Source organism: Mustelus asterias, chromosome 2 (assembly GCF_964213995.1).
Source record: "Mustelus asterias chromosome 2, sMusAst1.hap1.1, whole genome shotgun sequence".
Lineage (NCBI taxonomy): Eukaryota > Metazoa > Chordata > Chondrichthyes > Carcharhiniformes > Triakidae > Mustelus > Mustelus asterias.
Window position 1 is genome coordinate 104450466 of NC_135802.1, and position 144179 is coordinate 104594644.

At 44.2% G+C, this 144179-nt stretch overlaps 1 protein-coding gene across 1 annotated transcript; it reads left to right on the top strand.

The window, feature by feature from the left end:
- Positions 1-7916: 7916 nt before the first annotated feature.
- colq (collagen-like tail subunit (single strand of homotrimer) of asymmetric acetylcholinesterase) lies at positions 7917-115979 on the top strand. Its single transcript, XM_078228356.1, has 18 exons — positions 7917-8005; positions 27279-27420; positions 32967-33076; positions 49702-49806; positions 61758-61802; positions 61935-61961; positions 62896-62967; positions 65503-65565; positions 73157-73183; positions 77225-77269; positions 77450-77485; positions 81307-81387; positions 94787-94883; positions 97703-97842; positions 103277-103396; positions 110206-110332; positions 112564-112666; positions 113895-115979. The coding sequence occupies exons 2-18, from the start codon at positions 27324-27326 to the stop codon at positions 113962-113964; spliced, it is 1365 nt and encodes a 454-aa protein (XP_078084482.1). The 5' UTR covers positions 7917-8005; positions 27279-27323; the 3' UTR covers positions 113965-115979.
- Positions 115980-144179: the final 28200 nt, after the last annotated feature.

The window sequence follows — 144179 nt, forward strand, 5'->3', positions numbered from 1 at the left end:
ACAATATTGCTTCCTTTTGTTTCTGTGATGATGCTGGTGCAATATATTTGTGTTTAAGGGGAATGTTTAAAAATTCAGCTTTATGCAGCAGGCAGTCGGTGTGTCTGGGGAGATTGCAACTCTGATGCTGGGAGAGCAGAATAATTGTTCATTTCAACCTTGCAAGTGGTTCTGTCAGGTAGAGTTAAAGGACTTTTGTTTATTTACGTTCCCCTGGGACTTTTGATTCGTGATTGACAAGGTCATGTGATGATGTGGTTTATGTGCAGTTCTGGGTCTGTAGCAGAGAGAAACACAGGTTCAAAGTCCACCATGGCAACTGGTAGAATTTAAATTCAATCAAGTAATCTGGAATATAAAGTTAGTCTCATTAAACAGTACCGAGAGAGAGCTGGGAGTCCATTAAATAGCACAGAGAGTGAGGACATTGAAGAGCAGAGAGAAAGACAAAACTCCCTGAAAGAGCGTGGAGAGAGAAAGATGAGAGTCCATTAAAGAGCAGAGCCAGCACGGGGGCTCAGTCTGTGGACCAACAACATTTAAAGAATTGTCACAGAGTCACAGGGAAACAGTGAAGTAATTGATTGGTGAATATTTTGCTCCTTTATCTTTCAAAAGTGCATAAATTATCAATAATTACAAGGTTTTATTGGTATAATTAACATTTGTTAGCAGTAGTGGGTTATTAGGAGTAATAGGATTTATTAATTATGAATGAATTAAGGAAAACATAATTAATTAATTAACATATAAAAAGATGACAGGGCAGGTGATGTGGAATGTGGGAGCCTCTGGACAGCAGTGTCACCTGTCGTGAATATCTAGCTTGAGGAGTTTCAGCTCAGTGTTATTGAGCTGGTAGCCAACCTTCAGACGCTGTGATGCATCAGGAATGGGGAACAATACTTGGACACTTTATTCCAGGAGGCAGTTGCACCCCAAGGCTGGGCAGAACTTTAAAGTTGGTCAATGGTCAGGGATAGGGGAGTGTGACTGCACATCCTGCAGATGTGGGAACCCAACATGTTGTGATGGAGGAGCCTCAGCCTCTGGCCATGTCCAACAGGTATGAGGTGCTTGCCTTTGTGTGGATGAGGAGCAGAACTGCAAAGTGGATGAGTAGACTGACCATGGCACCATGGTGAAGGATGTCATTCAGGTGTGCGGAGTGAAGAGATTATGGTTGTGATAGGGGACAGTATAATCATGGGGATGGATACTGTTCTCTACAGCTCAATGGCTGTATTGCCCGTCTGGTGCCAGGATTAAGGACATCTCCCTGTGCCTGTAGAATAACTTCGAGTGGGAGGCGGCGGATACAGTTGTGGTAATAGGTGACACAGGTAGAACCAGGAATAATGTTCTGCTAAGAGAATTTGAGGAGTTGGAGTTCAAATTAAAATGCAGGACATCAAAATGAATTATATCTGGTTTGTTAACTGAACTACACGCCAATTGGCACAGGGTTAAACTGATTAGAGAATTAAATGCACGGCTCAAAGACTAGTGTGGAAAGAAAAGGTTTTGATTCATGAGGCACTAGTGTGAGTACTCAGGGAAGAGTGAGCTATTCCATTGGGATGAGCTTCACTTGAACCAGGCTGGGACTCATGCCCTGACTAATTGTACAGCGAGGGCTGTGGACAGGGTTTTAAGCTAACAGAGAGGGAGGATGGGTGAAGGAGAGAAAGGTCAAGGTATCAGAACAGTATAGTGATGTGGGTAAAGACAAGCAGAGTGGGACAGGAAGGGACAGAGAGTTTAGCAAATTGTGGATGTTGGTGAATAAGGTCATTGCAGGAAATAGAAGTAAATGGCTCTTTCTCTGAATGCACCAAGTATCTGCAATATAATAGAATTAGTGACACAAAAAGAGGCAAATGATTTAGATCTAATCACCATTACAGAACCATGGTTACAAGGTGATCAATGTTGGGAAATAAATAATCCAGTGTACACAATATTTTGGAAAGGCAGACAGAATATGAAAGGAGGTGGGGTATCCCTTATAGGAAAGGATGGCATAAGAACATTAGTGAGAAGGAACATTGATCAGGAATTAGAGTCATTATTAGTAGAAATTAGGAATATCAAGAGTCAGAAAACACTGGTGCGTGTAGTTTACAGGCCCTCTTCGAGTAGTTATACCATTGGGCAGATCGTTAAACAAGGAATTATTGTTACAAAGGATATTTATTAATCATTGTGGGTGACTTTAGTTTTCATGTAGACTGGGTCAAACAAATTGGTATAAATGCACTCGAGGGTCCTGGGGAATGAGTGGCTCGAGCTGGAAGCAAGGGGCTAACCTCATCATTCTCCACTAGAATGGGGGTGTCTTGGCTGGACTGCCACTTCTAGCCCAGGCCTACCTGAAGATCATCCTGGCAAGGTGATTTCAGTAAGAGTTTTAACAACACCAGGTTAAAGTCCAACAGGTTTATTTGGTAGCAAATGCCATTAGCTTTTGGAGCGCTGCTCCTTTGTCAGATGGAGTGGAAATCTGCTCTCAAACAGGGCACAGAGACACAGAGAGCAGATTTCCACTCCATCTGACGAAGGAGCAGCGCTCCAAAAGCTAATGGCATTTGCTACCAAATAAACCTGTTGGACTTTAACTTGGTGTTGTTAAAACTCTTACTGTGTTTACCCCAGTCCAACACCGGCATCTCCACAAGGTGATTTCAGTCAGCCCTGTGATCCTCATCCACACAACCTTTGTGTGGATGAGGAGCAGAACTGCAAAGTGGATGAGCAGACTGACCATGGCACAATTTCTGCATTCCTGCCTGTCAGCTGTGCAAGTTCTGAAGTGGCCAGGTCACGTTAACCTCCATGCCCCCCCACCCCTACCCTGGTCACCTGGTAGGAGTTTAAATCATTGAAGGGCTACATTCTGCAGCAGAGATTTTATTTTCTTCCTGTCAGACACTACATGTGAGAGCAGACCCTTTTGAAGTCCTCTGGCAGAGAAAATATGTCAATTTCACCTGGGTGGGGAGGGAGGCCGTGGTTTGCAGTCTACCCAACCGGACAGTCAGCCTCAATGTATCCACACAGCTTTGATTTGAAGTTGCTTCCCAATAAGCAGAAATCGTCAAAACCCTCTCAATTGCACTTGAAGCCTATGATCTGTAACAAGTTCAACAGGCAGTGCCTCCTAAAAGATTCAGCTATCAAATCAATAGATAGCTATTATCCTCCAGCGACCTGTGTTTATTTCAATTTCCCTTCATGGTTGACTGCACTGTAAGTACCCCATTGACCCTGACCACAATGTGGATAGAGTCTAATCTCGATTGACAGCCTATGATTTCACTTCCTGTTGTGCAAACCACTTCAAAGAATCCAATTAGGGCCGGCAGTGTGGTCGGGGAGGGTCACAGCAACTTTGGTGCCCAGTGCAAAACCATTTCTCTGCTTACTCCCGATTCTTCAGGTAATCACAATTCATGATCTGAGAATCCCCCCCGTACATCTTTGGCCTTAAAGTCAGCCTGCAGTCTAACATCCAACTGGTGAACCATCAAGAAGCAGGTCCTTGGCAGAACAACAGCTTGCCCATCGAAATCTGTCTCTGCTGGAAGATATCCAGCCATTGCCTGCAGAACTGACCCAATCTCTGTGTGCCTTCTTCATCCTGTGGATTCAGCACCAGTTGTAAAATGAATACCACAACTCCAGTCTTTGGCCAGCTGAACTCAATCTCTTATGTGAAAGAATTCTTTATTGGACTTTGGGCTTTGAGAATTATGTGAACTAATACTCATTTCTGTGGCCTGTGTACTATTATTATCATAGTTGTAAAACCTTTTAAAATCACATACCCACCCCCACTTCCTTTAGTATGTGCGTGTGTGGTAGAGAGGGAAGTTGCAAACACTTCTTCCCCAGGTTTTGAATGTGAAATAAACTAACCTTCTGAGTTAAGCACAATGTGAGTTTACTGTGGGTTGTTAGCAAATTGGATCACACAAACCATAGGTTTGAGACAAAAGTCACCGCATACTTTAAAGATAATTCAAAACACCTTCTGCTTATGGACAGATGGTGGGAGGAAATAAGCACAGTTTGTCTGTAGTATTATGTTCTTAAATAGTGATCATAATACCAGTAAATTCCATGTTAAGTTTAAAGGTGCTGTATTCCAATCACAAACAAAAATGTTAAACGTAAACAAAGCCAATTAATAGATATGAGTGGAGAACTGGCTACAGTTAATTGGGTAAATAGAAAACAGAGACTATGCATAAATAGGTCTTTATCAAGTTGATAGTGAATAGTGGAGTGCGGCAAGGATTAGTGCTGGGACGTCAGTTAATTACAATCTATGTTAATAACTTAGATGACGAGAAAGTGGATAACGTATGTAGGTTTGCAACTGATTCAAGCTAGGTGGAAAGATAAGCTGCAGGAAGGACACAGAGAGGCTGCACAGGTTAGGTGAGTGGGCGACATGATGACTGATGGAGTATAATATAGGGAAGTGTGAAGTTATTCATTTTGATCATAAGAATAGAAAAGCAGAATATTTTTTAAAAGGTGAGAAACTTGGATGTTCAAAGTGGTTTGGCTGTGCTCATACAAGCAGAATGTAAGCATGCAACTACAGCAAGCAATTAGGAAAGCAAACAACATGTTGGCATCAATTGCAAGAGGGTTGGAGGACAGGAATAAAGAAGTCCCACTTTAATTGCACAAAGCTTTGATGAGACCACATGTGTGCAGAAAGGATATACTTGCATTGGAGGTGGTACAGCAAATATTCACTAAATTGGTCCCTGGGATAAGGGAGTTGTCCTATGATGAGAGGCTGAGTAAATTAGACTCATATTCTCTGGAGTTTAGAAGAATGAGAGGTGATTTCTTGAAACCTGAAAAATTCTGAAGGGGCTTGACAGGGTAGATGCTAAGAGATCCTTTCCACTCGTCAGGGAATCTGAAAAACGGGTGCACAGTTTCAGGATAAGAGGCTGGATATTTAGGATTATGATGTGGAGAAATTAACTTCACTCAAAGTGTACCTTTCGAATCCACTATTCTAGTGCGCTCCGTGGTTGAATATATTTAAGACTGGGAAAGTCGGATTTTTGGTCTCAGGGAATTGAGGGATATGGGGAAAGGGTAGGAAAGTGGAGTTGAATCGCAAGATCAGCTATAATTGTACTGAATTGCAGAGCAGGCTCAATGGGCCATGTCATTTACTCCTGCTCCTATTTCTTATGTCCTTATGTTATTATGTTCTCAGTAATGATGACACTAAAAGCTATCATCAATTGTTGTAAAATCCTATCTTGTTCACTAATGCCCTTTAGGGAAAGAAATCTGCCATCTACACCCAATATAAACAACAGGTGACTCCAGACCTACAGCAATGCGGTTGACTCTTAGCTGCCCTCTGAAATAGCCTAACAAACCACTCAGTTCAAGGATGGGTAACAAGGCTCACATCCTTGAAAGAATAAAAAAAATGCTTGCACTCACATGGATCACGCAGACTTTGATAAAATGCAGACGCATGGCCTACAATTTTCCTTTTCACTTCCATAAGGAAGGATTCAGTCAATCCAACACTATTGTTTCTATTAGATGCCAGGTAGTTTTATATGTGGCGTGGTATCACCCGAACCAGAACATAAGTGTTTGCTGCCCTGGCACACAAGATTTCCTTTAACTGGAAAGAATCATTTTTTTCCTCCAACTTCCACTGAATTGACAGGCCTCATAAGAAAAATGTCAATATTGGTAGGTGCTTTATCAAGTATTCCCTAACATCAGCTTTATCCGGTCATGAAGTGACAAGCCTGAGTACCTCGTCAAAGAGTAAGAAGGTAATTAAATCAATGGCCCCATACTTTACCAGTCAATTAGCTAATGGGTATTTTCCAAAAGTGTGGGCAATCTAATGCTGATGTTGAAAAACTGTAAGCTATACCTTGAACAGATAAAGTTTGATCTCTGTATCAGAACAGCATGAAGTTTGAAATAAACAATTATATCAATAACTCCAATTGATTGCAATAAACTAGCAAAATGCTTTTTACAAATTTAGCTCTTTTTTCTGGCAAGTTTCAGTTTCGTGCGTTCAATTTGTAACTTCTTTTGTAAAATACAATTGCTACTTAGTTTGTTTTAGAACAGTTGAAGCAGCCCCCAAAAGTTGCTGATCAAGTGGGAAACTGAATCCTCATTCGCTCTCTTAAAGCTAGGATTTATTAGTCACAAGTAGGCTTACATTAACACTGCAATGAAATTACTGTGAAAATCCCCTGGTTGCCGCACTCCGACGCCTGTTTGGGTACACTGAGGGAGAATTTAGCATGGCCAATTTATCTAACCAGTACATCTCTCGGACTCTGCAAATCAGTATCTGTATAAAGCATTTGTAATCTTTAGCGGCTGATTATTTGGTTGATGGACATTTGCGTTGGAAGACTATGCTGTGGCAGTATTGTGCAACTCTTGTGCTTGCTTGGTCTCCACAAGAGCTGTGTGTTTTTCTGCGTTATCAGAATTCATCAACAGTTTTGCCCAGAGCTTTTCATTAATTAACTTCAGCCTTTAATGAAAGAGAAAAAAATTGATTTAACCTTAATTTGTGCAAAAAACAGTCTTAGTGAAAGCAATACCACGCTGTGTATAGCTCTCTCCTTAATTGCATTGCCATTAACTCTAGAATAAAATAGAAAGGTTTAATAAATCAGATTTATGTGGTGCAGTAGATCAATAACCTTATACTGTGGTAGACTGCGGACCTATCCCTGGGAGACTGATCAAGGTCCATGGAGTGGTAAGAACTCTGTACATTTTTTCATCTTTACTCATTGTTTCCCTTCAAACCCCAGTCTGGGGATTTGAAGGCAACAGCGACTATTTCATAATAGCTTTTTAATGTATGAGAAATTTACCTGGTGCAGGCAGAGGCAACAGGGCGGATACAAGAATATCCTGGGGTTTGTTTTCATTACTTCATTAATTTCCAGTGTTCAACTTCCCTCAACTGGATCAGGCTGAAATACAATTCAAGTCCATTTGGTACAATTCAGGTACATTTCTTACAGGTTGGTCTGCAGCAGCAGCTCGGTGCACAGGTGATATCATTAGATCTGTAATTACATGTTGGAAAATAAAGACCCAAAGCAATAAATTCAAGCACTTTTATTGAAAGAGGTAAGTTCTGTTGTTGAATGTACAGCTCCAGTATAAACTGTTGAAAACTGGGTGTATGGAAGCAAATTAAATAAGGATGTGGCAGAAACTATAGAATGTTGAATTAAAGTTAGACCAAGATAGCAAGCAGCTATCTGGAACCGAGCAGGCATCAGGAAGTTATGTATTGGGAGAGTAGCGTGCGGTAATGGTTGTAATTCAGTTTGAGTATTTATTTTCGTTTAATATTTCAAGTCAGTTTCTAAAATCTGTTTACAGATTTGTTCTGGGGGCAAGCGAGCGGGGGCGGGTGGGGGTGGTTTAGAGGAGGAGGGGGTAGCCTCGAGTAGCTCACATTAACCAGCCCCTACTTTATGAGGCCAGGGGGCAAGTGTCTGAGTTGAGTTGCTTGTTGTTATTGTCTCTAGATTGGCTCCATGTGATTTGAACTCTGTGAAGAAGCGCCTCGGGATGGTGTGTGTGGACTGGCAGCCAGTGGGGGGATTCAATGTGCTCTGCAGAAGGTGAGCGCCTCCTCGCTGCCACTTAGCCGCTCTCAGCTTCCTGAGGGGGGCTCCAGCAGCCCACTTGGGTATTTTAAACATCGCATCCCATTCTCTGGCTACAAGAAGAATATCTTTTTTTCAAATCAGGCGTTACACGCTGAGATCAAAGATATGAAAAACGCACCGGGTATTCTGCCGATTACCTGGAGAGGGGAATCTTGGCATTTTTATTGAAAGCAGCCTCGCTCGGCTGCAGCATCACGTTGAGGTTTGAATGTGTGGTCAGAGCAATGGGATCACCAGAAGAGGGGCTTTAGGATTGACTTTGCAGAATTGAAAGGTCTAAAAAGGTAAGCGAGAGAGTTATATTCCACCCTCAGTGATATAAGATCCTAATTTTAATGAGACTTTGTTTTATTTACGTTTGTGACCAGCCCCAACTCGATCGCTGTAACTTGGTTGAAGCTTATGTTTTACAATGAGGATTACAATCCCCCAAATTGCCCCAAGTCATTAAAAATTCCTCATTCTACAAGAGAGCGGATGGCTCCAGCAGCGAACAGTTCAGATGTTTCTGCGTACGATCATTTTATGTGAATCTCTTTAAGACTGAGCAAAAAACGAAGCTAATGGGTGTCTTATTCGATCAGTAATTCGCAGCATTTCGGAAAATCAAAAGCAGCAGGGCTTGTAGTTCCCGTCCCTCTAACGTCAAAATGAATAGACTCTCTTTATTGGATTATGATGAATGGGGCGGTATTTAAATTGGGTTTGCGATTATTAAGGGTGGCGTCTAGTGGATTTGGGATTAATAGAAGTGGCACTTTTAATGGAGTTAGGATTCATAGAGATCTTTGGTTTGGAATTGATGGGGATGTTCCTTCATTGGGTTATAGGATTTACAGAAGTGTCTTTATTGTAAATGCTGGAAAATCTCTGCAGATCTGACAACATCTGTGGGGAGAGAATAGAGCCAGAGCTCTGATGAAGAGTCATCCAGATTCGAAACGTTGGCTCTATTCTCTCTCTACAGATGCTGTCAGACCTGCTGAGATTTTCCAGCATTTTCTGTTTTTGTTTCAAATTCCACATCCGCAGTATTTTGCTTTTATTTTAGTGTTTTTATTGTGGTTGGAATGAATTGGGAAGTACCTTTGAGATTAGGAATAACAGACGAGGTATAGTTATTGCTATGAAATTAATCCAGGGCTATTTATTGGCATTAGATTAAGATAGGTGGGGTTATTTTGGCTTCATCAATGATCTTCCCTCCAGAATAAGGTTGGAAATGGGGATGATTGTTCAGGAACATTTACAACTCCTCACATGCTGAGACAGTCCATGCCCACATGCAGCAAATAGTGGGGACCCACGTCTAGAGTCCCCATCTCATTCTCACACTGGGGGTCTTTCCTAGTTGTGGCTTTAGAAGTGGATCAATTGTCCACTCCATGAAGGAAGCACCTCATTATGATAGTTAAAATCCCAGCTGGGGTGATTTCACAATGTTCATGGTAATAGCTGTCAGTGGAGCCTCTCAGCACCCTGATGCAGGTCAGAAACACCACGGGCAGAACAAAGTTGCCTTTATGGCAGTACAGTGGCACAGTGGTTAGCACTGCTGCCTCAAAGCGCCAGGGACTCAGGTTTGATTCCCAGCTTGGATCACTGTCTATGTGGAGTTTGCACGTTCTCCCCGTTCTCCTCGTGTCTGTGTGGGTTTCCTCCGGGTGCTCCAGTTTCCTGCCACATTCTGAAAGACGTGCAGGTTAGGTGCATTTGCCATGCTAAATTCTCTCTCAGTACCCGAACAGATGCCGGAGTGTGGCGACTAGGGGATTTTCACAGTAACTTCATTGCAGTGTTAATGTAAGCCTACTTGTGACACTAATAAATAAACTTAAACTTCTTTAAGGGCAATTAGAGAATGGATAATTAGAGGATGGGCAATAAATGCCAGCCTAGCCAGTGACACCCAAATCCCATGAATGAATTAAACAAAAACATAGAGGTGCTCTCACTGGCTTGCACATCAGTCATCAAATAACCAGGATCTAGACTGATAGGTTAATCGGGACAGATCAGAAACCCCTTAGCCCACTGGGTCTGTTTTTGCTCCGAGAGTGACCTTGCCTGAAAGCAGCCCCTTGTTTGCAACATGAAGCCTTGGGTTCTGATGGTCATTTGGCCTGCCAGAGGGAGATGGTGCCCTCCAAGGAGATGGTGCCCTCCATGCACGGGAGGTGGGAGCAAATACCATGGACATTGTGAAATCATCCTAATTGGGATTTTAACTATCATATTGAGATGCTTCCTTCATGGAATGGGCAATTGATCCACTTCCAAAGCCACACCTAGGAAAGACTCCCAGTGTGGAAATGAGGTGGGAACCAATCCAGACATGGGTCTCCACTATTTGCTCCATGCGGGTATTGACTACTTCAGTATGTGAGGAGTTGTGAATGTTCCTGAACATTGTGCAATCATCAGCAACCATCCCCATTTCTAACATTATTTTGGAGGGAAGGTCATTGATGAAGCAGCTGAAGATGGTTGGGTCTAGGACACTACCCTCAATGATGTCCTGAGGCTGAGATGATTGAACAAACATTCTTAATTTTTGCCAGGTATGACTCTAAACAATGAAGAGTTTCACCTTGATTCCCATTGACATCAATCTTGCTCGGGATTCTTGATGCCACACTCAGTCAAATGCTGCTTTATGTCAAGGGCAGTCACTCTAACATTCAATTCTTTATGTCCATGTTTGGACTCAGGCTTGAGGTCAAGTGCTGAGTGACCCTGGCAGAATCCAAACTGTGTATTGGTGAGCAGGCTATTGATAAGCAATTGTTGATGACCCTTTTCATCACTTTACTGATGATTGATGGGGCAGTAATTGGCCGTACTGGATTTGTGGGCAGGACTTAACCTTGGAAATTTTCCATTTTGACTGGTAGATGTGAGTGTATCTGTCCTGAAGCTGCTTGGAAATGGGTGTGGCTAGTTCTAGAGCAAAAACCTTCAGTAGTACAGCCTGGATTCAGGCAGGGCCCAAAGTTTTTTTGCTGTATCTGGTGCTTTAAGGCAGTCCTTAATATGATGTGGAGTGAATCGAATTGGCTAAAGACTAGCATCTGTGATGTTTGAGACTTCAAGAGAAGGCCAAGATGGATCATCCACTCAGCACTTGTGGATGAAGATGGTAGTAAATGCGTCAGTCTTGTCTGTTGCACCAACATGCTGGGCCCCCACATCATTGAGAGCAGGGATGTTTTTGGAGCTTCCTCCTCCAGTTAATTGTTTAATTGTCTGCCACAATTCACCATTTAATTTGACCAATGGTTGTGGGATCACTTAGCTCATGCTGCTTTCATTGTTTGGGATGCAAGTCGTCCTGTGTTGCAGCTTCACCAGCTGGCACCTCATTATTAGGTATCCCTGGTACTGCTCCTGGCATGCTTACCTACATTCCTCATTGAAGCAGGGCTGAACCACTAGCTTGATGGGAATGGTGGAGTCAGGGCTATACTGGACCATGAGATTACAGATTGTGGTTGAATACAGTTCTGCTGTTGCTGATGGCCCCACAGCACCTCATGAATGCCCAGTTTTGAGTTGCTAGATCTGTTCTGAATCTTTGCCACATAGCATAGTGGTCATGCCACACAACATGACAGAGGATAAGAAGAATCTGCACATTTGCAATTGAACGATGTTCCAAAGCATTCTCAACGCAGTCATTTAATTCACTTTTAAAGCAATCTGTCCTCACTTTGTGTTACTTTTATTGATAGTACAGTTCGAGTGCATAGAATGCCTTTGACTTATTGAAGTATAGCAGTTTCCAGGAGCACTTTGAGCTTATTACCCAATCATCCCCATTCTGTCTTGGAATGTTGTGGCCCAAAGTTTATTTATAAAACAAACAAGAGTCTGCAACAAACAGAACTCATGACCAAAGCTACACTGCCTTCTTCTGATAAAAGCATGATTTCGCCAGCAAAATGCAGTGAGTGGAGGGTAGTTATTCAAAAGGATTGTGAGGTGTTCTCTCCTACCAATGCTGGCATGTTCAGATGCATCTATGATAGGTAGATTGGGGGTAAGTTTAAATAAGTTTTAAGGCTTTTCTCTCTAGTTTGCTCTCCCACCAGCTGTCGAAGGTGCAGTCTGATAGATGTATTCTTCAGAACTCAGTCAGTAGTGGTACCACAGAGCCAATCATAGTATTAGACATTGAAATCGTCACCTAGAGAATATTCTGTGTCTTGCTTCTTCCAAGTGGTATTCAACATGAAAGACTACTGATTCACCCGCTGAGGGAGGTCGGTAGGTGACAGCTAGCAGGAGGTCTCCTTGCCCATATTGGACTTAATGCCATGAGGTCAATGGGATCCGGAGTCAACATTGAGAACTCCCAGAAGCACTCTCTCTGAATATAGAACATAGAACAGTATAGAACAGTACAGCACAGAACAGGCCCTTCGACCCACGATGTTGTGCCGAGCTTTATCTGAAACCAAGATCAAGTTATCCCACTCCCTATCATCCTGGTGTGCTCCATGTGCCTATCCAATAACCGCTTAAATGTTCCTAAAGTGTCTGACTCCACTATCACTGCAGGCAGTCCATTCCACACCCCAACCACTCTCTGCGTAAAGAACCTACCTCTGATATCCTTCCTATATCTCCCACCATGAACCCTATAGTTATGCCCCCTTGTAATAGCTCCATCCACCCGAGGAAATAGTCTTTGAACGTTCACTCTATCTATCCCCTTCATCATTTTATAAACCTCTATTAAGTCTCCCCTCAGCCTCCTCCGCTCCAGAGAGAACAGCCCTAGCTCCCTCAACCTTTCCTCATAAGACCTACCCTCCAAACCAGGCAGCATCCTGGTAAATCTCCTCTGCACTCTTTCCAGCACTTCCACATCCTTCTTATAGTGAGGTGACCAGAACTGCACACAATATGCCAAATGTGGTCTCACCAAGGTCCTGTACAGTTGCAGCATAACCCAACGGCTCTTAAACTCCAACCCCCTGTTAATAAAAGCTAACACACTATAGGCCTTCTTCACAGCTCTATCCACTTGAGTGGCAACCTTTAGAGATCTGTGGATATGGACCCCAAGGTCTCTCTGTTCCTCCACAGTCTTCAGAACCCTACCTTTGACCCTGTAATCCACATTTAAATTAGTCCTACCAAAATGAATCACCTCACATTTATCAGGGTTAAACTCCATTTGCCATTTTTCAGCCCAGCTTTGCATCCTATCTATGTCTCTTTGCAGCCTACAACAGCCCTCCACCTCATCCACTACTCCACCAATCTTGGTGTCATCAGCAAATTTACTGATCCACCCTTCAGCCCCCTCCTCAGGGCGGCACGGTAGCACAGTGGTTAGCACTGCTGCTTCGCAGCTCCAGGGACCTGGGTTCGATTCCCGGCTTGGGTCACTGTCTGTGTGGAGTTTGCACATTCTCCTCGTGTCTGCGTGGGTTTCCTCCGGGTGCTCCGGTTTCCTCCCACAGTCCAAAGATGTGCGGGTTAAGTTGATTGGCCATGCTAAAATTGCCCCTTAGTGTCCTGAGATGCGTAGGTTAGAGGGATTAGTGGGTAAAATATGTAGGGATATGGGGGTAGGGCCTGGGTGGGATTGTGGTCGGTGCAGACTCGATGGGCCGAATGGCCTCTTTCTGTACTGTAGGGTTTCTATGATTTCTATGATTTCCTCTAAGTCATTAATAAAAATCACAAAGAGCAGAGGACCAAGCACTGATCCCTGCGGCACTCCGCTAGCAACCTGCCTCCAATCCGAAAATTTTCCATCCACCACCACCCTCTGTCTTCGATCAGACAGCCAGTTACCTATCCAATCGGCCAACTTTCCCTCTATCCCACACCTCCTCACTTTCATCATAAGCCGACCATGGGGGACCTTATCAAATGCCTTACTAAAATCCATGTATATGACATCAACTGCCCTACCTTCATCAACACACTTAGTTACCTCCTCAAAAAATTCAATCAAATTTGTGAGGCACAACTTGCCCTTCACGAATCCGTGCTGACTATCCCGGATTAATCCGCATCTTTCTAAATGGTCGTAAATCCCATCCCTAAGGACCTTTTCCATCAATTTACCAACCACCGAAGTAAGACTAACCGGTCTATAATTACCAGGGTAATTTCTATTCCCTTTCTTAAACAGAGGAACAACATTCGCCACTCTCCAGTCCTCTGGCACCATCCCCGTGGACAGCGAGGACCCAAAGATCAAAGCCAAAGGCTCTGCAATCTCATCCCTTGCCTCCCAAAGAATCCTAGGATATATTTCATCAGGCCCAGGGGACTTATCGACCTTCAGTTTATTCAAAACTGCCAGGACATCCTCCCTCCGAACATCTATTTCCTCCAGCCTATTAGCCTGTAACACCGTCTCTTCCTCAAAAACATGGCCCCTCTCCTTGGTGAACACTGAAGAAAAGTATTCATTCATCACCTCGCCTATCTCTACTGACTCCATACACAAGTTCCCACTACTGTCCTTGACCGGCCCTAACCTCACCCTGGTCATTCTTTTATTCCTCACATAAGAATAAAAAGCCTTGGGGTTTTCCTTGATCCGACCCGCCAAGGACTTCTCATGTCCCCTCCTAGCTCTCCTAAGCCCCCTTTTCAGCTCATTCCTTGCTAACTTGTAACCCTCAATCGAGCCATCTGAACCTTGTTTCCTCATCCCTACATAAGCTTCCCTCTTCCTTTTCACAAGACATTCCACCGCTTTCGTGAACCATGATTCCCTCACTCGGCCATTTCCTCCTTGCCTGACAGGGACATACCTATCAAGGACACCCAGTATTTGTTCCTTGAAAAAGTTCCACTTTCCATTAGTGCCTTTCCCTGACAGTTTCTGTTCCCAATTTATGCCCCCTTTATATACATACCACCTTTGGTGGTCTGATCTGCTGGTAGGACAGGGCATGCCCAAGGACGGTGATGGAGGGTATGATTTGGTGTGTATGACTATGTAGGACAACTCTGCCAATTTTGGCACAAGCCCCCATATGATACTAAGGACTTTGTAGGTTTGATTGGGCTGGTGTTCATTTGTTGTTTATGGTGCCTAAATTGATGCCAGGACTTCTCTGTAATAATCTGGGCCATTTTGGAGGGCAATTAAGAGGTTATGGAGTCACTTGTAGACCAGATTAGATAATGGCAGCAAATTCCCTTCCCTAAAGGACTCTGGTGAACCAAATTAGTTTTTAGTGATGACTCATAACTTTTAAAAAAAATTAATTTGAGTATTATCTCTATCACAGTTAGGAATTAATAGGAGCACAATTTTTAGGGTTTAGGATTAAGAGGCATCATTACTTATTTTAGGATTAGGAAAACAATATATTTATTTGGGTTGGGATTAATAGGGATGATATCTTTTTTGGGGCCAAAATTATTAGGGGCAACATCTCTATTGTGGTTAGGCTTAATGGGAAGGATTATTTATTGGTGCGAGGGTTAATGGGGCATTTTTTAGAAAGGATTAATAGCTGCAGTATCTTTAATGGAGCTGTGATTAATAGCAGAGTGAGTTTCATTGGATTTAGGATTAAAAGGGGCAGTATCATTATTGAGATTAAGGCAAAGGGTGCACAGTACGATGGTGCAGGAAGCCTGGGAGTGAAAGGGAGTGAGGTGGTGAAAGGGGATAGTGTAGTCTGGTGAAGAGATATTGTTCTCTGCTGATGTGACTGAGAGTTCCAAAGGTTTTGCTGTCTGCCCATGCCAGAGTTAAATACATTTCCTGAAGGCTGAAGGTGAATTTGGAGTGGGAGGAGGTGGATTCAGTTGATGTGGTCCATGTAGGAACCAGCTACATAGGCAGAACTAGGAATGATATTCTGCTGAGAGAGTTTGAGCAGTTAGGATACAAATGAAAAGGCAGAAGCACATAGGCAGTCACCTTTAGATCATTACCTGAGCCACATGCCAAGTGATATGGGATCAAACAGCTTAGAGAATTAAACATGTGGCTCAAAGTGTGGTGTGGGAAGAAGGGGTTCCATTATTTGGAACACCGGTATTGGGGAAAGAAGGAACCATTCCCTTAGGATGAATTCCACTTAAACTGGACTGGCACCAACATCTTGGCAAATCATATAGCTAGAGGTATGGATAGGGCTCCAAATAAAAGAAGTGGGAATTCACTGTCAAGTGAATTTGATATAGAAATTCAAACAGAAAGGTCAAGGCAATTGTGCAGTGCAGCAATTTGGGTAAAGACAGGCTGAATGGGACAGGAAGGGGAAAAGAGTTCAACAATAACAATGCATGGATAAGGTCTATGCAGATAATGCTGGCAAAATAATAAAATTAAAGGCTCTTCATCTGAATGCATGTAAGAAGATAAATGATTTAGTGACGTAAGTAGAGATACATAGTTGACAGTAATTACCATGACAAATACAAGGCTTCAAGGTGGGAAATGGATATTCCAGGATACACAATTAGAACATATGTAGGTATCAGGATCATTCAGATGTGCTGATGAGGGAATCTTTTTAGGGAGGTGGCAAATAAAAGGCTGTGTTTGCTGACCTGTGAAGGACAGTGGGTGGATACCTGTGGCAGAGGCAGGTTAAATTGTACCCATTCCCCTCCCCCCCACCCCCACCGCTGTGAAACCAGTGGGAGCACTGAATTATGGTGTGGTAGGGGAGGAACTGCAGTCACCATTACTGTCATGGATACAAGGTTCATGGCATATGACCATCGGTGGGTGACATCTGCCTCCACAATTTCTTCACTGAATGGCATTGCTGTGATATGGACAGACACAGTAAGGAGTCTAACCACACCAGGTTAAAGTCCAAAAGGTTTATTTGGTAGCAAACGCCACTAGCTTTCGGAGCGCTGCTCCTTCGTCAGGTGAGTGGGAGATCTGCTCATAAACAGCAAACAGGGCATATAAAGACACAAACTCAATTTACAGAATAATGAATAATGATTGGAATGCGAGTCTTTACAGCTAATCAAGTCTTAAAGGTACAGACAATGTGAGTGGAAAGAGCATTAAGCACAGGTTAAAGAGATGTGTATTGACTCCAGACAGGACAGCCAGTGAGATTTTGCAAGTCCAGGCAAGTTGTGGGGGTTACAGATAGTGTGACATAAACCCAAGATCCCGGTTGAGGCTGTCCTCATGTGTGCGGAACCTGGCAATCAGTCTCTGCTCAGCGACTCTGCGCTGTCGTGTGTCGTGAAGGCCGCCTTGGAGAACGCTTACCCGAATATCAGACACCGAATGCCCATGACCGCTGTAGTGCTCCCCAACAGGAAGAGAACAGTCTTGCCTGGTGATTGTTGAGCAGTGTTCATTCATCTGTTGTCGTTGCGTCTGCATGGTTTCCCCAATGTACCATGCCTCGGGACATCCTTTCCTGCGGCATATCAGGTAGACAACGTTGGCCGAGTTGCAAGAGTATGTACCGTGTACCTGGTGGATAGTGTTCTCATGTGAGATGATGGCATCTGTGTCAATGATCCGGCACGTCTTGCAGCGGTTGCTGTGGCAGGGTTGTGTGGTGTCGTGGTCACTGTTCTCCTGAAGGCTGGGTAGTACGACAACGGGTGAATGAACACCGCTCGACAATCACCAGGCAAGACTGTTCTCTTCCTATTGGGGAGCACTTCAGCGGTCACGGGCATTCAGCCTCTGATATTTGGGTAAGCGTTCTCCGAGGCGGCCTTCACGACACACGACAGCGCAGAGTCGCTGAGCAGAGACTGATAGCCAGGTTCCGCACACATGAGGACGGCCTCAACCGGGATCTTGGGTTTATGTCACACTATCTGTAACCCCCACAACTTGCTTGGACTTGCAAAATCTCACTGGCTGTCCTGTCTGGAGACAATACACATCTCTTTAACCTGTGCTTAATATTCTCTCCACTCACATTGTCTGTACCTTTAAGACTTGATTAGCTGTAAAGACTCACATTCCAATCATTCTTCATTATTCTGTAAATTGAGCTTGTGTCTTTATATGCACTGTTTGCTGTTTATGAGCAGATCGAGGCAGATTTTTTACACAAGGAGTAGTGGGTGCCTGGAACTCATTGCCGGGGGAGGTAGTGGAAGCAGATATGGTAGTGACTTTTAAGGGGCGTCTTGACAAGTACATGAATAGGATGGGAATAGAGGGATATGGTCCTTGGAAGGGTCGGGGGTTTTAGTTAAGTCAGGCAGCATGGTCGGTGCAGGCTTGGAGGGCCGAAGGGCCTGTTCCTGTGCTGTAATTTTCTTTGTTCTTTTGTTTATCTCCCACTCACCTGACGAAGGAGCAGCGCTCCGAAAGCTAGTGGCGTTTCCTACCAAATAAACCTGTTGGACTTTAACCTGGTGTTGTTAGACTCCTTACTGTGTTTACCCCAGTCCAACGCCGGCAACTCCACATATGGACAGACGGCAGCCTTGCCATTTTCTACCTGTGAGGCCTTCAGCCTTAAATTTAACAAGGCTCTGCTCACTTGCCAGGGGGCTGACACCACAAGGGAGAGGTGGCCTGTGGGGGGGGGGGGGGGGGGGGGGCTTTGGGCTGCTTACAAGTTCTCCATATGCTGTTGAATTGACAATTAACTGATCCCAATTGCCTACCCATCATTGCTGAGTGGCTTGGATCCTGCTATCTTGTCCCCAATTCTGACCAGGTCATTTGGGGGAATGTGTTGAGGAGCAGGTTCAACAAGTAACTTTCAAATTTTGTTCCCTGTCCCACTTCCAAACTTACTCCTAAAGGGCCAGTAAGATTCCTCCCAACAAAGGCAGGCAGGAGGGAAAAGAGTTGGAGTAGTCCTAATAATTAAGGATAACATAAGGACTGTAGGAAGAAAGAATCTTGAAAGAAAGTACCAAGAAGCAGAATCAGTAAGGATGATTAGGAATAACAAAGGCTGGAGGAAATGTTTTATGGATCTCCTAATAGTCACTATACCATTAGACAGAACATTAAGCAAGAAACACTTGGAGATTATAACAAAGACAATGTAATAATCATTAGGACTTTAATCTTCATATAAACTGGACAAATTAAGTTAGCAAAGGTAGTCTGGAAGATTAATTTGTAGACTGTTTATGGAACAGCTTACTAGAACAATATTTTGTGGTACCAACTTGAGACGAAATTATTTTAGATCTAGCATTGTGCAATGATTCTGGATTAATTAGTAAACTCAAAATAAAAGATCCCCTCAGAAAAAGCAATTGAGTTCTATGTTAAATTTGAGACTGACAAATCTGAGTCCAAAATAAGAATTGTAAGCAAAAGTAAAACCAATTCCATTGGTATGACAGGAGAGCAGGCTATGGTTAATTTGGTTAATAGACTAAAAAATATCTTTGGAAGGGTCACCCTGACTCGAAATGTTGGCTCTATTCTCTCTCCACAGATGCTGTGAGTCCTGCTGAGTTTTTCCAGCATTTTCTGTTTTTGTTTCAGATTCCAGCATCTGCAGTATTTTGCCTTTCGCTAAAGTTCCTGATTCCTTGCAGGCACAGACAGAAAATGATCATGTGATGAAAATATTGCAGATAAAATAATTTTTTTGTATCCGACTTCACAATGGATGACTCAAATTACATCTTGAAATAGGACGTAACCAAGAGATTAATAAGACTGAGGAGCATAAAATAATTGATATCAGCATTGAAAAAGTATCAGAAAGACTCATGGAGCTAAAAGCCAGCAAATCTTGAAGAGCTGATGTTCTACATCCTAGAGTTTTAAAAGCAGTAGCTGCAGAGATAGGTAGGTTCACTGCTTATAATTTACCTACATTTCCTAGATTTTAGAATAGTCCCATTAGATTGGAAGTCAGCAAATATAACGCCACAATTCAAAACAAAAGAGAAAAAGCAGGGAAGTACAGGCCATACTGTTAGCTTAACGTGAATAGTTGGGAAAATGTTGGTATCTGTTATTAATGAAGTCTTAAGAATACACTTAGATAATCATTCTTTTAGGTGCCACGTAAAAGGTTAATATGCAAAATAAGGGCTTGTGTTTGGGGTAATATATTAGCTCAGATGGAGAATTGGGTAATGAACAGAATTTAGTGAGTTGGAATAAATGCGGCATTTTCACCTTGTCAGGCTATAACTGGTGGAGTGCCACAAGCATCAATGCTGGGGTCTTAGCTATTTACAATCTATTTCAATAACTAAGTTGAAGAGAGCAAGAGTAATGCATCCAAATTCACTGATAGTACATGGTGGGAATGCAATCTGTAAGGAGATGTTGACAGGTTAAGTGAATGAGCAACAAGGTGGCAGACAGTGTATAATCTGGGAAGTGTCAGGTAATTTGCTTTTGTGGTAACGATAGAAAATAGAATACTTCAAAAAAGTATTCTGTTAATATTTTAATCTTTTAGCCTTGATGGTCATAGAGACTTAAATGTGCATGCACAAGAAATATAGAAAGTTAGCATGCAGATACAGCAACAATTAGGAAGACAAATGGCAAGTTTGCCTTCATTGCAAAGGGGTTGAAGTAAAATAATAAGTCTTTTCCTAATTGTATAGAGAATTGCTGAGGCCACACTTGGTGTACTGTGCGCAGTTATGGTCCCCATTTCTAAGGAAGCATATACTTGCCTTGGAGCCAGCACAGCAAAGGTTCATTAGATTGGTTCCTTGGATAAGACAGTTGCCCTATAATGTGAGGCTGAGTGAATTGGGCCGATACTCTCTGGACTTTAGAAGAATGGGAAGCAATTTCATTGAAAATTAGAAGGTTCTGAAGAGGAGTTGACAGGGTGGATGCCAAAAGGTTGTTTCCCCTTCTTGGGGAATCTAGAACGGATGTAGAGGACACTGTCTCAGGGTAAGTTGCTAGTTATTGAGGACAGAGATGAGAATTTTCATTACTCAGAATGTTGTATTTCTTTGGAACTCTAACCCAGAGGCTCCATCACTGAATATATTCAAGGCTGAGACGGACAGATTGTGGATCCCTCTGGGAGTCTGGGCAGGAAAGTGGAGTTGAGATAGAAAATGCACCACAACCATATTGAATAGTGGAGGAGGCTCAAAGCCCTTTATAGTCTACCCCAGCTCATTTATTTTATGTTCTCTATTTGGATGGATAAATAACTGTGATATCTTTATTAAGGTTGGGATTAATATGGGCAGTATCTTTATTGAATTTAAGATTAATGGGGCAGTATTTTTATCGGTGTTAGAATTAATAGAAGTGATATCTTTATTGGAGAAAAGATTAGCACAAGACAATTATCCTTTATGCGAAACTAGATCAATGGGAAGTTTTCAGGAGAGGATGGCACCTGTACAAGAAGGACGAGTCACAACTAAGTTGGAAGGGCACGAATATCCTGGCTGGGAGTTTTGCTAGTGCAGTTCGGGGGGGTTTAAACCAGTATGGCAGGGGGGTGGGGATCAAAATATTAGGTCGACAAGTGTAGAGGCTGGGGACGAGCTTGGGGCTGGGACAAGGCTGGCAAAGAAGAAGAGCACTCTGGGGGAGGATGACCTCACTGGGCCTGGAGGTCTGGAGTGCTTATACTTCAATGCAAGGAGCGTAGCAGGTAAGACAGACGAACGTAGGGTCTTAATGCTCACGAGGAATTTGGATGTGGTTGCGGTGACAGAGACTTGGTTGAAAGAGGGACAGGACTGGCAGCTGAATATTCCGGGGTACAAGTGTTTTAGGCGAGACAGAGGAGGGGCCAAAAGAGGTGGGGGAGTAGCAGTATTAGTTGGAGAGCATATTACAGCGGTGCAGAGGGAGGACAATTCAGAGGGGTCGTGTAACGAGTCACTCTGGGTGGAGCTTAGAAACAGGAAGGGCGCAGTCACTATGTTGGGGGTATACTACAGGCCCCCCAACAGCCCAAGGGAAGTGGAAGAACGGATATGTCAGGAGCTACTGGATAGGTGCAGGAAAAATAGGGTTGTTGTCCTGGGAGACTTCAATTTCCCTGGAATAGACTGGAAATCGCTGAGAGCTGGGACTCTGAATGGGGAGGAATTTGTAAAATGCGTACAGGAGGGTTCTTTGGAACAATATGTAGATAGCCCGACTAGAGAGGGGGCTATACTGGACCTAGTACTGGGGAATGAGCCCGGTCAGGTCTTCAAAGTTTCGGTAGGGGTACATGTAGCAAATAGTGACCACAATTCTGTTAGCTTTAGGATAGTGATGGAAAAGGATGAGTGGTGTCCCAAGGGTAAGGTGTTGAATTGGGGGAAGGCTAACTTTAGTGGGATTAGGCAGAAATTAACAGCTCTTGATTGGGAGAGGCTGTTTGAGGGTAAATCCACATCTGGCATGTGGGAGTCTTTTAAGGAACAGTTGTTAGGGCTGCAGGACAGGCATGTGCCTGTAAAAAAGAAGGAAAGGAAGGGTAGGATTCGAGAACCGTGGATAACCAGGGAAATTGAGGGACTGGTCAAAAAAAAAAGAGAGGCATATGTTAGGTCCAGGCAGCTAAAAACGGAGGGAGCTCTGGAGGAGTACAAAGAAAGTAGGAAAGAACTCAAACGGGGAATTAGAAGGGCAAAAAGGGGTCACGAAATGTCCTTGGCAGACAGGATTAAGGAGAATCCCAAGGCATTTTATTCGTACGTTAGGAACAAAAGGGTTGTCAGGGAAAGAATCGGACCTCTCAGGGACAAAAGTGGGGAATTATGCTTGGAGCCCAAAGAAGTAGGGGAGATCCTAAATGAATACTTTGCGTCGGTATTCACAAAGGAGAGGGATGTGTTGACTGGGAGTGTCTCGGAGGGGAGTGTTGAACCGTTGGAGAAAATCTCCATTACAAGGGAGGAAGTGTTAGGTTTGTTAGAGAATATAAAGACTGACAAATCCCCAGGGCCTGATGGAATCTATCCAAGGCTGCTCAGGGAGACGAGAGATGAAATCGCTGGGCCTCTGACGCAAATCTTTATCTCGTCACTGGACGCAGGTGAGGTCCCAGAGGATTGGAGGATAGCTAATGTGGTCCCGTTATTTAAGAAGGGTAGGAAGGATAACCCGGGTAATTATAGGTCGGTGAGCTTGACGTCCGTGGTGGGGAAGTGGGTTGGAGAAGATTCTTAGAGATAGGATGTATGCGCATTTAGAAAGGAATAAACTCATTAACGATAGTCAGCATGGTTTTATGAGAGTGAGGTCATGCCTCACTAACCTGGTGGAGTTTTTTGAAGAAGTGACCAGAATGGTTGACGAGGGAAGGGCCGTGGATGTTGTCTGTATGGACTTTAGTAAAGCGTTTGACAAAGTCCCTCATGGTAGGCTGGTTAAAAAGGTTGGATCTCATGGGATAAAGGGGGAGGTGGCTAGATGGGTGGAGAACTGGCTTGGTCACAGAAGACAGAGGGTGGTAGTGGAAGGGTCTTTTTCCGGCTGGAGGCCTGTGACTAGTGGTGTTCCGCAGGGCTCTGTATTGGGACCTCTGCTGTTTGTGATTTATATAAACGATCTGGGGTGATCAGTAAGTTTGCGGACGACACAAAATTGGCAGGACTTGCAGATAGTGAGGAGCATTGTCAGAAGCTACAGAAGGATATAGATAGGCTGGAAATTTGGGCAAAGAAATGGCAGATGGAGTTCAATCCTAATAAATGCGAAGTGACGCATTTTGGTAGAAATAATGTAGGGAGGAGCTATACGATAAATGGCAGAACCATAAAGGGTGTAGACACGCAGAGGGACCTGGGTGTGCAAGTCCACAGATCCTTGAAGGTGACATCACAGGTGGAGAAGGTGGTGAAGAAGGCATATGGCATGCTTGCCTTTATAGGACGGGACATAGAGTATAAAAGTTGGGGTCTGATGTTGCAGATGTATAGAACGTTGGTTCGGCCGCATTTGGAATACTGTTCTGGTCGCCACACTACCAGAAGGACGTGGAGGCTTTGGAGAGAGTACAGAGGAGGTTTACCAGGATGTTGCCTGGTATGGAGGGGCTTAGTTATGAGGAGAGATTGGGTAAACTGGGGTTGTTCTCCCTGGAAAGACGGAGGATGAGGGGAGACTTAATAGAGGTGTATAAAATTATGAAAGGCATAGATAGGGTGAACAGTGGGAAGCTTTTCCCCAGGTCAGTGGTGACGTTCACGAGGGGTCACAGGTTCAAGATGAAGGGGGGGAGGTTTAACACAGATATCAGAAGGACATATTTTACACAGAGGGTGGTGGGGGCCTGGAATGCGCTGCCAGGCAAGGTGGTGGAGGCGGACACACTGGGAACGTTTAAGACTTATCTAGACAGCCATATGAACGGAGTGGGAATGGAGGGATACAAAAGAATGGTCTAGTTTGGACCAGGGAGCGGCACGGGCTTGGAGGGCCGAAGGGCCTGTTCCTGTGCTGTATTGTTCTTTGTTCTTTGTTCTTTGAAACTCTTGGGGCCAATTGCATTTTGGATTTCAATGACTTTCCTTCCATCATAAGGTCAGTAGTGGGGATGCTTGCTGATGATTGCACAATGTTCAACACCATTTGTGACTCCTCAGATACTGAAGCAGTCCATGTCCAAATGCAGCAAGACCTGGACAATATGCAGGCTTGGGATGACAGGTAACAAGCAAAATTCACACCATACAAGTATCAGGTCATGACTATAGCCAACAAGAGAGATTCTAATCACTGGCCCTTGACATTCAATGGCATGACCATCGCTGAATGTCCCACTAGCAACACCCTGCGGGTTACCATTGACCAGAAACTGAACTGGACTCGCCATATAAATACTGTGGCTACAAGAGCAGGTCAAAGACTAAGCGGGCCATCTTAGCAAATAACTTCTAAGTATCAAATGAGCGTGAAAACAGGAGAGAATCACACCTGTATTTTGGGCGAGCGTTCAGATGCAATTGTATGGCACTTAGAAAAATAAATTAGGCAAACTGTGATTGTCGCCAGTAGGGGGAGTGGACAGAACCTATTCATGCCAGGAAGCTGGCTGCTGCGTTGTAGGGGTGCTATTGCTGTGCAATAGCACCCCTACTATTGCTATTGCTATTGCAAGTGTACACAGTGCACTGAGAGATCCGACACACCCCAACCCCCTTGGATATCCCAACACCCCCCTGCCACTGATTGCTCCCCCTGATCATGACCCCACCCCCGCAATGGATTGCCACCACCATTTCTGCACTCCAGCAAATCGGCGTCCCCGATTCCCCTCGCCTGGCCAATCGACGCTCCCATTTACCCTGGCTGATCACCACCACAGTGATTCCTGGTGCAAAGTACCCTAACCTATTGAGCTCCCCATGCGCTGCCCCCCGTCATTGGACCATCCCTCTTTATGCCCCACCCCTCCCCATAAGCCCACTTGTCCCTTTAGGTTCCGCCCCGCAGCATCATGAATATTTAAATCAGCCTCACGCAGATCTGAGCCGGTAGCATCACGAGAGGTGAGAAACCGGGCATGAACCCTGTTTTATCCCTCACGCCTGATCTTGCCGGTTTGCCGCTTGCTGAGCTGGTAAAGATTGCCCCCTGGGGCTGTCCACCATCCACAAGGCACATTAAGAGTATGATGGAATGCTCTGTACTTGCCTGGATGCATGCAGCTCCAACAACACTCAAGAAGCTTGACACCATCCAGGACAAAGTAGCCTACTTGATTGGCACCCCATCCTTAAACATCCACTTGCTCTAATACTGATGCTCAGTAGCAGCAGTGTGTATTATCTACAAGAAGCACTGCAGGAACTCACCAAGGCTCCTGAGACAGCACCATCCAAACCCATGACCACCAGAATCTAGAAAGACAAGGGCAGCAGGTGCATGGCAACACCACTATTTGCAAGTTTCCCTCCAGGTCACACATCATCCTAACTTGGAAATATTTCCCTGTTCCTTCACTGTGGCTGGGTCAAAATCCTGGAGCTCCCTTTCTAACAACATTGCAGATATGCCTACACTATATGGACCGCAGCAGTTCATGAAGGCAGCTCACAACTTTCTCAAGGACGGTTAGGGATGGACAATAAATGCTGGCCTAGCTAGCGAATCCCACATCCTATGAATGAATAAAGAAAATACTTTTTCAGTCTCCCTGTGTGTTTCTGTCTGAAGATGCAGAGTAAGTTGAGTAATTGAAAACGTGCTGCATTTGTTTGGCATATAACCTGAGTTAGCTGACTGTCAGTTACAGAAAGTCTGCCTTTCAAAAACTTGTTTTTGTAGGTCATTAAAAGAGCATGCATATGTTTGTGACATTTTGGCAGTAATTAAACACATCTCTTCCAGTGTGTGGCGAAATGATACAATGTTGGTTTGGTACATGGACTATAGTGAGTGATGTGACACTGTGGATATATACATACGTATGCTTTTGCATGGTAAATATTTCTTAAATCATTTTGGAATCATATAACAATATAAAACTACACATGTTTTTGTTTCCGGAACAGTATAGCCATTTGGCAAAATCAGCTGTTATATGAGGAGGCTGAAAATATGGGACAGTTTGTTCTTAAGAAAAGGTCAGGACATTTACGATATGCTTAAATATGGGATTGTCCCTTCAAAAACAGGATATATGGTCACCCCAGAGGATAAATGTGGCTTTGTGTTTTGGGGGTTGGATTGAATGGAGCGGTGTTGTTGGTGTGATAGGGATATTTTTATTAAGGGAAGGATTAGTAGGGTCTGTACCTTTATTGGCGTTGGGAGGGACTAAATCTTGATCTCGGTTGGTATTGATAGGAGAGGTGGCTTTAGTGAGCTGCCTTCAGGGATGGTGGTATCTTTTTGAGGATTAGGTTTAAGAGGGTGGTGTTTACTTGCGTTTGAAGAATTTATTTTTGTGAGTAACATCGCTTCTGGTTTCAAATTTGCTTATTTCCTTCTAAAGGTGAGGGCACTCACACGTGAATTTGTTCCGTATTTGCTCAGATGACCAGGATTTTATTTAATGCGAACATATTAAAATAATTCATGGCCACCTGAAGAAGATGGAAAGTGAGGGGAGATAATATAATTGGAATGGTCATCATGGTGGCACAGTGGTTAGCACTGCTGCCTCATAGTGCCAGGGACCCAGGTTTGATTCCCGGCTTGGGTCACTGTCTGTCCGGAGTTTGCACATTCTCTCCATGTCTGCATGGGTTTCCTCCAGGTGCTCCGGTTTCCTCCTACAGTCTGAAAGCCGTGCAGGTTAGGTGCATCGACCATGCTAAATTCTCCCTCAGTGTACTCAAACAGGCGCTGGAGTGTGGCGACTCGGGGATTTTCACAGTAACTTAATTGCAGTGTTAATGTAAGCCTACTTGTCACACTGATTTAAAAGGCTTTAAGTATTCAAACTATTGCTGTTGGTAATTTCAAAAGCGCCTATGGAGTTTAGAGAAAGGTCCTGAGTGAGAACCGTGGTCACACTGTGTGTGTGTTTACATCTCCACACTGTCTGATGGTTCACTACATTCATCACCTTCTGGCGGTAATGGACGATGCCAGTGTCTAATATCCGCGGTGGGGCTTGTGTTGTAAAAGCAGCTGATGTGCTTTGAGTTTAAATATAGCCGGCGGGCGGTAAGGAGAAGATTTAATGGGAAATGTTTGTCATTCTTCCCCTAAAGGCAACAGCGACGCCAGCGTGAAGTTTGAATTGCAGCCGAGCCGGGATGTTCCCCATCACCTTCGGGCTGTTCCTCCAGCTCTCTGTCTACCATGTGTTGGCTGAATCCACCTTCTTGGAGAACGCTTTTCCATTACAAGCAGGTATTAACAGATGGAGTGCTCTCTCCCTCTCTCTCTCTCCCATTCCTCCTCTGCTTGGTGCTCAGTATAAAATGTTTGTCAGTCGGCAATGTGTGTAAAGGAGGGAAGCTGACAGATCTGGGGGGACTCCGCTGTAAGATCTCTCTTAAATCTTATCCCAGTAGATTAACGACTTGACCCGGATCAGGATGTGAAAAGATTGCCGATATTTACTAATGTTGTAAGCTGCCCGCGTTCATTCTATTTCGGTCGGTCCACCAGGACAGGGAACAGGGTCCAAATGTAAATGTTCCTTCTAAAAATACCCTCAGGTCTCTTCCTTATTGCCATCGGACTCCAATCGGATGTGAAGTTGGGGGGGGGGGGGGAGGTGCAGGGTAAACATCAGCTGGCTCCCTCCATATCACATATTCAGTCAGCTCTCCTGAAATAACTGTGTTCAGCCAGCGGGAATTTATGGGGAACTATTTCTAATTGTTTGCGGATGTTGCTATGGGAACGCCGAACTCAGATGGTCCTCAGCATGTTTTGGTTGGTTGGAGTTACTGAGCAGAGCGACTCAGAAGTGATTTGTCAAAGAATGCAATTAGTTAGAACACCATGGGGAGCATTATGCAACAGATGTTCTACACGGTCCTTGTAATCATATATCCAAGGTTCAGAGTGTGAAGTCCACTTTATTTTAAAGTTAAAAACCTTTCAACACTCATTCGTGGTGTAGGACTTTCTGGCAGTTTGGTTAACATCAGGTATCACACTCTGTATTGCTTAATCCATAAAATTCCAAGGTGATGTTATTGGCAACCTACTTCTGAAAAACATGCATCTAACACAGATGGGGATGTAAGGAGAATAGGTTTATAGCAAAGAATGCAAACAAAATAACATTTATACAGCAGTACAATATGTGCATTGTTTAGCAGAGTAATATTGAAGTATTATTGCCAGTAATAAATGTGTATTGTTTAACAGTGTAATAATGAAGTGTTATCGCCGTAATATATATGCATTGTTTAACAGAGAAATAATGAAGTATTATTGGCAGTAGTATTTGTGCATTGTTTAGCAAAGTAATAATGACTTGTTATCGCCAGTAATATATATGCATTGTTTAACAGAGTAATAATGAAGTATTATCACCAGTAATATAAAGGCAATGTTTACCAGACTACAAATGAAGTATTATTGCCAATAATATCTGTGCATTGTTTAGCAGAGTAATAATGAAGTTATTATCACCAGTAATATAAAAGCATTAACAGTAATAATGAAGTATAACTGTCAATACTATTTGTGCATTGTTTAACAGAGTAATATTGAAGTATTATCACCAGTAATATTTGTGCATTGTTAACAGAGTAATATTGAAGTATTATTGGCAGTAAAGTAACATTTGCTTTCAATGCAGTAGATTTACTATTTAGTCAGAAGAATCAAGAGAGACAAGTTAAATGGAACAATTTTAAAAGGTGCGGGAGAATAGAGATAGATACCTGGGATGTTTCTGCACTAACCTTTGAGGGTAGCAGAACAGGTCAGCAAAACATTAATAAAACATATGGACTTTATAAACACAGGCAGAAAGTACCAAAGCCAGTAAGTCATGCAAAGTCTGCACAAAATATTACTTTCACCCCGGCTGGGATAATGTGTCCAATTCCGAACCCCATACTTTACGAAGGAGTAAAGTCTTTGGAAAAGGCTTTGAAAGAGATTTAGTAGAACGGCTGCAGTCGAGAGTGGATTAGAATTATGTGGACAGAATTGGGAAATTAGGGTTCTTCCTCTTGCAGGAGAGAGGGCTAATGGGAGATTTGTTTAAAGTTTACTTATTTATTAATGTCACAAGTAGGCTTACATTAACACTGCTATGAAGTTACTGTGAAAATTCCCTAGCTGCCAAACTCTGATGTCTGTTCATGTACACTGAGGGAGAATTTAGCATGGCCAATGCACCTAACCAGATGATAGAGATGTTTAATGTCATGAAGATCTTAGGGAGAGTAAAAGTATTGCAAGTGTTTCCAATGGCTGAAGAGTTGATAACCTGACAGACTTAAGGTGATTTGTTTTTATTCATTCATGGGACATGGGCATCACTGTTTAGGCCAACATTTATTGCCCATTCTTTGTTGCCCTTGGGAAGGTGTTGGTGAGCTGCCTTCTTGAACCTCTGTGGTCCTTGAAGTGTAAGTGCACCCATAGTGCTTCTAAGGAGGGAGTTCCAGGATTTTGACCCAGCGTCAATGAAGGAATGGCAACATATTTCCAAGTCAGGATGGGCAGTGACTTGAAGGGGAACTTCCAGTGGTGACATTCCCAAGTATCTGCTGCCCTTGGCCTTCTAGATGGTAGTGGTTGTGGGTTTGGAAGGTACTGCATAAGGAGATTTGGTGAGGTTGTGCAGTGCATTTTTCAGATGGTATGCATGGCTGCCAGTGGCGGAGGGGTGAATGTTTGTGGAAAGGGAGCAATCAAATGGGCTGCTCTGTCCTGGATGGTGTCAAGCTTGAGTGCTGTTGGAGCTGCACTCATCCAAGCAAGTGGAGAATATTTATTCCATCACACTCCTGACTTGTGCCTTGTAGATGGTGGACAGACTTTGGGGAGTCTGGCGGTGAGTTACTCCACTGGATTCCCAGCTTCTGACCTGCTCTTTTATCCACAGTATTTATATGGCTAGTCCAGTTCAGTTTCTGAATTGATAAAATGACAAAAGTGACATGAGAAAAAGTACTTTTTATGCAGTGATTGATTTAGATTTGCAATGCACTGCCTAATGGGGTGAATAGCAGCTGTCAAAATGGAACTGGTTGAAGACTTGAAGGAAAAAAAACACTGTAGGGAAAGGAACCAGGGTGTGGGACTACCTGGATTGCTCTTCAGAAGACCCAGCACAGAGTCAATAGGCTGAATGGTCTCTTTCTGTGCTACGCTATTCTATGATTTTGTGATGCTGATCTATTCAAGACATATATACGTCCATAATAGCTGTTGGGCTCTGACAATAATTATTTATATGGTACCTAAGAAGAAAAATACTGCAGTGAAAATAAATGCTTTAGAATTACATTTCCAGAGGAAAGCCATACAAATATATCAGTGTAACTGATCTGGCCAAGAAAAAATAATAATTTTATGTTTGCGTTGTGTCACTATTAAGATTAATTATTAGATTTTTATAAACTAATGTTTTAAATAATATTTTGAAAGATTTTTCATGATATTTCTACCTCTACCTTCACCCCATGTTTATGTTCAATCTTTATTTTGCCCTTTGTAAAAAATTTGAAAAGTGATTTGATTCTAGAGATTATAATTTCCTGGTGGGCTGTCTGTGTGAATTCTTTAATGTGATTGAGGTACATATTTAATTGAGTTACAGATAGAGAGATATCTGTCTGTCAACATCTATTAATTATATATCTACATATATACACACACAGATTTAGTCAAGTGATTTGGTGGGGAGGGCAGGGGGGTGGGGCAGGTGTTGAGAGGCGGAGGGGAGTGCAGGGCAGAAAAGTGGAGTTAAAGCCACTATTAGATCAGTCATTATCTTATTGAATGGTGGAGCAAGCTTGATGGGCTGAATGGCTTATTCATGCTCCAATTTTTATATTTTTATGTTCACGTAGTTCCTTGCTTATACTACTGTGAAGATAGAAGCCTTTAATGCTGCTTCACAGCTCCAGGGACCTGGGTTCGATTCCCGGCTCGGGTCACTGTCTGTGTGGAGTTTGCGCATTCTCCTCGTGTCTGCGTGGGTTTCCTCCGGGTGCTCCGGTTTCCTCCCACAGTCCAAAGATGTGCGGGTTAGGTTGATTGGCCATTGTAAAATTGCCCCTTAGTGTCCTGAGGTGTGTAGGTTAGAGGGATTAGCGGGTAAAAATATGTAGGGATATGGGGGTAGGGCCTGGGTGGGATTGTGGTCGGTGCAGACTCGATGGGCCGAATGGCCTCTTCCTGCACTGTAGGATTTCTATGATTTCTTCTATGATAATGCTGTCTAACAGTGGCAAAGAGTTAGATTTCTACCAGTTATGTTCCCTGCAGTTATGTTAAGTGGACAACACCCCATGACAACTTACCTGCTGCAGCTTATCCCCACTTCATATTTCTTCAAAGGGTGCTGCAAGCATAATTAAAACACTTTGGCAAAAAGAATGTCTCTCTATATTCAAAATGAAAATTAATTGTGAGTCAATTTAAAATGTCAATTTTACTGCAAAATGAAATTGAGCATTTGGATTAACTGATAAATCCACGATTTACCATGAATCAGTATTATCCTGTAGAATTTTAGTTCTGCCTAGTTTGCGATTTTAACTCTTAAGGGGCGATTTTACCATTTTTAAGTGCTGAATCTGGCCGCAATTCAGATCCGACTTGGAAACCTGTTCTCAGGCTGCCCCAAACACACTCAGCCTGAAAAAAAAGTCACGAGTCTGAATTGCGCTGTGGGCGGGGCTTATCGCGCCCGAAACGCTGCTGCTCCAATCGGAGCCTTCAACTGCGCATGCGCAGTGAAAAAAAATTTGAAGAACGCTCCCATCACATCGCTCCCGGGCCACAAGAAGTGAATAAAGTGGCCCAGGAGCAATGGCCCCCACAGACATCGCCCCACCCCCACAACATAACTGTCCCCCTTGTCCACCCATCCCCCGCTACCCAGACCGATCGCTAACCCCCTGCCCCCCTTCCTCCCCTACCGATAGCCCACAGAGTGGCAGCGGACCCCCCCTTCCCCCCACCGATCGCCTGCAGAGTGGCTGCGGTTCTCCTGCCGCCCCTGCCTCTCTACCCCGCCTCCCAACCAGAGATCCATCTGGCCTCCCCCCCCCCCCCCCCTCACTCCCCATTAGAGAATGATCGGGCCAGAGAGCTATCTGGCCCTCCTCCTCTCCCCCCCCCCCCCCCCCCCCCCCCCCCCGCCACCATAGAATGACTTGGCTTCCCTACCAACCGCCCCCCCACCAGGGAATGATCGGGTCTCCCTTCTCTCTCCCACCTCCCCCCCCCCCCCCCCCCCAAACCAGAGCATATGCTGAGCATGTCTGTTTCGCGCTGAATCTGGATGGGTGAATGCGATGATAAAGGGGGAAATGCAGGTAAGATTGGGCATCCAGCTCATTAAGTCAATTTAAATGCATGCAAATGCATTTAAATTGATGTCACAGGCGGTCCTGACCGTGGCCATTTTCGTGCCTTGGGAAAGTGGGAATCTGAGTGGACGTGGGCGCGGATTGCGCTGTTCGCCTCATGCCCGACTTTACCAAGTTCTCACGCCCAAAAATGGGCGCAACGCAATGGTAAAATCGGGCCTTAGTGTCACCATCTGCCAGTCAATGCAAGATCAGCTTTAAGATTTATGCTGCAATATTAAGAAACTTTGCCTAAAAGAAAAATATTGAGTAGGAACTCTTTAGGATCAATACATTGCTTTGCTCCAATTCTTGAGTAGTTAATTCTTAAAATGGAAATGTTGAGCTGCACTGATAACAACAGAAAGATGATGCCTTGATTGTGTTTCCTTTGTCATGCAGCACTGGCGCCCGTGGAGCACAAAAAGAGAAGCATTAATAAGTGTTGCCTTCTGACCCCTCCTCCACCCCCGATGTTTCCACCACCCATCTTCAGGGAAAGCAAAAGTCTTGTGAGTACCATTATGTTTCTTGGTGTCGTACCTACTCTGCATTAACTGCTTGATGGATGACTGTGTGGTTCTCTTTGCTGTTTCTTTAAGCTTTGAAATGCCCTTTGCAATTTTCATCAGTTACACGAGGTCCATCAAATAACAACTGTAGAAATTACCTGCAGCAAATTTCAATGATCTGTATTAAAATGAACTAGCTCTGGAGGAACAGGATAGACGCAATTAGTTGTGCAACTCCTGATTTGAATTGAACACCCAGTTCAACCTCCAATGTTCCTTTCTTTGCAGCTTTTCAACTGATTTCAATTGTTTTATGTCTTGTAAGTATAGAAATAGATATCTACTTTTTAAGTTTATTTCTTAATGTCAAAAGTAGGCTTACAGTAACACTGCAATGAAGTTACTGTGAAAATCCCCTAGTCGCCACACTCTGGCGCCTGTTCGGGTACACTAAGAGAGAATTTAGCATGGCCAATTCACCAAACCAGCACATCATTTAGACTGTGAGAGGAAACTGGAGCACCCGGTGGAAACCCACGCAGACACGGGGAGAACGTGCAGACTCCACACAGACCGTCACCCAAGCCTGGAATCAAACCTGGGTCCCTGGCGCTGCAAGGCAGCAGTGCTGACCACTGTGCCATCGTACCGCCCTAATTTAGAAGTATAAAATTATGAATGTGAAGTGAATGACCTGAGCGGATGTATTTCTGTTTGTATGAGTGAGTTATACAGGCTGTGAATGTCCTCAGTTTGCTCTGTGGTTTGAGCTGAAGTTGCTGATCTCAGCCAGCAACAGACACTTGGTGTTCCTGGTGAGAAAAACAACATAACTCAGCTATGATACCCCTGTTGTCAAACACCCTCCCAACAGTTACGTTCTACATTTCAGTTTAAAGAAAAGGATCACGAGTAAACCACTCAAATTTACTGCTGTCTTTCAGAAGTAACATCCAGTGTATGTTCATCATTTGACAGCAATTTTTTCAGTGCCTCAGTTCAAGATCCATCCTTAATCAATAAAATCTCATTCATGGTACAGTTACTCTTTTATTTATTGCTGACAGGGGAAATATGTGGAATCTCAGACTTTTTCATATTATGTTAGCAGATTGCGTCATCGGTGCTCTGACTGCCTGACTGTAAGTGAGTAACCCCTAGTGCCACATTTTAAGAACAATAATTCAATTTGAGTCTATTTATCTACTTGTTACTTTTTAGGCTCTTTAAAGCCGAGTTGATTAAAGCACTCCATTCCGACTTGGATTCTACTGGGGTCTGTGGTACAATCATAATGGGTATTTGCTTTGAGCTCCCTAGCATTGGATTGGGAGGGGGGTGGGGGGGGAGGGGTAGTAACCCAAAGATGTACTCGCAAATCCCCTTCAGAAATTCACATGTAGGGTTTGCATGGCACTTGCCCAGAAGTACCACCTTCTCTTGAGCAATTGGCCTGCACTGGGAACTATCCATAAAATGCAATTTACATTGCAAACTGATAGTTCTGACTGGGTTACACTAATAGTTACATAAGAGTAGTTAGAAAGGTTATAACCACTTCTAACTTCTGGGTAACTATTGTACAGACCCAGTCCGCACCCTCCAAGGGACTCCTACCCATCCCACGGGACTCCCCCATCTCTACCTGACTCCTCCTACCTGTACAGGATATCTCGCTTCCTCTTCCGACAGGCCTAACTCTAATCTACGACTGACCCTCACCAAAGGTCCAGCCCGCATCCAACTCTCCTGAGGTCCAACCACCACCCCCAAGGCCTGACATGTGACCCCCCGCCCTCCCTAGACCCAACCCACAAACTTTAGTGCAAGACTGAAACATTGTTTTCTAAGACAAATTATAGTATCCTAACACTCTATCAGGTATAGAAAATACCTTAATTTCTATAGTTATTTTCTCTTTCTCTGGTGTAGATTCCTTGGTTCAGCCTGTTTCCCAGTTTTGTTTAGATGATAAAGATTTAACGACATTACCTTTGCCTCCTTATTACTATTTGTATTATATTTGTATGAATGATTCTGTCCAGTTTCTGATGCACTATAGGTCCTGTTTACAGTGTTAAGAATTTAACTGTAATCATTTAGCTTATAAGGTGGAGACCAATAGGTATTTATTAGAAGAGTAATGTTGGAATGAAGGGTGTACTGAATGGGATACTTCAGAACTTGGTGCTGGGAACATGACTGTTTCTAATTTATGTCAATGAATTGGATTCAGAAACTCAATACAAGTGATGGAAATCCCTTTGAGTAGCTCAGTGATAGTGAACAGTGGCTATTGCCCAATTCACAGAAATGGAGCAGTTGCAGTTTGAGTGCTAGCTTACTCAGAGAGCTTTCTCTTTATGCAACAGTCGCATTTTGCTTTGCACCAGCATTAGTTACCTTGTAACTGAAACTGTAATCTAGGGCGGGATTTTACTGCCTCGCTCGGGCGAGACTGGAAATTTCTGCCCAAAGTCAAAGGAGATTTCCATTATCGGACCCTCGCCCGCTCCGATTCTGTGGCAGGTGAAGTGGGGAGTTCAGGCCCGAGAGTCAGGATCTAGTCCATCATTGGAATAGAACTCTGATTGGAGTTTCTCGCTGTGTTGGTCTGGAATCAGCTTGATCCTAGCTCTAGATTTATACTATATAAGCTCACTGATTTTATAAGTTAACTTTACACCAATACAACCCCACTTCCTGATTGATGCATGTTTCCCTACTTTTGGAGGGGGGGAGCATCCCATGTGGGTGATTTCTGGCAGCCAATTATAGAGGGCATTATAGAAATCTGAGAGTAAACCATGCATCCGCTCTGTTAATTCCAAGCACCAAGCCAGACAATTGAAAACACAATGGCAAATTGACTTGAATACTCTGGCAAAAATAAAATAATAGTGGGGAATGTGTGCCTGGATAACATGCAAATGGAAATATTTAAATGGTACAGATAAAGATTGAGGTACACAGTGTAAAATACCGAAGGATACATTTGATGGATTTGTTCACTTGGAGCACATGCCATCAATGTAGACAGTGGACTCAGTTGATTCTGCAGTATTGGCCCCCTGTGGATAGGTCAGCTGTAGCTCAGTTGGTGGCACTCTTACCTCTGAATCAGAAGGTTACAGGTTCATGTCGCACTCCAGGGCTTGAACATAGAAATGGGCTGACACTCCAGCACAGTACTGAGGGATGCTGCACTGTTGGGAGTGCTGCCTTTTTGATGAGATGTTGTGCCGAGATTCCGTCTGTCTTCTTAGGTCAAGATCCCCCATGACTCGGCTTTGAAGAAGAAGAGGGGAGTTATCCCCAGTGTTCTGGCTAATATTTATCCAGTCATTATCACATTGCTGTTCTCAGGAGTTTGCTCTGTCCAAATTGGCTGCTGCGTTTCCTGGATTGCAGCAGTGACTGTACTTCAACATATTCTTCATCAGCTGTAAAGGACTTTGTGTGCAGTGGCTGTGAGAAGGGAATGTATCAATGACATATCAAAGAACAAAGAAAATTACAGCATAGGAACAGGCCCTTCAGCCCTCCAAACCTGCACCGACCGTGCTGCCTGTCTGAACTAAAACCCCCTGCCCTTCCGGGAACCATATCTCTTTACCCCCATCCTATTCACGTTTGTCCAGGTGCCCCTTAAAAATCACTATCGTATCTGCTTCCACTACCTCCCCCAGCAGCAAATTCCAGACACCCCCCACCCTCTGTGTAAAATAAAAAGTGTCTTGTACATCTCCTTTAAACCTTGCCCCTATTTCGATACAAGGCTTTCTTTTTTTGTACGGGAAATCCTACAGGGCCTGTCCATCTTTGCACCTGGATTTCCAATATTCAGAGCTGGCAAAGAGCCTGTCTGGGGAATGAAGTCTTAAAAACACCCTTGAGTTTACACGTGAATAGAAACATTTACTTGTAGATGCTGTTAACTTACTGTTTACCGGGATAAAACTAACACAGTACCCTCTTTAGGAGAGGCTCTATGTTGTAAAGCAGGAATTAAGTTGTTCAAGGGTACAGAATTTTTAAAGAAATAATTGTTGGATCTGCCGCAAGACTTCCAGTAATACTCGGCAATGTTAGATGCACACATTAGGCTGACTATGCTTGGATTTATATGACTTGGATAGACTATCAGAATTCCAGGCTATAATTAACAAGTCTGTAACTAAAATAAATCTGATAGCAGTTTGAGCAACATATTGTTGAAGTGCTTTTAAGCAGCAATACAAGATATTGTGCAAGATGTTTGATTGCTCTTCCTACATGCACTCTTGCACACCCCACTTCCCGACAACTCCCACCACCCTGACTGACTTAAAAACCTCTACTGGCATCACTGTAAGAAGATATTAATCAGAGGAAAATTTAGGAAAGAAAGAAAAATAAACCTAGGAAAGAGTCACCTATAGGTTTCAGAGCAGGGCTGGCCAAGAAATGGGAGAAAGCTGTCCTCTCCATTACTGGAGACACATGCATGGGGAGACTAGTAAGGGTAAGAATTAGGGAGAGATAATGCATGAATAACAAGGTAGTGGTTTATCTGTGTAGCTATTAGCTGTATTCCCTTCCTCAAGTGAACTTTCCTCACAGTTCTGACAATACATGAACATATTTGAATAATATAAAATAGATTATTACAGCAATAACTAATCCACCATTACCCAGAATTACTTAGCTTCTATTTTCTTTTTTGTTGTTAACTGTATTACAATATCTAGCAGGAAAGAAGAATTGTCAAGCTATTAAATATTAACATACTACAGTGTTATTAAAAACTACCTGTGATAACCCTTTTAAGTTTAACCATTAATTTGCAAGAGCATGGAATGCTTGCTAATAACACTTAGAAATATTTAAGTAAGTCAAACTTAGCTCAGTTATAAAGGAAGCAAAATGTTGCAGAGGCTGGAAATGTAAGGGGGGGATGATTCTCCCACCCCGTTGCACTGTCTTTTAGCACAGCGGGCCGGAAGATTTTAGCGGCGTCGGATTAGCACGATCCGCGCTGAGTGTCCAGCCCCAAGCGCGTTTCCCAGTGCCAAATTCCACCCCCCCCACAACCCCCCCAGCAAGAGTGTTTCACTCCAGCGGGAATTAATATAGCTCCCCACTTACGGGGAGCTGGTGGCCTGACCCCGCTGGAGTGAAGGGGGGGGCACTTGAGGCCCTCCAGAGGGTCGGGCAGCGGGGGAGGTTACCCCCTGGGTATTGGCACCTTGGCATGCCAGCCTGGCCCCCCTGGCACTGCCCAAGGGGCAAAGTGCCAATGCCTAGGGGGCACCTTGGCACTGCCCATCAGGCATAGGGAAGTGCCAAGTGGGCAGGGCCTAATGGGGGCGGGGTCTGATGAAGCGGGAGATTGGTGGGGTGGAGGTTCCCGCTGCCACTCTGCAGTCGGGATCGGTTGGGGAGGGAGGCCAGTGATCGGGGCTGCCCATCGGGGTGGAGGAGTCAGCACTGCAGGGATGGAGGGGGTTGGGACTGTCGGTTGGGGGAGTGAATTGGGGGGAGGGGGTGGTTGGGGCTGGGCCCCGGCATGCTTGCGGGACCAGTGATCGGGCTGTGGGGAGACTCGGAGGAGAGGCGATGCAGGGTTGCGGGGCTGGCCAGCGATCGAGCTGGCCAGCAATCGGGAGGCCGATAGACAGGGCCCTCGGGAGGCCGGCAGACAGGGCACTGACAGATAGGCACATGCGCAGTGGCCCGCTCAGCGCTATGCTGCCAGCTTCTCCAGCAGGAACAGGACCCGCCCCCAGATCTTTTACGTAATTCACACTGAGGCTCTCAGCAGTGCACAGAGTGTGAGAAATTGTTCTCTAAACTCCTACTGAAAGAAACAGCATGAATTACTCCAGTTTTCATGCGATTCGACACTTAGAATTTTTTTGGGAGAATCGCCCCTTTAGGATTATGAGGTAAGACACTTCTAATTAAAATTCCTTTACCTTCAAATTATTCATTTCGAACACTCAGGTCCTCAGATGTGCTTGAGTTAACAAGGTATGAATAACTAGTATGCATGCATCAAGTGCAATTTATTAAACTAGCTTTTACATGTACTTAACACAAGGCAGCGAACACAATAGTATTCCTCATCCCACAAGTTCCTAGGAGTCCTTGAGCTTTGCCAGCACTTTGAAGTGATGTTGAACTGTATCCAGAGAGTCATACTCCAGAAACCATTGTAATAATGAGCCAACAAAGATTACAATTTTCCAACTGTTATCCCCACTTCTCATTATTCTTTCTGCCTCAATTGGAAAAGTCCTAATTCACCTCTTCTGTTGGCTGAGGCTGCGAATCATCTCATGTCATCCCACCTTTGTAACTAGAGCCAAATAGACAAAAGATAATTGTTCTTCACTTGGGGGGTCTCAGAGTTTACATTCCATTGCAAACATATGATACATTTCCCTTAAGTACAGAGCTTACAAACAAAGTCGCGTTCTCTTGTCAACATAGAATCCTACAATTTCTACAGTGCAGAAAGAGGCCATCTGACCCATAGGGCCCTATTTTACCATTTTGATTCTAAGTGCTGAGTGGACTTGAAACTGGGAGTGTTTCAGATCTGACTTTTACCCGTTCTCAGGCGCCCCCATATGCACCCTGCCTGAAAAAATATCAGCGATTCCGAATCGCACCGTAGAAGCCTGTGCGTGGAGCTTGATACACCCGAAATCCTGCAGCTCCAACTGCGCATGCGCAAAAAACATGATGGAATGCACTCCCCTGCCACACCACTCCCAGGCCGGATAATGTCTCTCCCTGGCCCCCACAGACATTGCTTCACCCCCTTAACATTACTGACCCCTTTATCCCCCCCCCACCCCTCCGCCATCCAGACTGTTCGGAGGCTCTTCCCCCCCCTTCCCCCCCCACTGATCTCAGGCGGAGTGGCAGCGGACCCCCCTTCCCCCCTCACTGATCTCAGGCAGAATGGCAGTGGATCCCCCCTCACTATTCTCAGGCAGAGCGGCACCGGACCCCCCCCCTTGCCCCTCACTGATCTCAGGCAGAGTGGCAGCGGACCCCCTCCTTCCCCCTCACTGATCTCAGGCAGAGTGTCAGCGGACCCCTCCCCTTCCCCCTCACTGATCTCAGGCAGAGTGTCAGCGGACCCCTCCCCTTCCCCCTCACTGATCTCAGGCAGAGTGGCAGCGGACCCCTCCCCTTCCCCCTCACTGATCTCAGGCAGAGTGGCAGCGGACCCCCTCCTTCCCCCTCACTGATCCTCAGGCAGAGTGGCAGTGGACCCCCACCTTCCCCCTCACTGATCTCAGGCAGAGTGGCAGCGGACCCCCACCTTCCCCCTCACTGATCTTAGGCAGAGTGGCAGCGGACCCCCCCCTTCCCCCTCACTGATCTCAGGCAGAGTGGCAGTGGACCCCCCCCCTTGCCCCTCACTAATCTCAGGCAGAGTGGCAGCGGACCCCCTTCCCCCCACAGTAATCTCAGGCAGAGTGGCAGCGGACCCCCTTCCCCCCACAGTAATCTCAGGCAGAGTGGCAGCGGACCCCCCCTTCCCCTCACTGATCTCAGGCAGAGTGGCAGTGGATCCCCCCTTGCCCCTCACTGATCTCAGGCAGAGTGGCAGCGGACCCTCCCCTTCCCCCTCACTAATCTCAGGCAGAGTGGCAGCGGACCCCCTTCCCCCCACACTAATCTCAGGCAGAGTGGCAGCGGACCCCCCCCTCACTGATCTCAGGCAGAGTGGCAGCAGACCCCCCCTTGCCCCTCACTGATCTCAGGCAGAGTGGCAGCGGACTCCCCCTTTCCCCTCACTGATCTCAGGCAGAGTGGCAGTGGACCCCCCCCTTCCCCCTCACTGATCTCAGGCAGAGTGGCAGCGGATGCACAGTGGTTAGCACTGCTGCTTCACAGCTCCAGGGTCCCGGGTTCGATTCCCGGCTCGGGTCACTGTCTGTGTGGAGTTTGCACATTCTCCTCGTGTCTGCGTGGGTTTCCTCCGGGTGCTCCGGTTTCCTCCCACAGTCCAAAGATGTGCGGGTTAGGTTGATTGGCCAGGTTAAAAAAAAAATTGTCCCTGAGATGTGTAGTTAGAGGGATTAGCGGGTAAATATGTGGGGGTAGGGCCTGGGTGGGATTGTGGTCGGTGCAGACTCGATGGGCCGAATGGCCTCCTTCTGCACTGTAGGGTTTCTATGATTCTATGATTCTATGCACCTCCTCTCCCACCCCACACCAATCTCAAACAGAGAGCCGCTGCATGCTCGGCACTTAGCTCCTCACTAACTGGAGCGCCCGAATTGGACTTTTGTGGAGCATGTCTGTTTCGGGCCGATTCTGGATGGGCGAACGCGGTGGTAAAGGTGCCGGTAAGATTGGGTGTGCAGCCCATTAAGTCAATTTAAATGCATGCAAATGCATTCAAATCGCGCTACTCACCTCACGCCTGACTTTACCAAGTTTTCACATCCAAACGTGGGCACAACTTGATGGTAAAATCGGGCCCATCGTGTCTGCACCAACTCTCTGAAAGAGCTTCCAGCCAGGCCCTCTCTTCTGTCTTATCCATGTCACCTCATGCATTTACCACCTAACCTACACATCTTTGGACTGTGGGAGGAAACCGGAGCACCTGGAGGAAACCCACGCAGACACGGGGAGAATGTGCAAACTCCACACAGACAGTGACCCGAGGCTGGAATTGAACCTGGGTCCCTGGCGCTGTGAGGCAGCAGTGCGAACCACTGTACTAGCATGCTGCTCTATTTTAACTCATACTCACAAATATTAAAATCATTGAGAACAAATGTTAAAATGGTGGTTTAAGCTGAAACACTCAACTCAATTAAAAGGAACCTGGATCTGCATCTGAAACGTTGTAACCTACAAGGCTACGGGCCAGGTGCTGGAAAGTGGGATTAAAATGAGCGGCTAGTTTCATTTTTCTCTTTTTTTGGTGCAGATACGATAGGCTGAATAGCCTCTTGCTGCACCATAATTTTTCCATAGTTTGATATTGTCCAGGTCCTGCTGCATTTAGACATGGATTGCTTCAATACCTGAGGAGTTGTGAATGATGCTGAACATTGGGCAATCATCAGCAAATATCCCCACCTCTGACCTTATGATGAAGCAGCTGAAGCAGTTTGGGTCTAGGGCACTACCCTGAGAAACTCCTTCAGTGATAACCTGAAGCTGAGGTGTTGACCTCCATCCACCACAACCATCTTCCTTTTGAGTTCGGTATGATTCCAACCAGTTGGGAATTTTAACCCATGGTTTCCATTGACTTCAATTTTTAATCGGGCTCCTTGCTGCCACACTCAGTCAAATGCTGCCTTGATGTCAAGGACAGTCACTCTCACCTCAGCTCAGGAGTCCAGCTCTTTTGTCCATGTTTGAACCTAGGCTGTAATAAGTTTGGTAGCTGACTGGCCCTGGCAGAATCCAAACTAAGTGTCAGTGAGCAGATTATTGTTGTGTAAGAGCTGCTCGATAGCACTGTCGATGGCACCTTCCACCGCTTTAGAGAGTGGACTGATAAGACAGTAATGGCCAGTTTGATGCTGTTCTAGTTTTTGTCCTGTAGAGATGCTGGCTTTGGACTGGGGTAAGCACAGTAAGAAGTCTCACAACACCAGGTTCAAATCCAACAGGTTTATTTGGGAGCACAAGCTTTTGGAGTGTTGCTCCTTCTTCAGGTGAGTGAGGAACTGTGTTCACAAACAGGGCATATATAGACACAAACTCAATTAACAAGATAATGGTTGGAATGCGAATCTTTACAGGTAATCAAGTCTTAAAGGTACACACTGTCACACTATCTGTAACCCCCACGACTTGCCTGGGCTTGCAAAATCTCACTAACTGTCCTGGCTGGAGACAATACACATCTCTTTAACCTGTGCTTAACCCTCTCTCCACTCACATTGTCTGTATCTTTAAGACTTAATTACCTTTAAAGACTCGCATTCCAACCATTACCTTGTAAATTGAGTTTGTGTCTATATATGCCCTGTTTGTGAAAAACAACGCCTCACTCACCTGAAGGAGTGACACTCCGAAAGCTTGTGCTACCAAACCTGTTGGACTTTAATCTAGTGTTGTGAGACTTCTTACCTAGTTTTTGTGGACAGGACATACCTAGGCAATTTTCACATTGCTGGGTAGATGCCAGTGGTGTAGCTGTACTGGGACACTTTAGCTAGGATCATGGCTAGCGCTACAGCAGTGTTTTTCAAAGTGGAGGTCAAGGGATGTTGAAAAATGGGTTGCCAAAAATGAACCCCAAAGATTGCCTGACTTTCTTTTCCATTTTTGCTCTGAGTAAATTCTCGCTGCAGTACAGTGTATGACCACACGAGGCAAGAATAAACAGGTAGGCATGCTCTGTATGTGCACCAGGTGCCAAGCGTCCTGTGCATATGTGCCCTTGGCTCCTATTTTCTTTCCCTTTCTAGTAAACCAATTGTAGACATGGATCATTTGGTTACGCGAAAGAGAGGGCCAAAGACAAGTAGTAAGTGAACGTGGCGTAGGTCACGAGGGACAACCATTTGGTAAAAGTTGGTCATCTGAAAAAAAGTTTGAAAAATACTGCTCTAGACACAAGACTTCAGTACTTTTGCTGAAATGTTGTCAAGACCCATAGCTTTTTCAGTCTCCAGTGCCTTCAGCTGTATCATGTGGAGTGAATCGCATTGACTAGCATCAGCGATGCTGTGGACCTCAGGAGGAGGCTGTGATGGATTATCCACTTGGCACTTCTGGCTGAAGATAGTTGCAAATGCTTCAGCCTTGTCTTTTGCACTGATGTGCTGGGCTCCACCATCATTGACGATTGGGATATTTGTGGAGCCTCGTCCTCCTGTTAGTTGTCCACCACCATTCACACTTAATGTGGCAGCATTGTGGAGCTTTGGTCTGATCCATTGGCTGTGGGATCACTTAACTCTGTCTATCGTATGCTACTTCCACTGTTTAGCATACAAGTAGTTCTGTGTTGTAGCTTCACCAGGTTGACACTTCATCTTTAGGTGTGCCAGGTGCTGCTCCTGGCATGCCCTCCTGCATTCTTGAACCAGGGTTGATCCCCCAACTTGGTAGAGTGGGGGATATGCCGGGCCATGAGGTTTCAGATTGTGGTTGAGTACAATTCTGCTCCTGCTGATAGCCCACAGCATCCCATGGATGCCTGGTTTATGAATTGTAAGATCTGTTTGAAATCTATCCCACTTAGCACAGTGGTAGTGCCACACAACACAAGGATTGTGCAGTAGTCACTTCTCCCATGCTGTCATGGACAGATGCATCTGCAACAGGACGAGATCAACTTGCTCTTTCCCTCTTTTTGGTTCCCTGACCACCTGCTGAAGACCTAGTCAGCAGATACGTCCTTTAGGGCTTGACCAGCTCGGTCAGTAGTGGTGCTATGAATTCACCTTTGGCGATGGACATTGAAGTCCCCCACCCAGTGTATGTTCTGTGCCCTTGCCACCCTCAATGTTTCCTCCAATTGGTGTTCAACGTGGAGGAGCACTGATTCATCAACTGAGGGGTTGGGTAGACAGTAAACAGTAGGAGGTTTCCTTGCCCATGTTTGACCCGATGCCAAGAGACTGCATGGGGTTCAGAGTTGATTTTGAGAACTCCCAGGGCAACTCCCTCCCGATTGTAATCACTGTGCCATCACCTCTGTCCTTAGATGGGACAGGACATACCCAGGAATGGTGATGGTGGTGACTGGGGTATTATCTGTAAGATATGATTTTGTGAATATGATTGTTGGACTATTGCTTGATTAGTCTGAGAGACAGCTCTTCCAGCTTTTAACAAACCCCCAGATGTTAGCAATGAGGACTTTAGAGGCTTGACAGGCTGGGTTTGTCCTTGTTGTTTCAGATGCCTGGGTCGATTTCTTGGTGGTCAGTCTCATTTCATTCCTTTCAGATGTCATAGTGATTTGATATAACTGGGTGTCTTGCTAGGCCATTTCAGGGAGCATTCATGACTCGACCGCATTTCTGTAGGTCTGGAGTCACATGTCGGTCAGACTTGGTAAAGACGGCAGATTTCCTTCCCTAAAGGGCATTGGTGAGTGAACCAGATCAGTTTTTACAATAATCAACAATGGTTTCATGGTCACCGTTACTGAGGCCCAGATTGTCAAGCCCAGGTTGGGGACATACAGCCGAGTATTTTCTTGGCTCGGTGCACACGACCTTTAAAAATGGTCTCCCCCAGGTCAGGGGGTGGAGTAGGGGAGCTGAAGCAGGAATCAGGACGGATGACCCTGGAATGAATTTGCAGGCTGCCAGACACAGAGGGAGGTTGTGCGCAATGTCTGCCTCTATGCCCTCGCACTGAGTATATGAATAGAACATAAAACAAAAACATCCCCTCAGCCCTCACAACCCCGCCACACACATCCCCTATGCCAACCCTTGTCATCCCCATTCAACCTCCCCACCATTGCCCCCACACCTCCATGTCAACTCATGCCAACCCATGCCCCCACCAATGTTTGCTTTCACCCCTCGATGCCATCTCATCTAGTATCCTTTGGCAATTCTTTGACAGGTTTGACACTTCCTGGATAGCTTTGACAGCTGGACAACTCTTGAATAGTTGGACATCTTTTTTAGAGCTTGACAGTGATAATGAGTTGTGTGCAAAACATGCTTAATCATGTTCACCTTTAGCAATCTCAAAAGTGTTAAAACCTCTGCAAAGGTGTGCTTTACCTCTCCCAAAGGTGTCCCGGAGCCCTATCTTGGCCCTATTCATAAGAACCCATCAAATTCCTGCCTCCTCTTACCTGTTCTAATCTGCACACTTTGGATTCCTCATTCCTGTTCTTCCAAAATCCCACTTCAGTGGAGGCATGTCACCATTGAAATCACCAGCTGCCTCCGCAAATCATCACAGTACCTCCCCGCTGATGAACGGCGAATGCCATGTCCGGAAATTCCAGCCATTTCCAGGATTTCCATCATGGCAGAAAGGCCCACTTTCCATTCCAGATTGTTCATTGGATTTAAATTCCACTAGGTGCCATGGGGGATTTGAACTCATGTCCCTAGAGTATGAGACGGGGCCTCTGGATTACTGGCCCAGCAACATTATCATTACACCATTACCTCCCCCAAACACACCCCCGCTTGCTAACCTGTTTGTGATTCATGTACCAAGACAGTCACATCCCTCTGTACTGCTGATATCTCTGTATTTATATAGTGTGTTACCTTTCTATCCTTCCTGCCAAAGTGGCCAAATTCACATTTTCCCACATTATATCCCATCAGCTATTTCCTGGATGGTCAACGTTTAAAATGTGAATAACAATGAGACTTACAGCATGCCCGCTTGGAGCAGGTTGGTCACCAGTCTGATGGTAACCAGATTGGTTGGCCCATCTTCCAGCCTCTGTTAAAGCCATGAGGGGAGCAGCCTGGAGCCAGGCTTGGGTCAGAAAACAGATGTTTAAGATTTTAACCCCCAAATGATCAAAGCCTACCCATTACTTTAGGTTAAAATATCCCCGATATTTCAGGCCAATGATCTTTCATCAGAGCTGGAAGGAGCAAGAGATTTCATAGAATCAATCATTGAATCCCTACAGTGCAGAAGGAGGCCATTCAGCCCACCGTGTCTGGCACTGACAACAATCCACCCAGACCCTATCCCACAGCCCCACATATTTACCTCGCTAATCCTTCTAACTTTCACATCCTGGGACACGAGTATATAAGTGAGCACAAGGACCAGGGAAAATGCTGATAGTGTGCAGGGAGCTTGAGGAAAGAAGAAAAGGAAGATCTCTGATAGGGTGGAGGGATTGAACGACAGTTAATTGAAAGTTAATGTTTCAGAGGAATAACTTTGAAATCTGCACTAGCCAAACAATTTTTTGAGATCTTTATTATTCCTGATTGGAACTATCGTTCTCTCTGCACCCACCCAACCTCTTTTCAAATTGCTTGCAATCTAGTATGTTCAATGGGCATCTCATATAAATATTCCATCTTAATATTTTAAACTGAGGTCGCTTTGCTGTTAAGGTATTAACAGTAAGAAGTTTAACAACACCAGGTTAAAGTCCAACAGGTTTATTTGGTAGCAAAAGCCACACAAGCTACCAAATAAACCTGTTGGACTTTAACCTGGTGTTGTTAAACTTCTTACTGTGTTTACCCCAGTCCAACGCCGGCATCTCCACATTAAGGTATTAACCCAGGGGGAGAGATAACTCAGCACTGATTAGCATTTGACCTTTCAATCCTTTCTGACCCACATCCACAATAGCCAGTGTGTTTACACGCTCGGTCATTTTGAAAAGTGCGGACTGTCATTTGAAATCCCATGGGTTTCCTAATTAGGCAGGGTGACTGCATCGCTGAACACTTTCGCTCTGCCTGCAAACATGACCCCAACCTTCCTGTCACTTGCCATTTCAACTCAGCAACTTGCTCTCATTCCCACAAGTCCATTCTAGTCCTGTTGCAACTTGGATTCAACATTGAGCTCAGTAATTTTAGTCTGTGAACTTTCCCCTCCACATTGTCTGTTGTTTTTCAGCTCCCTGACCCCCCCAACACAATCTCAACCCCTCCCCTACTTGGCCATCTCCCAAAAAAATATAAGTGTCGAGTTTGCATAAAAACTGGAGTAAATCCTGCTGCTTTTTTCAGCAGGATATTCGAAATGAATCTCCCACACTCTGTGCACTGCAGAGTGCTCTAGCGAGATTCATGATAAAACTTTGTGGGCAGGGCCTATTCCCGCTTGAGAGGCCGGCGGCATAGCACTGAGCGGGCAGTAGCCCGCATTGCCAACCTCCCAATTGCTGGCCAACATGACAACCCCCCAATCGCTGCTCGTGCGACCCCCCCCACCCTCCCCATCCCCACACCACCCACCAACTGCTGGCCTCCTAGACATGCCCGGGCCAGCCCCGACACCCCCCGTCTCAATCTACCCCCAACCCCGGCAGTCCCGATCTCCCTGACCCCCCCCCTCCCATTCAAACCCCCTCCCCCACACTCTTTCCCCCCCCCCCTCCCCCCACAGCCCCAAACCTCCCAGCAGGCCGACCCCAACCCAATGGCCAATTCTGATCACTGTCCACCCTCCATCTGTCACCAATCCTGACTGCAGAGTGGCAGCGGGACACCCCCACCCCCACGATCTCCCTCCATAGGCCCTGCCCCAATAGGCTCTGCCCTGGCCATGCCCCCTTTGTATTTCCCAATGCCCTGTGGGCAATGCCAATGTGCCCCCTGGGCATTGCCATGTTGCCCCTTGGGCAGTGCCAAGGTGCCAGGCTGGCACTGCCAGGCCCCCTGGCACTGCCCAAGGGGTAAAGTGGCAATGGAGTGAAACACTCCTGATGCAGGGGGGAGAGGCTAGCGGGTCCAGAGACGTCAGTCCTAATGATATGTAAATGCTCATTTTAATATTTTAACCAGCTCCGTGCTGATTTCCAGCGCAGAGCTGACGATGCCGGTAATCCAGCGGCTGGAGACACCATGGCCATGGTACCTATCAGAAAGCCCGCTACACGGCCTACGCTTATGTTTCACCTCTTATCAAACTATATAATTCTATACAGTTTTACCTAGCTTCAATTCGGTCGAAGGATCATTTAGATCTGAAACGTTAACTCTGGGCATGATCTTCCCATCTGTTCATGCCACGATCCCGCTGCAACAAGGTCAGACAATTTGGCGGCCAGCCAAATCTCCGTTCACTGCGGCGGGATGGAAAAATCTCACCGGAGTGAACACTGATAAAATTCCGACCTCTGATTCTCTCTCCACAGATGCTGCCAGACCTGCTGAGTTTCTCCAGCATTCTCTGTTTTTCGTTCGGATTCTACTCTACTTGTTACTCAGTAACAGATTACTTTGTAACAATCTGTACACTCTGACATGTAGAATAGATAGTACTGCATGCTGGACCACATTTAACTTAGCTGTTCAAATTGTTTTGAGAATGATTATTGAACAGAGACTTGTAAGTGTCCACCCTCACTGTCCACCCTCCATCTGTCACCAATCCTGACTGCAGAATGGCCACGGGACCCCCCCCCCCCCCCCCCACCCCCCCACCCCGACGATCTCCCTCCACAGGCCCTGCCCCAATAGGCTCAGCCCTGGCCAGGTGCAATTGGTCCTCCTGGGCCTTCAGATTATTTAGTCACAGCTCAAGGAGCAGTACAGCTGCAAATCAATGACTGCCAATCCGACCACTTGCTCTTTAATTTGTCTTGGCTTTTCAAATTTGGTAGTGTCCAATAACACATACTTTGACCCTTTACCTTGGTCACTCAATTTAATTAGCAATGGGTCAAATGTTCCTATTTTCGTACTTGGCTGACGGGAAGAATCACATGTTAATGGAGACTATTCAAATTTCTGTTCATTAATTAAAACAGCTGGAATGTTGTGAGTTCCTGAATCTCACCCTCCTCATTTAATTTTACTCTTGTGCATGCAGTTAATGTTTAGAACCAGTTATTACGTAGCTTGGCCAAAGACTGGTTACAAATAAGAAGAGCGGGCCATTTTTACAGCCTGATCGATCACCTTTTGAATGAGCTCATTTATACATTACATTTTTTTCTGGTTATTTTTGTTTCTTAGCAAGAAGAACTAAATTTGAAGAATTTACCATTGGAAGTAAAGACAACTGAATCTTCATGTAAAGTATCAGGTACAATCGGTCCTCCTGGGCCTTCAGGCCCCCAGGTAAGATTAGTCAACATTTTGGGATGAACAAAATGATCTGAATCTTCACTCTCTTTTAATGTAGAATTTCCACCATTTAGAAATAATGCAATTTACAAGTGATTGAGTCTAGTTCCATTCAGCACTCTATATTTTGCCCAGTCTTAGTCACTGTCCCATTAAAGGAATGAAAGCGCTAACCTTTTTGTTTGTCTTAAATTTATCCTGTTGAATAAAGATAAAGTTGCCATAGTCCCAGATGACCCCCTTTGAGGGGGAGCACTGATTGGTGGTGATTTAACCTGAGAATCACCACACCTCTGGTGAAGGGCCAGGTTGAGAAGGGGGGCGGGCCTTCATGAGTAACTAAACTACAATAGGTGCTCTTGTGCCACATAAGGTGTGAAGGGATCATTATATTTGGAGTTGTTACTGTAAAGAGAGGAAGGTTTAGTCCATATTTTGGCTACTGCATTAAAGTGGCCTATCAAAGTCAAGTGTTGGGTGCTTGAGTGCCCTGGGTTTAAAATTGATCATTTGTGGAAGTTCAAGTATTGGAGAAACTGACTGGATGTTGGTGAGTGAACCTCACTGCACTATCTCCATATTATACATTTAGGAGCTGATATCTCTTTGACTTGTGCACCACGATTTATAACCTAAAAATGGAGTTACCCAAATGTCAAAGGCATCAAAACTAATTTCTGATCACCAGTCAATGGACTTTATGCCAACATTAACATTAAGGATGGCATGGTGGCACAGTAGTTAGCACTGCTGCCTCACAGCGCCAGGGACCTGGGTTCAATTCCGGCCTTGGGTGACTGTCTGTGTGGAGTTTGCACATTCTCCCCATATCTGCGTGGGTTTCCTCTGGGTGCTCCGGTTTTCTCCCACAGTCTAAAGATGTGCGGGTTAGGTGGATTGGCCATGCTAAATTGCCCCATTGTTTCAGGGGATTAGAAAGGTAAATTCATTGTGGGTTGTGGTTGTGGGAAAAGGGCCTGGGTGGGATTGTGGTCGGTGCAGACTTGATGGGCTGAATGGCCTCCATTTGCACTGTGGGGATTCTATGATTATGATGTTCTCCTTCAGGAAGCACTTAAGATGATTAATCATGTGCTGGCAAAAAGTTTGTCACTTCTTGCAGCAGTTGCAATTATTACTAGCAGAAAACCTTGCCCTGTGAGAATATTTGCACCAGTTTGGTATTGACAGTAAAATAAAAATAGTGTATAAAGGAGCATTGTGAAAATGATTTAGTTTGTGTTGAGGCCAGTGAGTGAGAGATTCATTTAGTATTCGTGGGTTAATGAACATTATTTTTCTACTGATTTTTAAAATCAGACTGCCATTGTGGTGTTAACTTATGGAGTGCAACGTAAATCTATAATGTATTAAAAATATCTGTGCACACTCCCTCTTGTACTTCGATTCCCTATACCCGCATGTATAATAGAAACTACCTCTGTAAATGTGTCGCATTGTAATTACACTCCTGACAGTGCTGGTGCTTGAGCAGCTTGGGTTTATTACTCCAGGCTCTTCAGCCTTAATTGTTGTGAAGCTTCTTTGTGCCGCCTATCTCTATTTAACTGCTTCCCAAATTACTGTAGAGTTTACTATTTAATTAGAATTAAATAAAATCAGTATATCTCATCTGTACTAAAATCGCCGAGGGGCTCACAATGTTGCATTTTAAAATGATTGAAACCAGCTATGCCAGGCATTCTTTATGGGAAAGTTAATTATGAAAGTGTCCACATGTATGTACAGTACCAGTCACACCTGTAGATAGTGCTGTAATAGACCATTGTGGTGTTAAATATGCCACATGATGTTGGTTGCAATGCAAGAGCTGGTTATAATCTTAGTTGGGTGAATTCATGCAGATCCACACCCTGCCCTCCACGTGGCTTCTTTCATATATTTGGGGTGATTTTAATTTGGCCCACAAGGTGGAAATGGGGTGCAATTGAGCTAAAATCGCTGCACAATGTTTGGCTCTGTCACCATATCCACAGGGTCTTTCCATAGAGTGATGGAGGCGCCCACTTGAATAAAATGGGAATCTTCATTACTGTATGCAAACTGTATGGCCTATGACATATATAATTTAGAGTCGTTACCAAACATGCAATTCCCCGCGTGTACCTGGTGATGAAGAGTAAGTGGTCCCAAAAAGTCATGGGGCCAATTATTTTTGTGAGGTCAGGAGGGGCAAGAATATTGGCAAGAATAATTTGGGCTGCTGCCACTCTGGCTTCCCCCTTGCCCAGGCCTGCCTTGCTATCAGCTGTATCCACCCCCAGTAAATTCAATATTAGTCTGGCCTGGTGATGGTGAGCTGCATTAGGAAACCCACAATGGTGCACAGCTTGCCGGCAGCATGTAATGAGATCTGATCCTCGAAATAGTCCAGGCTTCTTGCCAGCAGGAATAGGCAGCTGGCTCACATTGCTGGCCAACTGCCCGGGAGTGATAATCCGATCTATTGTTTCAAAGTGAAATATTGGGGTCAAGACATTAAATGTGGTGAGAGGGAATGACACAAAGAGAGTAACAGCCGATAAAAGGATGACTGAAACTCAGAGTTCTTACTGTGGGTAGTAGTGTTGACATTGTTGGGCGAATGGGGAATGAGGAAACAAGAGATCAATCTTCTCGTTGGAAGGAAGAGAAGAGAGGGGGAGAGGTAAGTTCACCAACTGAGTGCTAATTGACCATGAGATCCTTCACCATGTGTGTTGATTTGAGATGCAGGCTAAAGCAATATTTCAGAGGGAATAGAGTGTGTATCTGAACAGGAGGAATAGTAAAAAGATCGTTTGTAGGGGAATGGGGTTATCGGAGAGAACATCAGCGACAGGGGTCAAATCGGCTCTCCCCATGCTGTAATTTCTATAATTCTGGAAAAACTCTATCTTACTGAAACTGAGACCAGAGAGTAGTTTAGAAGTTTGGATACTGAGCTGAGTTTAGGGCAATGTGCCCCAGGAGAAGTGTCTGAACTCACTGCCCCTTGTGCGATCTCTTGGTTCAGATCGGTCTGTGCTGCTTGGTTTTGACATGTGACGTCCAGCTACAGGTCAGCCCTGACTGAGGTTCCAGGTCAGAATTATCATCTTCACACACAACCTGAGTCCAAATCATAGTCTAAGGAGAGATATCCAGTCTGTTAAAAGTGGCCAACTCGGGAGCCTAATCATTCCTTGTGTAGAGAGAGTTAGGTTACTATTTCAGGATGAATTTCAGCAAGTTACAGGATTACGATTACAATTAGGGTGTCAGGGTATTACTAACAGCTGCATAGGATGTGATTTTGCACCAGTTTTCATCCAGAGTGCAGATGGCAAGGTGAGCGCAAAATATCACCAGAGTCAACACAAGAATCTCGATGTTTTTGTGATGTAACTGGGAACCTTATTTCAATAAATTAACACCTCATTAGTGAACCTCCCCACTGTATCATCCCCCACGTTAGGAATTTCCCCCTCGCTGGTGTGATGTCACACTGGTGAAGGTTTACAAAAGGTTTTGCAAAACATGAAGTAGACGAAGGGAATCCACCAAGGCCCCGGAGTAGAGGGACATGGCTAGGAAATACCCTGATGCTCCCCCTGGCACTGCTGCTGACACCGGGGCTGCCAGGGTGCCGGGGACAGTGCTAGGGTTCCAGGAGCAGTGCAAAATGAGGATGCCTCTACGGAGTTCCATTGGGGGGGTTCCCCTTGTGCGTGTGGGGGTACCTGTGTCCATGGAGGTGGGGGAAGGGGCTTCCCTGTGACTGTGGGGGTGTTTCCCATTGTGGGTGTTGGGAGGGGCGGTACTTAGTGGACATTGTGGATGTGGGAGTTCCTTGGTTCTTATCGGAGACCAGGGCTCCCCCTCAAAACAGAGCCCTGATCTTGGGTTCCCTGGCATTGCCGGCTTTTTCTGGCCAGCTAGTATGATGGTTTGGGCCATGCCTGCAGACCCTTTCTACACAGAGTGCTATCCTATGTAAGATGGCACTGCTGCCACCAAGAGGCAGCCTACTACAGGAAATAAGGAGAAGGTCAGTGGTTCTGCTGTGAGACATGTGCCACCACACTAAAAGAAGAGCAAACATTGCTAACGGGCAAAAGAACACTATATATTTTTTCAAAGATTTTTTTATTCAGTCCTGGGACATGGGCGTCGCTGGCCAGTATTTATTGCCCATCCCTAATTGCTCTTGAGAAGGTGGTGGTGAGCTGCCTTCTTGAATCTTTGCAATCCATGTTCTATGGGTTGACCCACAATGTCGTTAGGGAGGGAATTCCAGGATTTTGACCCAGCGATGACAAAGGAACGGCGATATATTTCCAAGTCAGGATGGTGAGTGGCTTGGAGGGGAATTTGCAGGTGGTGGTGTTCCCATGTATCTGCTGCCCTTGTCCCTCTAGATGGAAGTGGTCATGGGTTTGGAAGGTGCTGTCTAAGGATCTTTGGTGAATTGCAGTAGTGCATCTTATAGATAGTACACACTGCTGCGACTGAGCGTCGGTGGTGGAGGGAGTGGATGTTTGTTGATGTGGTGCCAATCAAGAGGGCTGCTTTGTCCTGGATGGTGTCAAGCTTCTTGAGTGTTGCTGGAGCTGCACCCATCCAGGCAAGTGAGGAGTATTTCATCACACTCCTGACTTTTGCCTTGTAGATGGTGGATAGGCTTTGGGGAGTCAGGAGGTAAGTTTCTCGCTGCAGTATTTCTAGCTTTTGACCTGCTCTTGTAGCCACTGTGTTTATATGGGGAGTCCAGTTGAGTTTCTGGTCGATGGTAACCCCAAGGATGTTGACAGTGGGGGATTCAGTGATGGTAACATCATTGAATGTCAAGGGGTGGGTGATTAGAGTGTCTCTTATTGGTGATGGTCATTGCCTGGCATTTGTGTGGCACAAATGTTACTTGCCACTTGTCAGCCCAAGCCTGGATATTGTCCAGATCTTGTTGCATTTGAACATGGACTGCTTCAGTATCTGAGGAGTCACAAATGGTGCTGAACATTGTGCGCACATCCCCACTTCTGACAAAAGGTTACATGAGCTAAGAGACTTTTAGGATGGAAGATTTTACAGCTCAAGCTTCTCATCTCAATGGCATAAATCCAGGCCAACATGTTTGTCTGCCTGTATTTTAAAGGAGATACTATCAATGGGTTAACATTAAAAAGTGGACAGAGGGTGATCATTAGAAAGCATTAAGCATTAATCTGCTGGATCTCTGGGATATAATCAATATGTTAATGTAGATTATTTGTGCTAGTCAGTGTATAATTGAACTCATTCAGTTAATTGCTTCATTCGTCCAGACTCAGAGATTAAAATGGAAGGCTAATAATAAATTCTGTAGGGTGGATTTGTCTTGTTGTCATAAACAATGACGGTCTCTAATGTGTAAATTAACAGGATTGATGATGATAAGTACGAACAAGCGAATAGCTGATGCCAAGTAAAAAACTTGCCCAAGAACAAATGTCCAACTGTAATTCTTAAAATTCACAGGAGCCAACAATGTATATAAATGATATGGATGAGGAAACTAAATGTAACATTTCCAAATTTGCTGATGACACAAAACTGGGTAGAACTGTGATTTGTGAGGAGGATGCAAGGAGGCTTCAAGGTGATTTAGACAAGTTAAATGAGTAGGTAAACACATGGCAGATGTAGTACAATGTGACTAAATGTGAAGTTATGCACTTCGGTGTGAAAAACAGAAAGGAAGAATATTATTTAAATGGTGATATAGTGGGAAGTGTGGATGTACAAAGGGATCTGGGTGTCTTTGTACATCCATCAATGAAAGTGGAGAGGTGCAGCAAGCAACTAGGAAGTCAAACAGTATGTTGGTCTTCATTGCAAGAGGATTTGAGTTCACAAGTAGAGATGTCTGACTGCAGTTTTACAGGGCCTTGGTGAGAGTATTGTGTGCAACTCCCTACCTAAGAAAGGAGACACTTGCCATAGAGGGAGTACAGCGGAGGTTCACAAGGCTGATACCGGGGATGGCGGACTGTCCTGTGAGGAGAGATTGGTCCCTGTGGGCCTACTAGAGTTTAGAAGGAAGAGAGGGGATCTGATTGAAATGTATAAAATTCTAACAGGGCTGGGCAGACTAGATACAGGGATGGTGTTTTCCCTGGTTGGGGAATCTAGAATCAGGGGACACAGTCTCAGTATACGGGGTAGACCATTTAGCACTGAGATAAGGAAAGATTTCTTCACTCAGAGAGTAGTGAACCTGTGGAATCCTCTACCACAGAAGGCTGTGGAGGCCAAGTCACTAAAGTATTCAAGAAAGAGATAGATAATTTCTTAGACTCTCATGGCATCAAGGGGTATGGGTAGAAAGTGAGAATATGGCTTTGAAAGCGAGAATCGGTTGTGGTCATATTGAATGGTGGAGCAGGTTCGAAGGGCCAAATAGCCCACTCCTGCTCTTAGTTTCTATCTCTCTCTGTTTTTAAGCAATAGTCAATACCATCAAATGTTCAGCTCCTCTACTGAACATATTGGAACCTTTGCCGGGACTGGGCCCTGAATCTTCTGAGCAGCAACAATGCTCCATGTGTTGCTGCAGCTCGCGAATATCCTCCTGACCAGACGCTGCTGTTCATTTCCTCAGTCTTGGCTGTCAAAGAAATGCACAGGGCAACGAATCCCAGGGAACTCTATCAGAGTGGAGTAGAACTGCACATGATCCCTCTTTATGGCATTAGCTGTTGTATGGTAAGTTTAAATATCCAGTCCTCTAATGAACATTAAAAAGTTGTCGGTGGTTAGTGTGGGTGAGGCGGTACATGGTTGAGTGGGGAGTTGGTTCGGGGATGGGCGGGGAGGGGGGATGGTCGGGTTGGGTTGGGGAATGGTTGTATCAGTGGGATAGTCTGGTTGGGTCAGGGCGAGGGTAGCCTGTTTGGAGGGTGTGGGGGGTCAGGTCCAATAAGCAATGTAGTCATCTAGCAGTTAGAAGGTTTGGTGAGCCAGGACGGGGTGTGATGGGATGGGGAGTGGTTGTCGGACATGGAGTTACCCAGGTTTTAGACCGGGTTTTAATCTGTCTAACATTTCCTGGGTAACTATACAAGTAAGTCCCGCGTGTCTTTCCCAAGTCTGACTCTCCACAAATGTCTGAGATGGGAATTGCTCTTTGTAAGTTTAAACTTCCTGGACAATTCCCGTGTGGGCCTGAGCATCAGGACCTCTGTATGGTGGCTGATACACATCTTCAGTTGCACGTTCTGTTTCTGATGATCAAAGACATGAAGATTTGACCTAAATTTATTGTTACAGCAATCCACAAAACAATAGTTGCTGCAGTCCAAAAGTAATTCATTGGCCGGGATTCTCCCCAAAAAATTCTAAGTCCCCAATGTGTGGGAAAATGAGGGTAATTCCCACTGTTTTTTCTAGCATAATTTCTAGAATGAATCTCTGACACTCTGTGCATCACAGAGTGCCGTGGTGTGATTCACTCTGGAAATCTGGGGCAGGGCCAGTTGCAGCCCGAGAGGCCAACAGCAAAGCACTGAGGAGGCCACTGTGAATGCGCTGATCTGTCAGAGTGGAGATCAGTGCATGCGCAGTGGTCCAGCATTGCCGGCCTCCAGATCGCTAGCTAGCCCTGCAAACCCCATCGCTGGCCTACCGAACCACCCCACCCCCCTGATTGTTGGCCTCCTGGACCTCCCCGGGCCAGCCCCGATGTCAGTGGGTCACCCCCACTATAGGCCCCACCCCCTTGGCACTGTCTGATGCCCAATGGGACTGGTAATGCTTTAAAGAGAAATTCAATTTTCAGTCAGCATGACCACTCCAACCTTATTAGCTGACACAAGATTTTGTTTTAAAACTTTTACTGTATCAAATGACTAAACAAAAACACTATTAATGAAACACTTCTTTGTGAAGGTAAAACCACCGAACAGAATTTGCACCTTTCTACCTTTTTTGACAACTGAAAGCCGTAATTTTGTTACTTTACTCAGTCTCTCAAGTAGACATTACATTCTCCTGGAACCAATCCAAAGTGTTTTGCAACTCCCGAGGATTTTATTTCTATTTTCTTTTTACTTACCCCAATACTGTCTTCCACAGTGAGGGATTTCCTGTGGGATTCTCCCTCTCGCTCCAGCTAGACGAATCCTCCCAGCCTTATTTTAACTTGTCATGAGCTTGCTCTTCAAACTGAATGCAAGATCCAACCTGCATTTTGTCTGTTGAACTATAAGAGGGGCTTTCATCTTCTTTGCTGAAGGTGTAAGGTTTTACTTTCCTCTCCTCACTCTCGATTGACTGAAAATCCCACAAGACCAAACTGCAACCCCAAAAACCTCAGTCTATCTGTGATCTGCCTGGGTTTATAGGAACGCCTGTAACCTGACCTAAGAATATGGCTTCCTCTACCTGCTTCTCCATGGCAACAGCATCCAAATAGGAATGTTAATCAGCTATCTCTAACCAAAATGTACTTTAATTTCTGAAACAAAGGGACAGGCTCCAGCACAAGGACCAACTTTTGAATTGTACCCCTAGTGCCACACATGTCACTACTCCATTTGCAGATCAAATAGTCACCCAGTGATCCCCAGCAGCGGTTACTGTCAATTGTGATTCCAGTGTTGTCATACACATAGACACCAATATAAATATATAAGACACCATGATTTCACACATGTTGGAGGATAGTCCTATTCTGCCACAGTTGCAGAAGTTTGTTGCCATAATTCCCTACTATACTTCATTCCTTTACTGACCCAGGCTGCTGTAAGGAAGACTGCCCATTGGAAAGGAATAAAAATTAGTGCAGAGTGGGTCCTCTGGCCCTCTTTTTCAGACATACTAGCAACTGGTAGTGTTTACAATTCTCTCTCCTCAGCGTTGTCCCTCTCTCCTTCAAATTTGCTGTCATCACACCTCTCAAATGAAAACAGAGCTTGAAACCCCTTCGTGCTCAGAAACCACGGCCACATTTCCAACCTCCCTTTTCTCTTTGAAGTCTTTGAACTTTTCTGTTGCCTTCCAACACCATGACCATCCCTCCAAGATCTTCACGTTTGAATCTCTCTAGTCATGTTTCCACCCCTGCCACAGCACTGAAATAGCTCTTATCAAATTCAAGGATGACAAGGGGGGGGGAATTTTCCATCCCCGTTTTCAGTGGGAGGGAGGGGGTGGGAATGGCGATGTGGCTGAAGAATCGAGTGGGGGAGCCAAAGAGGCTTTAAGCCGGCAGGATTTCCCCGCTTGATTGTCCCCCCTCCTGCCAATGACATAACGGGGAGCCGAACTTTAAAAGTTAGCACCCCTATTTACATCTAATTGTTGATAACACTTTGGTTATGCAATTGAGGCATATGGGAAGCAGGCAAGAAAGTGGAGTTGAAACAGAAAATCAGCCATGATCTTATTGAATGGGATGGAAGGATTGTATGGTCTGCTCCTGTTCCTATTCCTTTTGTTACTTTATTTTCTGATGGTTGCAACATCTCAGTTCTGGTACCATCCTTGGAAATCTTTTTGGTAGTTACAATTTCATATGCATATTAGGCATTTATGCCTCATTGTCTCCCCTATGTTAAACAGCCCGTTCACTGCTCTTTAAAAATGGTGCCCCAATCTTTCAGAAACTGAAGTTGCTGGCAGCAATTCTCTGATAGCATGACGTGGTAGAATCCACCCCTTCTGTTTTTTTTAAAAATACATCAGGAAAAGCTAGCAAGGCAGCCAGAGGACTGCCCTCTGCCTTTCCCGCTTTAATGTGGAGATGCTGGCATTGGACTGAGGTAAACTCAGTAAGAAGTCTCACAACACCAGGTTAAAGTCCAACAGGTTTATTTGGTGGCAAAAGCCACAAGCTTTCGGAGCGCTGCCCCTGCGCCAGGTAAGTGAGAGTTCTGTTCACAAACAGGGCATACTATGTCTTTATGTGCCCTGTTTGTGAACAGAACTCCCACTTACCTGATGAAGGGGCAGCGCTCCGAAAGCTAGCGGCTTTTGCCACCAAATAAACCTGTTGGACTTTAACCTGTTGTTGTGAGACTTCTTACTGTGTTTCCTGCCTTAGACAGCGCTGACAAAAAAATGAGAAAATTCAGCCTGACATCCTCCGTGACTGTGATGAAGGTAAATTATTTTCTTTCTCATCTTTCCCAAGCTGGCTGTAACTTTTGTCACGACTGGCTAAACTACCATCCTCCAACACCTCTCCACTGTTACTCAGCTCGCTAGACCTTGACTCATTGTTTTTGGATAAGAATGGAACCATGCATCATTTTCCACATGTACGCTGATAACATCAGCTCTACCTTTTCACCCTTGACCCCTCCACTGTCTCTAAATTGTCTAACTACTTGTCTGACATCTCATACTAGATGAGCGGAAATATTTTCCAATTACGTATTGCAAGAACTTGCCTTTGACCCCTGCCACAAACTCTGTCCCTAGCCACTGACTCTATCCCTCCCCTTGGCAACTGTCTGAGGTTGAATCAATCTGTTTACAATCTTGGTGTCATATTTAATCCTGAGATGAGCTTCCAGTCACATATCCACACCATCACTAAAACTACCTGTTTCAACGTGTGTGACATCATCTGATTTAACCCCTGCCTCAGCTCATCTGTTGTTGAGAGGGACTCTGATTTAGGAACATAAGAATTAGGAGCAGGAGAAGGAAATTCAGCCCCTCGAGCCTGCTCCATCATTAAATACGATCATGGCTGATCCCATCTCAGCCTTACCTCCACCTTCCTGCCCGCTCCCCATAAACCCACCATCCCTCTACTAATTAAAAACCTATCAATTTCCTCCTCTCCTTTATCATAGATCAATGGTTACTGAAATTCTACCGCCCCACCCACCATGGAATCGGAGTGGGCGAGGGGTGAACAACAGAAATGTCTGTTGACCTCAGGCAGGAATTTCTGGTCTAACTCGAGTGAGGCCGGAGAATTCCTCCCAGTGCTAAGGGACATCAGCCATCCTCCAATTCCAGCCATTTGTGTAGCCCCAATTTTAATTGTTCAACCATTGGCAGCTCAGACCCTAAGCTCTGAAATTTCCTCCTTACACTTCACTACCTCTCGAGCTCCTTTGAGCCGCTCCTTAAAAAAATTTTGACCAAGCCTTTGACACCTGACCTAACATTGGGGGCAATCTTATGAAAAACATTCCAAGTTCCAGAACGAGCATGAAAATGGGAGTGTTACTAATCCATGTTTTTTGGCGAGTACGAATCTCAAATCTTATGCATTTAGAGCAGAAAAAACCACTCAGAATCCATTTCTCGCCTGCAAGGGGAGGGGCTTAAATCGCTAGAAAGCTGGCTGAGAGCAGCAGAGGGCACCATTGTGCATGTGCAGGACTCTCTGAGCAGCAGAGAGACCTGTCACATAGTCTCTGCTGCTCTCAGCTGGCCCCCATGGCCTAAATACGGCATCCCCCCCAGCTACCACGGGGGCCCACGACCTATCACGAGCCCCACCCCGCCCAGACAGATCGACCCCCACGGCCCCCCTGCCCGGACTGATCAACCCTGCAGGTCCTTGTTTGGACCTCAGGAATAAAGCGCCACTCTGATTTTCATTTCTTCCATAACTTAGATGTGTACGTAAACCTTGCAAATCTTTCATTCCTGGAGTTGGAGTTGAGGGAGTTTACATGGGCAGGGTGCTTGTGGCACTCCTCTGCACTTGAGAATTCCCAGAAATTTGATGCTCTTATTAACACAATAAATCTCACTTTATTAGTAACCATTGCTATACTCAGCTGTCAAAAAGGGCAAGTCTTCACCCCCCTATGAGTTTGCGTTTGTTTCTGCTTAAAAGTCACCCCAATATAGTTATGGAGCAATTTAATTAAATTAAACCATTAATCCGGAAAGGTTGAACGTACTGTAGTTGTATTTGACATTTCCTTCCAAACTGACAAAGTGTGCTCTTTTACCAACAGGGTCTGCCAGGAATTCCAGGGATTAGGGGACCAAAAGGTGAGAATGTAAGTATCTTTGGATTGGCTTTCCTGTCTAACTTTACCCAGCAATCATAGAGTTTATATTGTTAAAGTCATCACTTTGCAAACTCGGTGCATGACCCAGGTATCAATTGAATGTGTTTCTGCCTCTCTTAGGGAGAAATTGGAAGGCCAGGAAGAAAAGTAAGTAAAGCTAAAGCCAACATCAATACGTTTCATCAGCTCCATGGTCGCCCCTACTACTGGAGTTTGAAATGATCTGAGTTAAAATATGCCTGATTTGTCCTGCTGGTATCACCTAACCCTACTAAAGTTACTATCCCATCTTCCTCCTAAATTGTGAAGTGTGGTACATGGGACTCTCAATTATTAACTTTGCTCGACATTTCATTTTCACCGTCACCTTCATTTTGAGGATCAGTTGCACCTCAGGCATTAGTTTGATTTTAACCTTTTGAATAAAAATACATTCAGCTTGTGAGTTTCTAGGGACCTGCAGTCTTTTTAAAATTTATTAGTCACAAGTAGGCTTACATTAACATTGCAATGAAGCTACTGTGAAAATCTCCTAGTTGTCACACTCCGACGCCTGTTTGGGTACACTAAGGGAGAATTTAGCATGGCCAATGCACCTAACCATTGGCCATGCTAAATTCTCCCTCAGTGTGCCCAAGCAGGTGCTGGAGTGTGGCAACTAGGGGATTTTCACAGTAACTTCATTGCAGTGTTAATATAAGCCTACTTGTGACACTAATAAATAAACTTTAAAAAAACTTTAAAACCTTGTTTGACTTCCCTGCATTTCAGTGTGGAAATTGCAATCCAGCAGAGCATTATATGGCTTCACCACCTTCTACTTGTGTTTTACTGTATTGGCAATGTAATTCAGTATTCAGATTTCCTTGCTTGTAAATGAGCATGAAGAATTGACTACAGCAAATTGCATTTAGTTTGATGCATTGTCTGTTACGTAAAACGCACACAATTGATAGAATCAATTCTTAACTATTGACAGTTATTGATCCAAAACAGGAGTGTTCTAAAGCTTTTCATGTGACTGTTCTGCCTTTGTTTCAAATAAAGAAATCTGACTAATTCTTTAATCTTTATTTTGAAGGGTAGCACAGGTTTACCAGGCCCTCCTGGAATGCCAGGGGCAACTGGCTCACCGGGACCAATTGGGCCCAAGGTAAGGGCTGTTGGTTTGCAGATTCACACAGATGTGTTGTACACAAACATACACTGCCTTCCCCGAAAACAAACCCAGGCATTCCAGATTTATGAATCACAGACAAAATGCTGAGAGGAAGTTATCGACCTAGTTAATCCCATAAATAAATTGGTGTGCTGGCCAATAACAATAAATATTATTCAGTCAGCATGACCAACTCAAACCACTTATACCTTTTTTAGCAGATAAGTGACTGGCTCATTGGCCCTTTGCCAATAGGGAAACATTTCAAAGCAAAATTTAGAGTGTGTGTCCACATGCGCGCATGTGCATGGTTACCGTGGCTGGTTGGTAGAGGACGTGGGCTGAAGTGGCCGGTAAAGTTCACAGGGGAAGGGAAGGGGGTGATGGGGGTGGCAGGAGGTGTGGCTGGATACCAGCGATAACTATTTGGCAGTGGGAGAGATGTCGACGTTGATCACAGGGATGAGGAGAGACCGTGGTGGGGTGGAGGGAAAGTTCTTTTTTTCTCTGACTGGGGCCCTGTTTTTAAAGATCTTAGTGCAGCCAGCTTTCCCAGTATGTCTAGGTCCTGTCCCTCAACTTGACGGCGTGAAAAACGCACACCTGTTTTTTTTGACAAAGGATGGGTTTTCCAACCACGCTCGCCCCAAAGCCAGAAAGTCCCGCCCAAGGCCAACAAACCTTTGCATGGTCCGTGTCTCGCCCGCTCCGATTCCCGTGGCGGATGGGAAAATTCCGCCCAAAGTGTCAGAAGATCTGGAGAGGAACCGGCCTGTTTCTCTGGAGAGAAACGCACCCGTTTTCAGTCAGACCCTGCCATTTTCTGACAAGATTCTGTCCATTGTTGCTAGTTTTCTCAATGTCATGTGGCGAATATTGAGGTTGATTCTACTCCAGGGACTTCATAATCATCCCTGATATAGCAGCAATGCTAATCATCAAATCATTGGCACAATCATTTGTATTTGGGGATGGAAGGAAGTACATTGTCAAAAGGTCAAAACATTTGTTAACTATTTTAAAACAGAATCCAGTTAAAATGCAGTTAAAATTGTTTCCGTTTTCAATAGATTTCTTTAAAGGGGCACTATCTTTGCGGGGAAAATATTTTCGCACATTGGGCAGAATTTTCCCAGCCAGATAGAGACTGGTTCGAGTGTGTGCGGGTTGGGAAAATCTCTTGATAATAGGTAGCTAGAGTGTCCACCCATTTCAGCCAAGCCCCTCAATAGCATGTACAATTCAGTGTCCTGTGACACACAGTGTGCCCCCATGCAGCTGTCAGGTACCATTTGTACTTACTTAGTAACAGTTTAACCAGCAGCCACTACCAGCACTTCCAAACCCACCAATAATACACTGTAACTCTGATTCTTATGGGGAAGGAGGGACATGACTGGTCACTTCCAGTTCTCTTTCCGGGATTGCCTCCACCCTGTAAAGGCTTCACCCCCATCTCAGCTGCGTGGATACCCTCCTTTTACCCTCCTGCGGTGGGGGAGCTGCCAGTCGGTGCCCATTCAGAACTACCAGCTCTCCAGAATTATTCGAATGGCAATCAATCACACGCCGTTCATCGATTCCAAGGAGCAAGTGGTGAACAGATAATGTCCGCCTCCTGCCCAGTGCAATTGAACATTAGGAAACTTATTCCAGTATCTGAATGTTGCTCATGTAATTACATTGTATACTTGCAAACAGCAAGTCTTTAAGAACATAAGAACATGAGAAATAGGAGCAGGAGTAGGCCATCTAGCCCCTCGAGCCTGCCCCGCCATTCAATAAGATCATGGCTGATCTGAAGTGGATCAGTTCCACTTACCCGCCTGATCCCTATAACCCCTAATTCCCTTACCGATCAGGAATCCATCTATCCGTGATTTAAACATATTCAACGAGGTAGCCTCCACCACTTCAGTGGGCAGAGAATTCCAGAGATTCACCACCCTCTGAGAGAAGAAGTTCCTCCTCAACTCTGTCCTAAACTAACCCTCCTTTAATTTGAGGCTGTGCACTCTAGTTCTAGCTTCCTTTCTAAGTGGAAAGAATCTCTCCACCTCGACCCTATCCAGCCCCTTCGTTATCTTATAGGTCTCTATAAGATCCCCCCTCAGCCTTCTAAATTCCAACGAGTACAAACCCAATCTGCTCAGTCTCTCCTCATAATCAACACCCCTCATCTCTGGTATCAACGTGGTGAACCTTCTCTGCACTCCCTCCAAGGCCAATATATCCTTCCGCAAATAAGGGGACCAGTACTGCACACAGTATTCCAGCTGCGGCCTCACCAATGCCCTGTACAGATGCAGCAAGACATCTCTGCTTTTATATTCTATCCCCCTTGCGATATAGGCCAGGGGACTTTTCTCTGAAGACACTTTCTTTATTATTACAAAGAAAGCACAATCAATATGGATTGCAGGGAATTGTATTGTTGAATAGGAATTACCCAGGCTGTTTTCATCATTACAATACAGTCAGTTAGTGCTAAGTACAGTACAATGACTCATTTCTGTCTCTTACTTTAAGGGTGAAATGGGTGATCAAGGATTAATGGGATTGCCAGGTGCAAGAGGACCAATGGGCTCTAAGGTTTGTAGCTTCCTCCTCCTGTGTGTTGTTCTCTTAATGCTAGAAATGCATAGCACAGTATCCAGTAGCTGAAAGAAAGCAAGTGCCTCCAATGACCGCCACATTTTGGAACTTGACCTGACTGCGCAAGATCAGACATAAGCTTCATTTTGATGTCAGGTAAGATGCTGCCAATGTAATTCTGACTCTGATATTTCCCTCATGTTTATTGCCTAAGACTGCTCCTGTAATCAAGCCCTTATTCCCCATGTGTGCCTTTACGTACATAAGGAAGCTTTGCCCAGAAGTCAGGAAGAAATTTTCCTTCTCGTGATTAGTTTGGCTTTTCCCTAATTTTTGCCTTATGGAAGAATAAACGCCTTATCAGTAGGTACGATTTAGGCTATAAACTATTAATCATCTTTCTTAAACTTTGCAGCTAAACCATTGCATAAAGTCAGTACAACAGATTCAATTTGGTTGTAGAATTTCTCATTTATACTCCCTCAAATACAAACATAAAAGTTTTGCTAACTATCATTATAACACTAAATCTGGACTGGCATCTAAAGCATGAAATAATGTTAGATCTGACAAACACAAAGGGCTGAATTGTGCCAGCCCTCTGGAGACTGGCTGGGAAGCTGTGGGGCCTGTAAAATGACAAGGGAAGGCAGTGGGATGTGGAGTGCCCATTATCAATGGTGGGGAATTAAGAGTCTCTTCCAGGTGCTGCTGGCATTTTATCAGTGGTGGGTGAGTTCTCCACTATGTGGGGAAACCACTAGTTAAATCCAGATAGCTTCCCAGCTGGCTCACAGCGGGGTGGACCTATTGAGGAACTCAATGATGAGCCTCCTGTAGCAATGGCTGTACCCATGGCAAAAGCGCTGCCAGCCTAAATTAGTGACTGGCCCCGGTGCACCCAGACTTCACTCAGCTAATTGGGATGGTGGCCTGCTTCTGTGGTATTCTCTTCTTCCAGGTGCAGTCTCTGAAGTGCTCACTTGGTACCACTGGCATTACTGAGCTCGCCGAGCTACTGGACCTCTGGTTGGCAGCCCCTGGGGTTAGGCAGCCATTAGGGACAGCTACTCTTGCCACTGAAAGATGGGCCCTGGGTCCCACAGACTGCCAAAGTGGGGTTGCCTCCATCCATCCTGCTTTCTTATGAGCATACAAAATAAGAGCAAAAGAAAGCCACTTGGCCCCACGAGCTTGCTCTGTTATTTGATGAGATCATGACTGATCTGTTTGTGTTTTGAATTCCACATTCCCATCTACCCTGATAACCTCTAATTCCCTTGCCTGACAAGAATCTATCTACCTCTGCCTTAAAAAAAATCAATGACCCCGCCTCCACCGCCTTCTGAGGTCACGCAGCCCCCTGAAAAAAAGGGCAACCCCTAATTTTAAAACAATGCCCCCAATTCCAGACTCACTCGCAGGAGGAAACATCCTTTCTGCATCTACAGTGTTAAGACTGTTCAGGATCTAATATACTTCAATCAAGCCCTCACCCTTGTAAACTCAATCATGTCTTTCAAATGATCTTAAAAAGATCAGGGTCAACATCCCAATCCCATCTCAGGACATATTGGCCAGGATCCTCCCCACCCCCCACACCCCCCATCCCGGCCCGGCTGTAGTGGGCTTTCTGGTGGCAGAGTCAGCTCACTATTGGCTGTTGGCAGGATCTTCTGGCCCTGCATAATTCAATGGCCATTTGTGTTGCTTGCTTTCTGGCCATGCCACTGGGGACCCACCATGGCAGACTGGGGGTGAGGGGGTTGGGGGTGTCGCCTTTGGTGGGACTGGAAGATCTTGCCGGCAAGAAGAGCCAGACAATCATTTGTCTCCAGCAATCAAGGTTATGAGTTGACAATAGTTGGATTCAATATCACGACAATGCAGATGTTTATCTGTATGAAGAATTGCTTCTGGTGAGAGCAACATAATATATTAGCTGATCTGACCAGCTGGTATCGATGCAGTCACATCATCTGTGGATCTGGATTTCCGCACTATCTAATTTCTAGCCACACCAGCAGGATATGAATTCTTCCTCGCCCATAGACACAACATTTCTTCTTTCATTTGAAGCCAACTAATAGGACCATTACGTTCTAAAGATAGCAAAAAAAACTTCCTTACAAAATAGCAATATCAAAAAAAGAGACTGGTAATTAATTATATTTTCAACTGGAAAGGAAGTTTGCATTTTGCACTAATTTACAAAAGAAAGACCTGCCTGCTGGCCATACCACTGGGGACCCACCATGGCAGAGTGGGGGTGAGGGGGGTGAGTGGGGGGGGGCAGGGGGGGTCGATTGGAAGATCCATTTATGTATACCAAAATCCAACTAATAGGACAATCGGTTAATTTGTTGTTCAGTGTTGTCTGAGGGAGCAAAGTTGGAACCTCCATGTTCTTCAAAGAGTGCCATGGGATCTTTAACATCTTTATCCTCAAACTATGGATCAAATTCAAAGGAGAGCATTTTTAAAAATACAGCTCTTCTCAGTGCTGCATTCAAGATTGCATACGCTTGATACCCAAATCAAAGAATAATCTGACTTTCATCTGGGAACTAGAACTAACCTATTATTCAGTTCTTTAGTCTTGCTTGTCAATGTTTAAGAAACAGGATCAACGAAGACAGAAAGTCTGCTTTCTGTGTTAAAAGCTGAGACGAGAGATGTAACATAACAATATCTCTTAGAATTGGGCTTGGACATGTATGAATGATCAAAACACCCCAATGCATTTCCCGAGTCATCTATTATCTTGTCTCTTTGCCAGACCCTCAACTGATTTACTCAAAGTCTTATGTGATTCCTATGTAACTCATTGAGGAATGTTGAATACTTTATATATTGCAATTAATGTTCCATTTAACCAGAGCCAGGGAAGCTAACATACCTCAACAATCAGCTGCTCTTTTGAGGCAGGTATAGCAGCTCTCGCTAAATTTACTTGTCACTCATCTGAATGGCATCTCAATGGTGCGGAAATCTATCTATAGAGCACTCAATGGAAAAAGGCAAATTGTTCCTCGAGTCAGAAATGAGATGAAGTTGTTTTCGTAATGTATATGCACAAACAGATGTATGCTGATCTAAAACATGTAGTCACAACAGGCCTAACAGGAATTGGCGATGTGCCTGGTCCAAGCATAGCTATTGTATTTAACAGGATCGATGTCTAAAAGCCATATTCTTGATGAGACCAAAGAATGACTTTGTAATTTGTTGAAAACATGATTTTATTATTGTCAGAATTAAAGTCATAAGAGCAACATCATTTTATCTCAAAATGTTACAATGCTAAGTGAGCAGCATAAATGCATAAAATAAGTATATTTTTAAAGTACTTAGGATGGAGCCACAAGGCTGTAATTCAACCATGGAGTTCAGATGACGTCATGAATTGTGAGAGTGAAATTCAAGATATTTATGACGGACACCTGAACCCTGAGATTGGTTTACAGTTTTCAAATGGCTCCCTGACATCTTACTATTTATAACACAATGTTTCAATTTAACATGTGGGGGAAGGGCATTGGGTATTTTAGTTTTGGGACATTTTTGTGCGACCGGTGGCCAGCAGTGCAGATGCCAATTGCCAGAAAGTGTCCTTGAACCATAATGAGGCTCATACAAGAGGGTTTACAAACAAGGCTGGAATTTCCACCTTGTAGAGTTAAAATTCCGTCCAATTACAACATAATTACTAACTTACAAACTGCATTATTCCATTAGGAAGTTATATTAGTGTTTGAAAAAATCTGATGAGGAACTATTCTCGTTCCATTCTGAAATGAATATGATTTAAAAAAGGATTTTACAACCGAGGAATGTGAAAGTATTTCAGCATCAGTAACAAATTACTCTTGGTTATTTAATCACTTCGCTGTACAAGATTCTTGATAAGGTTCTGCACAAGCCATTATTGTATTCAATAGGATTGACATCTTAAAGTCATATTATTGACAAGACCATATAATGACTTTGTAAATTATCAAAAATATATTTTTATTACTATCATAATTAAATTTATAAGAGAAACATCATTTTATCTCAAAATATTACAATGCTAATTCAGCAGCATAAATAAATAAAATACATCTTTTTTTAAATGGACATGCATAGGATAGGAGCTAATCTTATTGCACAGGTTCAAAATTGGTTGGGAGATAAAAAGAGAGTTCAATGGGAAGAACGTCTGATTGTTGTGTTCCCTAGGGATCTGAACTGGGGCCTGAGCTTCCTGAGCTTTTCACAATTTATGTTAATAATTAAATGAAGGATTCCAGAATTGGACATCAATGTTTGCACAAAATTATGGGCCAGGTTAAGTTGTGTCGGGTATGGGGAACAAAAAAGTAAGTGGACAAAACTATGGCAGAGGGAGCTGAATGGGGGAAAGTGTGCTATCATCCACATTGCAATCTGAGAAAGACAAATTGGAATATTTTCTTAATTGTGAGAACCTAGGAGCTATAGAGCAGTAGGGAGACCCATGCAACTAAACTACCAAAAGCTAGTAACAGATAGAAAAAGTAAAGAAAAGTGTTATTGGAATGTTGACCTCCAGCTCTAGGGGTAGGAATAAGATGCAAAGCTTTAGTCAAACCTCATCCGGAGCTGCAACCAGTTTCAGTCACCAAACCTCAGGAAACATTTGTTGGCCTTGGAGTGGAAACAGCACAGTTTAATCTGCATGTTGCCAAGTACAGCACAAGTTACTCTGTATGATGCCAAGGACAGCACAGATTAATCTGTATGATACCAGGGACAGCACAGATTAATCTGTATGATTCCAGGGACAGCACAGATTGATCTGTATGATACCAGGGACAGTACAGATTAATCTGCATGATGCCAGGTACAGCACAGATTAATCTGTATGATGCCAGGTACAGTACAGATTAATCTGCATGATACCAGGGACAGCACAGATTAATCTGCATGATGCCAGGGACAGTACAGATTAATCTGCATGATACCAGGTACAGACAGATTAATCTGTATGATGCCAGGTACAGTACAGATTAATCTGCATGATACCAGGTACAGACAGATTAATCTGTATGATGCCAGGGACAGTACAGATTAATCTGCATGATACCAGGTACAGACAGATTAATCTGTATGATGCCAGGTACAGTACAGATTAATCTGCATGATACCAGGTACAGACAGATTAATCTGTATGATGCCAGGGACAGTACAGATTAATCTGCATGATGCCAGGTACAGTACAGATTAATCTGTATGATGCCAGGGACAGCACAGATTAATCTGCATGATGCCAGGTACAGCACAGATTAATCTGCATGATACCAGGGACAGCACAGATTAATCTGTATGATGCCAGGGACAGTACAGATTAATCTGCATGATGCCAGGTACAGCACAGATTAATCTGCATGATACCAGGGACAGCACAGATTAATCTGTATGATTCCAGGGACAGCACAGATTAATCTGTATGATTCCAGGGACAGTACAGATTAATCTGTATGATGCCAGGTACAGCACAGATTAATCTGTATGATGCCAGGTACAGACAGATTAATCTATATGATACCAGGGACAGCACAGATTAATCTGTATGATGCCAGGTACAGACAGATTAATCTATATGATGCCTGGGACAGCACAGATTAATCTGTATGATTCCAGGGACAGCACAGATTGATCTGTATGATACCAGGGACAGTACAGATTAATCTGCATGATGCCAGGTACAGTACAGATTAATCTGCATGATACCAGGTACAGACAGATTAATCTGTATGATGCCAGGTACAGTACAGATTAATCTGCATGATACCAGGTACAGACAGATTAATCTGTATGATGCCAGGGACAGTACAGATTAATCTGCATGATGCCAGGTACAGTACAGATTAATCTGTATGATGCCAGGGACAGCACAGATTAATCTGCATGATGCCAGGGACAGTACAGATTAATCTGTATGATGCCAGGTACAGCACAGATTAATCTGCATGATACCAGGGACTGCACAGATTAATCTGTATGATTCCAGGGACAGCACAGATTAATCTGCATGTTTCCAGGGACAGTACAGATTAATCTGTATGATGCCAGGTACAGCACAGATTAATCTGTATGATGCCAGGTACAGACAGATTAATCTATATGATGCCTGGGATAGCACAGATTAATCTGCATGATACCAGGGACAGCACAGATTAATCTGTATGATGCGAGGGACAGCACAGATTAACCTGCATGATGCCAGGGACAGCACAGATACATCTGCATGTTTCCAGGGACAGTACAGATTAATCTGTATGATGCCAGGTACAGCACAGATTAATCTGCATGATACCAGGTTCAGCACAGATTAATATGCATGATGCCAGGTACAGCACAGATTAATCTGTATGATGCCAGGTTCAGCACAGATTAACCTGCATGATGCCAGGTACAGCACAGATTAATCTGCATGATGCCAGGTTCAGCACAGATTAATCTGCATGATGCCAGGGACAGCACAGATACATCTGCATGTTTCCAGGGACAGTACCGATTAATCTGTATGATGCCAGGTACAGCACAGATTAATCTGTATGATGCCAGGTACAGCACAGATTAATCTGTATGATGCCAGGTACAGCACAGATTAATCTGCATGATACCAGGTTCAGCACAGATTAATCTGTATGATGCCAGGTACAGTACAGATTAATCTGCATGATGCCAGGTACAGTACAGATTAATCTGCATGATGCCAGGTTCAGCACAGATTAATCTGCATGATTACCAGGGACAGAACAGATTAATCTGCATGATACCAAGGACAGCACAGATTAATCTGTATGATGCCAGGGATTAAGGTCAAATTATGAGGACAGATTGCATCAATGTAGTTTGTAATTTCTTAAATTTAGAAAGTTAAAGGGCCTACTATTTGGACCCCACCACATGGGGGAAGGAACACCCCGTGGATAGTTCCAAATAGAGGATTTTCTATATTCAAGTGATCTCAATATTTGAAGAGAACAAGAGGGAGGTGCCTACTGGGCAAGTGAGCATGCGGTAAAGCCAATGCCTCAATCCAGCCTTCTAACAGTACCGGCATATGTAATATCTACAATTGGATCAGCAAATCAATATTTGTTTTGACATTCCACACTGGATGACACCACTCTAGATGGTGAACAGTTGGTCTCCTTACTGAACACTCACTCCCCATTGCTTCAATGGGAGAGAAATATCGGAAGGTTAAGAGATGACCTTAGAGGTGTTTAAAATGATAAAGGCATGTGTTGGGGTAGATATGGAGGAAATATGTTCTCTGGGTGAGAACTCAGAATGAGCGAGCATAATACTACAGTTGGAGCTAGACTATTTCAAAATGAAATCAAGAAGCACTATTTCACATAAGGAAATCTAGACCGCAAAATGTTGTGCCAATTTAATTTTTTAATACTGAGATTGATAGACTCTTGTTAAGTAATTGAATCAATCAAATCTGACTCAGTATATATTGGGTGAAATGTCCATGTTAGAGAGGAATGTTAACTCCTTAACTAAAAATGTGAAAGAGTTAATTGCATTTTCATTGTTTTTCCAGGGTTTGATGGGTCAAAAAGGTGAAAAGGTCAGTAGATCATTAACGATATATAAAATAATTTCAGAAACCCACCTTCAGGTGTTTGATAGCTCAATGGCTAAAACTTCATAACTCAGATATATTTAGGGCTGGATTTTCATACTCAAGATGGATAATGGGAGTTGGGAAAATTCCCAGTTTGCCCCATCCGCCTTGGGAGAAAGTACCTGCAAGGTTGGGTTTTCATTATGCGGGGGTTCAGGTACAGACTGCAGACAGGCCAGCCGAAGCAGGAAAAGTTTGAAGGCAGCACAGGGGTTGCCAGATACAGAGACGGGCTGCTGAGAAAGCCTACCTTGATGCTGTGGGATTTCATCCCCCTTAAAGTAAGAACAGAAAGGCTCTCCAGCACTCAACCCTCATACCTTTTCATCCCAACATGCTCCCCATGCCCCATGTGGCTTTTGCTACCAAATAAACCTGTTGGACTTTAACCTGGTGTTGTTAAACTTCTTACTGTGTTTACCCCAGTCCAACGCCGGCATCTCCACATCATGGCCGTCCATGTTACCACATTGCCCACCCAACCCCCATGTCAAGCTACGCCCCCCAAACCATTCCTATTGCCCCTCATGTCCCCACGCCAGGCTTTGGTACTTGCATGCCCATTGGTACTTGTTTGAAGAGCCAGTGCTGACACAATGGGTAAAAAGGCCTCCTTCTGTACTGCTACAATTCTGTGAATCTACGATTCACCCACTATATATTGTGGGTGTGATTCTTCAGTATCGTCCATGGCTTCCCTGCCGCAAGTAAGAACAAAGAATTTGGCATTAAAGCCAAAATTCCATTCACTTTCAGCAGCACCAGAGAATCTCAGCCGTGAATGAAGGTGGAGATTTTCAGTGTAAATTTAACCAATTGCCCCTAGAGTGACTGGAGGATGTGACAGAAAGCTTTTAATAAGTCATTTCTTAATAAAGACTCCCTTTTGCTACAGCCCATTAAAAGTGTCAATCATTTAGAGCAGTGGTTCCCAAAGGGTGCGGCGCGCCACACTGGTGCGGCGAGGAAGGATGGCAAGAGTGGCGGGAAGATTCAAGGACAATCAAAGAAACATTTAAACATGGTTTAAAAAGCATTGTTTTATACTTTCTGGATGTCCCATGATCACATTATAAAGTAGTTGTGTTCTATGTTATGAATCAAGCACTGCTAGGAGTTGTTTTTTTTTTGTTTTTGAATATATTTCTTATCAATAAAAAGTTTGGTGTGGCGCGAGCAAATTTTTATTCCGAAAGTGTGGCCCAGTGAAAAAAGTTTGGGAACCACTGATTTAGACTCTTTAAAGTTTATAGCAAAACCTTGTTATCTTGTGTGAAGAAACGTTGTGAAATTGACAGCAAAGTTCAGAGAGCCAGAGCTGTCAATCAAGCAATGTTTTCTCTGGGGCTCAATTGATTCAACAAGCTAATGAATTTATGGGTCCTCAGCCAGGCTTCATTATGTATTCTTGGCTGAGAGCCCAGCAATCCATTATCCTGAGGAAAAACCTGAGACGCAGAGAAAACATTGCTTGATTGACAGCTCTGGCCAATACTATCCACTTTGCAATATTTATTTATGTAAGATGAACAGGTTTCAAATGCTTGCAGTGTCTATTATTGATACTTTAAAGGACCTGGATGACTGACCCTTTTAGAGTTTATTTATTAGTGTCACAAGCAGGCTTACATTAACACTGCAATGAAGTTACTGTGAAAATCCCCTAGGATTTACATCGAAACATAGAAAGACTACAGCACAAAACAGGCCCTTCGGCCCCACAAGTTGTGCCGAACATATCCCTACCTTTTAGGCCTACCTATAACCCTCCATCCCATTAAGTCCCATGTACTCATCCAGGAGTCTCTTAAAAGACCCTATTGAGTTTGCCTCCACCACCACTGACGGCAGCCGATTCCAATCGCCCACCACCCTCTGTGTGAAAAACTTCCCCCTAACTTCCCCCTGTACCTACCCCGCAGCACCTTAAACCTGTGTCCTCTCGTAGCAGCCATTTCCACCCTGGGAAAAAGCCTCTGAGAGTCCACCCGATCTATGCCTCTCAACATCTTATATACCTCTATTAGGTCTCCTCTCATCCTATGTCTCTCCAAGGAGAAAAGACCGAGCTCCCTCAGCCTATCCTCATAAGGCATGCCACTCAATCCAGGCAACATCCTTGTAAATCTCCTCTGCACCCTTTCAATCTTTTCCACATCATTCCTGTAATGAGGCGACCAGAACTGAGCACAGTACTCCAAGTGGGGTCTGACGAGAGTCTTATATAGCTGCATCATTATCCCCGGACTCCTAAACTCAATCCCTTGATTGATAAAGGCCAGCACACCATATGCCTTCTTAACCACCTCCTCCACCTGTGGGGCCGACTTTAGAGTCCTATGGACCCGGACCCCAAGGTCCTTCTGATCCTCTACAGTACTAAGAGTCTTTCCCTTTATATTGTACTCCTTCATCCCATTTGACCTGCCAAAATGGACCACGATGCATTTATCTGGGTTGAAGTCCATCTGCCACTTGTCCGCCCAGTTTTGCATCCTATCTATGTCCCTCTGTAACTTCTGACATCCCTCCAGACTATCCACAACCCCACCAACCTTCGTGTCATCGGCAAACTTACCAACCCATCCCTCCGCTTCCTCATCCAGGTCATTTATGAAAATTACAAACAGCAAGGGTCCCAGAACAGATCCCTGGGGCACACCACTGGTGACCGACCTCCATTTAGAAAAAGACCCATCTATACACACTCTCTGCCTCCTTTGGGCAAGCCAGTTCTGGATCCACAGGGCAGCAGCCCCTTGGATCCCATGCCCTCTCACTTTTTCTAGTAGCCTTGCATGGGGGACTTTATCGAACACCTTGCTAAAATCCACATAAACCACATCTACCACTTTCCCTTCATCAATGTGCTTAGTCACATTTTCAAAGAACTCCACCATGCTCGTAAGGCACGATCTGCCTTTGACAAAGCCATGCTGAGTATTCTTGAGCATACTAAACCTCTCTAAATGCTCATAAATCTTGTCCCTCAGGATCTTCTCCATCAGCTTACCAACCACTGAGGTTAGACTCACCGGTCGGTAATTTCCTGGGCTATCCCTATTCCCTTTCTTGAAAATAGGAACCACATCCGCAATCCTTCAATCCTCCAGCACCTCTCCCGTCTCCATCGACGACGCAAAGATCATCGCCAGAGGCTCTGCAATCTCTTCCCTCACCTCCCACAGTGACCTGGGGTATATCCCATCCGGACCCGGCGACTTATCTAACTTGATGCCATTCAAAGATTCCAGCACAACCTCTGGTCATGATAAATACCTTTTGAATTTTCAGATGTTCCCTTCATGCAAACTATGATTCACTGCACCTCTGAAGTGCTGTGAATCATGATTATTTGCAAAGTTGGCCCAACTCCATGAAAATTGCAGAGGACTAGGATGTTCCTCACCTTACAATGGAGCCGACCAAGTTAGGAGTTCAGGGGGCAGCCTTGCGAGCCAGACTAACCTCCGCCCTTAGAAGATGCTCCTGAAAATTGGAAAATCCGGGAATAGGGTCGGGGCATCCAGGTTCAGGTATCAGCCCCCATTTTTAAAGGGACTCAGTCAAAATCTCATTCCCATACCAGGAGGCCCTGAGGATTAATCCCTAGATTATGCTGGTTTAGCTAATTGCTGCTATAGTGTGAGTATGCTGCTACTGTATTAGAGACGAGATGATTGATCCTGCTTGTTGTCCAGCTATCTCTGCTGGAAGCGGATGTCAGGTGAAGGCAGAATTTGTTAACCAAGTAGACGCGTGCAATAATGAGGACTGCTTTGGAAGATGCCCAGTACATCCCCATGGAGTAACTGTACCCAAGTAACACGTTAGAACTTTCCGGACATATGGAGAGAAAGTCATGAAGGTCAAGTGAAAAAAACTGTTGCATTTAAAGTATTATTTCCAGTCACCTGTTCTCTGCAACGGACAGGTTAAAACATGTAAAAAAAAATGCATCCTAATAAAGTGTGCTTTTCACAGGGGATGAGAGGTGAAAGGGGTCAACAAGGAATCAAAGGAGAAATGGTAAGAACAATTGTTATATAATCTGTAGTGTAGATTGTGCCATACATGTAGTATTTGCTCTCATTTGCTTCACTGACGAAATACAATATGTACTGTGCTCTGACTTGAGAAGTGGAATATTAAGTGTGTAAAAGTTTCTCTGACAAGGTCATTAATGTTCAGAATCTTGTTAAATTTCAGGGTGTTATGGGCCTTCCTGGAATGCTGGGACAGAAGGTAAGTACTTTCCATCGAATAATACACAGAATGGCAAAGCCAATCATAGTTGACATACTACCTGAAAAATAGAAAAGATAAAACTAAGTTATAATTATGGGAATACATTACATTCAGCAAATAAAGTGACCACAACAAATCAAAAGCTAAAATCAGAAGGTAAGGGGGTAAAATCCAAAATAGGGACAAAGCAAAGCCGACTGCACTGAGATTGGGCCGGCATGTTTAAAGGGTGCCCCAATCACAGGGAAGAGTAACCTCCCCCCCCGCCCGCCCTGGCTGCTGCGATCAGAGCCCCCCACCCCTTCTCCATACAGTTAATGTCAGCAGCCCCCCCACCCCAAACAGTCAATGCCAGCAGCCCCCCCTCCCCTCCCCTTGTCACTGAACATCGCCACATCAAACTCCTTGTCCCCAACTCCACTAAGCAGCCGTCACCAGCTCCCACAAACACTCCTCCCCACCACCACAAATGAATAAATCCTCCCCCATGAGGTTCCCACTGGGACCCACCACAGCACTGTCCTCTGGCACAGGTTGGCATTGCCAGGTTAGCATGGTGCCAACATATGCCAGGAGGCATTGCCAGGGCACTGCCTGGATATGTCCCTCTCCTCTGGGGGCTTTATTCACCTTTACATCCCCAGGGGTGAACCTGATGTAAACTGCGCCAACGTGACGTTAGTGAGGTTTGAAAATATGCTTTTGGCTCTCAAAAGGGGGTGTCTTTAATTCTACGTTATGTATGGAAATGTATTAAATGCAGGTTCACGCCCATTGAGGTCGTGAACTTGATTACGTTGCTGGCGAGGGGAGACAAAATTGGAAATCGCGATCTCGCCGGCAAGATTTACGACTTCTGGGTTTCACTGGATCTTAACCCCCCGCTGCCATTCACACAGATGGAGAGTGCGGGCTCAAGATTACCCCATCGTGTTTGATGGTTCACCTCGTGCCTCCTGATGCACTATCTGCTTCTCACTGTCAGCAGGGTGTCCTTTATTCCCCACTGGCTTCTTCTCCCCACCTCCTTCCTCTCGAGCTTTCACCATTCTATTGGCAAATGTGGCTTCCCTCTGGCTGCACAATGTCATCCTTCATGGACATTGTTGAGTCCTAACTGCCGTGGCTGCCAGCATGTTTCCCGCTGTTTAAATAACTCATTACTGAGGTTCATACTGCTGGTTCAGATGATTGACTCTGCAGCTTTATTGGGTGACCTGCTGTGTGGGTAATTCACTGCAGTTCCAGCACAACAGTAAAACGGGGAATTAACTATCATGCTTAGTAACTGAGAGAATTGAACAATGTGTGGTTAACTCCGCAATAGTGCTGAAATAATCATTTCTAAGCTTGTATCTTAATAAACTGTTGTGCATGTCTTCTCTATCCTCAGCTTTGAAACATATTAGTTGATACAAGATGATGATTCCGTACAGTTAAAATCTTACCAACCTGCCCTCTGAATACACACACACACACACACACACACAGACAAATACACGCAGACACACACACACACAGCTAGTGCCTCTCCACCAACATCCCCTCCCTGCCATCACAGTCAAAAGATAGCACCTCTAGACCTCTTCCTCCCACCCCTCACCCCATCATACCAACAGCTAGTGCCACCCTCCTCCCAACTATACACACAGTTAGTGGGGGGAATTTTCCCATCCCGCCCGGGGTTTTAGGGCAAGCATGGCCAGAAAATCCCACCCAGTGTCTGTAGAGCATGCAAGAAACAATATTTTTCACTGTATGTTAAGACATGTGATAATAATAAATCAAATCAAAATCAAATCCAGCCATGGCAGACGGCGGAATTTGAATTCAGTAAAAATTATCTAGGATTAAGAGTCTACTGATGACCATGAAACCATTGTCGATTGTCAGAAAAACCCAACTGGTTCACTAATGTCCTTTAGGGAAGGAAAGCTGCCATCCTTACCTGGTCTGGCACACATGTGACTCCAGAGCTACTTAATTTGATGGAATCATGAAAGATGTTCATAGATTTTAGCTCCTAATACAAGAGAATAGAATATTAAAGAGACATAGATGAGTTTTTATACACTTTATAAGCGCTAAGTTAGATTTTTTTCAGTATTACATTTCAAAGTATAAGAAGCGTATTAGAACAGAGATTTAGATTCACTAAGGTGCTGTCTGAAAAATACAAACAGGAAGAAAGGCTTGAAAAATAGTGTGCACTTCAGTTAGAATTACACAGATTACAGGCAATGTGATAAAGTGTTTACATTTATGGAACAATTGGACATGTAAACAGGTTTTACCCATCAAACAGCAACTCGGTATAGAACAAGCCGCCCCAGCTACAGAATTAAACGTAAGAGAGTGAGGGGAAGGCAAAATACTGCTTACAACTGGCCCCATGCCCTTGAGTGAAAGGCAGAGCTGATGCCAAAACAGAAAAATAAAACACAACAAAGTATCTGGCAATTGTCCACTCTCTAACTCGCACTGAAGCTAATTGTAGCAGATCCATTATGTCAATTAACTAATATGACCTCCAATAATGTTTATGTTTATGATTTCTGATCACATATATAATCACCATAATAGGCAATATCAATTCCAGTAAAGTTGCATAAATCACAATGCAACCATGAGATGTATCCTGGTTACTATAACACATGCGTCAATTAAACACATGGAGCAATAATAAAATAAAACTGCCGACATCATTTCTCAAGTATGTAGTGTATGGAACAACTTTCAAGCATTGCACACAAACAGGCTGGAACGCCAGGCTCGCCCTGGAGGCGAGCACTGGGGAGGGAGAGGCCACTTAAACAGCTGATAGGGTGCAGGCTTGACTCTGATTGGCTGACAGTACCAGGGGCAGGATTCCCGCAATGCTTGGGGAAGTGCAACGATTAAATGCCCCCCGTGGAATTAGGAGCCTGACAGCAGCATTCCCGCTGCCAATTAGGAATCTAATTCCCTCGGGGCTCCTGAAAATCTGGTTGGCAAGGCTTTCACTAGTTCACCTTATTCTTGATTAATAAGGGGATCAGGGGTTATGGGGAAAAGGCAGGAGAATGGGGATGAGAAAAATATCAGCCATGATTGAATGGCGGAGCAGACTCGATGGGTCATTTGGCCTAATTCTGCTCCTATGTCTTATGGTCTTATGGTCTTATGGTGACGGACATTGGGCCCCCTGCTACCCTCATTAAATGCTGGCCATAGCATCCATTGGCCTTGCATTTCAGTATCTTCTTTTTAACCCTCCTAATATAGACAGATAGAAAAAGCTTCTCTCATCTTTAACCAGTAAACAGATGAGCTCCCAACCTAGAACCAGCAGCACATTGAAATCAACCAGTCAGTTATGTTTGTTGTGGCTCCAGTGAGGTTCTAGTAGCTTCTATAAAACAAATCAATCAAATTCGAGAAACAATTTGTCCAATTCCTTTAATTGTCACTTTTTTCCCATCCAGCAGACAATTAAAACCTACATTTTGTAAAACATACCGAACATTCAATATATAAATAATTTGCTGAAACTATTTAAACCTGCCCATTACATTGCCCATTATGGTTCTAAAATGCCAGCCAGTGATGGACAGTGTAACATAAGTACTCATGATTTTGAAATCACCGGTAAGAATACAAATGGATATAAATTCAAAAGCATAGTTTTAAGGTGATGCTCAAAATATGAATCTGTGGAATATTTTTCTTCAGTGTTATGGTACAAATGACAAATAAGAATTGGAGTTTTATAAATGTCAATAAAACTGTAAAGAATGATAATGTAGCAAGAACCTAACTTTATATATTTTTTGTGAAAGGGTGAAATGGGTCCAAAGGGAGAATCTGGAGCCCCTGGACACCGAGGACCTGTTGGTAGACCTGGAAAAAGAGGAAAATCTGTAAGATTATTTTGCCCTTTTATCTATTACATTGTTTCCGATTTTTCTTTATAGTTTGCATGATAGTTCCACGTTCAGAATTCAGTCCAGAAGCAGGGGTCACAGTCTGAGGATACAGGGTAGACCATTTAGGATGGAGATGAGGAGACATTTCTTCACCCAAACAGTGGTGAGCTTGTGGAATTCATTACCACAGGAAGTAGTTGATGCCAAAACATTGAATATATTCAAGAGGCGACAAGATATCGCACTTGGGGCGAACAGGATCAAAGGTTATGGGAAGAAAGTAGGATTAGGCTATTGAGTTGGATGATCAGCCATGATTGTGATGAATGGCGGAACAAGCTTGAAGGGCTGAATTGCCTCCTCCTGCTCCTATCTTCTATGTTTCTATGTTCAGTGTTGTGTGAGTAGTTAACAAAAGCTAGATATCTTCAAACATGGAAAACAGATTCTCACAAACAACCTTTATGGAGTTTTTGAAAACTTTCTGGATGGAAAGCATCCACCCACTCTTTCTGTGGCACCATTTAATGTGACGCGAAGTCATGTGGAACAGTTGGCTTAAGGTTCCATTGCCTGTTTGCTCTGGGCTATGTGATTCTGGCTGGGATATTAGAGTTGGTCTCGGGTCCCAAGTTCTGCTCTATCCATTAAACACTCCCAATGTACAAACATAACGGCTGCTTTAATTTCAGACTGTCAAGAATATTTTAATTGGATGCAACAAAACAATCTAAGACGGTAATTGCTGCGATGTGATCGCTTCTGCCAGAAAGCCTACTAACGGTCAATTGACAAGATGCAAATACAAAAGGTTTCAGGCTACGCAAGAGAAAATTAGCATAAGATGTCACTGCTGATTATTGTCAATTAAAACATGTTGGATATATCAGGAGGCAGGTGGAGGGATTGTCCTCTGTGATTCTACCTCAAATGAGGTAAATTGCTGTGGACAATGCAATGAGGCTCACCATAGCCTCACTGTGTGACCAACAATTGTCCATCCCACCCCTGCTCGAACAGCTGCTCAATATTCCATCCCACCCCAAGAGGCAGGGAATTGGGACCCATGTGGTCAACAGATTTCCTTTCCAACCAACTGTGAACCAGCATGTGAAAGATGACAGTAGGATCTGGTTGCAACACCAATGTTTCAGTGATGTCCTCCATGGAGGGAGAGGGTGCTGTAGTTGCTTCCATACGGTGACACAGTGGTTAGCAATGCTGCCTCACAGTGCCCTGGACCCGGGTTCAATTCCGGCCTTGGGTGACTGCGTGGAGTTTGCACATTCTTCCCGTGTGTGCGTGGGTTTCCTCTGGATGCTCTGGTTTTCTCCCACAGTCCAAAGATGTGCGTGGTGTATTGGCCATGTGAAATGGCCCCTTAGTGTCCCAAGATGTGTAAACTAGGGGGATTAGCGGGGTAAATACGTGGGATTATGAGGATAGGACCTGGGTAAGATTAAAGAAAAGGTGGATTGGTGCAGACTCGATGGGCTGAATAGCTTTCTTCTGAACTGTAGGGATTCTATGATTCTGCCAATAAAATGTACCTGCTGAAGACCCTGGGCTAGGCTGAGACATTTAGTGGGACTTTTGTTATGATTTTGCCCCTTTAATACGCTCTGTGTTCTAGATATGTTGCAGCAACATCCTAACTGTAATACCGCTGGGATAGACCTCCTTCCTCTAGTTGGGAAACCTGCCGGGAGCTCCATGTGCATTTCTAATAAGCCCAAACCTAGGAACATAGATCTAGGATAAGGAAGACCAGATGAATGCCCCGTCCCACCAGAGGTCAATCCTGCAGAGGAAAATTGTCCACTCCGTGTCTTGATGTTGGACACACTCTACACGGAAAATCCCTGCTGATGCTCACTGTATTTGCTCACACATAAGTAACTGGCACTTACATGAGATACTGGAAGCAGTTAGTGCCTGTGGAACTATCTCCTGCCAAATATCAGTAACTGCAGATGAGTAAAGAAAACCAGGAAGGAAACAAAAAAAAAACATGCATAGCTTTTTTATTCAAAAATATGAAAAGCGATGGGCCACGGAATGGAATATCGCCAAATGGAAAAGTGTAAGAAGAAAAACTATAGTGAACATATGATGCTGAATGTGAGTTTTCAAATCTTGTAGCTTGTAGGAAGAAGAGAAGATTCAGCACAATACAGACTTCCAGAATTATGATATTACAATTAGAATAGAAGATAATGGGATAGGTTTTGATTTCAACTTGGAGAGGAATCAAGGAGGAGAAAGAGAACAAAAGAAGGGATAAGCGTTGATGACAGCATTTAAGACAGGAAGCTCCATCCTGTACAATAATGAAGGATTGACGAGGATCTACAAAAGTCTTATTTCTAGTTATCTTATATCAATCATTTATTTATTTGGCCATTGGCAAGGCACAGATGGTCAAGGTAATCCCTGCTATTTCTATTGGATGTCCACAAAGACATCTTGTTCTTCATTGTTCCCTGATGCGTTTAACCTTCAGAGAGATGGTTCACATATGGCTCATGATGTCACCTCCCACTCCCCCAATCAGGATTAGCAATGTCTCAGTGACTATGTTCGAGATATGTCCTCGACAGAGATAACGGCCCAGAAAATTGCTACGGGAGCTTTCTATATAAGAAAGGGAAAGGGAGAGCTATTCCAAGAATATTCAACACGTTTATCAGCATTTAATGTAGCAATTATGCAGTGATTTCTTACCTTGACCACGTCCAACAGAGCTTTTAAAAAGGCAAATGAGAGCTATTAGAATGAGTGGTGACTAGAGACTAAAATATATAAAATAGAGCTGAGAATCTTTGCAAAGGAGAAGAAACACAGAGAGAACAGGATTTAGGCTTCAAACTCATAAAGCTCAGGAATATAGAGGATTTGAGATAACACAACAAGGAAAAACATAAAAGCAGGAGTAGATCATTCAGCCCTTTGTGTCTGCTCCACCATTCGATATGACCAAGGCTGATCCCCTGGGGAGATTTCTCCAACCTCCCGGGCGTGGGTCTCTCAGTGGTGGGAGGTGGCACGCTGTTCCCTGTTGCGAGATTCCCATTGGAAGTCCCATTCATGTTATCCCACGCTTCCACGAAAACCACACGAGTGGGTGTGTTGCCAGCAGGACCGGAAAATCCGCTGGTGTGAACAGCCGGCGAATTCCCCCACCCCCCCCATTTCAACATCATATTCTATTCACATCTATTTGCACTGTTAATTCATCTACCCTATTCTGAATGTTTCATGTATTCAGATTCAAAACCTTTAGACTGGTCTTTTTAACATTTTTTTACACATTTTTTGTACAATGACCCTCTTTGTTACCAACCCTCATTATCTCTGTCTTGCAGTTTTGCTTTCTACTTTTCTGTCTTTCATTTCTATCTTCCTGTCCCTCTCTTGTGTCTCCCCGCTCAGATTTCCATCTCACTGTCAACCTAGTTTAAAACCTCCCCAATAACACTAGCAAATATCCCTGTGAGGATATTGGTCCCTGTCTAGCTGGGATACAACCTGTCCAGCTTGTACAGGTCCCATCTTGCCCAGAATTGGTCTCAAAGCTTCAGGAATCTAAATTCCTCCTTCCACACATTCATCTGGTCTACTCTCCTATTCCTGATCTCACCAGCATGTGGCACTGGAAGTAATCCTATAATTACTACCTTTGAGGGCCTGCTTTTTATTTTATTTCCTAGCTCCCTATATTCTGCTTTCTCTTTTTATCTATGTCATTGGTACTGATACAGACCATGACCCTCTTCAGAATGTCCTGCAACCTCTCAGTGACATCCTTGTCCTGGCACCAGCAAGGCAGCATAGCATCCTGAGATTACAATAAACACTTGCAGATTTGGCTTTCTGTTCCAGTTATGAAACAGCCCCCTATCTGTTTGTTCTCCCAGTCTTTTTTCCTCCTACCTCCCCGTACCCCACCTCAGTGCAACTGAGCCACTCGTGGTGCCACACACTTGGCGCTTGCTATATTCCCTGAGAAATCATCTCCCTCAGCAGTATCCAAACTGGAAAACCTAGTTAGAGAGGGAGATGGACTCGGGGACTCCTGCACTATCTGCCTAATGCTTTTGTTCTGTCTGGCAGTCATCCATTCTCTTTCTGCCTGTGCACTCTTTACCTGTGGTGTGACCACCTCACTGTACATGCTGTCCATGAAGATCTCATCCTTGCAGATGCTCCACAGTGATTCCAGCCACAGCTCCAGCTCTGAAATGTGGATTTGGAGTACTCTGATTGGCACCCCATTCACAAACATCTACTTCTTCCACTACTGATGAACACTGGAGCAATGTGTACCATGTACAAAATGCACTGCAGGATTTCACCAAGGCTTCTTAGAAAGCACCTTATAAGCCCATAACCGCCACCATCTAGAAGGACATGGGCAGCAGACTCATGGGAACACCACCACCTGGGAGTTCCCACCCAAACCACTCACCATCCTAACTTGAAAATATATCGCCATTCCTTCACTGTCACTGGGCCAAAATCCTGGAACTCCCTTCCTAATAGCCCTGTGGGTGTACCTACACCATATGGACTGTACTGGTTCAAGGAGGCAGCTCTCCATTACCACCTCCTCAAGAGCAATAAATGCTGGCCTAGCCAGCAAAGCCCACATCCCATGAATGAATAAAAAAAGAACTATAGAGTTAATTGGTTTTGCACATAGTGTATACTGGGTGAATGGGCATGGAAGTGCTGTAGGCTGGCATGGTCAGTATGAGGGGTCAATGGGGGTAAGTATAGAGACCTAGGTTGGCATTGAAGATATGGCAGTCTTGGGCTGTTGTGGAGGGCATAGGTTGGCATGGAGGGTATGAGATGTCATGGGGGTGAGTAGAGGGGCATGAGTTGGCATGGATTGGGTATGGGTGTGGATGAGGGGTTGTGCGGGTCAGGGCGAGAGGGCCTAATATTAAATAAAATAATGTGATGAAGCATCAGAACATCCAATTTCACCCGTTCCCCTGGAATGAAAATCCTGCCTTTGCTGGCACTTTCTCCCAAGGTGGGCATGCTACGCTTGCAAATCTCAACTCCCTTTACCCACCTCTAGAGTGAAAATCCAGATCAAAAAGTTCATCTCAGTAATAGTGATCATGGAAAATACCAGATTGCCATAAAAACCTGTCTGGTTCACCCATGTCCTTTAATAGAACATAGAACATTACAGCACAGTACAGGCCCTTCGGCCCTCGATGTTGCGCCGACCAGTGGAACCGGTCTAAAGCCCCTCTCATCTACACTATTCCAATATCATCCATATGTTTATCCAATAACCATTTGAATGCTCTTAATGTTGACGAGTCCACTACTGCTGCAGGCAGGGCATTCCACGCCCTTACTACTCTCTGAGTAAAGAACCTACCTCTGACATCTGTCCTATATCTCTCACCCCTCAATTTAAAGCTATGTCCTCTCGTGCTAGCCATCACCATCCGAGGAAAAAGGCTCTCACTATCCACCCTATCTAATCCTCTGATCATCTTGTATGCCTCTATTAAGTCACCTCTTAACCTTCTCTCTAACGAAAACAACCTCAAGCCCCTCAACCTTTCCTCATACGATTTTCCCACCATACCAGGCAACATCCTGGTAAATCTCCTCTGCACCCTTTCCAACACTTCCACTCTTTCCTATAAATACGGCGACCAGAACTGTACGCAATACTCCAAATGCGGCCGCACCAGAGTTTTGTACAGTTGCAGCATGACCTCCTGGCTCCGAAACTCAATCCCTCTCCCAATAAAAGCTAACACACCGTACGCCTTCTTAACAACCCTATCAACCTAGGTGCCAACTTTCAGGGATCTATGCACATGGACACCCAGATTCCTCTGTTCATCCACACTACCAAGTATCTTACCATTAGCCCAGTACTCTGTATTCCTGTTACTCCTTCCAAAGTGAATCACCTCACACTTTTCCGCATTAAACTCCATTTGCCACCTCTCAGCCCAGCTCTGCAGCTTATCTATGTCCCTCTGTAACCTGCCACTTCCCTCCGCACTGTCTACAACTCCACCAACTTTAGTGTCATCCACAAATTTACTAATCCATCCTTCCACGCCCTCATCCAGGTCATTAATAAAAATGACAACAGTAGTGGCCCCAAAACAGATCCTTGCGGTACACCACTAGTAACTGAACTCCAGGATGAATATTTCCCATCAACCACCACCCTCTGTTTTCTTACAGCTAGCCAATTCCTGATCCAAACCACTAAATCACCCTCAATCCCATGAGTCTGTATTTTCTGCAAAAGCTTACCATGGGGAACCTTATCAAACGCTTTGCTGAAATCCATATACACTACATCAACCACTTTACCCTCATCCACCTCTTTGGTCACCTTCTCAAAGAACTCAATAAGGTTTGTGAGGCACGACCTACCCTTCACAAAACCGTGCTGACTATCCCTAATCAAATTATTCCTTTCTAGGTGATTATAAATCCTATCTCTTATAATCCTTTCCAATATTTTGCCCACAACAGAAGTAAGGCTCACCGATCTATAATTACCAGGGTTGTCCCAACTCCCCTTCTTGAACAAGGGGACAACATTTGCTATCCTCCAGTCTTCTGGCACTGTTCCTGTAGACAATGACGACACAAAGATCAAAGCCAAAGGCTCTGCAATCTCCTCTCTAGCCTCCCAGAGAATCCTAGGATAAATCCCATCCAGCCCAGGGGATTTATCTATTTTTACCCTTTCCAGAATTGCTAACACCTCCTCCTTATGAACATCAATCCCATCCAGTCCAACAGCCTGCATCTCAGTTCTCCCCTCGACAACACTGTCCCTCTCCAGTGTGAATACCGACGAAAAATATTCATTTAGTGCCTCTCCTATCTCTTCAGACTCCACGCACAACTTCCCACTGCTGTCCTTGACTGGCCCTAATCTTACCCGAGTCATTCTTTTACTCCTGACATACCTATAGAAAGCTTTAGGGTTTTCCTTGATCCTACCTGCCAAAGACTTCTCATGTCCCCTCCTGGCTCTTCTTAACTCTTTCTTTAGGTCCTTCCTGGCTAACTTGTAACTCTCAAGTGCCCTAACTGAGACTTCACGTCTCATCTTAACATAAGTCTCCTTCTTCCTCTTCACAAGAGATTCAACCTCCTTAGTAAACCACGGTTCCCTCACACGTCTGCTTCCTCCCTGCCTGACAGGTACATATTTATCAAGGACGCGTAGTAGCTGTTCCTTGAACAAGTTCCACATTACAATTGTGCCCATCCAAGGAAATCTACCTTCCTTCCTCTGTCTGGCCTACATGTGACTGCAGACCCACTGCAATGTGGTTGCCTTTTAACTCTGTTGAGAAATGGCCTAGCCACACAGTTGGATCCAGGTTGGGCAGCAATGCTAGCCTTGCCAATGATGCCCTCACCCCACAAATGAATAGAAGAAAAGTGTTGCTGATAGGTTTTCTTTCCTGATGGACCATAGTTTGGTTTCTATGTTCTCAATTTCTTTTCCTCCACCTCACACTTTTTATTTGAATCAAATAGCAGGTCCTTCATCTGGGAACGCACTGACTGCTCCAGTTCAAGCTCTGTTACATTCCTTCATTTAAGGCTATTCCCTAGGTGTCCAGCTTCACTGAGAGTGCCACCTCTGGTAATGCAGCCTAAGGGCAGGAATTTTCAGCCACACTCGCCCCAAGGCCAGAAAATCCTGCCCGAGGTAAATGGACCTTTGCATGGTTCGTGTCCCAGCCTCGCTACGACTCCTGTGGTGGGTGGGATGGGAAAATTTCACTCTAATGCTTAGTTAGGATCTTATGCAAGCTAACTGCACTTTTGTAACAGTCACCACTGTAACTGGTAGCATGTTTCGTTCAATAAAGCACATAGAAGCAGACAACCTCCACAGATCACCTGCCCCCAGCCCCACTCCATCACATGACCTAGGACATGCTTTGAATTATTCTAATCTTCCGTTATGTTTGAATACTCATTGTTCTGTTAGGCTCTGTCTTAATCTTCAGGCACATTAAATAGCCACTTCTGCATAATAATCACCATAGAATACTATCTTAATGAAGAACTGTCTGTCAATTCTCAATGAGGAATCAGCTGTAAAATCTCAGGTGAATCATCTCCCAACTCTTCAATCTCCTCTACCTTTTTAGAGAGGAATTGTGTCTTAAATCTCAGTATAAAGTATTCTATGTCAAGCCCTGGTTAAAATTATTCACTCAGATCTCAGAGAAGAATAGTTCGACTGTCAGTAAAATATATGGTGCTAATTGTAACTGTAGAGTGACTAGACTTTGATGAACTACTCTGTCGGAAATAAAAATTTGAAGTATGGATGCTCATTAGCAAAGTCATAAAAAAGGCATTTTGAGTTTCATAATAAAGCAGGCAGTGCAGGGATAACAATAATTTTGTTCAGTTACAATAAGGCTGTGCCATTTCTGGTATCCCATTAGAGACAGAGCATTGCAGGAGCCTAAAAATCACCACAACGATAAGAATGAAAACCTATAGTAATGAGTAGAGACTTGAGATACTGTGGCGAGGACAGTTAAGAGGAGATTTTTTCAAGGTTCTATGAACTGAAGAGGATTTTCTAAGGGAGGCAGTGATAAGAGATAACCAATTTTAAATTATCCGCAAGAGAGTCAAGAAAGAGGTTGGGATAAATATTTGAAACAAAGGAAGATGTAAGGTTAGGAGGGGAGAACAGGGCACCGGCAGTAATTCTGCACTGCTTTAACAAGAAGCTGGCACTGACAAGGTAATACTGCACTGCTGTTCTATATTCAACTTGCCTTTAGACAAATTTTACAGTATTTTGCTGTTAGACTGTTTCTAGTGCAATTATATTAAGTGGAAATAAATTACCCTGTTTGCTTTTTTGTGTTGCCCATGTTTGAGATTACACAATTCCTTCCTTTGATTCTAAATTTAACTTTTTGTTACCATCAGAAACAATATGGAAATATATCTTAAATTTACAGGCAATATAGATATTCTGATATTCTGAATTATGGTTGCAAACTAATTCAAATTCAGGGGTGAGATTTGAACTCGTTCAGAATCCACCCACTTGCACAGAGTTAACACCAGTCCCCGGCTCTTACTGAATAAATATTTTTTTGCGGAGGCATTGCCTGTTTGAACATCGGTTTTAGGGCCATGGCCTTTCGTCAACACCATTTTGATTCTGTTCTAATGAGCTAAAAAAAAGTCCTTTGAAAATACTTTCCTTGGTATTGTAAGGAGGCTGCCGCATGTTAGTCATGCTGGAGTCCAATCTATTTCCTGAAAGAGTCTTCATATTTTAGTTGACTTCTTAATATAGGAGCACTGTGATTGGATGTCCTGTGAAAAACTTTCACTAATTCAGGAAAGAAAAAAAAACTTCCCACTTCTATTTTAAACCACAAGCTATTAACCATCCCAACAGTGATAACTTCTAGACTTAGTATTAGGGGCGACTCGGTGGCACAGTGGTCAGCACTGCTGCCTCACAGTGCCAGGGACCTGGGTTCACTTCCTGGCTTGGGTCACTGTCCGTGTGGAGTCTGCACGTTCTCCCCATGTCTGCGAGTGGTTTCCTCCGGGTGCTCCGGTTTCCTCCCACAGTCTGAGGACGTGCTCATTAAGTGCATTGGCCATGCAAAATTCCCTCAGTACACCTGTACAGGTGTCAGAGTGTGGTGACTAGGGGATTTTCACAGTAACTTCATTGCTGTGTGAATGTAAACCTACTTGTGACACTAATAAATAAACTTTAAACCTTTGCAGCACATCCTCTTTGATTCTAACTCCAGTTTAACTTTATGATTCCTGTTCAAAAATGGTTACTGAATTTCTATTTCCACATCTTATTTATAACACAAGCAGATGTGGCATATTTGTAGACATAAATAGCCGGTTGCTGTGATTTACTTTCCAACTATATGGAGCAATAGTTGAATCCTGATAAGGTTTGTGATGTTATGCCCTGACATGTTTCCGTGCTCCTGTACTATATTTCCTGTTTTATTTCCCCCAGGCATAACTGTGAAAAAAATTAGAAGCAGGGAGACAGAGGTAGAAAAGGATGTTTTAAGTGTTGTAATATATATTTTAAAGAGGTGTTAAGTGAGATTTTTTCAGAGCCTTTAATCAATGGTACACAAATCGGTCAAAGACTAAGCGATTTTTTGAATATTCCATCACTTTATAATGCTTAGGATAGTAAAGTTCTGGAGAAACTTTCTCTTTATGAATTTTAGCAATAAAGTAAAAAGTAGTATTACATCAGTAGAAAATATTAAAGGAATATTCCTTTCTACTTGGCATTGACTGAGAATTCTTACCTGATCCAGAGTGGATGATTAGCAAGGAGCACCTGAGGAGTGAATTAAAAGTCTGTTCCTTGATCACAGAGCTCGACAGTAATGAAATTGTGCTGCACTGTGTATCAAATTGGAAAGGACAAGGGCAACAAATGCATTAGAACACCATGACATTAAAATTCCCCCCAAGCCACTCACCATCTTGACTTGGAAATATATCGGTGTTCCTCTATTGTCGCTAGGTCAATATCCTGGAGCTCCCTTCCTAACTGTGGGTGTTCCTACAGCGTACGGACTGCAGCAGTTCAAGAAGGCAGCTCACCTGCACCTTCGGGATGGGCAATGAACGCTGGTTTAGCCAGCGATGCCCACATCCCGTGAACGAGTGAATAGAAAATTCACCTCACCCTCAAACACCTGCCAATGCTGCACACCCAGATCCTGCTACTTGCACATACCTCTAGCTATTTAGCTGTGGGAGGAATGACACCCAAACACTGTGCAACGTAATCATTATCATTCTCCCCCTTCAGTCAGCAGGAGAAGGTACCTCACAATAGGAAGGAGCAGAGCAGCAGTCGCAGTAGATGGGCAGCGTGCATCGCTTGAGCCCTATGGAGGAGGTGGTTCCCCGCATGATGGAGCTAGCAGCAACAAAGACAGTGACATCCAAGTTCCCTGAGACCCATTGAGGATGATGGGATGCTCCTACTTTATATCACTTCTCAACTCTGGGGGTAATTCTGCCTCAGCCGTTTGAGGGACCCCCAGTTGCATTTTCCCTATGTCCAGAAATTAGTCAGTCAACCTCAGGACTCCTGTCTTTTTAAATGACAAGAACCCCGCTGCAGGAGCTGCTAGCCAATCAGAAGGCTGATAGCAGTTCAGTCTCAGCAGTGTGGCTGTAAATGGGGTCCGCGGTGACTGAGACCATTCAGGTGGGCCTTGGTGAAGGGGTTGGGTGAGGTAAAGTCCAGCGTGGTGAGCCACTGGGCATGAGAGGACTACAGCCAGGAGCAGGGGAGCGGATTGTTTATGACAGCCCACCAATGGGAATAATAGGATGTGTTCTGCTCCAGGTGTCTGGATGGAGTGATATATGGGAGAACGCAGATAAGAGTGCACACTGAGATGCTACATGCGTTGGCTGGCCTGTTATTCCCATGAAGAATAGAGGAATCTGGCAGAGAGCAGCACGCAGAGTTTTCCCTCTCCACAGCCTCTGTTCCATCTCCCTGTTGCAGACCTAGAGGCACTGCCACTGCAACCCTCATTCCTGTTGCAACCTTTAAGTGGACCACTGACTGAATCCCTCCCTCTGAGAATGCAGCAACACTCACTGCCAAATCCAACAACACTTTCAAAATAGCCCACACTACTTCCAGAGAATTTGCAATAGCAGAAGTTATTCTAAATAGCCCTACCTATAAGTTGCGAGCTTAGCCTTTAAGTAACATTAGTGCTGGTCCCCTCTTGCAGCTGAGCAGGTGTTTTTTGGTGAGTGACAGCAGATATGAATGGTCCTGCATGGTCCAAACTGTAATTAGAGTGTCAAATCAGTCATTATGGCTTTTTGATATCATGCCAGTGCCAGTTGGGAGGTTGTAGGTGCATGAAGCAGACACATGTATGAGTGCCCTTTCATGGGGCACCATGCAGACCACGCTGGAAGTGGGCAAAGTTCCCAACCTTGAGTGCCCCACTCCAGGACCACCAACTTCCTTAACATCAATGATAGGGATCCAAATTTTGTGCCCTTGTTTTCTAAAGGTGAATTAATTTGAATTATTACCTCCATCACTGATGTTGGGTAGATGTAATCTTTTTGCCCAGTTAGTCTGCTTGTTTGTGAACAATATGGACAGATTTCCATGAAACTTGATACACAGATAGGACACGGCCCAAGGAAGAACTGATTAGCTTTTGGTGAAATGCGAATCTCGGATCCTGGAACTTCTTTAAAGGATCTGTTAACATTGAGAGATGAGGAAAATTGACCTTTTTTAAAATAATATCATGGGTTGGTTTAGTTAGAATGCTGTTGATTGTTGTGGAATGTTCTGGATTGTCTCAGCTGCTGTGATGGAGTTTGTCACAGCTGTCAAAATGTGAGCAGAGTTTTCAGAGCAGGTTGTTGGATGTGGGCTGGCCTGAAGTGTCCTCAGTGAGATGGAAGCTCTTACCAAAGAGATTCCTTTTTTTCAGCTTTGTGGTTGGATAGCACCAACCAGACAGGGAAAAGGAAGAGCCACATAACTGTAATAGTATTGAGTTCACACCGTATGGCAGAGGTGTTTAGTCTTGGCCAAATGTTTGTTTATTGATTGATTCTCCTTTGTTTGCTGAGAACTTTTTATTTGTAGATGGATCCAAAGAATTACTTTGTGACAAAGTTTTAAGTGACTTTGTTGACCAACTGGTCAGCTGCAGAGAATATAAAATTCCGACTATCTATATGTGGGGCTAACCATGATAAAAGGGCATTGGACTGAATAGTCTTTGCATGACATGATTTGCAAGTGATTCTAACAATGAAGTAGCAGTTGATAGAAGGGCTAACCAGCTGTGTCTGTGTTACTCACATATGCCAACAGTGGACAACATATCCTATCATTGCTTAATGATCAGTGAGAACACTGGAAATACCTTATTTTCTTATGCTTATGTCTGTGATGACTCACCAACCTAGTTGAAACCGGCCATCGCTATATTTGGACCCCAAAAAGCTGCATAGGAGCTTTGGGAACTTTTCTACAAGTTACAAGCAAGTTTGGAGAATTGGAGCTATTGGGTTATAAACTCATATTGGCATCAAATGATTCTTCACGCCAACAATGGAATCTTACAAAAGCACCCCTATAATACCTGCCTGATGTAATGTCTATAATTTGATGATAATGAATAAAGAGAAAATTAAACAACAGGCATAGAAATGTAATATTGACTTTCATTTTAAGATGATATGAGATAAGAATGAATACTATTTTATTTTATCAGAAATGTGTAATTTCCAACAGGTATCTACTGTGTCACATAATGTACTTTTCTTTATCTATAAGGGACTAAAAGGGGAAATTGGTCCAGCTGGAATTATGGGACCTTCGGGTCCACCAGGACCATCTGGTCATCCTGGTCCTCCAGGGATTTCAACATCAGGTGAGAAACTCAGTACATTGATGCACGGGACAAAGTACAATTGTTTTAAGGTATGAGAAGATATTGGGCCACTTTTTCTCTCTGAATAACAGTGAGGTTAATGGTGTTCGCTGTTATTTCTACACAAATGGTGCAGCAACTTCAGGCGATGAAGCAGATGTACGGCTAAACTGAAGTATCTAAAATTTGCTGTCCATGTTGTGATGGTCCACTGTTAGCTCCACAGAAATGGCATCTTCTGATTTGGCTCTCTACTGAAAGCACTGAATGTTGTAAGTTGCTGTGTTTGTGCAGGAAGTATAAACTAAACTCACCACAATAAGTTAAATTTGTCCTTTTCAGTCAAAGTGGCTGTTTAACATTGTATAGTTGTTAAGTGCTGCCAGATAACATGTCTGGCCCTGAAAATTAATTACTTCCTGTAAAAACTGGTTTTGGAGATTTTAGAAATGTTAAATTTCGAATTGAATTTATTTTTTACTTTTGCTTTCTGTCTTCATTTGTCTCTCACTTGATCCAATCGCTGGAATTCTACCAGCCCACCAGCCACAGGAATCGGCACGGGCGAGGGGCGGACAGTGGGAAGGCCTATTGACCTCGGGTTGGATTTCCTGGTCTCGGGTCGAGCAAGGCTGTAAAATCCCGCTCAATGTTTTTTTCCCCTCTCTTTCTTTCTCTTCTGTACCTGATTTGACATTAAATTCCCCCATTCTAATTTGTACTTCACTCTTATAAAGGTGCACAGTTGCTTGCCTTGTTCACGCTGGTCCCAAACGTGCTGCTTCCCTCACTGCAGTGCTAGATTACCTCTTCTTCTTTATATCTCCGTTGATACTACACTTGATCTTAGCCAAAAGGCCGAGAAGTTAGAGGTAGGCAGGGAAACACTAAAGTAGTGTTTCTAAAGGAAAGCAAGTCTCCACCGAGATTTGAACTCAGATCGCTGCATTCAAAGTCCAGCGAGCTCACCATTACACCACGGAACACAGAGTGCTAGATTACCTCTGACAGCAAAACTTGGTCCATTATTGTTATCTGATAGTGGATAATTGCACTTGTTTGATCTTCCTGCACTAACCCATTTAAAATAAATGTTTACATTAAAAAAGTGGAATAAATTAAAGTATGGTCATAAGTGGAATTTAATGAGGAAATTTTAAATTTCAATTTATTCACTCATAGGATGTGGGCGTTGCTGGCATCATTGTTAGAGGACTGATTAAGGACAGAAAGCAAAGAAAAGGAGTAAATAGGTCATTTTCAGGTTGGCACACTGATACTGGTGGGGTGCTACAAGGATCCATGCTGGGGCCTCATGTTTGCAATCTATACTCATGACTTAAAGGCAGAGTGTAATGCACTTATGTTTGCTGATGGTACAAAGCTATATGGGAAAGTAAGGTTTGAAGATGGCACAAAAAGTAGGAACTTTGGACTTTGCCAGCCATGGTAGATTGGTCCTGAAAATACTGACGTCAGAAGGTGGGTCGGTCTCCTGACAGCATTCACAGTGCATGTTTGAGCGGGCAGAATTTGGGGGCCTTCCGGACAACCCGCTCATCCAATTCTGGCCTCTTGAGCGTCCCCTGTTTAATTGTTACATCACTGGTGGCTGTGTCCAGTCTCTAAAGCTCTGGAATGCCCCCCCAAACCTCTTCACTTCTTTCAGACATTCCTTTAAACTCTTTTATCTATCTGTCCTAATGCTGCTCCCCGCTCCCCTGCCCCTGCATCCAAGCTTGCCTCTGGAAAGAACATTCAGTTCTGCCCCTTGGTGGAAATCTACAAAGGGCATGTGCCTAGTTTGAAAAAAATTGCTTGAATTGCAATACACGCTTGATAGAAGATAACTGCTTATCTAGTACTGTATAAATGGGCATTGTTCCACTGTTTACCAGACATGAGCAGCAATATATCACAATAAATAAAAACAGAAGTGCTGGAAAAACTCAGCAGATCTGGCAACATCCATGAAGGGAGTAACAGAGTTAACACTTCAGATTCAGAACTAAAGAACTTTGGTTCTGAAGAGAAAACAGATTGGACTTGAAAATGTAACTGTTTTTCTCCCTGCAAATACAGACAGGCCTGCTGAGTATTCCCAGCACTTTGTTTTTATTTCAAATCTCCAGAATCTGCAGTATTTTGCTTTTATTATATGAGCAGTGATATGACAACAAAAGCAAAATAATTCAATGTTCTTTTCTGAATGCTGTCTGATATATTATTCTAAACTCCTCTCCCACTGCCTCCTTCAATTTCTTTCCATATGGCTAGCAAAGATCATTTGAAGGAGATTTATTTAACTACCTGATTTCACAATGGTTGCATTAGCCAAAGAATTTCTACAGTGCAGAAAGAGGCCACCTGGCCCATCGAGTCTGCACCAATTCTCTGAAAGAGCATCCCACCTAGGCCCTATCGTCCGCCCTATCCCCCCCCCATAACCCTGTAACGCCACACATTTTACCACGGCTAATCCACCAAATCTACACATCTTTAGACACTGAGCAGCAATTTAGCACGGCCAGTCCACCTAACCTACATATCTTTGGACTGTGGGAGGAAACCGGAGCACCCAGTGGAAACCCACGCAGACCCGGGGAGAACGTGAAAACTCCACACAGTCACCCAAGGCCGGAATCGAGCCCTGGCGCTATGAGCAGCAGTGCTAACCACTATGCCACTGTGCCACCCATGTGTATAAGAAGTATGGAATGTTCACTGAAATGACTCAACCACGGAGTAAAAAAAAGTAGAGGCACATTGTTCCTGACTGGCCATTATTAAATACTAACTCGCTTGTTTTCATATAAAAGGTCGCCTAATGGTTGGACCAAAGGGTGAAAGAGGACTCCCAGGGCCAGTAGGAAGATGTTACTGTAATCTCCCTCAGACCGTAAGCAATCCATCATATAGTGAGCTCCCACCTTTGGTCAACTCTCCACAAGTGCCAGCAGTAAGTACACACCTTAGGTGGAAACCATAATTTATATTCCAAAAATAGTTGACTTATTGATTCACTATCCAATTCAGTTCCAATGCTGCGTTTAACTTGGCTAATTTTGTGGATGTGTGTATGTTTGTACATATGTTTGTATAGTTATGTGAACCATAAAGTGATTGGATTTGGATGAAGGGGTAACATAAAGATATCCCTCCAAATGAAATCCATAGCAGAAAACAAAGTTGGAAAATTATCTTGTATTATTCATTATAGACCTAGAAATAGTCTTTAAAAATAAATCTGTGTAGATTGCTATTTCAACTCCCTCCCCCCACCCCAATTGCAGGACCATCCTAACCCTCATGACTCATTGACCTCCTGACTCCATCCCCGACCCTCTGACTCACTCCCCCTGATCTCCAATTACCCCCTCAATCTACCTCTGACTACAAGTCCATCATCCTCCGACTCCCCTGACTTGACCTTCCAACACCTCTCCACCAACCCCTTCCATCCCCAATCCTCTGACTCCGGACTCCATCCCGACTCCCAGCTCCAACCCCCACCCACGCATGCTAGGGTTAACACATCCCCTAAGCTGGATGACACAGTCATAAACCTGAGCACTATCTTCCAAATAACAGAAACACAAAGAAGGACCTTAGAGAAGGGCCTTTCCTATGTACCCACAGCCAAACGAAAGGAGCTCTCAAACAACTAGTAGACCACTTTGAAGAGGGCGTCTCAGATACACCCCCATTCATACCAAAACCCAAATGGAAACCCCCCCAAGGACAAAATCAGCATGGAGACTCTGGAATTTATTGCAGCAACAAGGGAGAAAACAGCAAGGATCCCACAATTGAAAAACAAACCAAATCTCACTAAAACAGAAAGACAGGCCATAAGGAAACTCAGGAACATAATAATAAAACCAGCAGACAAAGGTAGCAACATTGTCATCATGGACAGGCAACAATACCTACTTGAGGCACATAGATGCCTCTAAAACAGGGAACACGATAAACAACTAGAAAGACCAATCTATCCAGAAACCGGGCAAATCATAGGGAACATCCTGAATCAACTATTAGCAGACAAATACATCAACAAAAGACAAAGGAAATATCTAGCAAGTCATCACCCACGCCCCAAGATCTTCTACATACTCCCAAAAATACCCAAACGCCCAAACACATGGACAATACCCGGAACAGCACCCACAGGCAGACCCATAGTTTCGGACCGTGGTAGTGAATCTAACAATATAGCCGAATATATTGACGACTTCCTGAACCCAATATCAAAGAAACACCCAAGTTACATCAAAGACACGTATTACTTTGTACAAATGGTAAACTCTTTGGCCATCTAATCAAACAGTCTCCTGTTCACGATGGACATTGAGAGCCTATACACAAACATAGAAACAGATAGGGAATTGGAGCAGTAAGAATAGCTTTCAGAAAGTTACCCCAGGCAGGCAGACCTGATGAGGTAATAATTCGATTACTGCACCTCGGACTGACTAGGAATGACTTTGAATTCAATGGCCAGTACTACCTACAGACCAAGGGGACAGCCATGGGTAAAAGATTTGCACCAGCATATGCAAACATCTATATGGCAGAATGGGAGATCAGCGCCTTTAAGAAATAGCGCAAAACACCACTACATTACCTGGGCGACACCTGGGGAGTATGAACACACACTGAGGCAGAAATGAAGGACTTCAGCAACACAGTAAACAACCACCCCTCAATTAAAATGAAAAGAACAATACATAAGGACCAAACAGACTTCCTGGACATGACAGTATTTAAATCACCACACAATAATGCAAGTACTTGCAAACTGGCTACTAAAGTATTCTTCAAGCCCACGGACACACAAGCACTCCTACATACACACAGACACCTCCCACAATATATATTTAGGGACTTAGTAAAATCACAACTATCCTGCTTCTACCACATATGCAGATTTTGAAGAGGCAACAACAATTCTTTTCCAAGCACTTAAAGTGAGACGGTACACCAAGAGATTCCTGAGACACCTCGGATCAAACTTCCTAAGATCAATCAAAAGGAGAACCAGTACAGAGAAAGGAAAATAAACTCAACATACCACTAATCATCACATACAGTCCACAGGGTAGGGAAATAAGTAGAATAGTCAAAAACTACTTTGAAAACTTAAAAAAGAACAACAAAAACCTTAGAGAACTAGAACATAGTAGCAGCTTATAAACGACACAAAACCCTGAGGGATATATTAGTCAGAAGCAGGATAAAACTGCCCAAGGAGGGGAATTGCAGAAGTAAGAACTGCAAGACCTGCAAACACCTGGTAACACTGGAGGAAATAAAAAACCACCACACTAACATCAGCGTAGCTAAAATCAAAAATCCAATGCAACCAACACAATGAGGTGTTTGCCATCCAATGTAAGACATGCAAGATAATATACTTAGGAGAAACAGGCAACACGCTAAGGGAAAGACTCTCTGGACACCTCAGTGGGATTAGGGCAAAAAAGGAAAACAAGGCCATAAATAGACATTTCATGCAACATGGCATTGAAGCCCTAACTATCACAGGATGAGACACAAATGTTCATTGGACCACAGCAGTAAGAAAACGAGCAGAGAAGGTGTGGATCTATAAAATGAAAACCTGATCCCCTAATGGCCTAAACCTAGAACACAGGAACACACAAGCCACACAAGAACAGGGAAAGACATGGACCGAAAAGGTCAACTACATGGAGGTCCAAAACCACAATGAATGATAACAAACAGAAAGCAATAATACATCCAACCAAACACTACTGAAAGGAGTAAAGGAACATGACACAACTGGGAAATCATAACAAACATGAGTCACAGGTCAAGAGGGAACCACATAATAACGTTCACAAACTACTAGGCCCCCCAAAGTCTGGGGATTCCCTCACGCTGGAGAAAAAGCTAAGTAGAGAGTACTGAGACAGAATTCAAGGTAGGAACATACCATTAAGTAACCGCATCCCAAAGGACACCTCCCCCGTAACACCCCTAAATATATACTGTTAAACAAAGAAAGAACCCCTGGGCCCACCATGGACTCATCTCCTCACCAAACTCTCTCATATTGACCATAAAACAGAAAGAAAGGGCCATAACTGACTTACTGCCCTACCAAGACCAACCCCATGACACAACCATCGCCAAAGGCCAGACATCACACAATAAAAAGAAAAAACCCCAAACAGACTCAAAGATGAATCAAACACCCCCCAAACCTCACCCCTCCCCTCCTCAGTTTTTCTCCCAAACCACCCCCCCACCCCCCCCCCCCCCCCCCCCCCCGCCAAACAGATGCCAATGGGGGAGTTGGCAGAGCAGAGCAGAGCAGCAGAAAGAGGGTACAAGGGAACCAAAACAAGAAGGCGAAGGGATGGAGCAATGAGATGGCACACGAGATCAATCTGGAGGATACAAGGCAAACAGGCAAGGGAGAACAAGGAAGAAATGGCGGTAAAAGGGGAGGTGAACAACAGGGAAGACAGCATTGTGAGAAGACAGACATGGAAACCAAATATGTGAAATTGTTCATTTATGGGCAGCACGGTGGCATAGTGGTTAGCACTGCTGCCTCACAGGGCCAGGGACCCGGGCTGGACTCCCAACTTGGATCTCTACCTGTGAGGAGTGTGCACATTCTCCCCGCATCTGCGTGGGTTTCCTCAGAGTGCTCCGGTTTCCTCCTACACGCCAAAGATGTGCTAGTTAGGTGGATTGGCCATGCTAAATACTCCCTCGGTGTACCCTTCCATTGTAACTTCATTACAGTGTTAATGTAAGCCTACTTGGGACACTAATAAATAAATAATTTGTCAAAGAAGTAATTTTGTACTGCCAACAAAGGTTCTTGCTTCATGCCAAATCTATAAACCTTTCTGATAACAAGGATGTTCCAATATCCCCTTGCTCCGCCAACTAATGCCCCCATTCCAGCCTGATACATACTACCCCAATCCAAACCACACCATCCTGCCCACTGCAACATTAAACACCCAGAAACAAAAAGTCACTCCATCCCACTAGCTCCGGTAGCCCCCTCCCATCTGCCCACCCCAACAGACACACACAGGAGGCATATGAGCCAAGACATGGGAAGACAACAAACCACCCTTCAACCCACTACCTACCCATCATCGTCCCTATCAGGAAACCCCCAGGAATCTTCCCCTCACTGCCTGACCTTCCCCCAGTAGCTCACCTGCTACCCCCAGGAGAACCTCTGCCTCGCCCCCCCCCCCCCCCCCCCCCACCACCACCACCCCCACACCCGCAAATACAGAGACTTACTCAGCAGCAGATACACAAAAACCTCCCCAGCCAGAAAAAACAAAACAAAACTCTCCAACACACACACACACCACCTTGACATCCGCCCCAACCCCCGGAAACACAACAAAAGTCCCTAACCTAACAACCCCCTCCCCCTAACACACACCCACCTCAACCCAGCCACCTAAAATACGGCAGAACCCACGAACACACTACCTTCTTCCTCCAAGTGTTGATCAACATTTTCCGCCGCACAAGAAAAAACTAACAGGAATAATAAGAAAAAGGAAAAGGCCCAGGAGACAAGAAGACAACAAACCACAATATAAAGGCAAGACATCACAGGGGGCAACAAGGGTTGGACATGAGCTGAATGAAATGAGGCAGAGCAAGAGGAAAAGAGGACATGTCCTCTCTCTATCCGACCCCAAAATCCCCACCCTCTCATTCCCTCTGCTTGACCTCTGACTCCCTTCCTTGACCTACCGGCTCCCCCCAAACCCTCAACTCCACACTCGACTCTCTGACTTCCTCTCCATGACCCTCCACCTGCCCCTCTCCCCCCCTTGACCTTCTGACTCATCAACCCAACTTGGCCATCATACCCACCCTGCCACCCGAAGCACTTACCCATTTGTGTCACTTCCACTCATTCACTAACATGGTGAAAAGCTATTTAAATGTCCCAAAGCTTCTCAGTGTGTTAGTGAAAATACAGCAGTGAGTGATGTAAACATGTGTGGCTTGGCTTCCCCTGACGACCCTGCACCACAAAGGAGGATTCTGAGAACCGATATGTGCTGCATTTCTGAAGGGACGCGATTCAAAGCTCTGGGCCAGAGATGTGGCATTCCACCTTGGTGCAAAAAAAGGTGTGAAGTGGCAACCTGAAGGTCAATGCCACTCCTCAGAATATTTGGTCCATAGTTAAATACCCAGTGTATAAGATTGGAATCCACCGATGAAAATACTGCATTCAGAAAGAGTGTGTGGTTCTAACATTGTTTCGTTGCTTCAATTGATCACACTACATCCATCCTGGCTTTCTTGAAGAAATTGTAACATCAAAACAATATTTAATCAAATGAGAAAGAGTTCCATTTTCTTTTCAGATATTTGTTGTAGATAGTGAAGAAGAACTCGAAAACCTGAACACTGAAAATGCTCTGGCCTTCCGGAAAGATCAGAGGTCATTGTACTTCAAGGACACCGTTGGATGGCTGCCAATTCAGGTTGTGAGAGTTTAATTGTTGTGTCCTCCCTTCAACTATTATCTTGGAATTTGAAGCATGAATGTGGCAACATAACGAGAAATAGAATTTTTTTCTCATACCACTCTTGTTATGAATTCTGGTCAGATATTTCTGTGTTAGCAAGATGCAATGTGAACAGCAGCAGTTATAGAGTCACAGAGTTATAGGCCGGTATTTTACGAACTCGCTAAGGCGAGGCTCATAAAATCCCACCCAAGGCCAACGGAGAATTCCATTCTGCGAGCCGCACCCGCCCAGTTCCAGGACGGGCATGGCGGTAAAATTCCAGCCATAGAGTCACAGAGCTATAGAGCTTACAGTTTTCACCATTCATGGAAATGCAAACTGGTTTACTAGTCATTGCAGAGTGCCCTCTGCTGGACTACATGAATATTAAGGAGGAAAATTGGGTCTAAGCTGTCAGTACTATAAGACCATTTCAATAATTATAGCTAATATTCTGATCTTCATAGCTGTGCCTTCATTTGCCCATTCGCGCTGTGTCATAGAACCACAGAAAATAGAAACAGGAGCCATTCAGCCCTTTGAACCTGCTCCACCATTCAATATGATCATGGCTGATCCTCTATCTCAGCAAGATACTCCAGCACTCTCCCCATATCCCATGATACCTTTAGAGTCTAGACGTCTCTCCTTCTAAAATAGGTAAGTTTAAAGGTCCATTGAAATTTAAAAGTCCATGGTAGGCCAGGGTAAAGGTAAGTGTCTAAGGTGAGTGGATAAGGTTTGGGGGTTAGAGGGGATCGGAGGTCGTGGGAGGATCGGAGCTCATGGCATGGGTCGGAGATAGGGGTGCCAATGGAGTTTGAGAGGCCATCAGAGATTAGCGAGGGGGATTGGGCCTCAGGCCCAGTCAGGCCTCGCGGACGGGGGTGGGGGGTCGAGAGTAAGGCCTGCCTGGGGGTTAGGAGAAAGGTTAGGAGCCCCTGCCGGTGCGGGGGTGTGATTCCCATGGGGGTGTAGTTGAGAGTGTGGGGGAGCCCTGCAGTGAGGAGGTAGTGGAGGGATGAGGGAGGGGGGATCAGCCTAGGTGTATACAATAGTTACCCAGAAGTTAGAAATGGTTTCATCTTTCTAACTTTTTCTGGGTAACAATTGTGTAGCCCAGTTGGAAACATGTAAAGTTTCTGATTTAAATCCCATTCTCAGATATTTCCCAATGCAGGGCAGGGGGAGCTTGTAATCTGGGAAATTGCTGTGCAAACCCTTACCGAGTAAATTCCAAACGGGATTCCCCAGCGCATCTTTGCAATACGGCCCCAGGTGTTTGAAGCTTATGCTCTGTGAATGATGACCACAAAATTATTTTCTCCCCTTTCCAAACACCCCCTACACTCAAACTTTGAAACAATGTAAATGACAGATAATGCAGTAATGTCCAGGTTATCAGCATTAGTATCCTATTTATATAACCACCCCTCATCTATTCACACATATTCCAGCAAGATCAATTGCCAGGAAATCATGAGGAGATGCAGATAGATGAGTTTCTGAGCCACTTTAAGCCCTGCCAATTTAATAATTTAACAAATTAAAAGATGTGTGCACTATTTGGAGGGACAGAAAGGTGAGCCATATTCTTTTAAAGGTTTTGTTTTTTGTTAGCTGAGTTCAAAGAGAATGCCACGTCTGACAATGCCATGACTTAGTTGTGAGCCCTAACATAATTAATCTGGAACTGTCCAGCTGGCTTGTGAGGCCTGGCAGTCTCAATGGGCGAATGCTTGGCTCTCGCCCAGAATGTTATCATTTTGTGGCCGTGGGCTAACTTTCTTTCAAATTCCGTTAAGAGAGTTCTGTAATGTTTCCACTGCGATAGCAAAATGCAGTACAACTTACACTGATCCCAGCATTAAAAAGGAGAAGGGAGGGCATTAGAAAAAAATTCTTTCACGTTTACTCCTTCTGGATGATCTGTTGCACAAAGTGACTGTCCAACCCCCAGCTGGACCAGTAAAAGAATGCAATGGCACGTTGACTCTGATGCTCAATTAGTATTCCCTGTTGGTTACTTCATCTGAAAGTATATAAAAGGAACACATTGAAGTAGTATGGCCAATTTTACAAATCTGTGTTCCCTTCAGTGGATTCCATTTTTTTCCATGTGTTCATTCCAGTCTGATTGTTTATCCATCAGCCACAATGTTTTTCTCCTTAAACATGAATTGTAAAAGTAGGCAATATAAAGTCAGGAAAATGTGCAGATCCAAGAAAATCTAATAAAGATGAAAATATATTTTTAAAACAGGGTGTAAAGTATTTTCAAGTTTTTCATAACCACTTATTTATTCAAGGTTGAGCTGGATAGATTTTTGATAGATAAAGGAGTCACGTATTTGGGAAAGTGGAGCTGAGACCACAATCAGCCATGAACTTATCGAATGGCAGAGCAGGAATAAAGTTCCAAATGGCCTACTCCTGTTCCTAAGTCCCATGTTCCCATAGTTGGCTTTGAGAGTGTATATTGGGAATTTAGATAGGGAGGTTAGTGGCTCTTGCAGGATTTCCATTCATATTGGAAAAGGAGAATAAATAATGGCCCGAATCTTACATTCCAAGATCGGGCACATGCCCAACCCAAAGCACATAGAATTGCACAAAATTATGTTGGGCGTGCGTCCCTGAAGCACACTGGAATCTACTAAAGCCATGAAAGGTGCTGGAATTATGCTTATTCATTACTCTTTCTTTCTTCACTGGTGTAGTGTGGCACAGTGGTACAGTGGTTATCACTGCTGCCTCACAGCGGCAGGAACCCGGGTTTGATTCCCGGCTTGGGTCACTGTCTGTGCAAAGTCTGCACGTTCTCTCCATGTTTGCGTGGATTTCCTCAGGTTTCCTCCCACAGTCTGAAAGCTGTGCTGGCTAGGTGCATTGGCCATGCTAAATTCTCCCTTGGTGTACCTGAACAGGCGCCAGAGTGTGGCGACTAGGGGATTTACACAGTAAATTAATTGCAGTGTTAATGTAAGCCTACTTGTGACACTAATAACATGAACTTTAAGTAGAGGAAGGGAAGCCCCTCCCCAACACTTTTCCCCACCCACATCTTCCTCACTGCCACCACAAGGTTTAGTTAGACCAATGGGCAAATGCTGGGCAGAACCTGCAGATTTTCAAGGCACATTTCAGAGCCACTATATACAAATACATTTGACTCAATGAAGATTTTAGTCAGGATCAGTTCTTGGCTGAAAAGCCACAGTATTAACACCAAACTCATTTCCATGTTGTAGGACTTATCTGATTTTCCACTGGAAGTTTAATTGAAGTTTCCAAAGCCCTGCGTGGATACCATTGGACCAAGCACCTGACTCGTTCCCACCCTCCCGCCTGCATTGTCAGGTCAACCTGAAGATGTATTTCACACTGTGTGGGCCTTAATTGGCTACCCAGCGTGAAATTGCATTGAGAACCCAGCCTCGCCCAGCCGCAGATGTACAATCTGCTCTCGGGCCTGTCGACTTTGCGAGCACACCAAGCATGAAATTCAGGCCAGTGTAAAATCTCCTCAAAGGGCCCGATTTTACCATTTTGATTCTAAGTGCTGAATCTGGGCGCAATTCAGATCTGACTTGGAAAACTGCTCTCAGGCGCCCCCATACGCCCTTAGCCTGAAAAAAAAATCACGCGTCTGAATCGCGCTGTGGGCGGGGCTTATCGCACCTGAAACGCTGCAGCTCCGATCGGAGCTTTGAACTGCGCATGCGCAGTGAGAAAAAAATTCAAAAAAACACGCCCCATCACATCGCTCCCAGGCTGCAAAAAGCGGATAAAGCAGCCCGGGAGCGAAAAGCAGGAGCGATGACCCCCACGGACCACCCACCCTCCCCGCTACCCAGACCGATTGCGACCCCCTGCCCTCCTTTCCCCCTCACCAATCACCCGCAGAGTGGCAGTAGACCCCCCATTCCCCCCACCTATCGCCCACAGAGTGGCAGCGGACCCCCCCTGCCCCTGCTCACCCACCCCCCCACCATAGATCTATTTGGCCTGCTTCCCTCCTCCCCTCCACCATAGAGCGATCGGGCCTCCCTCCTTCCCCCCACCCATCCCCACCAGAGAGCGTTCGGGCCTTCCCCCCACCAGAGATACATCTGACCCACTTCCCTCCCCTCCACCAGAGAACGATCTGGCCCCCCCTCCCTCCCTCCCACCAGAGAATGATCTGGCCCTCCTCCCCCACACCCCCCTCCTCCCCCACCAGAGAACCATCAGGCTTCCCTCCTTCCACCCCCTCCCCACCAGTGAATGATCAGGCCTCCCTCCCCTCACCCCCCCCCCCCCCCCCCCACCACCAGAGAATGATCAGGATTCCCTCCCCCACCCCCCATCAGAGAATGATCTGATCCGCCTCCCTCGCCCTCCCCCCACCACTGATCTGAGTCAGAGAGCCGTTGGAAGTTCTGAACTTACCTCTTCAGAAGCTGAAGGGCCCGAAACAGACCTTTGTTGAGCATGTCTGTTTCGCGCCGAATCTGGACGGGTGAACGTGATGGTAAAGGGGGAAATGCTGGAAAAGTTGGACAGGCAAATGCATTTAAATTGCTGTTGCGCCCGTTTCGCGGTTCGGAATGTTGCCATTTTTGGGCCTTGGTAAAGTGGGTATCTGCGCAAACGCGGGCACAAATCACGCTAATCGCCTCACGCCCGACTTTACCAAGTTTTTGTGCCCGAAAACGGGCGCGACACAATAGTAAAATCGGGCCCAATGTGTTTTATTGCTGAAAGTCTGCAGCAGGAGCATGCAGTCATAAACCCCTCCCCGTGTGCTTCTTTTAAATGCTGCACTGAAAAGTCATATCCTAAAGGAGTCTTTCAGATGCTATGGGGGAGAGAAGGAAAGGAGTTTACATCTTTCTCCATGTGTTGCTGTGAATTTCAGCGATCTGCACTGGAGAAGTGCTAATTAGAGGCTGCAGCATCTTTCTGTCGTCAAGAGGAAAAGGAAAAAGAGCAAATCATGCTTCAGTGATTAAAGATGTTTCCTTGCTCTGAGTAACAGAAGAGATTGTTGGCAATCCAGAAATATACCATGCACTGACTTTCCAGGCTTCAGGCATCAAGCCAAGTGGATGAAATCATTTTTCCCCAATGTTCATTCCAGCCTTCATTAAGATCCGTAGGAATCACGGTTCCAGTCTTCAGATAACACATAAATCATTACCTTCATCCTTCATTTCACCTCAAGCTGCCTTTGGAAACATAAACTGGGAAGAGTTCACTCTGAGCCTGTCAATCTGAAAACAAGCTTAGTTACTTCAGAGCAAGTAGTAGTGGAGTTTGTGTGAGCCAATGAAAAGTGACGTGAAGCTGTTGAATTAATTGTAGCTGTTAAATTCTAACATTTACTTCAACTAAAGGATGCACCAACAAATCTGATATCTATTCATCAAGATGCCTGCAGCCGTACTAGTCTGAAAATATCTGATCTTAGAAGCTAAGCAGATTCAGGCCTGGTTAGTACTTGGATGGGAGACTGCCTGGTAATTCCAGGTGCAGTAGGCTTGGGGTGATGACATAGCTCAGCGGTAGAGTATGTGCTTTGGCAGCATTAGGACCAGGGTTCAAATCCTGGTGTCCCAATTTAGGGTGGCACAATGGGTTAGCACTGCTGCCTCACAGCGCCAGGGACTCAGGTTCGATTCCAGACTTGGTCACTGTCTATGTGCAGTCTGCACGGGTTTCCTCCCAGTGCAAAGATGTGCAGGATAGGTTGATTGCCCATGCTAAAAAATTGACCTGAGTGTCAGAGGGATTAGCAGGGTAAAGGTGTGAGGTTATGGAATTGCGGTCGGTACAGATTCAATGGGCTGATTAGCCTCCTTCTGTACTGTAGGGATTCTATGAAAATGAAAGGAACCTCTTGAGGTATATCAAGAGTTCCTGCTGTAGATAAACAAATTACTAAAAGTTTTCAAATGAAAAGTTTCTATTTTTAATATCTTCGTTTCCTTGAGACTTAATTATTCCAATATGCTCTTGGTTGGCTCCATCTTCCACCCTCCACAAACCTGTTGATTTTCTTCCGGCATCTAGTGGTGCACAAGACAGACTTTAATCTCTTTCCATGATTTTTTTTCCTGGAATAGGTGGCTAGCCTTTCGCCAGATGATTATAGTGTAAGGGGCGTCACTCTGCATCAAGCATGGCTAACCAGAAGTCTCTCCCACTCTTGCTCCTGCCATCGGCATGAGATAAATTTGAGCTCATCCAATACTCTTCTGTTCGTATCCTAACTCACATCAAATCCAATTCACCCATCGCCCCTGTGCTTAATATCTAGAGAGGCTCTTGGTCCACCAGTTCCTCAATTTTAAAATTCATATCCTTGAGTTCAATTCCCCCCCTGGCCCCACCCCTCCCTAATTCTGTACTGTCCTCTAGCCCTACAACCCTGTGCCATGTTTGGCCTCCTGTGCACCACACTTGCTTTGACCCACCATTGGTGGCCACGCCTTCAGCCTTCTGGATCCTAAGTTTGGGAATTCCCTTGCCAGTCCTCTCTGCCTCTTCAGTTCTCTGTCATCCGCTGAGGTGCTGCTTGATATGTCTCTTTTTACGACCATCTTTACTGACTTGCTGTTAGTAGTAGGGATGGACAAAAATGATGTCCTTCCCACTATTGCAAACATCCAATGAACAAATAATAATAAGTGAAATGGGCTACATTAACCTCACTCCGTAAATTTAAGTTAAACAAACCATTTTGCGAAAAATGCCAACAGCAAATAACAATTCTGCCTTGTGATTTTATTTTCATATAGATCTCCCCTATCCAGCTAGCAGTTGTTTCTCCACCTCCAGCAGGGTTCTGTGGAGATGGAATAGTTCAGGAGGAAAATGGAGAAGAATGTGATGATGGAAACAAGATTGTCACTGATAGCTGTATAAGTAAGTTAGCCCTCTTTATATACTTTAAAAAATATTTCTTAAAGTTTTCATTGGAAGTGTACACTGGCTCATAATCATTTTTATTTGTCGATAACTGAGCTCAGTATAGTTTAGGGAAAATCAAACATGTTACAGCTAATGTTCCTGAAGCTACCCTGTCTGTCAACTGGACACTAGCAAAAACCCTGACGTGGGCTAATCCTGTCTAGTCCTGGGAGTGCCTAGCTTTCCTGTTCAGGTCTATTTGAATGGCCTGGGGAAAGTCTTGATGCAGGCCCAACCCCAATCAAAGGTCAGCATGAGAGGTAGTAGCAGGAAATACAGCTAAATATGTCGCATTGGATCAGGACCAACACTAGCCAGAAGGTCCTCATTTGATCCAGAAGTGGGAAAGTGGGATTTCCTAAAAAAAAAGCGTAAAGAGGCCTTCTGTAATTTTCAGCCTGTCCTTGTGACCTTTATCAGATCAGAGCCGTCTGGGAGTTTGGAGCAATCCACAGTACCACTATCTTTAGATGACTCTACATATCGTTATTCAGCAAGTAGTAAACTGGGGGAATAAGACTGGTCCCTCAGAACAACCCTTTTTATCATTGCTCTGTCTGCCCTGTACTTTCTTCTGATACAGCCAGGCTCCACACAGTTGGAAGAAAAGCCCTAGAAATCCAAGGACAACAATGGAGAATGCAAGATTTAGTGAGAGGAAGAACTGAGAGAGATCAATATTAGTAGAGAAATGGTGCTGGGAAAATTGAGGGATTGAAGGTGGATAAATCCCCAGGGCCTGATAATCTACATCCCAGAGTACTTAAGGAAGTGGCTCTAGAAATAATGGATGCATTAGTGGTCATCTTCCAGGATTCTATAGACTCTGGAACAGTCCCTGCAGGTTGGAGGGTAGCTAATGCCACTCCAATATTCAAAAAGGGAGGTAGAGAGAAAACAGGGCATTATAGACCAGTAAGTTTAACATCGGTAGTGGGAAAATTCTCAAATCCATTATCAAGGGCTTTATAGCGGAGCATTTAGAAAGCAGTGGCAGGATCAGACAGAGTCAGCATGGATTTATGAAGAGAAAATCATGCTTGATAAATATGTTGGAATTCTTTGAAGGTGTAACTAATAGAGTTGACAAGGGAGAACCAGTTGATGTTTATATTTGGACTTTCATAAAATGTTTGACCAAATCCTGCATAAGAGATTATCGTGCAAGATTAAAGCGCATGGGATTGGGGGAAGTGTATTAAGATGGATAGAAAACTGGTTGGCAGAGAGGAAACAAAGAGTAAGAATTAATGGATCCTTTCCAAATTGGCAGGCAGTAACTAGTGGGGTGCCACAGCGATCAGTGCTGGGACCCTAGCTATTTACAATATATATTAATGATTTGGATGAGGGAACAAAATGTAACATCTCAAAGTTTGCAGGTGATACCAAGTTGGGTACGAGGGTGAACTGTGACGAGGATGCAGAGATCATTCAGCATGACCTGGACAGGTTGGGTGAGTGGGCAAATCAATGTATAATTTGGATAAATTTGAGGTTATTCACTTTGGAAGTAAAAACAAGAAGGCAGACTACTACCTGAATGGCTGTAAATTGGGAGAGCGGAGTGTTCAATCATACTACAAGATGCACTGCAGAAATTCACCCAAGATCCTTAGTACCTTCCAAACCCACGACCACTTCCACGTAGAAGGACAAGGGCAGCAGATACGTGGAAAGACCACCACCTGCAAGTTCCTCTCCAAGCCACTCACCATCCTGACTTGGAAATATATCACTGTTCCTTCACAGTCACTGGGTCAAAATCCTGGAATTCCCTCCCTAACAGCATTGTGGGTCAACCCACAGCGCATGGACTGCAGCGATTCAAGAAGCAGCTCACCACCACTTTCTCAAGGGCAACTAGGGATGGGCAATAAATGCTGGCCAGCCAGCGACGCCCATGTCCCACGATTGAATAAAAAAAATACTGAGTATTTCCGAATAACTGCAAAGGTAAAATTCATAATTAATCAATAAATGCTTTATTTGGAAAATTAATTAATATTCTGTTTAGCAATATAGAAATGCAGAGTGGATTACACTTTCTAATGAATATATGAATGTTTTATGAATTAAAAAGTGGACTTTTAAATGCAATTTAGCAGAAATATTTTATACTCTTCAGTAATGCCGATCTGTGTGATAAGCTTCTAATGATAAAATGTGTTGCTGCATTGTTGCAGATTGCAAGCAAGCCCACTGTGGGGATGGATACCTATGGAAAGGACTTGAAGAATGTGATGGCAAAGATTTTGGTTACCAAACCTGTAAAACCTATCTTCCTGGGTAAGTTCACCTGAAGACTACATGTCGTCCACTACAAAGATTAACTCCTTGAAGTGAGCACTGATGAGGAATGCGAGTAAAATGCTGCAGATGCTGGAAATCTGAAATAAAAACAGAAAATGCTGGAGAAACCCAGCAGGTCCAGCAGCATCTGTGGAGCAAGAAACAGACTTTAAGGCTAGAATCATAGAATCATAGAAACCCTACAGTGCAGAAAGAGACCATCTGGCCCATCGAGTCTGCACCGACCACAATCCCACCCAGGCCCTACCCCCATATCCCTACACATTTACCCGCTAATCCCTCTAACCTACGCATCCCAGGACACTAAGGGGCAATTTTAGCATGGCCTATCAACCTAACCCGCACATCTTTGGACTGTGGGAGGAAACCGGAGCACCCAGAGGAAACCCACGTAGACACGAGGAGAATGTGCAAACTCCACACAGACAGTGACCCAAGCCGGGAATCGAACCCAGGTCCCTGGAGCTGTGAAGCAGCAGTGCTAACCACTGTGCTACCGTGCAGCCCAGAATCATCCGATCATTCATGCCAGCGGGAATCTCTAGTCCCACCAGGGACACGCTCCTGCGTGGGCTTCCCAGTGATGTTAAGAGGTTTCAACGGGAATTCCCATTGACACGGCGGGACCAGAGAAATGGCGCCCCACCAAGAAAAATGCCAAGGAAGGCCAGGGAATCTCGCCTAAGGTTTCAAGTCTGTATGGACTTCTTGAGATTTTCCATCGGTTTTCTGTTCTGATGAGGAATGTGTGTACTGCGAATTTTGTTCAAAAAATACTTTAAAGGAGCTTTTTTAAGCTAAATTAGTTTCTACTCTTTCACTATATTAAGAACGACCACCTTCAACCAGGAGACCTGCAACCAGGTTTCTGCTAATAGTACTTTTACCAAAATCCAATGGAAAGCCTACAAGTGTGGCCCAGGTGAATGAATGGCACATCTAAAGGATGTAGGCAAAAGACTAGCCTGTCTTCACTATTGTGTACGGACTGATCAATATGTGTTTCCAGCCTTAAGTGTTCATTCACATTTCTTGGCTTTATGGATTTCTTTTTATCCCTTGCATTTTTGTTTGCCCATTTAGTTCTGGATACCAGTTGTTTACTGTATTATCTAATTGAGTATTTGTTTTTTGCATACAGCCCTTTCTGAAAGAATATTTAAAGATTCTGGTTCACTCACTGTGTTGTATTTGCTCGCTTTAGGTCTTACGGGGAACTGAAATGCACTTCGTACTGTTACATTGACTCCACAAGCTGTCGGTATTTCACATGATACTGAAAGGTGGCTGCTGGGTTACATGAAACTGTAACCATACTCATCTGGTGCTATCGACAGAACCAACAGGTTTGGGCTGCACATATACAACCTCTGTTCAATATTATCATAACCAGCAGCTGGAAGGCTCTTGGATTTCCGGGATTTAATTCAAGTCATTATCTGGATGACAATTAGGACCATTGCATTTTGTCTTAAAATAAAATCAACACCAACAACAAAGCTACGAAAAGGATGATATTTGCTTTCCACTGAGATCTTTAAAGTATACATATATGCATAAATATTACATATGTATATATATATATATATTTTAGGTAGCCATGTCTAAAGACTGCTCATCCTCATTTGACAACTCTCAGGCAGAAATATAAAAGATGTGATATTGTTCCATAAGAGACTGGAGTCAAAACTGCCATACCTCAACTGTGCACTGTTACAGACTACTGTAGTTTTATACCTGGGCTTACTCAAGGAAAAAAACCTGACTGAATCCTTGGTGCTGTATTAATACAGTGAACACATGAAAATGTCAAGTATTCAGTTGTCGAAATGTGAAACGCTATTTACTGCATTTGCATGAATATTATGCACAAAGACGTCAACTACAAAAAAAACACCCTTCCATGCCTTGATTGCTGTTGGCTCAATAGGATCAGCTATTATCCTACAGGGTGTCTGTCATGTTCTTAAGAGACATGTATAATGTCCCAATTCTGTCTAATATTTGAATAGCTCACCTTATTAACAACTAATAATGCTAGAAATTTACCAAATAATGGTTGCCAGCTGAGTGTGGGCTATGACATATATGATACATAGAAAAGGTTTGATGTTTGGGTGAATTGAAGTAGTGACAGATGTAGTAAGGAACACATGGCTTCTTTCTGCTTCCAAGAAAACTTCTCATTTTGAGTATAAATAATGTTCACCTGAATGTACAATGTCTTTATTAAAATGTTCTATGCCGGATATAGCATTGACTGCCTTCACCTTGTATTTATATTCTTTTAATTCATTTGGTGGGTGCATATCATAGAGTCAGTCATAACAACACAGAAGGAAGCCATTCAGTCCATCAACTCTACACTGGCTCTCTGTGGAGCAATCCACTCAGCCTCATTTCCCTGCTCTCCTCCTGTGGCACTGCAAGTGTATTTCTCTCCAGTGCCCATCCAATTTCCTTTTCAAATCATTGATCATCTCCACTCCCACCCACCACACCAATAGATAACCCCAAGTCAAGATCACTCACGGTGTAAAAAAAAGTTCTTCCTCACAATATCCCTGCACATCTTGCCCAAAATGTTGAATCTGTGTCCCCCTAGTCTTCATATCTAATGGGAACAGCTTTATCTTTGTCTACCTTATCTAAGCCTGCCATGATCCTTGTACTCTTCTATCAGATCTCTCTCCTCATTCTCCTTCAGTCCAGGGAAAACCCCAGCATCTCCAGCCTAACCTAATGGCTAAAATCCCTCATCCCTGGAACCATTCTAGTAAATCCCTCTCAAAGGCCCTCACATCCTTCCTACAGTGTGCTGACCAAAACCAGACACAATATTCAAATTGTACAGTGGGATATTTAAACTCTTGGCCGGCGGCACAGGAAGAATTATGCACAAGGAGCCCTTCCCACCATTTACTTGCATTTTCATCACTATCATTTTCATTCTTCCGAACATAAAATATGTTAAAGAATCCACTTTGTGTTTAGAGTGGTACATGTTAAAATGTGAATGTCTTTCAACTGAAGCTGGATCTGACCCCACAGTGGCAGGACATAATGAGGTGAATAGATAAAATGCATGAGCTGTGGACATCACAAGCAATAAGCTGGCAATTTGAGTAAAATATCAGTCTGCCACTGGGAATGTATATAGTAAGGTGGTCATTGTAGTTAAAGTATGATTCTTTATTCTCTAGCTTTCACAGAAAATGTTGCTGCATTACATGTACCTTCGCATGTCCATGATACTGGAATTTATAATCAGTATAAATAAAGAGAACTAAATGATGTCTTGTGTGTTCCTCATTCAACAGTTCCATACGCCGAAATCTTGCTCCTGTTCAACCAGTGGGAATCTTACGGTCCTGCCGATGATGCCCACTGCCGCGGGTTTCCCAACAGCGATGGGTGCGTTCAGTGGGAAACTCCATTGACAATGGCAGGACCATAAAATCTCACCACCAGTGGGCGCGCGCCACCTCCCGCCGCTGCGAAACACACTGCGGGGTGGGAGAAAAATCCTACCTTGGAGTATGCAGAAGAATTCTTGTAAAGATTATTATACCAAATAGAATTTAACAAACTCCCAAATGTGCTGTATAAGCAGCGCACACTCCAAATGGGAGGTCCAAGACTGCTCTAAAATTAGGCCTCCAGTCTCACTGACATTTTTGGCGGATTTTCTGCCCGCACTCGCCCCAATGCTGGAAATTCCCGGCCAAGGTCAATGGACCTTTGCATGGTCCATCCCTGCCCGTGGTGGGTGGGATGGGAAAATTCCACCCTAGTCGTCTCTTCCCAGGCAACTGCCCCCTTTGAAAAATTTGGGGTCCTTGCCCTCTCATTAGCGATCAGGAGGAGGTGTGGAGTAACAACCTGGCACCCAGTCCACTGATTGGTAACCGTTGCAGTCCACGTGGTGTCGGTACCTGTTAGAACATAGAACATAGAACAGTACAGCACAGAACAGGCCCTTCGGCCCACGATGTTGTGCCGAGCTTTAGGCACAAAGGAAGGGGGTTCCAGGGTTTTGCTGTTAGGAAGGGGGTTCCAGGGTTTTGAGAAGGGTACTTGGATGGGCATGTCCTAGCAGTGCTAGAAGAAGTAAAGCTGATGAGATTTTGATGTTACACAGCCCATTTGGTGTGCCGTCCATTTCCCAGATTTGGAGCACCCAAGTGCATTTAATAAATTTGCATGTCACTTAACAAAGATCAAGTGTTCAGCAAGATGGGCCCTGCAGCAACCTATTTAAAGGGCCACTCAATAAGCTGCAAGCAAGGAGCTTGATTTAATTTTTCTGAGCTTGAGTTAGTGGAGTTACTGTGCAGTGTTTCTGGAGTTGTTTTTTCCGAGCTGGTGTTTACAGTCAGGGAGTACAGAAGAATATCTGACCCAGCCACGGGGACTGTGGTTACAGTGTTCCTGCTTCTGCAACAGGGCCAGCAATAATGGAGCAAAAGATGCAGATAAGGGAAGCTCTGCAAAGAAGGCAGTAGGGCTCCACATAGAAGACCCTGTCCATTAAGAGGTTTCCAAGAACACTTTGTCTCACCATGCCTGACCCAGAAACAGTGCCTGAGGTGACTCAGCTTTATAGAATCATAGAATCCCTACAGTGCAGAAGGAGGCCATTCGGCCCATTGAGTCTGCTCTAAATGTCTAACAGAGCATCTTATACATGCCCTATCCCCATAACCCCATGTATTTACCCCACTAATTCCCCTAACCTAGACATCTTTGGACACTAAGGGCAATTTAGCATTGTCAATCCACCTAATCCACACATCTTTTGACTGTGGGAGGAAACCGGTGCACCTGGAGGAAAGCCATGCAGACATGGGCAGAATGTGCAAACTCCACACAGTTACCCAGGACCGGAATTGAACCTGGGTGCCTGGCGCTGTGAGACAGCAGTGCTAACCACTGTGCTACTGTGCTGCCTGTTCAATAAGGGACGGTCATTGAACAATGCCATCTCTTTCAATCAGACCTGTAGCCTCACACCAGAGCCAGAAAGGCCTTCCCAGTGGCCATAAAGGTAACAATCATCCTCAATGTTTACACCAATTGGGGGAGGGGGGGATTAGTGGGAGACATCGGCAACACTTGCTAGAACACCATTGAGCGAGAAGTGGGGGGAGAGCTAGTCACAGAGGTTATCTGGTTCAAATGAGGACAGTCTTCTTGTTGAGGAGGAAGCAGGATGAAAGGACATGGCTATGCCAGGACAGTGAGGCTGTTGATCATGCAGGGCATCATCGACTGAGTGCATTTGGTTCTGCAGGACCTCCACATCATTGGCAACAGGTTTAGAAACTGCCTGACTTTCCATTCCATAAATGTGCAGTCAGTGAGGCCTCACTGTGGTGAACTTTTCTGTGGAGAAGTCCTCCAATTCTTTGATAGCAAGCTATGATGGTAGCTCCAAAGCACCCATGGGCAATTTCTCTGGGATTGAAGAAGGGTTGTAGCTGGGCTAGCCACCATGATTTGACCTTGTTAATGCCTGTTCAGTAAAGCCTTTTGTTGGAAGTCGACTGGAATTGTCTGAATAATCTCCTGGTCTCTGGAGGTGTTGTGGAACTGTGTACTGCCTGAAGGTGGTCTCCAGGACACTGGGCAGGAGTGGGCCAGCACTCCAGACAGACCTAAAGGCCCTTCCTGTCTGCCTGGCTTCAGCTGCAGCCACAGGCCACCCTGTGATGACCCAGCTGTTCAGTCTATTGTTTATATTCAAATGTTGGGGCAAGAACTCCGCCACCGTGGGGCGTCCTGCCTCTAACTTATCTTGAAAAACCAACTTCCACTCCTTCGGTGCTGGAGAGCTTCCTATTGGTCCTCAAACTTCAAGAGTCCACTCACAGGATGGTAAGGCCACCCTCTGGAGAATAAATGGACAATTTTGGGAATATCATAGGCAAGTGACTGTTCTCACACAGGGTGGAATTTTACAGCCCTTCCTGCCAGTGGGATCTTCCGGTCCTTCCGGTCGAAGTCAGTGGACTTTTGAAAGGCTCGCCCATTTTAGGGCCCTACCCCACCCACCCCACACCCCCACTGCAGCAAGGCTGTAAAGTTCCAACCACCGTGTGGAATTCTAACTCCCATTTTAGCCAGACGGTAGAGTCTGATGCCCGCGGGGAAAACCCTGTCCCTGGTTTTTAGCCAATATTTGCGGGCACTGGCCCTATGCAGCATTATGTGGCAGGAGTCGCCCCCAATTTGCACTGGACCCCATTGTGGCTGAGTGCCAGGTCCAGCAGATAGTGGTGGAGAGCGCAGAGTTGTGGGATTTTTCAGTGCTGGGCGTCCTTTCAGTAGAGCAGGCTGATGAAGGGGGGGTGGGGGCAGGGGCAGCAGGGGTAATTGTGATCTGGATGACAAGGTAATTTGTGGCTCAAGTATTCGAGTGGCTCTAGCAGCAGGAGTGCCATGAGCACGCTGGATCTCTATTGTTTTTTATTGTGTTTCAGGTATAATTTTAAGCCTAAATTCATTTTGCAGAGGATGGGAATGGGAGTTAAAAAGAGAGGTTCAGAATCATAAGCCTTCACTCCAGCAGAAGGCAAGGCATCCTGCTTCCAAATGTTTCTCCAACAAGTCTATGACATTGCTGATTGGAAACAAGGGCCGGGACTTTCTGGTACTGGGGGTTCCCCTGCAGCCAAAGCAGTGAGCCATTCAAACCTCCGTTGACATCGGCAGGACTGGAGGATCCTACTGGAGGGAGGGGCTGGAAAATCCCACAAGAAGTTGAGCTCACAATGCTTTTTTATTTTGAGCTGGCGAGTAATCATTGTGATGTGGAGATGCCAGCGTTGGACTGGGGTAAACACAGTGAGAGTTTTAACAACACCAGGTTAAAGTCCAACAGGTTTATTTGGTAGCAAATGTCATTAGCTTTCGGAGCACTGCTCCTTCGTCAGATGGAGTGGATATCTGCTCTCAAACAGGGCATACAGAGACACAAAATCAAGTTACAGAATACTGATTAGAATGCGAATCTTTACAGCTAATCAGGTCTTAAAGATACAGACAACGTGAGTGGAGGGAGCATTGGGCACAGGTTAAAGAAATGTGTATTGTCTCAATACACATTTCTTTAACTTGTGCCTAATGCTCCCTCCACTCACATTGTCTGTATCTTTAAGACCTGATTAGCTGTAAAGATTCGCATTCTAATCAGTATTCTGTAACTTGATTTTGTGTCTCTGTATGCCCTGTTTGAGAGCAGATATCCACTCCATCTGACGAAGGAGCAGTGCTCCGAAAGCTAATGACATTTGCTACCAAATAAACCTGTTGGACTTTAACCTGGTGTTGTTAAAACTCTCACTGAGTAATAATTGTCCACTGTATGGAGCATGTTTCTTTATGATAGGCTTTTTCATGGGTACACTTGTATACCTGATGCTTGTGGAATGAAGGGGCATTGAACTGGAATCTTAATGCATTCCATAAAACCATAGGACCATAGAAACCCTCCACAGAATCCCTACAGTACAGACGGACATCATTCAGCCCATCAGGTCTGCACCATCTCTCAGGAGAATCTTACCCAGGCACAGCCAACACCTTATCCCTGTAACCCTGTGCATTTAACACGGCTAATCCACGTAACCTACACATCTGTGGACACTAAGGGGCAACTTATCATGGCCAATCAACCTAACCTGCACATCTTTAGACTGTGGAAGGAAACCATAGCACCTGGAGAAAACCCACACACAGAGAGAACATGCAAACTCTACACAGAGAGTGACCCAAGGCCGGAATTGAACTCGGGTCCCTGGTGCTATGAGGCAGCAGTGTTAACCATAGTGTCACTGTGCTGCCCCGATGTGCTTTTTCTTGCAGTTGCATTAGCCCTACAACATCTATTGAACTATTCATTTCATCATTCTTCTTCAATCTAATAAGTCTGCATTCATTTCCCATTTTAGTTGGTCTGAGAAGGGGTTCCAGAGGGAAGGGGATGCAGGGAGGCAGACTGCTAAAATCTAGTGATGGTGCTGCTATCATGGTATTTATTAGATAGCAAATTCTCAGAGATTGATCTTATTAAATACATTTGACCAGGTTAGAACATGGCTGAGAAGATTGTGTTCTGTTGCCCTGCGGGATATCACAGCACTGCTTGGTGCTTTTACACTGTAAAACTCATTCTGAACAAGTAGCATTACACTGGCCTCCTGGCACTGCTCTCCCCATTTACAATTCCCTCTATTATTTCTTCTCTATCAACAGATGGGCAGAAGTAGAGCTGTGCAGATGCACAATAAATGTCGCCAGAACAAGGGAAGTTTGGCAGTTTATGGCCAGTATTATAGAATCATAGAATCCCTTGAGTGCAGAAAGAGACCATTTGGCCCATCGAGTCTGCACCAGCAACAATCCCACCCAGACACTATCTCCATAACCCCAAGTATTTACCCTGCTAATCTCCCTGACACTAAGGGGCAGAAGGGGAAGAACGTGCAACTCCACGCAGACAGTCACTCGAGGCCAGAATTGAAACTGGGTCCCTGGCGCTGTGAGGCAGCAGTGCTATCTCCTGACCTCACCTGCAGCTAGGATTCTCTGGACCCGCTGCAGTGAATGGAGATTTGGCTGAGCACCAAATTCTCTGTACTCGCTGGTAGAGGTAACGGGGTGTACGAGACCGGAGAATTCCAGCCTATGTTTTGAACTGCAGCCGATAATAACCATTGTGTTTCTCATCAGCTGCACTTTTAACTTTAATGCTTGCATTCCATGGTTACACGGACACATGCACCTCAGTTTGAAACTCAAAGTAAGCTCCTTTCCATTTCTCAATTTGGACGCTTTGCAGCAACGATTCTTGCTGAATGACGTGGGCAACATTCAAAAAAACCTGAAATTAAATTAACTATGAGAAGAGAAGCCAGGCTAGAAAGAAATTAAATTAGGAAATGGCTCTATGCTGGCAGCAGTAATAATTTTAAGTATGAAATGAAAAAAACGACTTGAATATTTCTTTCTATAGCGATGTCATTCTTCATTATAATGACACAAAATACATGAAAAATAAACTTAAGAGCTGCAGTTCCAATGAAAGCATCTGACTGGGTTGGATGGTTTAAGCAAAAGTCAAAGATTTGCCAGTTTTCAAAAGAATTCCAATTCCTTTGTGCCATTTTCAACTCCCAGGCCCAGATTTCCGTCCCTGGGCCAGATGTTCAGTGTCAGGAGATTCCCAGCTCTGTGAACCTGACTTTTAAAACTGTCTGCCTACAATTTGGATTTTTGGTCGTGGGGGGGCAGCTGACTGTTGAAATAAGTAAAAGAAAGGATCAAAACAAAAAATTATCTTCCAGTCCTCATTCCACATCCCCCCTATATGTTCCCTAAACCCCACTCATGCCATCTGACTATCTTTGGATATTTCCTGGCCAGCTTTGACACTTCCTTGACAGCTACGATACTTCTTTAACAGTTGGACAGTTCTTTGACAACTGGACAGTTCCAGTTTCTTGACAGCTGGACAACTATTTAGCAGCTTGACAGTGCCAATATGTTTGTGCATAAAAAGTGCATAATCATGTTTAATTTTAACAATCCCAAATGTATCCCAGGAACCTATTTATAGGGTTAGAGGCAGAAAGCTTCTAAAACATGCAGTGCATGGTTATCCATTGGAAGTACCATCAAGGGCTGAAAAATGAATCTCTTTTTCAGCTGGCAGATATTTAATGGGCTGATTGGCCACCTCCTCTGCTATTATTTTCTATAAATCCATAGCCAATCTCCTCACGTCATGAGACCCTCAGAAGGACCATTCATATTAGTTAAATTAAGCATTCAAATTTTTTTGACATATAAAGTGAGGATACAGTATCTTGTCTATTTAAACGTTGGCTCATTCGGTATTTCATTGACTCTTAGAAGTTTCACAACTCCGACTTTTGTGGTGGATCCCTTAGATTTGAAATTGAGTGTAGAGTTATGACAATACCACATTTAACAAACATGCCAGATCCTACATGTGAAGACTGTTAATTAAAGCACCAGACTCTTCCTACATAATTTTGCTTTCCCCTCATCAATGTTCACCTTCTTAACAACTGTTAATAATATTTCAATGTAATTCGTTGTTACTCTGGGACATCTTGGGGTGCTATGCAAAAGAATGCAAGCCTTTTATATTATTTTCTCTTGTGGGAGATGGTGTGTAGCTGTTCTCTAGGTGCAATGCAAGAGCTAGTATTGGGGTAATTCTCCCTCCCTGAGAGGGGAATGTTTGCCTTCGAATGATTAGAGATTGGAAACTCATAAGGCTTTATATGTGCTAATCTGTATAACTCTGCTTCATTGTAGAGAAGCTCAAAACCCGGAGCTTCTAGCTCAGAGGCAGAAAGGTTACCCACAGCGCGACAAGACCTCCACTTTAACATTAATACTCTAAGTATCTTGAAGTGTTACAGAATGTTGAAGCTCAAAACCTATTGTAGAACTGCTCCTCATTCTGTTATCATGGGCATGTATGAAAGATAGAACCATTGAGATGCAGTTGCCATGTGGAAAACTGTAGATTTGATTCAGATAAATCAAATATTTTAAATGGACATTGCATTGAACTTCTAATTAGTCCTGCGATGAACTAAATTTTTCGGGAGCAGTTCAGTTACAAGCTTCAATTATTTTTTTCTGGGTTCTTGCTGCAGTAGAGACTGTCAGAGGTAAATCCACATTCATAACGCAGCCAAATAGGTAGAGTGTGTTAACCTGCAAATCATTCCAAACACACCAATGGCTGGTGGTAAGAGTGGAAGAGCCTCCTGCTCAGCTGCGCTTGATGTGGAATGGTGCCCCTCAGGCTATAAGTCCCTGGAAAAAGACTAGTGACCCAATCCGGGAATTACTTGCTGTAGAAACAGCTGAAAGTCTGTCTTAGCGCACCACTAGGTGCGGGAAAGGAATTGGAATTGGATGGAATGTTGAAGCAGGCAACAGTTATCTCCAACTTTTAAAACTTTTGCTCAAAACCCTTGCACACCAAAAAAAAGTGAAAAATTAACCATCATTTGTGGATGTCAACGTATTAGATTATGTGAAATCTGTGACCTGCCCACAGGTACAGAATATGTCTCCTGATATATAAATCTTTCTTACTGGAAACATGATAAGGAAGGACTCCCGAAAAATTTAGTTCATCACAGGACTAATTAGAAGTTCAATGCAATGTCCATTTAAAATATTTGATTTATCTGAATCAAAAAACCCAGGAATAATTAATGATCTCACAGTTGGGATCCTCTCAGAAGGAGCGATCACAGAATGGTTGAATTTAAAATACAGATAGAGTGTGAGAAGGTAAAATCCAATACCAGTGTCTTGGCTTAAACAAAAGAGACTACAATGGGATGAGGCAGGAGTTGGCTAAGGTAGACTGGGAGCAAAAACTTTGACGGGACAATTGAGGAACAGTGGAGGACTTTCAAAGCAATTTTTTACAGTGCTCAGCAAAAGTATATACCAGTGATAAGGAAGGACTGTAGAAAAAGAGATAATCAGCCATGGATATCTAAGGAAATAAAGGAGGGTAGCAAACGGAAAGAAAATGCATACAAAGTGGCAAAGATTAGTGGGAACCAAGAGGATTGGGAAATCTTTAAAGGTCAACAGAAAGCATGAAAAAAACTATGAAGAAAAGTAAGATAGATTATGAGAATAAACACGCTCAGAATATAAAAACAGATAGCAAAAGTTTCTACAAATACATAAAATGAAAAAGAGTGGCTAAGGTAAACATTGGTTCTTTAGAGGATGAGAAGGGGAATTTAATAACGGGAAATGAGGAAATGGCCGAGGCTTTGAACAGGTATTTTTTGTCAGTCTTCACAGTGGAAAACACAAATAACATGCAAAACATTGATGACAAGAAGGCTATGGCAGGTGAGGACCTAGAAATGATTATTATCACTAAAGAAGCAGTGTTGGGCAAGCCAATGGTGCTAAAGGTAGATAAGTCTCCTGGCCCTGATGGAATGCATCCTAGGGTACTAAAAGAGATGGCAGGGGAAATAACAATTGCATTTGTGGTAATTTAGCAAAATTTGGCGGACTCTGGCAGATTAGAAAACAGCAAATGTGACACCACTGTTTGAAAAAGGGGGTAGACAAAAGGCTACTTTAGATCGGTTACCTTAACTTCCGTAGAGGGGAAAATGCTTGAATTTAAATCCAGTGGCTGTGGTGTATCTGGATTTCCAGAAGGCATTCGACAAGGTGTTGCACAAAAGGCTGTTACATAAAATAAAAGTGCACGGTGTTGCGGGTAATGTATTAGCATGGATAGAGGATTGGTCAACCAACGGAAAGCAAAGAGTGGGGGTAAATGGGTGTTTTTCTGGTTGGTGAACAGTGACTAGTGGTGTGCCTCAGGGATCAGTGCTGGGACCGCAATTGTTTACGATTTACATAGATGATTTGGAGTTGGGGACCAAGTGTAGTGTGTCAAAGCTTGCAGATGACACTAAGATGAGTGATAGAGCAAAGTGTGCAGAGGACACTGAACGTCTGCAAAGGGATATAGATAGTTTAAGTGAGTGGGCAAGGGTCTGGCCGATGGAGTACAATGTTGGTAAATGTTAGGTCATCCATTTTGGTAGGAATGGACTATTATTTAAATGGTAAAAAATTGCAGCATGCTGCTGTGCAGAGGGACCTGGGTGTCCTTGTGCATGAATCACAAAAGGTCGGTTTGCAGGTGCAGCAGCCAATTAAGAAAGCAAATGGAATTTTGTCCTTTATTGCTAGAGGGATGGAGTTTAAAAACAGGGAGGTTATATTGCATCTGTATAAAGTGCTGGTGAGGTCTCACCTAAAGTACTCTGCATTTTGGTCTCCTTACTGCACTGGAGTGGGTGCAGAGGAGATTCACTAAGTTGATTCTGGAGTTGAGAGGGTTGGCTTATGAGGAGAGACTGAGTAGACTGGGGCTATACTCATTGAAATTTAGAAGAATGAGGGGGGGATCTTATAGAAACGTATAAAATTATGAAAGGAATAGATAAGGGAGGTCGTTTTCACTGGCGGGTGAAGCCAGAACTAGGGGGCATAGTCTCAAAATAAGGGGGAGCAGATTTAGGACTGAGTTGAGGAGGAACTTCTTCACCCAAAGAATTGTGAATCTGTGAAATTCCCTGCCCAGTGAAGCAGTTGAGGCAACCTCATTGAATGTTTTTAAGGCAAGGATAGATAAATTTTTGAACAGTAATGGAATTAAGGGTTATGGTGAGCGGGCGGGTAAGTGGAGCTGAGTCCACAAAAAGATCAGCCATGATCTTACTGAATGGCCGAGCAGGCTCGAGGGGCCAGATGGCCAACTCCTGCTCCTAGTTCTTATGTTCTTATTTCACACATTTTGTATAAATGTTGCTATCAATTTTACTAAAATGGGTCACTTGATGCTGTAAAATTTGAAACTCTTAAGATAGATGACAGGCTGTTTTCACAGGTGACACAAGAATCATATAATCCCTACAGTGCAGAAGAGGCCATTTGGCCCATCGATTCTGCACAAACTCTCTAACCGAGTATCTTACACAGGTCCTCTCCCCTACGCTATCCCTGTAACCCCACACATTTGCCATGGCTAATCCATATAACCTACACATCTTGATACACTAAGGGGCAATTTAGCATGGCCAATCCATTTCTTTGGACTGTGGGAGGAAACCGGAGCACCAAGAGGAAACCCACGTAACACGAGGAGAACATGCAAACTCCACGCAGTCAGTCACCTGAGGTTGGAATTGAACCTGGGTCCCTGGCGCTGTGAGGCAGCAGTGCTAAGCACTGTGCCACCTTGCTTCCCATGATACTTCACTTTGTGGCATCCATTTCAAAAAGTCTAAAGGACAACTGCTAACAGAAAGCAACTGACTCTGGACTTGACTGTGGGATCATGTAAACACACAAACCAGTGGAGAGAAGCATTAAAGCAGTATTACTTGCTGCAGCCCAGAGGGACATCATTGAGGTTTAAGAAGGGATGGTATTATTTCTGAATAGACTAATAATACACAATAACTAGAGTTAAAAATAAGCTGTTTGAGTAATATTTCATATCATGAAGTTTACTTTAATGGACATTTAAGCCTTTAGAATCTATTACTCTCAACTAATTCATTTTATCCTTACTTTTAAAATTTACCTCATAGTTTGTTAGAGTTTTCATGTATTACTTATGGTTAGTTATTATTTTAATATGTATGCAATTTTTATTTTAAAAGTATTTTTAAAATATCTAGCAGAAATAAACATAATTAATTGTTAATAATAAATATGCATCATAAAGGAAAATGTAATTAAGAAAGTACAATTTAATGTATGTTCTTGTTTTTTTTTGAAAAAAGGAATATGATTTTCAAATAAAACTCAGTCTTAAATGCAATTGAAATAGAATTTCACAGAAGAATAGGAAGTCCAATTGGGGTAGATGTGTTACAGGCCTGGGCAGTTAGGGATGGACAACAAATGCTGGCCATTGATACTTATGGCCCATAAAAAAATAGTAAAACTAGGCTTTTGCTGCCTGCTGCTGCCCGTTTCACCCCCTCTACCTATGTTAAAAGTTTTACCTCAGGCAGAATATTTAGCATAAGTGGCACAAGGTGACTAAGGTTCTAAAATTAAAATATTAACGAAACAAGAGCATTAGATCCAAAAATGCCAACCCAATAACAAGATAACAATGATATTGAGTGAGGCCATTTAGCAGAGGAAAATGTAAAAGACTTTTGGTTAAAGAATTAAGAATTTCAATTCAGAAAGTCAGACCTTCAGCTAGAGGGAGAATTAAACCAATAATTGAGGTATGGCCTGCAAAAAAATAGATTAGTACCACTTAGTTCAAAGACTGCAAAATAGTAAATGAGTTTAACTATTTTAATGGCAGAGTTTCATGGTTTATTATCTTGTGGTATGAGAATCTGTAGAAAATAGGCACATCTAACTGGAAAATTGAATGCACAAATTAATCAGATGATTTACAACTAGAGTACTTTTCAGGCTTGTTTTTAGAATCCCTGCAGTGCAGAAGGGCCGAAGGGCCTGTTTCCTGTGCTGTACTGTTCTTTGTTCAGAAGGAGGCCATTCAGCCCATCAAGTCTGCATCGACTCTCTGACAGAGCATCTTTCCCTCGCCATATCCCCATAACCCCACGTATTTACCCCACTAATCCCTCAAACCTACACAATTTGGGATACTAAGGGGCAATTTAGTATGGCCAATCCACCTAACCTGCACATGTTTGAACTGTGGGAAGAGACCGGAGCACCTGGGGGAAACCTAAGCAGACACGGGGAGAATGTGCAAACTCCACACAGTCACCCGAGGTTAGAATTGAACCAGGGTCCATGGTGCTATGAGGCAATGGTGCTAACCACTGTGCCGCCATTTTCTGAAAAAAAAGGCTTTTTTCTGAAAAGGTAGGTGAATGCACTTGGTAACACATGTGAGATCATAGTATCTATGCACATGGCAGGACATCTGTTATTATCATTTGCAGGTCATATCATTATTGATCAAACATTGGACAATTAACTTGCTGTCTAAATCATATGAGATGTGAATTTTCCGACTGGAGTGACTAATTACATTGAATCCAAAAATGTAGTCAGTGAATATATAACTGATGCCATATATTAAACAGGCTTCCATCAAATGGTCTGCATCAAAATAATGTTACTGGCAATTTAGTTTCATTGCTCATCATCCAATCCCATCCAGATTTTTGCTAAGTTTATAGGTTTATTTATTATTGTCACAAGTAGGCTTACATTAACACTGCAATGAAGTTACTGTGAAAATCCCCTATTCGCCACACTCTGGCGCCTGTTCGGGTATGCTAAGGGAGAGTTTAGCATGGCCAATGCATCTAACCAGCACATATTTTAGACTGTGGGAGGAAACCGGAGCACTTGGAGGAAACCCATGCAGACATGAAGAGAACGTGCAGACTCTGCACAGACAGTGACCCAAGCCGGGAGTCGAACCTGGGTCACTGGCACTGTGAGGCATCAGTGCTAACTACTGTGCCACCGTGCTGCCCCTATGATGCTAATGATGCCACTTTACATTCATCAGCTAACTGCAAGTCATACATTCTCAGTGCCTACAACCTCCAAACCTCTCATGTCACCACATACTGATAATGCACAAGAGAAATCCATTCTTTCCCACTGGGATACCAACTAATCAGACCAGTCAGAGGACATCAAAATCAATCCAGAATGACTGTGACACATGATTAGTGTCTATCAGAATTAATCAGATAGGAGGCAAACTGGAGGCTGGCAAAGTAAGTCAATCAGGGTTGGATTTGAAGCTATCAGAGCCAGACAATCAGGTTTCTTCACTTGCATCTATGGATCATTCTGAACTGCATATGTATTATTTTATAGACCCTTTTCCTTCCTACACCCCACTATCTTGAAGTCAATGCCTACTATACCCAGTCTCTGATCCAAACACATATTCACAGTATTTAAAACGGAAATATCCAATCTCCTTTAATCTTTCCTTACTCAGACAGTCTTCAGCCTTTACAACACAAACCTGTCAGGAGACAGTTACCAATTTCTGATTTATCACTTCTCCTTTAATCTCTTTATGTTCATGATGCATATGCTATGGGTTTTGGACCTTCATCATGATTTCTCAAGAAAATAAAATTATCCCAAAAATTTCCTGGATTTAATTTAGTTGCGCATTTTACTAGGGCAATACATTTTCATAATAAAAATGTATGCCAGATAACACAGTGCTTTTAATTGAGCCTGTCAGCTGTAGAAATTTCTCTTGGCTGCCAATAAAACTGCCAAGCTAGTTAGCAAAGTGATCTACTGGATTTGAAGATAGTCCTACAGGGAATAATCATGCAAGCAAATTAATCCAATTTGTCAAAAGAAAAATGAACAAATTAAAACTCACCTATCCTGGGTTGGACCCTGCATCTTAGAATAGAATCCCTACAGTACACAAGGAGGCCATTCGGCACACGAAGCCTGCACCGACAACAATCCCACCCAGGCCATATTCCCGCAACCCCACACATTTATCCTGCTAATACCCCTGACACGTGGGTCAATTTAGCATGGCCAATCAACCTAAGCCACTCATCTTTGGACTGTGGGAGGAAACCAGACCACCCGTAAGAAACCCACACAGATACGGGGAGAAAATGCAAACTCCACACAGACAGTGACCCAAGGCCGGAATTGAACCCATGTCCCTGGTGCTGTGAGGCCGCAGTACTGACCACTTCTCCCCAATTAAACAGACTTGTGCTATAGTCAGCTGGTATATTGTGAATGCTTTTGAAATTAATTATAAAATTAGTTAAGAAAATGGGGTCAGTTCAGATAAGATGCTTCAAACATTGCAATTAAGCAGCCCATATTACGAGGCTGGAGAAAAGTCTGATTGCAAATTGCGTTAAAGGCTTTTTTGGCAAGAAAGCCAAGGCAATTATATTTGTCTGACCTTTTATTGCTGCTCTGGTCTGCTTTGCTCAGCATCAAATTACTTAGTTAAGCGTACATAGAGACTGATAAATGTGAAATGCCTTTTTACTATAATATTTAAAGTGCCAAACTTGCATAAGACAGACCTTTGATTAAATTACGATTTGATTGAACTGCAGTGCCTAACATTATCCACCATCCTTATAACAAAGTGAAGGGAACCAAAACACACCCACATTTTAGGAAGAGAAGAAAGATCTTGCATTTTTGCAGCAGCCTCTCACTACCTCAGGATATCCAAATGCACTTTACAGCCACCGAAGTACGTTTTAGATGAAAACCCCCATTTTAACTTGGGGTACAAGTGCGGCATATGTAGGGCTCGGAATGAGCAATAAGATTACACGATGGCTCAGTGTGAGGCCCAGAGGGAATCTAACTCCTAGGTCCTCATTTCTATGTTGAATACATGACTCCAACCCGAACCCGATAGGAATCGTTACTTACAGTGCTCAGGAGTGGAACACCGGGGACCTGACTGACCCTTTTCGAGCTTGCCAGGAATTTCTAATGGTACATCCAGCAGTATTCAGGATCGGTATAGTTAAAATTGCATCGAGGTCCAAATTGCATATTTAGAAGACTCTGTTGAGTGTCTCCATGCTGTCAAAAAAAAAACAGAAGTTAAAATACTGGGATAAGGGGAAAAAATTGAGAATGGAAAATGCTCTGACTCCATTTTAACCCTTGCATTACATTAGGTGTCTCTGTCTTTTGTATCTATTTATTAAATGATGAAAAGAGCATGAACTAGATAATGCACCAAATTAACAAAGCTTTTCAATAATTACTCATTATTAGCCTGTTAAACAGTATAGGTCAGATCTGAAGAAGAATCATATTTGACTTCAATCATTAACTCTGTTTCTCCCTTCACAGATGCTGCCAGGTCAGTTGAGTTTTTCTAGCCACTTCTGTTTTTATTGTAGGTGAAAGTTTCGGATGACTGACTGATTGCATTAGGGTTAGGGTAATCCAATAAATAATTGAAAGAACTGGAGGATGCCCAATGCCTGTAGCCCTTTAAGTTACAGCCATACTAAACTTTTATGCGAGTTCCAGTGCATGATGTGGAGATGCCGGTGTTGGACTGGGGTAAACACAGTAAGAATTTTAACAACACCAGGTTAAAGTCCAACAGGTTTATTTGGTAGCAAATGCCATTAGCTTTTGGAGCGCTGCTCCTTCATCAGATGGAGTGGAAATCTGCTCTCAAACAGGGCACAGAGACACAAAATCAAGTTACAGAATACTGATTAGAATGCAAATCTCTACAGCCAACCAGGCAGCATAGGGGACATCTGTGGCATCTCCCAGTCTGCCACTCACAAATGTATTGGGGCTGAAATGCTTATCAACTTTGGCCGGGATCAGGCAAGCCAGGAAGCTGGGGCCATGGGCTTTGCCCACCTGGTAGGGATGCCCCAGGTGCAAGGACTGATAGACTGCACCCATGTGCAGCATGTGGCGCCATTCAGGAACCACAAGGAATTCCCCTCCCTCAGCGTTCATCTTGTCTGTGACCACACAACATGCTTCAGGCAGGTGTGTGCCCATTTCCTGGAGAGCGCCCATAACAGTTACATCTTGGGCTGCTTGCAAATTCCAACTGTCTTTGAGGGAGAGCAGTGGATGGGGGGTGACTCCTCGGGGAGAAGGGATACCCTCTCAGGAGGTGGCTGATAAAACCAGTGCAGAGGCCACAAACACCAGCGGAGACTCCATATAATGAGGCTCATGCTTCAATGTGCATGTTGATGGAGCAGGTGGTCAGGTTGAAAATGCAGTCCCGGTGCCTGGACACGTCAGGGCATGCCCTACAATACAGGCCCCAGAGGGTCTCCCTCATTATTGTGGTCTGCTGCGCTTTCCACAACCTAGTGCTGCAGAGGGGAGATAACCTAGACCTGGAGGAGAAGAGCAAGTGCCAGATCTCCTTGGATGAGGAGAATGTTGAGGAGGGCAATCGGCCTGATGATGCCGAGGAGGAGGAAGAAGGTTGGGCGGTGGACAGGGCCAGAATTGGCCGTCGAACAAGGGAATGCCCTGATTCCCTTTCATTTTGGGGACGAGCAGGAGTAGTAGGTGGTGGGGTCTCCCGCAATGGGTGTAAGGTCAAGCTAATGATGTACTGCCACCATTATCTAACCATGTTTTCAATAACAGGGAACTGCAGCCATTAGCCTGACTCCACAGGAGAATGATGATGACTTGCGGTGAGGACAAAGCGATGCTTCTCTCGTCCTCAGCGATATGGTCTGACTCCTGCCTAACAGAGAACTGCACGTGCCCGACCAGTGAACAGGCACATCACAGGGTTCCTCAAAGCTGGAATGATAGAAGGGCTTGCAATGCCTGGTATATATGTGGCCTGGTTTTCACTTTCATTGTACATCTGAGGTGGGCAGGCAATAGCATTTTGACAGCCCCTTGGCCTCTCCCGCTCTGGTGACAAGATACAAAATTGAACTGCTCGAGTCTGGATGGATGGTTGGGGGACTTTGTTCCTTCTATGAATGGGGTCCTGGGAAGGGTGGCCGGGGGTTGAAGGTGGTGGGGTGCAGTTGCCTGCAGCAGAGCTTCTTTACTGTGCCCTCAGTGTGGGAGAGACATGGACCAGCCATTCTCACACTCTACAGGAAGGAAGTGCTGGATGTGTGCATGGGTCTGCCAAGAATGGTGGCTTGAAATGATAGATTGGAGACTCTGTGAGTGATTTATTATTTGTAACTATATACAGTGGTTACCTCTCCACACTTGTGCCTACTTTCACCTGTGCCAACCAGGTGCCTAATAGTTCTTTATCTTCCTTCCGCTGAGGTGCGAGTATGATCCGAGAAGTCTCCCTCAGAGCTGCTCGTGTCTGGTGGGTCCAGCGGGTGTGAGGATGGTGCAGCCTGCTCGCCTGCTTTGCCTGCAAGAGAAAGGAAATGTCATTAGTGCATTACAGGGTATAAAGGAGCGACATTGATTATTCACTTGAGACGCGGCATGGTAGCACAGTGGTTAGCACTGCTGCTTCACAGCTCCAGGGACCTGGGTTCGATTCCCAGCTTGGGTCACTGTCTGTGTGGAGTTTGCACATTTTCCTTGTGTTTGTGTGGGTTTCCTCCGGGTGCTCCGGTTTCCTCCCACAGTCCAAAGATGTGTGGGTTAGGTTGATTGGCCATGCTAAAATTGCCCCTTAGTGTCCTGAGATGCGCAGGTTGAGGGATTAGCGAGTGAGTACGTAGGGATATGGGGGTAGGGCCTGGGTGGGATTGTGGTGGGTGCAGACTCGATGGGCTGAATGGCCTCTTTCTGCACTGTAGGGTTTCTATGATTCTATGACTTGCAGAATGACAGTGTGTCTTGAGGATTCTCACGTTTGTTTGTTGCCCCCACTTCACCAGCAGGACAGGCGGGTTCTTACTCCTCTCCGGCCATCTTGAGGGCTCTCTCCTCAAAGGGCATGTGGGTTCTGAGCTCCGGCATTACTCTGGCTGGGTGTGCTTGCTCACGCTTGTTGTGGTTGAGTTCGTCCTGCAATGATACAGAGAGGGAGAGTGTAGATGGCAGATTTGCAAATTAGCACGATAGGCTTTGAGCTCATGACTTCTAGGTTCCTGGCCTTCTATTATAAACTGCTAGGCTACGATATCCTGGCTGGAATTCTCTATTCCCACCTGCCCACTATCGCTGTTAGCAAGAATGGAGAATTTGGCACGCAGCCAAGTCTCCATCCACAGCGGTGGGACCAGGTAATCCCAGTCGTGGATGACCCCTGTCTCATTCCTGACTCTGCAATTTGCATTCGTTTAACATGCCCCCTGCTGGCCATTTCTTATGGCACTAATAACTACAGATGAGAGAATCCTACAGAACCTCATGACTTAAATCAGGATAAAACCATAATAGTGATGCCTTAAACGGGGATTAGTGTACAATCTAATAGCAACCTTATGATTGATTTGTGGATACGATAAGTTCTGAATGATTTTCTAAAACATTTGATTAAATGCATATGAATGATTAAAGCACAAAATGGAATATCCTGGGAAGTGTTTGTAAAACACTTCAGAGTAATAAGTCAAATCCCAATGTTACAATTTGCTACCCAACATGAAACTATTGTGACTCCATTCTTAAAGTTACAAAGCCAATGCTTAGAGTGGACCTGGCAAACCCGAATACATTCCTTGCTTGCTCTAAAAACTAAATTCAAAATCTATTTGAATCCAATTCAAGGTCCCCACAGGAGAGACAAACAAGATCCAAGCTGACAAGATGAGGCATTGCACCCCATCTTGGGCTTGATCTGATGCTTGATCTTAGCCAAAAGGGCAAACCTGGGTGACAGAATTTGCTATTGATAAAATCAAAGGGGTAGGCATTGCTTGAAGTAAAGAAAGTTTATTGGATTTACAATCTGAGCAGCTTATGTTGTACTTAAATAGCCCTAAAGGGTGATGACTTCTATAACATTGTATTTTTGGATGAGCAAAGATATAGAGGATAATCAGACACAGCAAGTCAGGGATCCATAAGTGTATCTCGCTCTCCAACTGTGATTTAGCTCTGAATACTCTTTGAGAGATAGCTACTCCAGGAAATGCAGAATTTATCCCTACTGCTGGGGTAAGGATGTCACTGAATACTTGAAGGACACTCTGAGGTGGGAAAATAAGTGGTCAGATGCTGTTGTCCATACCAGCACCAGTGACATAGGCAGGAAGAGGGATGAGTTCCTGAAAGTAGATTTGAGGGAATTGGGGAGAGATGGAAAAGCAGGATCTCAACAATCGTGATCTCCAGATTACTCCAGGTGTGCTTGAGAGTACAGAAATAGGAAGGCAGAGCTGATGAATAGGTGGCTGGAGAGCAGGTGAAGAAGGAAGGGTTTTAGATTCCTGTGGCACTGGTTCTGTTTCTGGGGGAGGTGGGACCTGAACACGCCAGATGGGTTGCACCTCAACAGGGCATGGACTAGTATCCTAGCAAGCAGCTGTGTTAGCACTGTAGACAGAGCTTTAACTAGCTTGGTGAGGAACCTGAGAATAGATTCCAAAGGGAGAGAATAAAAGTTGAAAATGGAGAGCAGAAAATTACTAAGTATGTTTGGAAGGCAGAAGAAGCAAAGGCTAGAAAATAGATAACAAGGATGTTTGGCAGCGCTAATTAGTATAAACATCAATTCAAGAAGTCTGGGAAATAAGGCAGATGAGCTGAGAGCATGTGCGGACATGTGGGAGGATGATATTATATCCGTAACTGAGACATAAGGACATAATAAACAGGAGCAGGAGTGGGCCATTTGGCCACTCAAACCCACTCCACCATTGAATAAGATCGTGGTGGATCAGATTGCAGCCTCAACTCCATTTTGTTGCCTGCTCTCATAATCACTGACCTCCTAGTAGATCAAAAATCTGTCAAATTTAATCTTGAATATATTCTATGGTCCAGCCAGAACTGCTCTTTGGAGTAGAGAATTTGAAAGCTCTACGGCCCTCAGAGAAGAAATTCCTTCTCATCTCTGTCTTAAATGGGAGACCCCCTCATTCTGAAATAAGCCTCCTAGAGCTAGATCCCCCACAAGGGGAAAAATCCTCTGAGCGTTTACCCTGTCAAACCCCCTCAGAGCCTCATGAGCGGAATTTTCCCATCCCAGCTGCCACGGGGATCGTAGCGGGTGGGACACGGACCATGCAAAGGTCCATTGACCTCGGACGGGATTTTCCGGTCTTGGGGTGAGCGTGGCCGGAAAATCCCACCCTATATGTTTCAATAAGATCACTTCCCTTTCTTCTGAACTCCAATGAGTTCAATGGGGTGGCACGGTGGCACAGTGGTTAGCTCTGCTGCCTCACAGCGCCAGGACCCTGGCTTGGGTCACTGTCTGTGCGGAGTCTGCATGTTCACCCCGTGTCTGCGTGGGTTTCCTCCGGGTGGTCCGATTTTCTCCCACAGTCTGAAAGACGTGCTAGTTAGGTGCATTGGCCATGCTAAATCCTCCCTCAGTGTACCCGAACAGGTGCCGGATTATGACAACTAGGGGATTTTCACAGTAACTTCGCTGCAGTGTTAATGTAAACCTACTTGTGACACTAATAATAAATTTAAACTTATGTTTCCTCATAAGACAATCCCTCCATCGCAGGAATGAACTTAGTGAACCTTCTCTAAACTGCTGCTAATGCAAATATATGCCTCCATAAATAAGGAGACTAAACCTGTAAACAAGGCCAAGATTTTAATATCACTGGGTACGTCTGGCCTGAGCTTCATGTAGTATTTACTGTACTGCGTAGGTTGCAGAATAATAGCTTTATTGGATTTATTTTCTTTATTGATATTAAAGAATCTCATCAGACCAAATTCTACCTATAGTCGATTTATTTCTAGCAAACTGAAGCTGATGATAATTAGATTTCACTGTATTTCATTACATTCACATTCGCCCTGATGGTGCAGGAAATATTTTGTAAAACTATCGATTGTCAGCTGAGTGGAATTTTTTTTCATTTGAATTAACTTTGCACTCGTCACAAACTGTTACTTGAACTGTAAACAGTAAAATGAATCCTAATGAGTCATAAAATTAACTTTTGGTTCAAGCAGCTAGTTATAAGGATGGAAAAAGCCACAATCGATCATAATGTCAGAAGCAGCAGGAAAGAAAAAAAGGGTTGGAGATGAAATGCAAGCTTGTTAATAATGGTGTTACGGGGCTGTCACGATGGTTTTCTTGTTGTATTTAAAACTATTGCTCCCCTCAAGTAGCCAGACAACGTGGCAGAGTGGCTTCAAGATGAACTTATTAAAGACTATAGATATAGGACTCTGAATGAAGTCTTTCAAGACCATTCAGAGTGAAAAATTCAGAAATGCATAAGCAATTATAGTTTCAAATTTGATTACAAGTAATTAGCATATACCAATAAAGGTCTGGGAGTTATCTCTATCCACTCACGTTCATTGATTAAGCCAGTTTTTAAACCTTATCACAATCACCTTACACTTGCTTAATTATAACATCCAGTTGACGTGAGGTTTTTAATTGCAATAATTGGGTATTGTTTTCAACTATCTTTAAACATCCCAGCTGTGTCTGAATGTTAAAGCGTGAATCAATTTCCTTTTCCAATGCCTGGTTTAAAGGCCTTTCCCCAGCATAGTATCTTTCTCCCTTTCTTATCTGAAGGTCAGGTGTCTCGAACTAGTTGCTTACTATCCTGTAGTTTTATACATTATGTAGGCTTTTGTGATTTGTCTCTGTTAACCCTTTCACTGGAGACAGTCAAAGGGTTAATATGGCTACTATTTTCCTCCATAATTATTAGTATGGGTATTACTCTCCCTCAGGAAAACCTTCCGTTACAGCTCTTCAAAGAAAACAACAAAGAGCATATATTTATGTAGCAACTTCCATGACCTTCGGAGCTCCCCAAGAGCCTCACAGTTAAAGAAATGAGTTGCTTTGATGTAGGGCTATGTGACAGTCATTATCACACAGCAAGGCCCATGGAGCTAATTGAGGGGTAAACATTGGCTAGCAAACAAGAGAACTCCACATCTCCTTTTTGAACAGCATCTCATCTTTTGACTCAGCACTCTACTGCCTTCGGGACTCAACATTGAATTCAACAATTTTAAATCATAACCTCTGCCTTTATTTAGATTCTTGTGCCTGTTCTTTTCTTTTACTGGCTCAGTTATTTTTCTTGTTTTTTTTCTTAATTCCTTTGTTCTGCATTCGGTCACGACCATAGCAAGCGTTATTTGCCGGATCCCAGAGGGAAGCCTGTCTTATTGATCATAATCCATTTTTTTGCATTTTAGAATGAGGAGAAATAGCCACTGACCCCAGGAGCATAGAACACCAGAAACATTTTGCGGATTTTTATAAGTAAAAGATTTATTAACAGGAAGAAAAAGCTTAAGCACATAAGGTTAAAGTTATGCAGCTAAAACAGTCTCAAAAAACACCTCCTCCCCAAAATAAATCCCACTTGGTCAGATCATTAGGCATTCTAGGAATTACAGTAAGAAGTCTCACAACACCAGGTTAAAGTCCAACAGGTTTATTTGGTAGCAAAAGCCACTAGCTTTCGGAGCGCTGCCCCTGCGCCAGGTGAGTGGGAGTTCTATTCACAAACAGGGCATATAAGGACACGGCATCTCCACATCATTCTAGGAATTATACAGGTCCCCTGCCTGAAAACCCACAGTAAGAAGTTTAACAACACCAGGTTAAAGTCCAACAGGTTTATTTGGTAGCAAAAGCCACACAAGCTTTCGGAGCTCCAAGCCCCTTCTTCAGGTGAGTGGGAATTCTGTTCACAAACAGGGCATATAAAGACACAGACTCAATTTACATGAATAATGGTTGGAATGCGAATACTTACAGCTAATCAAGTCTTAAAGGTACAAACAACGTGAGTGGAGAGAGCATCAAGACAGGCTAAAAAGATGTGTATTGTCTCCAGACAAGACAGTCAGTGAAACTCTGCAGGTCCAGGCAGGCTGTGGGGGTTACAAATAGTGTGACATGAACCCAATATCCCGGTTGAGGCCATCCTCGTGCGTGCGGAACTTGGCTATCAGTTTCTGCTCAGCGACTCTGCGCCGTCGTGTGTCGTGAAGGCCACCTTGGAGAACGCTTACCCGAATATCAGAGGCCGAATGCCCGTGACCGCTGAAGTGCTCCCCAACAGGAAGAGAACAGTCTTGCCTGGTGATGTCCCGAGGCATGGTACATTGGGGAAACCATGCAGACGCTGCGACAACGGATGAATGAACACCGCTCGACAACACCCTTGAAGATGCATTTACTTCCCTGAGGACTAATCAATAGGTATGCCACAGCCCTCTGGAATTCATTTAAATTCTCATCTGTGTTTCAGCTATCCTCCAAGTTAAGATTCTATAGGTTCTCTTCCATTAGCTTTTGCCAAATGATCCTTCACCTTTGCTTTACAGGTCTTCCGAATATGGATGCCTCAGTTCCTAATTCTGGTTGTCAACAGATGCCCAACAACCTTCCCATGACTTTTCAAACTAACTTTGCTGGCTGCTTTCAACCACAAGGCTCAGTGAGGCCAACAACAGATTTAATCTACTAGCTGTAAAGTAATGCAAATGTTCTCCTCATGAAATCCAACTGAGACTTAGCTCAACCCACATTTGCACAGTAAATGAAGAATCATATAACCATAGAATCCCATAGTGCAGAAGGAGGCCATTCGGCCCATCAAGTGTGCACCGACAACAATCCCACCCAGGCCCTATCCCTGTAATCCCACATATTTACCCTGCTAATCCCTCTGACACTAAGGGAAAATTTAGCATGGCCAATCAACCTAACCTGCACATCTTTGGATTGTGGAAGGAAGACGGAGCATCCAAAAGAAACCCATGTAGACAAGGAGAGAATGTACAAACTCCATACAGTCACCCAAGGTCGGAATTGAACCCAGGTCCCTGATGATGTGAGGCAGCAACGCTAACCACTGTGCCACCATGCCATTGGTATTTTCTTTGCTTGAAGTGCAGACCTAACTCAGTAGGATCTCTATTTGTTTCTCTCAATCCGGTGACATGCTGTCTACATCAAAGCAAAGCTGCAACCACTTTTGTTAGCAAATACCCAGATAATTTAAACAAAATAAGCTTCCACTCCCACAGCCCATGTCTATGGCCATGCAGCATGTTTTGGGATGTCTTCAAAAAGTAATGCAAACAAATGAATTACCTTCAATGTTACTCTGATTCTGTAACCACTATGAATAATTTATATTGCTGATGGAGTTTTACGACCCTTCCCCCAGACTTCCATCCAAAAGAAAAGAAACATGTTTATAAAGCTGCTTTGAGTTTCCTTTCAACTGTAAAGGACATACGTAATTTAATTTTTTATTGATGTAAGGGCAGACCTGCTGGCTCTATGAAACTAAGATAGAAGAGCCTTTATTCTTTATTCCTTTTGCACCTCTACCCATGACCTTGGAAGATAAACATAAGTCACTTTTTTAATTTAATAAACTCAGGTTTGCCTGAATTGAATTTACCTCAAAGTTATTTTCGATTTCTCAATCAGATGTCCATTTTTTGCATTTAACACTTTAGCTTCCAATCTAAAAGTTGTAATCCTGAAAGAAGTTATATTCTAAATCGCATGAATTATGAACCATAGAACCATAGAAAATTACAGCTCAGAAACAGGCCTTTTGGCCCTTCTTGTCTGTGCCGAAACATTTTTTGCCTAGTCCCACTGACCTGCACTTGGACCATATCCCCCCACACCCTTCTCATCCATGAACCCGTCCAAGTTTTTCTTAAATGTTAAAAGTGACCCCGCATTTACCACTTTATCCGGCAGCTCATTCCACACTCCCACCACTCTCTGCGTGAAGAAGCCCCCCCTAATATTCCCTTTAAACCTTTCTCCTTTCACCCTTAACCCATGCCCTCTAGTCTTTTTCTCCCCTAGCCTCAGCGGAAAAAGCCTGCTTGCATTCATTCTATCTATACCCATCAAAATCTTATACACCTCTATCAAATCTCCCCTCAATCTTCTACGCTCCAGGGAATAAAGTCCCAACCTATTCAATCTCTCTCTGTAACTCAGCTTCTCAAGTCCCGGCAATATCCTCGTGAACCTTCTCTGCACTCTTTCAACCTTATTTACATCCTTCCTGTAACTAGGTGACCAAAACTGTACACAATACTCCAAATTCGGCCTCACCAATGCCTTATATAACCTTACCATAACACTCCAACTTTTATACTCGATACTCCGATTTATAAAGGCCAATGTACCAAAGGCACTCTTTACGACCCTATCCACCTGTGACGTCACTTTTAGGGAATTCTGTACCTGTATTCCCAGATCCCTCTGTTCAACTGCACACTTCAGAGTCCTACCATTTACCCTGTATGTTCTACTTTGGTTTGTCCTTCCAAAGTGCAATATCTCACACTTGTCTGCGTTAAATTCCATTTGCCATTTTTCAGCCCATTTTCCTAGTTGGTCCAAATCCCTCTGCAAGCTTTGAAAACCTTCCTCACTGTCCACTACACCTCCAATCTTTGTATCATCAGCAAACTTGCTGATCCAATTTACCACATTATCATCCAGATCATTGATATAGATGACAAACAACAATGGACCCAACACCGATCCCTGCGGCACATCACTAGTCACAGGCCTCCACTCAGAGAAGCAATCCTCCACAACCACTCTCTGGCTTCTTCCATTGAGCCAGTGTCTAATCCAATTTACTACCTCCCCATGTATACCTAGCGACTGAACCTTCCTAACTAACCTCCCATGAGGGACCTTGTCAAAGGCCTTGCTGAAATCCAGGTAGACAACATCCACCGCCTTCCCTTCATCCACTTTCCTGGTAACCTCCTCGAAAAACTCTAATAGATTGGTCAAACATGACCTACCACGCACAAAGCCATGTTGACTCTCCCTAATAAGTCCCTGTCTATCCAAATATTTGTAGATCCTATCCCTTATCACACCTTCCAATAACTTGCCCACCACCGACGTCAAACTTACTGGCCTATAATTTCCTGGATTTTTTTGGAACCTTTTTTAAACAACGGAACAACATGAGCCACCCTCCAATCATCCGGCACCTCCCCCGTGAATACTGACATTTTAAATATGTCTGCCAGGGCCCCTGCAAGTTCAACACTAGCTTCCCTCAAGGTCCGTGGGAATACCCTGTCCGGTCCTGGGGATTTATCCACTCTGATTTGCCTCAAGACAGCGAGCACCTCCTCCCCTTTAATCTGTAAAGGTTCCATGACCTCCCTACCTGTTTACCCTATTTCCATAGACTCCATGCCCGTTTCCTCAGTAAATACGGATGCAAAAAAACCGTTTAGTATCTCCCCCATCTCTTTTGGTTCCATACACAGTCTACCACTCTGGTCTTCAAGAGGACCAATTTTATCCCTCACTATCCTTTTGCTCCTAACATACCTATAGAAGCTCTTTGGATTTTCCTTCACTCTGTCTGCCAAAGCAACCTCATGTCTTCTTTTAGCCCTCCTGATTTCCCTCTTAAGTAGCTTCTTGCACTTTTTATACTCCTTGAGCATCTGATCTGTTCCTTGCTGCCTGTACATTTCATACAACTCTCTCTTCCACTTAATCAGTGTTACAATCTCCCTCGAGAACCAAGGTTCCTTATTCCTATTTACTTTGCCTTTAATCCTGACAGGAACATACAAACTCTGCACTCTCAAAATTTCTCCTTTGAAGGCCTCCCACTTTCCATTTACATCCTTACCAGAGAACAGCCTGTGCCAATCCACACTTCCCAGATCCAAAGAACAAAGAACAAAGAACAATACAGCACAGGAACAGGCCCTTCGGCCCTCCAAGCCCGCGCCGCTCCCCGGTCCAGGATTGAATCCTGAATCCAGGATCCCCACCCAATTTTCCAGCCTATCTACATACCAATATCCTATCCACCGAGCTGTCCCTCACAGCTACGATGCTTTGTTCATTACAACCTATTAACTTACCCCCACCCCCCCATTCCAGACCATGTGATCTCCAGGGAGAGGCGAAAACCCAGAGTGAAAAACCCCAGGGCCAATATGGGGAAAATAAATCTGGGAAATTCCTCTCCGACCCCCTGAGGCGATCGAAACGAGTCCAGGAGATCACAATGGCCCCGATCGGAAAATGCTTCCCAACCCTAGTCATTTCCACTTCCACGAACACCATATGAATCCCCTGCCCCCGAGACAGGTTCCCAACTATCCGCAGTCTCACTCTGTACTGGCACCAGCAAGATGATCGTAGAATGAAGCCTTGAAACAGGAACAATTAGCCCGCGCCGCTCCCTGGTCCAAACTAGATCACTCTTTTGTATCCCTCCATTCCCACTCCGTTCATATAGCTGTCTAGATAAGTCTTAAACGTTCCCAGTGTGTCCGCCTCCACCACCTTGCCCGGCAACACATTCCAGGCCCCCACGACCCTCTGTGTGAAATATGTCCTTCTGATATCTGTGTTAAACCTCCCCCCCTTCACCTTGAACCTATGACCCCTCGTGAACGTCACCACCGACCCGGGGAAAAGCTTCCCACCGTTCACCCTATCTATGCCTTTCATAATTTTATACACCTCTATTAAGTCTCCCCTCATCCTCCGTCTTTCCAAGGAGAACAACCCCAGTTTCCCCAATCTCTCCTCATAACCAAGCCCCTCCATACCAGGCAACATCCTGGTAAACCTCCTCTGTACTCTCTCCAAAGCCTCCACGTCCTTCTGGTAGTGTGGCGACCAGAACTGGACGCAGTATTCCAAATGCGGCCGAACCAACGTTCTATACATCTGCAACATCAGACCCCAACTTTTATACTCTATGCCCCGTCCTATAAAGGCAAGCATGCCATATGCCTTCTTCACCACCTTCTCCACCTGTGACGTCACCTTCAAAGATCTGTGGACTTGCACACCCAGGTCCCTCTGCGTCTCTACACCCTTTATGGTTCTTCCATTTATCGTGTAGCTCCTCCCTACATTATTCCCACCAAAATGCATCACTTCGCATTTATCAGGATTGAACTCCATCTGCCATTTCCTTGCCCAAATTTCCAGCCTATCTATATCTTTCTGTAGCCTCTGACAATGTTCCTCACTATCTGCAAGTCCTGCCAGTTTTGTGTCGTCCGCAAACTTACTGATCACCCCAGTTACTCCTTCTTCCAGATCATTTATATAAATCACAAACAGCAGAGGTCCCAATACAGAGCCCTGCGGTACACCACTAGTCACAGGCCTCCAGCCGGAAAAAGACCCTTCCACTACCACCCTCTGTCTTCTATGACCAAGCCAGTTCTCCACCCATCTAGCCACCTCCCCCTTTATCCCATGGGATCCAACCTTTTTCACTAGCCTACCATGAGGGACTTTGTC

Excerpts from the sequence above, each read along its gene's own strand:
- colq (XM_078228356.1), top strand. The coding sequence starts at position 27,324 with ATGTTCCCCATCACCTTCGGGCTGTTCCTCCAGCTCTCTGTCTACCAT. Across the intron at positions 62,968-65,502 it reads CGGGACCAATTGGGCCCAAG|GGTGAAATGGGTGATCAAGG; the intron begins GTAAGGGCTGTT and ends TCTTACTTTAAG. Across the intron at positions 77,486-81,306 it reads CTGGAATGCTGGGACAGAAG|GGTGAAATGGGTCCAAAGGG; the intron begins GTAAGTACTTTC and ends TTTTTGTGAAAG.